Source organism: Gobius niger, assembly GCF_951799975.1.
Source record: "Gobius niger genome assembly, chromosome: 1".
Lineage (NCBI taxonomy): Eukaryota > Metazoa > Chordata > Actinopteri > Gobiiformes > Gobiidae > Gobius > Gobius niger.
Genome location: NC_136852.1, coordinates 31,246,438 through 31,390,616, shown reverse-complemented (window position 1 = coordinate 31,390,616; position 144,179 = coordinate 31,246,438). Strand labels below are relative to the sequence as shown.

At 43.1% G+C, this 144,179-nt stretch overlaps 2 protein-coding genes across 2 annotated transcripts; both read right to left on the bottom strand.

Annotated features, from left to right (window-relative positions):
- Positions 1–45,928: 45,928 nt before the first annotated feature.
- Positions 45,929–95,874, bottom strand: brip1 (BRCA1 interacting helicase 1; the record flags this gene model as incomplete). Its single annotated transcript, XM_079562845.1, has 22 exons — positions 95,854–95,874; positions 93,571–93,667; positions 93,366–93,477; positions 92,118–92,303; positions 91,902–92,032; positions 91,368–91,490; positions 84,121–84,378; positions 79,952–80,173; positions 79,666–79,865; positions 79,377–79,509; positions 78,109–78,248; positions 76,683–76,854; positions 76,438–76,578; positions 75,940–76,101; positions 67,391–67,550; positions 65,710–65,831; positions 58,579–58,691; positions 57,815–57,897; positions 56,424–56,696; positions 54,329–54,847; positions 47,725–47,852; positions 45,929–45,961 (listed from the first exon to the last, which is right to left on the bottom strand). Exons 2-22 carry the CDS (start codon positions 93,658–93,660, stop codon positions 45,929–45,931), a joined length of 3,501 nt encoding a protein of 1,166 aa, XP_079418971.1. The 5' UTR covers positions 93,661–93,667; positions 95,854–95,874.
- Positions 95,875–100,196: 4,322 nt separating this feature from the next.
- Positions 100,197–109,970, bottom strand: LOC306966806 (protein NLRC3-like). The gene is made up of 7 exons (XM_079561622.1): positions 109,824–109,970; positions 104,887–104,926; positions 104,620–104,812; positions 102,537–104,415; positions 102,305–102,472; positions 101,269–101,436; positions 100,197–100,290 (listed from the first exon to the last, which is right to left on the bottom strand). The coding sequence occupies exons 3-7, from the start codon at positions 104,654–104,656 to the stop codon at positions 100,281–100,283; spliced, it is 2,262 nt and encodes a 753-aa protein (XP_079417748.1). The 5' UTR covers positions 104,657–104,812; positions 104,887–104,926; positions 109,824–109,970; the 3' UTR covers positions 100,197–100,280.
- Positions 109,971–144,179: the final 34,209 nt, after the last annotated feature.

Genomic DNA, 144,179 nt, shown 5'->3' with positions numbered 1-144,179 from the left:
GTCATTTTTCTTTGCTTTCTTCATTTCTTTTCTTCCTTGTTTTTTGAAGCTTTTTTTTGTTGTGTTTTCGCCATATTTTTGTCACTTTTTACGTCGTGTTTTTATCACTTTTTTGTTGCATTTTTGTCTTATTTTACTTTTTCATCAATTTTTACTCTTATTTTTGTCACTTGTTTACTGTGTTTTTGTTGCTCTTTTTGGTCTTTTTTGGTTGCATTTTCATCCTTGTTTTCTGCGCATTTTTTTCAAGAAGCTTTTAGACGTGGGTAAAGCCGAACTGGTCAGAGCCTCGGCGATTTATCCAAGCTAACAAAGAGGATTGGAAAAAGTCCACAGATTTTTGTTCGGAGGCTGTCCTTCTCAATCATTTGTCGTGGCGCTCTATGTGTGTGTGTGTGTGTGTGGTGTCAGGGTCGGGTCGGGTCGGAGCCTCCAAAACCTCAAACTGTAAGTAACATGTTTGAAAGTGTTTTGTGGTATCGTTAAGTCCTCGGCTTCAAAATGCCGGTCGTCTCCGCTCCGTCCGCCGCCTCCACCTCGGCCTGTTCCGGGTCCAGGGAGAGGGCGTTGTATCACAAAAGGCCCAGCAGAGAGTTCTCCAGGTACGCACCACAGTACCAGTATATAGTGGGGCTAAACTCCTGAACTGGGAGCAAACGCGGGGAGAGGCTAACGGCTAATGGCACCAATTAGATTGCGCTCAAAAAGCCATATAACGTTTTTCGAAGCGTGACTTTTTATGAACGTTTTACTTGTGTATCTGTAATTGCTTTTAATGCCCACCTGACGCTACTTTTACTGCCAATTATAATCAATCTCAAAAAATCTCAAGCCTGTACAGTCAGCTAGTCAGTTTAGCCGAATGCGTTCCCTCCAATAAAAGCATTCTTCGTCTTTACATTTGCAGTAAAGCTTTCGCCCGATGTGGAATAATTGGAACACTATCTATGTTCAGTTCTCATCACTTCTTGACTTCTTGTGAAAGCTCCGAAAGAAACACTTAAACCCTCTTGAGCGGCTGTCATTGCAACAAAAGCCGTATAATCAAACCTTCGTCGATTTATGCCCCAGAACGAGGACGGGGCGGGCGCGGGGGGGTGTTGGGGGGCTGGGAGGCTTCTCATAACTGCACCGGCCTCTGAGTTATGGTGATGTCTTAGGTCTGGGTAATGTCAGCACCTCTGAGCGATTCTCATGGAGAGGGAGCTACCAGCGAGAATCAACAAATCACCCCACGCTTATCTCCTCCCAGCGGCAGATAAAAGAGAGCCCCGCCTGTCAGGGAGAGGGCGGGACCAAATCAATCCAACGGCGAATTAAAGGGTTGAAGGGGTCCACTACTTAGTAAAAGTGTCCGCGAGATAATGACGCACAAGTTTATTTTCAGTGGAAGGTGATCGGGGGAGGAGACGGGGGCGCGACCCTCTCGTCTGCGTCCTCTGCTCTCATCTCAGCTGACTTCATCTGTAAACTTACCCTTTGGTCTTCCTCTAGGCCTCCACCACACCAGTGTCTGGTCTTCCTCTAGGCCTCCACCACACCAGTGTCTGGTCTTCCTCTAGGCCCTCACACCAGTGTCTGGTCTTCCTCTAGGCCCTCACACCAGTGTCTGGTCTTCATCTAGGCCCTCACACCAGTGTCTGGTCTTCCTCTAGGCCCTCACACCAGTGTCTGGTCTTCCTCTAGGCCCTCACACCAGTGTCTGGTCTTCCTCTAGGCCTCCACCACACCAGTGTCTGGTCTTCCTCTAGGCCCTCACACCAGTGTCTGGTCTTCCTCTAGGCCCTCACACCAGTGTCTGGTCTTCCTCTAGGCCCTCACACCAGTGTCTGGTCTTCCTCTAGGCCCTCACACCAGTGTCTGGTCTTCCTCTAGGCCTCCACCACACCAGTGTTTGGTCTTCCTCTAGGCCCTCACACCAGTGTCTGGTCTTCCTCTAGGCCCTCACACCAGTGTCTGGTCTTCCTCTAGGCCTCCACCACACCAGTGTCTGGTCTTCCTCTAGGCCCTCACACCAGTGTCTGGTCTTCCTCTAGGCCCTCACACCAGTGTCTGGTCTTCCTCTAGGCCCTCACACCAGTGTCTGGTCTTCCTCTAGGCCCTCACACCAGTGTCTGGTCTTCCTCTAGGCCCTCACACCAGTGTCTGGCCTTCCTCTAGGCCCTCACACCAGTGTCTGGTCTTCCTCTAGGCCTCCACCACACCAGTGTCTGGCCTTCCTCTAGGCCCTCACACCAGTGTCTGGTCTTCCTCTAGGCCCTCACACCAGTGTCTGGTCTTCCTCTAGGCCTCCACCACACCAGTGTCTGGCCTTCCTCTAGGCCCTCACACCAGTGTCTGGTCTTCCTCTAGGCCTCCACCACACCAGTGTCTGGTCTTCCTCTAGGCCCTCACACCAGTGTCTGGTCTTCCTCTAGGCCTCCACCACACCAGTGTCTGGTCTTCCTCTAGGCCCTCACACCAGTGTCTGGTCTTCCTCTAGGCCTCCACCACACCAGTGTCTGGCCTTCCTCTAGGCCCTCACACCAGTGTCTGGCCTTCCTCTAGGCCCTCACACCAGTGTCTGGCCTTCCTCTAGGCCCTCACACCAGTGTCTGGCCTTCCTCTAGGCCCTCACACCAGTGGCTGGTCTTCCTCTAGGCCCTCACACCAGTGGCTGGTCTTCCTCTAGGCTTCCACCAGACCAGTGTTGGGGCAGTTAGTTAACATGGATCTCCTCTCAGCCTCAGCATTTCTCCGCCTCAGAAGTGCCTTTTTACCTCATCCTGCTTGTTATCTTTTTACTTTTTGTGGCCTATTTTGGTTATTCAGCATTAAAAATGCAGTACTTTAATGTCTAATGAACAAATTGTTTTGAAGAGGCCGATCATCTTGATATGCATGATGGGGCTCGACGCCACATCAGATGAGAATGACTTACACTATAGCTCCAGGTTTTTCTTAAAGGAACAGTCCACCGTTTTTACATACTGAGATGTGTTCCTACCTGAGTTTAGACGAGTTGATGTGTACCTGTCTGGTCTTTGTGCCCGTGGAAGAACGTGGTAGCTTCCAACTTCACCCCTGTTTGGAGCTATGGGAAAATGCTGAGAGAGGCCAATTGCTAACAACATCTTTGGTCGTTTTGTGTGACTGAGCTGTGTCTAAGCTCAGGGAAAAACGGTGGCCTGTTCCTTTAAGGCTATAGGAGCTCCGGCCGGTTGCTGCAGTTTGTCAGTTAAGTACATAAATCAAGCTGATTGCACTATTGTGTGTGCAATCACTGATATCAAGCTGTTGTTTGTGTGTTTTTGCTTCAGTTTGGTAAATGGAGCTTTCAGAGTTGAAAACATGATTGGCAATCATACATGTTTAGTAAAGGTAACTCAGAAGATCATGTTTGCAGTATTGTATTGAGTTACTTTTCCAGAGGAAAACTAAACTCACAGTCCCTCCTCTGCACATGTCCAAACCACCTGCACAGAGCTGACTTTATCTGCTAAACGGTCTGTGGAAAATCCAGCAGGATTTAAGAGAAATGTGATGCAATGTACGATCCAAATAACTACGTTTGATTGAGATTATCGTCATGATTGATCAGAAAACCTCCCAATATGAGGACAGATAAGACGTTTTATCATTTACCAAACAAAAGTATGTACTTAAAAAGAAGGTACAGTCAATCCTTGAGGGCTCATGTGGAGCCAAACCACCGTTCCTCACGAAGACAGACCTGATCAGGTGGTGCCCTCAGACGAGCATACGCTGATCCAGGAGGAGCCGTTCAGCTTGTAAACAAAATACGTCTCTTCACAAAAATGGCTCAATAGAGGGTTTTTTTATCCTTGGGCAAGACACTTGATGCAAGATCTGGGCGCCCACTGCTCCTGACAGGACGCCCACTGCTCCTGACAGGACGCCCACTGCTCCTGACGGGACGCCCACTGCTCCTGACGGGACGCCCACTGCTGGATGGATGGGTCTAACTCTTTTCTTAAAATGAAGACACACTAAGTTCATATTATTTCATTACAATTTAATCAATGAGAAAATGCACATCAAAAAATAGAGCTGGTCCGATGTCACAGGTGAGGGAAAACAAAAAAGTATACACTGCCTGACGAAAAATGAAATGTCTGAAAAACAGGGAGTTACACGGCACAGTGAAAGCTGCATCTCCCTGTGGTCACTCCAGTTTTAAATGAAAGAAAAACCTGTTTCTATCATTAAACGTTGAGTGAGTTGTGACTTCAGGGAAAGATAGATCAGTCTCCTGTCCCTCTGCTGCCTCTGTGGATCAGCTGTCCATGAGAATTTGAGAACAGCACCACACGGAGGCGGGAGACAACCACATCTGAAACACAAAGGTACAACAATTTGAAAATGACATTAAACGCATCACCACAAAGGTATTCCTAACCTGGAGCTGAATACAGAGCCTGTAGATGGAACTAGTGGAGCCGTCAACTCGCTATTGATGACAAAATAATCATGGATTCATCGCTAATGAATGCCATAATTCTGTATGTTTTGTCCAATCACACTCCTGTATCTGCAGCAGGTTCAGCTGGTCTCATGGAGCCGTGTTAACATCACAAAATGCTTACTGGGATTATCACATCTTAAAAGTTTGTAGTTTATGAAATAAGCGAATGCTTTGAATTATGTGACTGTTTTAGGTCGGCTTAGTTTTAAATGAAAGCTTTATGCCATGTTACAATGTTCTCTCATCAAAAACAGACCTGGAGCTGTTTTTCAAAGAAACTCACACATCTTTGAGTAATCTTTGAATCTGTTCCAGTGGCTGTTGTTAGCACCGCGGCGACAGCTCCTCCTGAGGCTGCTCCATCTCGTACTAAACTTCATTCTCTTATTGCAAAGTTTTGCCTCTTTCTTGAAACCGCTACGTAACAAAGGGGAGCAAGAGGATGGACGGTGGGAGGGGCTTATAGGAGCTCGCTTGGACGGTCAGGAAGTGAAGCTACTGCTGTTTTTCTAACCAACAAAGTGAACGATACTGATATGTTTTGTATCAATTTCATGAACTTGAAGGCTACTTTTATTTTTAGCATTTCTGTGAGTGACCCTGAAGAGTTGGGCAAGTTACTTTAAAAATGTAATATGTTTTACATATATATTACTGCTTCAAACATGTAGCTTGCACTACTTTCAGTCACTTCTGAGTTACTTTTGCAAATTATAAACTGAAAATAGTAATACAGTAATGCCACCGCTCATTTCCCCATTCGAGTCATTTGCACTGGAGAAATAACCTTAACCTTAACCACTACACACAGTAAAATAACAACATCTCCTTGGCACTGACGCGTGTAACTGAACCCACTTTACTATTTGTTTTACACTAGTCCTTTGTGAATGTTCCGCCCTGCGCGGTAATCCCAGCTCTCAGCCACCAGCTCTTGGCTCGGTGAATGTCAGCTTTACTCTGATCTGGTAATAAAAGGGCACGGCTTCAATGAGTGGCTCCAAAAAGACACTTTAAAACGTGAAAGGGCTTAATATCAAGTGCATTACGGCGGGTCCCAAAGTCTGTAAATTCACGAGGACACTCTGGTGGAGGAGACGGCCTCGATCTGGACACGTGGGAACAAATACACACAGAGGGAACACAATTATGAAGAATAGATACAAGCCATCCAGTGTTGCATCTGACAAAGATCTGACGACAGGAGCGTCCAAAAGATTGTCAATGGGTCAAGGTCTGGATTCTGTGGTGGTTGATCTATGTGTGACGATGTCCCCCATGAACCAATCCTGGAATATGTCCGTGCCATCAGGGAAGAAAACAATCTATCATCATCATGGTTTAGACTTTAACTTTAAAGGGGCTAGATGCAAGTTGGCCATTTTATACTCACTACTGCCACCTCAGGTCATACATGTAACTGCAGCTTGTATATTAAGCTTGTGCATGACGGCAATTCGGACCCGAAGTAATAACTTTTACAGTGACAGTGCAGGATTTTAGAGACAGTTGTGGTGAACAGGTCTGAGCTCATTCTACACATTAGGACATGGCTGGAAAATGTAGAGGGAGGAAAATACTTTTCATAGTTTTAACATTTTTAAACTCGTATAGTCCCTTTAAGCTTTTCAAAGGGCTGTTCATAGTAAGCTTCTGTTGTATCCAGAACTGACCTGGGGCAGACTGACAGAAGTGAGGCCCCTCTGACCACCTCCAACCATTTACTCATACACACAAACATTCTCACTGGTCAGTTCGGGTGAAATGTCTGGCCGTACTGGACAGTCTGCCCTTTCAGGAGCTGGGAGCCACTGTCCGATGGGCGACTGTGGCCACGACTCCAGCAGTGGAAGCAAAAATGTATTCCTTGTCAGGTCATAAGTGATATTTGAGCAAATTAAAGTGTCATCAAATCATCAACTGTGACTGAAATGTGAATGTTTTAGCACCTGTAAGTTTTGATACATTTGTAGGGGCCACAGTTTTGGACTTGGGGAGTGTGACCTGACTACAGCATGTGCTGGGAGGCATCAATGAAACGAGGTTGGGAACCACTGGCCTAAGCTGCCCCAGGGCAGTCACACTAATGTGTTTATTCATAGGGCTGAAATCCATGGATGGAATGACTTGATCATTTGGATATTCAGGTAGTCACTGACACATTTAGAATATTGGAACCAAGCGTTTAATCGCCAACAAAAACATGCCCCAAACCTTCTGTCCCCATCTCAGTGACTTTTCCAGCCTCTTTTACTCCTCGACTGAATTTCAATTACTCTCATGAGAGCTAATGTTTTGTCTACTTTTCCCGCCTCCGCAGCTAACGCTAACAGTGTCTGTTTTTTCTTTCGAAGGGACATTAATGAGTGTCCCTCCGCTTCACATCTGGACCACAGCAGCCTCGACGTTTCTTAAATCTAAGACATAAAAACGGCAATCCAGCTCCTCCGACCCGCTCCGGATAAAAGCACCAATAAAACTAATCATCCTGCAGAGAAATCCGGGATTAAGGGGAGAAAAAAAAGGGTTATTTACAGTGGACGTGGTGGAAATGCTGCTTTGGAGAGAGAGAAGTAAAGATTGTTAAAAGTAGTCACGCAAACACGGAAATCTCAGTATAAAATATGCAGAAGAGTTATGGCCGATAGATGACTGTGAATTATGGGCCGCGCGTTGAGAAATCCTTGAGAAAAGGGTGGTTGTAAAATCAGAAATATGTGAGAAATAAATTGTTCAAAGGGAGATTTAGAAACTTTAGCTTGAGCTGTAAAAAAAAACGCAACTAGTTCAAACTACAAAGAACTTCAAATGGGAGTTTTGGGGACTGTTCCAAAGTCTGGGAACAGCAACGGCAAAAGCTCCGTAGGTTTTCAGCTGTGACCTCAGGACATCGGTTGATTTGCCGACCTCATAGTCCTATACGGAAGCTCTGAGCATCCCATTTAAAAAACGTCTCTAAGGTTCTATAGCTATAACTGGGAGCCAGTGCAAGGAGGGCAGAACGGGAGTTATTTCCATGAGCCGGTGAGGAAGCGTGCAGCAGGTGATGGATGGAGGCCTGGTCTAATCCGCAATGTAAAGAGTTACAGTCGTCCACGTGGGACGACATTAAAGCATGGACTACACGTATTTGAACCCCAGTCATGTCATACCTGGTGCGGGCGCTCCCTCACAGTGGAAAGGCTTAAATGTGCATAATGGAAGTTTTCATGCAAAATAATACAAAATGATATTTGTGTGTAATTGATCTGTTGTGACCCAATGGCTGCATGGGTGGTTAGCCATGCAGCCATTGGAAGGTTGCGGGTTCGAATCCCAGCTCCCGCAAATGCACACTGTCGTTGTGTCCTTGGGCAAGACACTTCACTGTAGTTGCCTCCAGTGTCTGCGTACATTGGTGCATGAATGAGAGAGTGAATGGGTGACTGGATCCTTACTGTAAAACGCTTTGGGCCAGATAAAGGTAGAAAAGCGCTCTTTAAGTTCAGTCCATTTACCATTTAGCATGATCACTGTGGCCTCTACAGACAGGACTGTCCCTAACATCGGCTCTCCTCAAGGGTGCGTACTATCGCCATTGCTGTATATTCTTTATACCAATGGCTGCACCAGCTCCCGCCCTGACAGGCGCCTGGTGAAGTTTGCTGATGATACAGCTCTCATCGGCCTGCTTCGAGAGGACGAGACTGTCCAAATTGAGTTCTTCTCCTGGTGTGATGACTCCGATCTCCTATTGAACATAACAAAGACGAGGAAGTTGACCATGGACTTCAGGCGGCAGTCTATACACAGCCCAACCATCATAAAAGGGGAAGTCATTGATTCCGTTTCTGAGCACAAGTATCTGGTAGTGATAGTAGATAATGAATTAAAGTGGGACAAAAATATAGACCACATCACAGAAAAGGGTCAACAAAGACCATGTTTTATGAGGAAACTGGTTTTATACACATGTTGAAAATGTTTTACAATGCTATTGTGGAGAGTGCTCTGACTTTTTGTATCATCTCGCTCAGAAAAATAAGGACAGTCGCAAGCAAAATCCTAGGCGTTCCTCTGAAGGGTCTGCAGGACCTTTATTTTGCTCGAGCTCCAGATAGAGCAGGTCAAATATTATCGGACTAAAAACATCCTCTGTTTAGGGAGTCTGAGCTGCTCCCCTCAGGTCGAAGGTACAGGTGCCCCGCCCTGTCCAAAAACAGGACCAGGCAGTCATTTGTGCCTCAAGTCATTTTACAATTAAACAAACAAAGATGATGTAAAGATAATAAAGTAGCCAATTGTGATTTGTCGTTTTTGTTCTGTACAGCTGGTCTGTCAGGATAGGTGACGTTTTTGGCGTGGGTTGGCCTGAGGTTGATGGGCCGTGGTTTGGGCTTGAGCCTGTTCTTTGCATGTTGTCGGTGTTTGGATCTGATTGCTGTGGTCCTTGTTGTCCTTGTGTATTCTTGCTCCCTGTGGATAGGTTTCCCCACGAGGACAACACCTTTTCTACTCCTACAACAACACTCTAGGATCAATGGAATGTATGCATAACTATGGAGAGGATGAGTAGTGAAAAGCTAGAAAACTCAAAAAAACAATTGATCCTGGAGCCACTGTGATGGAAAGTAAAGGCACCGTGCAAACCTGCTGGCTCTCTCAAAGGTAAAATACACACACAAAGTTTTTTTCACATAAAAAGTTTAACCTTTAAGTCTTTGTACAGACAGATCTACCATCTGTCCAGTTAAAATGTTGAAAATGAACATGATTTGCAGGTTTAAGCCAAATCAGATCCATTTGAGGAAGTTATTTTTGTTGTTTCATTATCCAAACTGCTGCTGCTCGAGTCCTGACCAGAACCAGGAAATACGACCATGTTAGTCCAGTGCTCTGGTCTCTGCACCGGCTTCCTGTCATTCAGAGAACACACAAGTCGCCTTGAGATCCTCAGGGAGGGGTCTCCTGGTGGTTCTGAGAGTAACACGGTGATGCTCCGTTTCAGTTTCATGCAACAAAGGTCTGGAACAGTCTCTATGACAATGTGAGACAGGCCTTTGAGTCCAGGCTGAAAGCATGCTTATTAACTGCTGCCTATGGCAAATAATTATATAATCATATATTTCTGTATATGTTTTCTTAGGTAATTGTATAAATTCCATCCATCCTTCCATTTTCTTCCGCTTTATCCTGGGCCAGCTTGCGGGGGCAGCAGTCTTAGTGATGCCCAGACTTCCCGATCCACGCACGTCGCACACCTCCTCCAGCTGTTCTGGGGGGACCCCGAGGGGACACCAGGCCAGCTCGGAGACATAGTCCCACCAGCGTGTCCTGGGTCTTCCACGAGGCCATGTCCCACTAGGACATGCCTGGAACACCTTCCGCGGGAGGCGACCAGGAGGCATCCGGAACAGATGCCCGAGCCACCTCAGCTGGTTCCTTTCGACGTGAAGGAGGAGCGACTCTACTCCGAGCTCCTCCCGGGTAACTGAGCTCCTCACACGATCTCGAAGGGTGCGCCCAGCCACCCTGCGAAGGAAACTCATTTCGGCCGCTTGTATTCGCGATCTTGTCCTTTCGGCCAATACCCAAATAGGTGAGGGTGGGAATGTAGATCGATCAGTAAATTGAGAGCCTGACTCAGCTCCCTCTTCACCACTTCATCTTCGTCACTGCTGACGTTGCACCGATCCGTCTATCGATCTCACGCTCCATCCGAGATACTTGAACTCCTCCACTTGAGGCAAGGACCCCCCACCGACCTGTAGAGGGGAAGCCACCTTTTTCCGGTGGAGAATGGCCTCGGAATGGCCTCGGATTTGGAGGTGCTGATCCTCATCCCGGCCGCTTCACACTCGGCTGCAAACCGCCCCAGAGCAGCTGAAGGTCCTGATTTGTTGAAGCCAACAGAACAACATCGTCTGCAAACAGCAGAGATGAGATCCTGAGGCTCCCAAACCGGACGCCCTCCGGCCCCTGGCTGCGCCTAGAAATTCTGTCCATAAAGGTAATGAACAGAACCGGTGACAAAGGGCAGCCCTGGCGGAGACCAACACGGAACAGGTCTGACTTACTGCCGGCAATGTGAACCAAGCTCCGGCTGCGGTCATAGGATTGTATAAATTGATTTGCTTTTATTGTATTTTCATTATATCTCTTTGTTTTGGTGTTGTTGTGTCTGACATGAAATGTGCTATATACATAAACTTGTATTGTTTGCAAGACACAAAATAAGCCTGTGTGATAATTTATCATGCAGGGGGCGGAGATAGAAGAGAAACTGTGATAAAATCAATATGTAACATTTTTCCCATAGAGTTTGTGTTGAAATTTTCCGAGAGTGAAACTCCACGGACTGTGCGTTTGTAGCCCTTCACCGCAGCCTTTTATCAGAGCAGCTTTCTCACATCAATAAACTCCAAACCTAAACATTTGCGCTAAGAGCCGTCTTCTTCCGAGACACATTTTGGGAACGAGAGCAAAGACATTTGCCAAATAAATCTCCGGGCGCAGATATATAAACCCCCGATGAGGGATTTCTGTGCTTAACCCCTATTTCTGTGCTTAACCCCTATCTCTGCCAACTTTTATCTATAAAAACAACTGGGCAACTCTCACCTTTTTTACAAGACGCTCTTCGAAGAAACGGCGAGACGAGCTGAACAAACAAACGATAAACTTTAAGGCATTAGGTCCATTGTTTTAACCACATTTAAAGAAACTAATGGGCACTGGGATTAGTTTGAATCCCAAATGCAAATGTATAAAAATGAACAGTGTGCATGTAATGGAGGGGGAGGCTGATTTAAGAAGCTGGGCAAAATACAAGGAAATGATAATGTTTCAATTTTATGTTTTGAGGTCCATTGGCACCTAATTGTCTGTTGAAATTCGAGTTAATTGACCAGAAACATTAGGGCTGCGCAATGAAAATGTTTCTTCACTGATTGGACACTGTTCTTGACACGTAGCACACATTTCCCTGAACACGGCACACTTTTTTCTTTGTTTCAAGCAAAATAACAAAGCACTGCACTTTGGTATAAAAAGAACTGTTCGGTCAACCCGTGCAACAAATAATGATGTGTTCACTTTTTGCAATAAATGATAATTGTGTATAAATGTGAACATCAGTCCCTGCCAAAGAGAGAGTAAAGGCATCTGTGTTTAAACCATGAATAGTGTTTTTGAGAAATGTGTTTAGTCAGTGGCTTTGTGCGGTGATTTTATGATCGAGAAGAACTGCAATTGTAATTGAACTAAAATTAAACTCTAAAAAAGAGAAAAACTGACTCCTTAAAGATGCATTATGTAAGTTTTATGCTGAAAAAGTTGGTATAAGTGCATATTTGGCCTTTATTTTCCTGGCTGCCAATTGTTTTATTTAGGGTTCAGGTAGGGTTTCTGGATGGACTGCATGCGTAATCATGGAGAAAGTTTCATCAGCAGAGAAAACCTACCAGAAACCCTCAAAACAATTGGTCCTGGAGCATCCTAGAGGCTGCTAGAAAGTAAAGGCACCATGCTAACCGCCCACAGCCACTGGGTTTAAAGGGGCTAGATTAAGTTGGCCATTTTATACTCACTACTGCCACCTCAGGTCTTACGTGTAACTGCATCTTCTATATTAAGCTCGTGCATGACGACACTTTGGACCCGAATTAACACCTTTTTGAGTGACAGTGCAGGATTTTAGAGGCAGTTGTGGTGAACAGGTCTGAGCTCATTCTACACATTAGGACATGGCTGGAACATGTAGGGGGAGGAAAATACATAGTTTTAACATGTTTAAACTCTTTATGCTCAATGGACATGGTATGGTTTGGTTTAGGACATCCATTTGCTCGTCTATATCTAGTGGCCGTGACGGTCACCAAAATCTGCCATGAGGAGGTTCTTTGAATGAGGTGCAATGTTTCCATCTGTGAGCACCACTGTGCGGTGGTGGCTGATGTGAAAACCAGGGGGGCGCTGTTGGATATATCTACTATCAATTATATTTAAGAGATACTTAGAAACATTGTTTTTAACCTCAAAAAGAAAGTGGGTTATCTGTGGAGCATTGTATTGTTATTTATGGAGAATATTATCACAACTAAACAAAAAAGAAGCATGAAATGAATTTGTACTTTTGGAAAATTGTTTTCTGACAAGAAATAAAAGTGCAAAGACAGTCACGATACATATTCTTGTTTTGCACTAAGTATGAGATGATTTGAACCAGAACAAAGGCAGGAGGTGTTTCCTCTTTGATTTCATGTACAGTATGAGACCCAGACCTGTTAGTTTCATTATAAGCCTCAGAGCCACAGGTTTAAACCTATGTAAACCGGTCAGGAATAACAGCACAGCTTACGTATTGATGAATCCGTCCTCGGAGCACTTAGAGCTCCTCCTCTGTTTCACTCAATGAATTAAAGACGTTCCTCTCGCATCTTCTGTTGTATGGTCCTCACGGTCCTGAATCTTCTCTCCATCAAATGTCCACGTCCTCAGACATAACTGCCTGTCCAACCCAGCGAGGGTTACTCAAAGTTTGAAATAAACAAGCAGACGAGCCTTGTAATGCTACCTCAGCAAAGTCCGTTTTCACATGACTTCTTACTGAAGAAAGTTGCTTGAAAAAATCCGTTCCCTCTTCTTAGGCAACAACACGAAGCTTCTTCAGTCTCTCAAATCAGTTGTTTTTCCTCAGGGGTTTACAATATACGATTGACAGCGTCCGTTGTCCAACTACATCAGACAAAAAACACAGTAGCAAATATTTATTGGCTGCTAATCTCAGTGGGAGTGTCTAGGGCAATTCTTGCGCCCCAAGGGCAAAATTAAGGCGACCACTAAGAGACCGGCACCCTTCCATTTGAGAATCTTTTAAAATAAATCTCTGAAAGCATAATGCAATATTTTGTATTATTTATTGATATATTTTTAGAAACATTTTTAGAGAGGGCCGCGCCCCAGTGCCCCCTGTTGACCAGCCGGCACTGCTGTGCGGTGCTTTTTTGTTGAACAGAAAACAGGTTTGCCTTGATCCATTACTCCTGTAGTTTAGAGCAGATTCTAACGGGATCGTGTTGGGATTTTCACCTCTTTTTGGTGAGCTGCATCATCTGGATGGGCTCACCAAAAACACCTCCCAAAAGGGTTCTTCACTTTATTACCGATTTCACAAAAATGTAGCGCTAATTTTGCAAAGAAATAAAGAACAGATTTGTGCATTTTTTGACCTAATCTACTCACAATTTGAACAGAATTGGCAAATGATCTCTGCAAAACAACATATCCATTCTCCATATGCTGTGACTGTGTTTAAAACCTGCTAACTCTGTACTTAAAACCTATACAAACCTGATGAAACACATGGGATTCTTGGATTAGGGGTCAAAAAGTCTCCAAAGCGTCAACAATACCCTCATCACCATAGGTTTAACTGAAAGCACTGTAGCACAGGGCACTTCAGAAAGAGAGAGAGAGAGAGGCCCCCTGTCATCTCTGCTCCTGTCTGCTCGCTCCCCCTACTGGTTAAAATGTGCCACTCCAGACAGACTTCACGGGAACATTCTCAAAACAACAACACTGAGGTTAAATGACGTTTCAATATACATTTTTAAGGGTTGAGGTCAGGATAAACAACCACAGTGCGATTACGAAATTATTTACTGATTATTTTTAAGAGTCCTTTAGTGAAGATGAATCATTTCTTGTTGCAGCCCTGAATATAATGGCATCATTTTGTCCCAGTGTTAGGAAATGTCTAAAAAATAAAGTGAGTGAAGAATAGTTTCAAGATGCTAGAATTTAAACTCAATTTCAATACAAAGAAATAACTCTTGTGCCCAAAGTCAATAAGCACACTTGTAGAGACTGGTTTAAACATTTAAAGAGAATGCCTAGTGTCTGAAGATTCTGAAAAAGAAAGGCATTAGCGACCCTTGAGTAAAAAAGGGGCCCAAGTGGCCACAAGATAAAGGTCACACGCTCTAATATTTGGCTGTAGCGCCGTTAGCCTTAATTACAGAACACATTCGCTGTAGAGTTGTTTCAATAAGCTTCTGAAACGTCATGAGCTCCAGAGCTGCGATCATTTTCCACCAAGATCTTGCATTGATGAGGGGAGAGTGTGACCACTGCACAAAGCCCTCTCCAGCACATCCCAAACATTCTCAATGGGGTTAAGATCTGGACTCGGCGTTGGCCAATCCATGTGTGAAGACTGTGTTTCACGCTCCCTGAACCTTTCACAGTGTAAGCCTCATGAGTCCTGGCGTCATCATCTTGGAAAAGGCCCGTGCCACCGGGGAAGAAGAACAGTGTTGATGAACCTATAGACCTGACCCACTGCAGCAGCTCCAGATCAGAACAGTTAGTTACACCCATGTGGCAGTGTATTATTAACTCAGGATGTTCAAACTGCGAGGCTTCTGCTGTTGTTATTGTGTTGTTTTTCTTTCAAGGATGTGGTTGCCCGTCTTTAAGTAAGTCACAAGGCACTTTCCTAAACCGGAGGAGGGCTGTTGCCAGGACAGAACACCTCTCTCTCTCTCTCTCTCTCTCGGCGATGGGTTTGGCCGGGCTCCAGAGCAGGCAGGTTGAGGTGGGATTCTCTGCACTCACGGCTCTGTCCTTAAGTCTGTAAACAGCGGCTTTAGCCACGGTGCCGGTGAGGATTAGGAGCGGATCAGGGCCAGATCAGGCCTTCACAGAGCAGGTATTTAGTTCAGTTAAGTACGGTTTTAGAAGACAGTGGCGCTCGAGGAGGTCAATCCACGGGAAGCGATTTAGAGTCCAAAGACGGAGGCTGATGTCACTCTGTAGCTGTGCAGAGGGAGATGTTGCCTGTTCTAATTGTAATAAGGACCTGATATGAACTTTCAGTGACAGTGGACCCAGACGAACTGTACACACAGCTGGTGCATAGATGCGTAAGGACAGCCTTCGCAGAGTCTTATGAACACATTTAGGAGAGTCCATGCCTTGCTTTTACCAGGCTGCACAATATGAACAAAAAAATAATATCCCAATAATATTTTGCTAAAGGTTTTCAACAAGTACGATTCATTAAATAGAAATGTATGGGGTTGTTTTCACATCAAATTGTGTCTCAACAAGGCTCAAAAGAAAAAGAAATTCAAGACCAGAACAGAACAAAATTACAGTTTCAAATGGCTGCTAGATTTTGGAAAATAAAGTTATTCAAAGTATGTTTAAAATCATTTCAGAGGCAACACGATAAAACACGCTAAAAGAATTTAAAATGGATGCTTTTTTATATTATGATATATTCATAACGTTACTTGATGCAATTTGCATTTGACTGTGCCGCCCTAATTCATGATGTACAATACCGGTCAAGAGTTTGGAAACCCTTTATTCTTGGCATTTTCCCAATGAGCTTCACAAAGTCCTTGTCCCTGAAACGGTTTAACAGTCTGAAGTCAAAACTGACGACATTGTGAAGCTCAATGAGAACATGTCTGTAAAGCAGTGATCAAAGCAAAAGGCTTTTCTGGCAATTCAGAGGAATTTATTTCAACTTTCTTTGTTGAAAATAGGGTTGTGCCGATGGATGAGCAACATCACCATGTAGAGCCACCATCGTGATGCCACGCCCCCTCCTGTCAGAAACACGCACTGGTCTTCTGTGGGCCTTGTAAACCTACAAACTTTGCAGGGATTGCACTGTAAATTAAATCACGGATGTAACTAATATGCACGCTAGTGTCAGTAGCCTGCCAGAAGCCACGATGTGTTGGCCGTAATTATCAAAGTAAAGACGCAGCGCTGCTCTAGTTCTGACGCGCGGAGCTCTCTCTCTCTCTCTCTGTAGCTCAGAGTTTAACAGCGCGTGGTTTTGCTTTGCTTTGCTGCGTACGGAAACTTAAACCGTTTTAAAATGACGAGATGGCTCTCACATCGGAGCTAGCTGAGCGTGTGGACTATTCTCACGAAGGACCGACAGAGGAAAGAGAGAGGAGAGAGAAAGGTGCGGTGCAGGAGGTACGAGGTTACGAGCACACGGACCGGGCGGCGTGTGGAGCGGCTTCAAAAACGTAGCTACGACGCAAACTTCTAAATATTGTCCCGTTCACCCACTGTTTCTTAAACATTATGTTAAAACTGAGCAAATGCAAATAATAAGCTCAGATTTACATTTGTATTAGTGTGACAAGAGCCTTGGAGTTCACGCTCTGAATAAGTCGTTCTCCTCTTAGACTTTAGGCACGAGTTTTAACACATTTCTTTTGCAAAAGTCGTGTTCCGTGACTCTGTTCAAATCATGTTTAGTTTTAGATCCATTTATCCTGCAGTCTCACATTTTCCTAGCATACATGCAGCATATATATAGGCTATGTAAAATGCTTATAATGAGAAATGCACGATATCATCGTCCATCACGATGGTTCACTGTAAACATCGTCAACGGCCAATTAATGGGACATCGCCCAACCCTAGTTGAAAACCAAATCTCATATGTGTTCATTCATAAATGAATGCCTTCAGTGAGAATCCACAATGCAAAGATTCTTGAAATAGAAAAAGTGAGCAGTACTATGGTGTGAAGTGTAGCCTCTTCTTTTGGTATGAACTGACAACAAACTGTACATGAAGAATGGACTAATTATAGCCTTCCTGAAGCCGTAAGGAAATGGGCACAGGCTCCGGAAGTTCATTGCTCTAATGGACTTAACATTGAAACTTTTTTCCCCTCTTTAAATCATTATTGAACACAGGCTTGTTATTCTGACATGTTTGTATTAAAACCTGAAACATCGTCCTATTTGTTTTTCCTTTTTCTATTTTCTTAAATAATAGAGCTGGCTCCGAAAACATCAACGAGCTTCAGTTAGCCCACGCTGAACTTTATGGGGGAAGCCGCATGTTTATTCAGTCATTCTACTGTATTTCGCCTCTGTTTGTGTCATTTACTTCAGTATCTGTTTGATGTGTTCACCTTCACATATTGGCTGTTTGCTGCGTCTTGCTCACATCACCAGCTCTTTGTAAATCTGTCCCGGTTGCTCAGACGGAGAGACATGAGGTCTCACGACAACCTCATCTGATGACTTTCCTTGTGTTATGCACAAATGTTTTGGCAGTGTCAAAGACGCTTTGTCTCTCACCTCAAGAGCGCTTTTGCGATAGAGCCATTTGAGGTGACACTAATTTAAACTCTAGAACAACCCTGTACCAATGCCGGATTAAAAACCTTTGTCTGCGATGGAAAGCTCCTTTTGGACTGAGAGTTTACACAAACACTTGATTCTAAAAGTAAAGCTGTATCCGAGTGAAGTGTCTGTGCTGCCGTTCTAATGAAGCCTAAACAGTTCAAAACAAAAATAGAGTGATTCTTGCACACTGGCCTGTCATCCTTCCCCTGACGCGACCCCTGTCTCTGGGCAGCGTAGGTGCAAAGAAACGTCCTTGCGCAAAGGCTAAGCCCAGGTGTCCACGCTGCGGGATTAGCGCTGGGATTACCGGGCCGTGAGCGCTCTTTGCCCCACGAACTCACGGCCGTAAGACGCCTAAACAGGAAGCGCGCAGGTAAACGGCCAGATTAGGATCCTCAAATGGGTTTAAGGCGCGGGTTTAGGCTGATCACTGCCGAGCTTAGAGGCCGTGACGGGCAGGTTAAGTCGCGACGCTGCGCTCAGGTGTTCGTTTAACGCGGGAAGGACGAGGAAATGAGAGGAGCGAGATCTCGTTAGCGCAGACGTTTTCAAATGTGCTCAAACAGAGATCCGATCACGGCGGATCAGGAGTAACAGGATTGTACGGGGGATTGGGGAGGAAGGTTGGAAGGGAAAACAGACGGGTGACACGCCAAAGACACCAGTTTGGGTCAGAAGTGGGTTTGAGATTATAGGACATGCAATTCTCAGTTCTCAAACACCTTGACCTTTTCACCACAGTCAAAGCATACAACCAGTTTTAGACATCGTTTTGTCCGCTCGATGTTTAAACCCTCTTTTAACCTAGTTTCCTCCCCATTTCATCTTGATCTACTAGGTCGGGCGGTACTTGGAAGGTCAGATATTCGATGACGTGGTACTTTGTGGAACATGAGGACTGCTCAAGGAGGAGACAAAAACATGTCCATCTAATAACTTCATGTTGGTGTAAATGAAACACAAAAGGGTGGATATTAATATATATACTTAGAACTAAATGTATTGCTAACATTTAACACTACCAAGACGACACATATTTCATATCAATTTCCGAAGAGTCGTCTGTCGATATTGTTGGGATAAACATCATTCTTCATCAGTTTTTTATGAACATCGGTTGTAATTCAAAGGTCCATTTCTATGTGTTTATCAAACATTGACGCACTGCCACCTACTGGCTAATGCTGTTACTATCCCTGTGAACGCGATACAGATTAATGACTGATAATCAAGAGGTTCAACTTTGACGAAACCATAAATGTGAACACACTGCGATTTTATTATTAATTGTATTAAACAGTGGTTCTCAAGTGGCATGGCTTTGGTCATGTATCATATATATCGTGTTTTCCACACAGGCTTTAAACAGGCAGTAGATAAGCCCCAATAACCTATAAATAATAATAAACCCAATAACATTCATTTTAACAGACTCCGGTAGTGTTTCCATGCAGTTTCAGATGGAGAATACCAAAAAAAAATGTTCCCTGGAAATGGCTCGCAACCCAATGAGGTTCCAAAACCCACTTTTGGGTCTCAACCCACCAGTTAGGAATCATCGCTATAAAGTACAATGAAAGTTTTTTCTTGCAAAGGGAATACAAAATGGCATCATTTGTTCTTTTAGATTCCTTATGGGGTGACCATGGCTCAGATGGTAGAGCAGGTCGTCCAATAACTGAGTGGTTGGCATTTTGATTCCTGGGTTTCTCTCCAAACAAATGAACACGTACAGTATGAGGTGTTTCGCCAAGACAGTAAAGCTTCAAGAGAAACGTAGAAAGGAGAGAAAACGAAAGAGAAACTGACTCTTGCTTTAACCGTGCCGCTGGCTATAAAATATCGTAAAAAAATAAATAAATCACTTTCCTATTTTCAGCTTCTCATACGCTTCTCAAAAACAAACAGTTGATGGTTGTTTGAAAAGCCATCTCCACTCGGACCTGTGCTGAGAGACAGATTTAGACAGTGACCGGGGCTGTTATGATCTAAATTGTTGGTTTGGATTCTGCCCATGTTTTTTCTCTCAACTCAAGTCCGGTCGATACTGATCGCTGTGGCAGGAAGGGTGAGACCAAAGCAAGAGCCCTGATGCTCCGTCCTGACCCAGACCCTTTAGCACCTCGAGTCTGGCTGAAGCTCGCCCTGATGTGGCACCAGTGACACCTCCCCTTCCGCTCCCAAATTGGCTCTAAATGAGGACATTACAGCAAATGAGAGACAGGATAAGAGGAAAACATCATGACTGCAGGGGCGGATGGAGGAGGCAAGAAGAGAACAATCACATTTAGATTATAAGTAGATTCAAATGCGGACTCATTTACACCAGGCGCGCAAATATAAATCGCACCAAAGGACCAAGTCAGTGTTCTATCTATTGCTACAGTTTTACAACAAATAATCTGTTGGCAGAAGGCTGACTATATCGATCTACATGAAAAAGGGTTTCCTTGTTATTGGTGCCTCAACACAGAATCAATCCAGTACAGAAGACGGCTTAAGAACTTTTGTCCACAGTGTAAAACTTGTGTATGACAGAGCCAACACAAACGTGTTGTGAGAAAGTTTGGGAAAGGTACACAGGCTGGAGACCGACAGGAAGGTCGCAGCAGATACCAGGTTGTTGGAAACACATTTCATGATTCCGAAACTCACTAGGAACTAGAAGCTATTGACCGAGTTGAAAGAAACCAGTACACACCTTTGAAGCGTCCAAATAGAAGCACCAGCACGGTCCGTGAGGTTAGGCGTGTAGGCAGCATAAGCGCTCGTGCTTCACATCGAGAAGGTCCAGATTCAACCCCCTGCAGGGCGGGGCCTTTCTGTGTGGAGCTTACATGTTCTCCCCGTGTCTGCGTAGGTTTCCTCTAGGTACTACAGTTTCCCCTACCAGTAAAAAACATGTACAATAGGCCAGAGTGAGTGAGTGAGTGAGTGAGTGAGTGAGTGGTTGGTTGTCGTCGGAGGGGCCGATGGCACAGACTGGTTGCTTCACTTCCGACAGACTACCCAAGGGCAGCTGTGGCTACATTAGAAGCTTACCACAACAGAGTATGGAGTGAATTAATAATAACTACAGTCATACAGGCTTGTAAAGCGCAATATCTCAGCCCTAAAGCTGCACTTCCACAATGCAATTTTAGGGACAATTTGAGTGTGATATTTGTCGCGAGTCATGGGGTCCTGCTGAAATCGGCATGTGCACCGGAAAAAGCATGGTCAGTAATCAAGTATATGCTGAAATGTCTTACCTAGAGAATGCTGGAGGGCTGCTGGTAGCTCCTGGGCTACTGGCTGGAGATGCCTAAACAATCAGTTGATGACTTGTGGCCCGCTCAAATTTAAAATGCACAGTCCAAGCCTGGCTTCAAACAAGCCAGAACAGACGAACTTCATCTTCTATTTGCATTATCTCATCAAATTAAAACAAATGATCAGAAAAAACATGAAAGGCTAAAAATACTCATGTGAACTACAACAGTGAGCTGGGGGACAGTTCAATCATTTAGAGACAGGGTCGGGCTGCTGTACCACTCACGGCCAATAGGGTGTTGTTGAACTGTGCCATACTCTTATGAATCAGTGTCATGTTTTTATCCCTGTAGCATCTTCCTGCCCATAATGTTCGCGCTGATAGCCGCCCGGGCCTCCTCACGCACAGAGCTGTTTGTTGATGCATTATGGTGATTGTTGGCGGATGTATTCGGTTTATCTCGTGTCCGTGTTTGGGCGCCGTGTGCTGGAGATCAGAGCGGCAGATAGGGCCGGCTCCAGGGCGACACGCAGATAACGGCTGCACCCACTGACTTCATCCCAAACGGAACTGTCCAACGTGAAATACATTTAAGTTACAGCGGGTTTAAAAGACTTCAGTTGGAAATATTTCTCCTCTTTTGAGTAGTTTAGATTCAGTTTAGTCCAAAACATTCCAGAACAAGTTAAACGATCTCCATCAAAACACAGCTAAATCTTAACTAAATAAACAACCTAAAATTATGCAGAATAATCAGACTCTGAGTCATTTAAATCAATCTCGATAATCATTGATTGCATTGTGTTCGGGCAACGATCAGTTCAGAGAGAATGTACAAGCTCTAAAGCTCACAAGACTTCATGTTTAACACTTTCATATTGGATTATCAGGACGAACAGTTCATGTGACATCACAACATTCTGAAGAGCCTATTGTTTGAAACCGAGGTGGAGGGCAGCTGAGAATTCCATGGTGGTAACTGGATATTTGGGGTCTGTTTTTTTGTAAATCTCTCTGTCGCTACTGGGGCAATCCACATGAAACAAAAACGTTCTCAGAGTTCAATGTCTTCTCTGTCCGCACGCATAAACGAAGGTCCAAGTATTTTCTCTGAAAAGTGTCCAAAAGTGGTGGCAATACTCGGAAACATGTGGCCAGTATTGTTGAACCTTTCGCCATAAAAATAAAAAGGCTGGTTTGTGAATCCAGTTACTTCCGAATACTGATGAGGTACAGTATTTGTCAATCCAAACATAAGTCTGCAGTTTGGCTAGCAGTATATTTAAAATCAACACAAGCGGTTCCTCACAAAGATCATGATGCTGACGTCCTACTGTAATGTCTGTTTCCTGTCTGTATAACAGTAGCCGTTTAAGCCTTGAAGCTAGCGGCTAAAATAAATGGTAACAAATGGTAAAATAGAACCAAATCTAATTTCCAAATATTCTCTTTGAAAGTGAGGCCCAGCAATGTGGCAAAATATACACAAATACACAAACATTGTCATTTTCTTCATATTGATGAATCTTGATTTCGAATTTGGTCACAATTGATTCAAATTCCGCTTCTCTTAACATGGTTAATGAACATTGAAAAGCCTCATTTATTAACAATTGCTTTGTTGTTTGTGGCTACGAGTGGCCACAAAGTGGGGCATAACCAGCTCGCCGAAACACTTTAGTGCAAGTATTGCAGTGTTCTTCATTAACCTTTGTCCTAATCTCTGTGGGCGGAGGAGGCCGGTTCGAGACAGTGATGTATGTTCGCACATTTGTCAAAGTCACACGCACAAAAAGAAAAGGAGTGACGGGGGAATTAAAGACCTGCTTTTGTCTTTACATGCAGCTTATTTTCCCATTAGCGCTTAGAGAGAGAGAGAAGAGAGAAATGCGAAAGAGAAGAGAGAGGAGAGAGAGGGGTTGAGCAGAGGAGAGGGAGAGAAAAGGATAGAGGCAGCTGTCAGAGGCCAAACAAAGGACATTTATCCGAAGAGCAAATATGAGAGGGCAGACAGGTAAACAGAGGCTGAGGAGGTGAGCGGGGCGGCCCGTGCGGGGGAGGAGGGGGAGGAAGGGGTGAGGAATGCGGGACAGGAGCTTGGACGCCGCTCCTCTGTTTGCACACGGGATTATGACGCCTGTGATTCTCGGTTTGTCTGACTGGGAGAGGGAGGAGTATTCATTTTCATCTTCATCCACACTTCGGTGACAGTCATCTGATGAGAATTGCTCCACTAAAAATAAAAAAATAAACGGTTTCTTATATTCAAACACTCTTTAAATATATTCATTCATTCATTTAAGGTGTCATTATGAAAAAAACAAAGACACATTGTGGCTGCATTAGAACTGTTTCAGAACTGGCTATTTCACTTTTCATGGGGCCATGTTTACGAGATGTCACGAGAGATTCTTGAACAACTTTGTACTTTTACCATGTTACAACCCGTCTCAAAGATGTAAAATGAGTAAACAAAGTTGTAATTAAATAAAAGGTAATGTAAAAAGTTAACTTATTAAAGATAACAAAATATTAAAACAAAAGGGGGTGTTCAGACTTGAATGGTAGGACTAGTGCAATGTCTCAAGTTCATGTCTGTCTGTAAATACCCCCTCAGAGCGTCATACTGATACGCAAGCAGAATTCAGTGGCTGAGAGTAGCGCGTGAGCACCACAGTCAAGGCAATGACAGAGATAGTGCGACTGTACAGCTTGACCCAGTATGATAAATAGCGATTTAATGTTATCCTCTAACACAGAGGACCATAGGATCTTACAAGAGAGGTTAAAAACCTGAGTGGGAATCTCTGGAAAAGCTCTCGAGTGGTTCAGATCCTACCGTGGGACCAAATTTACTATGTTGCGATGGGAGACTCAGACCAAATGGCAATGACCTGTGGGGTTCCTCAGGGGTTGATTCTGGGGCTCCTCTTGTTCAATTTGTACATGCTTCTATTGGGTCAATTAATATCCAGTAATAATGTGTCCTATCACAATTACGCAGACAATACTCAGATCTATGAACAAGGGCCTGTAGATACACTCTGTCATTGTATCAAACAGATTAGTTTGTGGATGCAAAACAACTTCCTCTGGTTAATACAGATAAAATGAGCTCATTGTTTTTGGCCCACAAAAACACAGAGAGGTTGTCATTGGTCATCTTGAATCGTTTTCATTGGGACTGAAAACTCAAGTTTGAAATCTAGGGGTAATCATGGACTCAGAATTTTAAGTCCATTACATCAGAGGCCTATTACCTATTACCTATTATAGGTCTGGGGAAAGCATGGGGAGGGGGCGGCACCACAACATCGCAAAGCGAGTCTGTCCCCCCCTCCTGTCCTGCCCTCATTGTGCGTCAGGTATGACATTGAAGATTGCAAGGAGCCTGTGCTGTGAACCACAAGATCTGGCCCATAGTGTCTAAACCAGACTTGGAGAGATTCAGGAAATACGACCCTATTAGTCCAGTGCTCTGGTCTCTGCACTGGCTTCCTGTAGCTCAGAGAATAGAATTTAAAACAGCTCTGCTTGTGTATAAGTCCCTTCATGGTCGAGCACCAAAGTACATCTCGAACATGTTACAGCTGTATGAACCACCTCAGGCCCTGAGATCTTCAGGGAGGGGTCTCCTGGTGGTTCCCAGAGTCATCACCAAACACGGTGAGGCTGCGGTTCAGTTTCATGCAGCAAAAATGTGGAACAGCCTCCGTGACCACGTGAGACAGGCCTTAATCCTGATTATGTTTAAGTACAAGCTGAAAGGACACCAATTTTTTGCTGCCTAAGGCAATTGATTGCATTTAAACAAATTTTAATACATTCATAATATAATTATTTTTTTCATGTAATTGTATTGATTGATTTGTTTTAATGCTTTTTATTGCATTTTTCCTTGTGTTTGGTTGTCATGTACATGAAACGTGCCATACAAATAAACTTGCCTTGCCAAGCAAGGACCACAACATCGAATTTACACAGTGGGGAAAAACAGAATTAAGCCACACAGACAATCTAAGACGAAAAAGGAGGGAGACGAGAGGACTGGAGGCCGGGGGCCGTAACATACCATGACTTGGATATGGCAAAAACTGATTCTATTTGTGCATATGAATAACTCTTTCCAACAATGCACCACATTTCATTCACCACAAAGATGACTTTATGCATTTTTGTTGGGATGAGGCTCTGTGTGCATACTATTTCTTTAAGCAGTCTTCAGCTTTTAGTTTCAGTGAAATGTAAGATTTAGATGATATGGCAGGAAAATGAATCACAAATTATAATATTGATTGACTTTGATTTTCGATTAAATTTTATTTTGTAGATTCAATTAATTCATCAATCTTTTCATGCTGCTGATTCATGAATTAGCCTCGCTTTTGTCAGTCTGCCCCACGGCAGCTGTGGCTACAATAGTAGCTTACCACCACCGAGTGTGGTGTGAATATAACACTAATGCAATACTATGATTATTATAATGATGATTATTGAGACGGACAAAAGTAGAGATTGCGATTTCGATAAAATTTCAATGAATTGCCAAGGCCTAGTCTGTAAGAATAACCATCACTGAACAACGTAATTTCCCTTGTCAATCAACAACCTTTTTGTCTAAGTGCTTTGTGAAGCACTTTGGTCAACAGCAGTTGTTTTAAATGTGCTATATAAATACATTTGATTTGATTTGATTTGAAGTATAACATGAATAACATTTTGTGAGTGCAAATAACACCAAATAACACCAAACGACTATTTGGAAGAACACCATTCCTTCATGTATTTGCCCTGTGATGCTATCAGCAGTGCTGGGTAATCACCATCGGAACGAACTAGCTTCTGTTTAAACAAACTTCAGGACAGAAACTCTAGGATGCTTCCAGTCCACTCTGAGGTTCAGTGGAATGTTGTACAGTATATATTACATTCACAGGATCCAATGGAAAAGAGCAACAGACTCCATCATGGCCTCTTCACGCTGATGACCTCAGATGTTATCGTCACAACAAATGTTCCTGTCCCTTTCCTCCCCTCCCTCCCTTACCTTCTACATGTGTGTCTCTGCCACTTTCTCTTTTCCCATTTCACTCCTGTCTTTCCATCTCTTCCCTTTCTCTCCGGACAGCCGCGTATAAGAGCGCAGCTCTCTCTCATCAGTCTCCTCCAGCGTACACACAGACCAAAGCGCTGTCACCAAATCTAAATGTTTCACTACAGGACGTGCTCATACGTCAGCGGAGCCGACATGTTTCTGCTGCCTCATGCGCTCATGCATCACTGCGAGGACCACCTTTAGCGCGAGCCTTGATAAACAATAGCCGCCGAACATCAAGAGGAGGAACAGAATGACAAAGCCCAAACCTCCAGTGTCTCTGTGTATCATGATGGGCTGGAGTCCATCATACTGGGACCGTGGGAAATACACTACCAAGTCTAGCCCTCTGGTTAGAACAACACTGGTATAGCATTCAAGCTGTGACCCAAAGATGGAATCCGCCAAATATAATGTAAAACTACCACCTTTGTACAGTGACAAATAAAGCGCTTACTTAAAATACTGTCTTTTTCCAACAGACTTGTTTATCTAAGCACTTAATGAAATCATGATCAAAAGTCATTTTACCAGACACTGATAACTGACAAATTGTGTAGAGCACTAACAGTCAAACCCTCTTCAATTCGGCCTGAGAAACGCAATCAGTTTTGATGCATTAAAAGTAGTAGGTCTGCCACACTTCAGGAACGTTCAAAGACGATTTGCCTGGGAAATGTATATTGAAATGTATATTGAGTGTCAGGTGAATTGAACCAATGACAGTGAAGTGTCCCTCCTTCTTTGTTTAAGAAAGTTCAGAATATTGTTGTTTGACGTTGCTTTAAGGGGCATTACTAATATTCAACTCATTATTTATTGAACAAATAAAGCAAAAATATGTTTGAATTCTTTCGATTTTCTTTTTATTCCCCAAACCATAAATATAAGTGAACAACACCAAAGAAAGGCAATCCATATTAAGCTTAAGCCCAAACCCCCATATATATTGTATTTTGTATTTTCATGCATTTTAGAATTGCACTGTGACACGCTCGACAAACCTGGCCCCCACGGCGTCCAAAAGTTTGCCAAGCCATCAACACATTTATGCACTTAAGTGACTCGCGGCAAAGGAACAATGTCTATTTTCTGGGTCAGCGTCTCGTCTCGTTAAGTTGCTGAGTGTCCCCGAATTCTTTCAGCCACTTAGTCGCGCAAGTGTTTTGCGTGTTTATCTGTTTTTGAAGGGGCGCGTTTCGGTCGTGTCTTGGGGGTTAAGCCTCTCTCTTATTCAAATAGGACTTTGCAAACAGCTCTCATTGTTTTCTGGACCCAGGAGGACAGCAGAGGAGGAGGAGGTTTCAAACAGCAGAGGAAAGTAGGCCTATACTGCCACTGCATGGTCACAAGCGGGACTGCAAGTGGCTGACTGGGGCCAAACTATTGAAACTAGGCTGCTTCAGTGGAAGAAAATGGTTAAATAAATAAACAAACAGATCTTAGAGACTTTTCGACAACAAAATTGTTCCAAACGGGGGCACAAAATGAACTTTTCCGTCCCATCGCCCGAGCCTATTCAAATTGTATAAACCTAAAAGTTTGCCCACCTTTACACGGTTCCAGTTTCGACCAATTAGAAGAAACCTATCAAAAGGTCATGCGTTGTCCCACAGCGCTGAGATGAGACCAACCACAGTCGGCTTTTGTGTCGGCGTGAATACAACTGTTTGCTCTCCCATGATGCTTTGCTGCGGCACATTTGGACAGAGCCTGCGACAGGAGAGCCGGAGGGTGCTACCAGTGTTTTCTCTGCACCCGCCTTTCATCTCCTGCACCTTTTAAACCCTGAACAAACTGCGCTCCTGGTCCACAAACACAAACGCCGGCGTCAATCATATATGGAGCTTTACAATATCACGTACTGACGAATGGACGCGCTGTCAGAGGAGGGTGATAAATGACTTTCTGAGGGCTCGTTTTAAGAACAGAGGCGAAAGCAAACATTGACGCCATATGAGCGGGCTAATCCGAGCGCTCTTCGACACCTGTTTCCAAAATACAGCGCGTAATGCAAATGTAAAAGGCCAGGAACAAATAAAAGGCTGATGGGAAAGATGACACGTTACCCTGTGTCGAGCACTGAAGGTGTATGGTTTGACCCCTCCAATAGCCTCTGTTATTGTTGTTTTTGGCTAACTTCCTGTCAGCCAGTGCTGGGTTCCTGTCCACATTTTTATTGTATATAAGAAATTAAATAATGAGTTAAAAGAAAGTGGGAAAAAGGCACACTGCGTAACATTTTGGACTATACTGTTGCCATCAGTTCAAAACATGCTCCTAATGTCCAGCTCAACACAGAAAATGCTATTACTGCAGTGGGTAATCAAAGAATAGATTTGGATGAGGACCTAACCAATTTAAATCACAAATCGTAGCTACAACCAAAGTTCATCGTAGCGAATATTAGGCTTCAGAGACGTGTTTAAATTTAATTTCCTCGGGAAAGTGCAGGAAAAGTCCTGTATAATGCGGAGTCTGACCTGCTCATGCCTGGCCTCTGTTGCTTCGGACTCTGACAGCGATAACTGACAGACATCCTTGATGCAGCAAGAGGAGGCTCACTCTGCGACTGGCCTTCCAAAATATCAGACTCTGCCTGATGTCCGTCAAAGCTCGTCTGTGGTTTTATTTCAGATCTTTGTCTCGGTCTCACTGTACGACCTCGACGAGTGATCGTTTGTCGCGGACAGCCAAAATCCTGCAGTGTACACTATTTGTACATTTATGAGGTATTTTTCAATGATGGAAATATCCCTCATAAAATAAATTTGTATTTCAATTGTATTTATTGGGTAAAATTCTACGCGGTGTGGCTTTAAAGTAACATCAAACCAACCACTACTTTATTTGTTAGCGTCAAATAAACCTAGCCTTAAGCTTCAAGGCTAAAACACCTACATTTAGGAAAACAGATTTTACGCCATCAACATGTAAGTATTTATCCAGCAGCAGCTTGTTTTCTGCCACGGAATGATGAATTTCCAGAAGAACCAACTCCACCATAAGGAATAAATCAGACCATCGGACCAAACCAATAAGGGAACAAAGGGCTCAGTGCCTTTATTTAACCTAGAAAGTCCTAGAAAGTGAAATTTCAGTAGGGAAACCTATTACCACTAAATGTTTTTAGTGGTAAGTAACTGGCTCACCTGGGGGAAATCTATGCGGGCAAAGGGGGAAAAACATGAAAACTCCACACACTTGGCCTGCCATCAACAAACCACAGGGTGTACTGCAGAAAATCACACAGCGGCAAGTCAAATTTAAGGCATTTCAATTGCTCAAATACAATATATTGAATGCCAGAATGCAACAAACGTATGCATTTATGATTTCTAAAGCAGAGGAATGAAGCATAATGTGTACATTTTTAAATAAATGCCACAAATTGAGCAACGTTTGAGCAGAAATGTGTATAAAATCAGCAGGTGAATGTGCTTTGGGACACTTTTTCTGTGGTTTTGCTTTTATGGCATAAAATCAGAGAAGATGTTGTTCTTTCAGGTTTTATTTTTGGCACATTGAGTTTGTGCCAAAAATAAATTAATTTAGTAGAATTTAACACCACTTTATAACAATTATCCTCCCCTCTGTGCGCTCCCCGCCCACAGTGTCACTTCTAACAGCACAAACCTGTCTCTTTCACATCAAACCCAACAGACTGGCTCCCACACGCTCCATTGCGCCCGTGCTAATCCGCCTTTTGATTTTCCCACATAAAAGAACACATCGCCTACATTAAAGTCTGCGCGTATTAAAAGAGGAGCGGGCGGAAACAATGGGCGAGAGAGCGGGCTGGGACGGGCACCTGTTGGGAGGTCAAGGGCAGGAGGATGGCACAAAGGAGCGGCTTTATGTGTCAGGGATGAAAAGGTATTTGCTTTGGAGGTGTTGCCGCGCCGGCCCATTGCGGCTCTATCGCAGGCAGGCCGCGGGCTTTGTCTTCTGACACGAACAGGAGCCCAGAGGTGCGTGACTTCGGGCCGTAGGAGAGAGCGCAGCGCTGTCGTGTTGCTAAAGGTTTAATCCAGGGTTAGTCTTGGACGGGAGATAGGTGACGGTATCCGAGAGCTGTGGGTGTGAAGTGGAGGCTAAGACCGGGATAAGAGGAGGGAATCATTATCTCGGAGGATGGTGAAAACATGTTGCTACTTGAGACGCACTTTGCACCAACAGCTTATTGCACGCTTTAAGGACTTATTTCTTACACACAGCAACTTTTTATTATTAAATTAAGATTTAATGATAAATTAAATCAAGACAACACATAAAGTATATGAAATAATAATATAAAAGAATGATAAAATACATATGATGAAGTCAAAACGAGTGTTTCCTTTCCAGGATTTAGTGCATTTTTTTTTCCTATTCCTTATGTATTCTTTCTTTAAACAAGAGCACACCAGGGTCAACAACATATTTGAGATCCAGTCAAACAACTCCCTCCAGCTTCAGTTCCGCTCTGGTTGAAGTAAATTTAGTCGAGCGAAATATTAATTTGGTAGACTAACTTAAACTTAACAGTAAAGTTAGTGCATGCCTATTGTGGAATACAATTTCATGCTTTTTAATGACATTCAAGGCCTTATGCTTAGTCCTGGGCTTAAACCCATGTTAGTCCTGGCTTAGGCCCATACTTTAGCCCTGGTTTAAACACATGTTAGTCCTGGCTTAGGCCCATATTTTAGTCCTGCCTTAGGCCCATACTTTAGCCCTGGTTTGCACCTTGTTCAGCTCCAGTACACCCTTGCATTTTTTTCCTATTCTTTATGTATTCTTTCTTTAAACAAGAGCACACCAGGGTCAACAACATATTTGAACAAAATGCAACTCAGTTCCAGTCGAAATCCAGTCAAACAACTCCGTCCAGCTTCAGTTCCGCTCTGGTTGAAGTAAATTTAGCGAAATATTAATTTGGTAGACTAACTTAAACTTAACAGTAAAGTTAGTGCATGCCTATTGTTTAACATTATAAGATGCAGTCGAAACATTTACATATGCACTGTAGCAACACAGAGTAAAGTGAAGCAGGAACAAATGATGACGTGCACAGGGGTTTACAAGGAGCTCATTCTCCTCAAAGGAGAGAGACGTAAGGTGCGGATGCCCTCGGTTCCAGGGTAGTATCTCCTCTGGGTGGGACTGAGTACAAACAAGCAGCTCTTCCTGAATGAGCCTTTATAATCATTAAACAAATGTACAACGAAATGTTAGGCAGCTGTGGACGGGGACCTACAGTATCTCCCGATGTTGAGCCGGAGCACCCAGAGGAAACCCATCCAGACACGGCAAACTCCACACAGAAAGGCCTGCACAGTCAAGCAAGAACTGCTCAGCCACCGTGTCGCTGATACAGCAGCTTCAGACGTCCCACAACACAGTGCAGTGAGGGGAAGGACTTTACAAGTTTGATATGCATCAAATTCCAAGATGAATCCTCTGGCGTCTAATCTAAACAACGCTAATTCAAGCTGTGTTTCTCACATGAAACAGTTCATTCTTTGAGCTTGTTGACTGTAAACAACGGCAACATAAAAGTGGGATTTTCACTGAACCACAACAACAGCTTCAAAAGTCAATACGAATGCTTTTCCATGCCATTCAACGTCCAAATACCTTACCGTGCAATAAACACCATAGGTATTAGAGGTGCAAATTATGTTTCTTCTAAAGATTTATTTCTCAAATCTAAAGGAATTCCAGGATTCAAGCTGAACATCAATATTTAAAAGCAAAAAATTGTGTACAATTTCAGCCAAAACTCCAAATACGTAGATGTGCTTTAGACGCCAATGTTTGCAGTGAAATAATAGTCGAGCAATGCTAAGAAATGTAGATTTATTACCAGTTGGAATACAATTTCATGCTTTATAATGACATTCAAGGCCTTATGCTTAGTCCTGGGCTTAAACCCATGTTAGTCCTGGCTTAGGCCCATATTTTAGCCCTGGTTTAAACCCATGTTAGTCCTGGCTTAGGTCCATACTTTAGCCCTGGTTTAAACCCATGTTAGTCCTGGCTTAGGCCCATATTTTAGCCCTGGTTTAAACCCATGTTAGTCCTGGCTTAGGTCCATACTTTAGCCCTGGTTTAAACCTATGTTAGTCCTGGCTTAGGTCCATATTTTAGTCCTGCCTTAGGCCCATACTTTAGCCCTGGTTTGCACCTTGTTCAGCTCCTGTACACCCTTTTGAAGTGTCGGTGCACAGCTCTTTTAATGCTCAGAGAAAGTGGAATGTGCAAACAGAGATGCAGTTAAGTGCGATTCCCAGGCTGAGGAGTGGCCGTGTTTGACTTGGGCCTACCGCGTCCTGTCTGTCAGCGCCCACAGATTTCACTAAGAGGCTCGAACAAAAGGCTGCGCAGTCATTACAGCCCTGGGATTTTCCTGCACAACACTGCACAACACGTGTGTGGCAGAAAGATGTCACCTTCAGAGAGGTGTGACCGTTCAACTGGATATTAGGGACTATTTCCATTTGGCTTGAGGCAAGGCAAGGCAACTTTATTTATACCATGCATTTCGTACGCAAGGCAGCTCAATGGCTTGACACAGTTCAGGTAGTATATGGTTGGGACATTTAGCAGACAAATGATCCATGCAACAGGTCCGTAGACAGCTGCATTAATAATAATAATAATAATAATAATAATAGTACATTGGTTTACATAGCGCTTTTCTGGACACTCAAAGACTCTTTACATTGCATTATTCATTCATTCAATACTTGGTGGTAGTACCCCCTAGACTGACAGAAGCGAGGTTTCCTGGTATTCACAAACGGTCTCCATACCAGTACCAGCCAGGTCCTTCTTGCTGAGCTTCAAGATCTGACGGGACCGGGCAGAGCAAAGGCAGGATGGCCACTACAGGTATAAAAAAATGTGTGTACAAATACTTATGTTAAGGATAACTCTATTACTATCTTTATAAAGACTTGAAAATGTTAAAGCATTTGGTCACTTCAGAGTGTTAGATTACTAGCAGTGACTTGCAGCTAAAGGACAATGTTTGCGAGTTCATATAGATGTAGACGGCATCTTTGGCAACGCCCACAAACAGTGGCATCCGAAGCTGTCACAGGGAAAACAAAGAACAACTTGTTCACCGTCTGCTCCAAAACCACTTTGAGACGCTGAATTATCAATGTATTTACCAACAAAGACACAGAGACATAAAGAGGAGCAAAGTGGCTCATAAATACATAAATAACAGAGAATGCTAACTATAATTCTAATGTAGCTTCATGCTACATGCCAACGGCTAGCTTCCAGTGCTAGTTTTCCACTTGTGCTGCACAGTCTGCCTGATTTTTTTATTGCCAGAATGAGAGAAAATATCTGAAAGGACACAATTATGGCTTTACTTCCACCATCAGAGAGAGCACTTTAACATGGTCAAACTGTCAAACAAACATTTTCAGGAGAAAGTAAAGGAGCTGAGCAGACACATGGACCAGCAGTGTGTCCTCAATGTCCAATGAAAGCAGGACGTTGAGACACTTCAAGTACAGCAGCTCCAGAAAACGACACAGGAGAGGAACCCGACACTCATCCAACAGTATGAGGTGCTTCAAAAGGACCACAGAACAATGAAGCAGAAGCTCCACAAGATGGAGGCGAACATGGGGAGGCTTGAGGACCAGAAGCGCTCCATGAAGGTAGGCTATCTTTTGAAATTGGGTAACATATTTAAACTACATAAACTACAGGTTTTTGATGATTTAGTTATTTTTAGACAGTGTCTATGAAACTGTGTTTGCTATTTTGTCGTCTCAAAGCGCTCTTTGAATAGATCGACCCGGTTTCATACTAATGTATGCACTAGGTAATGGTTTGAAAGATAAAAGTTATTTTTAAAAAATTTCAAACTGTCATTAATTATGTCATTGTGGTGCAGAGGTTAGCACTCCTGCTTTACAGCAACATGATCCCGGGTTGATTCTTTGGCCAGACAGGGCCTTTCTGTGAGGAGTTTACATATTGAGTAGCCCCCTACCACTAAACTATGTACAATAGGTTCGCCTCTGGAGCCAGGCCTCCTGAAACAGACTTTCCTTGTTAAATAACCAAACCAAACCAAACCAATATTCAATATATAAATATTTTTCCCTGTTCCTAAACGTAGCACTTTATTTTGAACGATTTAAAGTCTTTAAGAGCTTTTATTATATCACTATCTGTAGGACAGTGGGGCTGTTGGTCTAAAAAAAACTAGACAAAGACAAAATAATCAGAGGCTTGGAGGCAGAGAATACGTCACATACAGCTCCCAAAAGCTCCAAGAACAGCTCCGTCTGAAAGCACTGACAGAGAAGCGCCAGAGGAACCAGGCTCTGGAAGAAAAAGTCGGTAAACACTATGAGAGCACGCAGAAGGAGAAACAAGGCATGAAGGCGGCCTGGGAGAGCGCCACAAAAGAACTGGACAAGCTGCAGCTGAATCTGCAGCAAAAAGTCAAACTAATCTGTGACTTGCAGGAAATAAACAGGTCTCACTTGCAGAGAGAGAGAGACATGTGTCAGAAGATTTGAATGAAGTAAAAGGAAGACACAGGAGCTCTTTGTAAAGACCTCATAAACTTGCTGGACTCAAAAAAGGCACTGAAGGAAAGCCTCAGAGAATCAGAGCAGACCATCGCTCAGCTGCAGACGGAAAACACACTCAAGAAAATATCTACATAAAAACTGTTGAGCTGTAGAAGAGCAGGGCCTGCAGGAGACAGAGATCGAACAGAGCAGGGACGACTGGATGGACTACAAGGACAAGGTAGAGAGAAACCACGGCATCAAGGCCCAAATGAAGAGGCTCAAGATGAACGCTCAGAAAAAGGCTGAAGAAAAAGAAACACCTTGGACTTTAAAGTCACACTCCAGAAGATTCCACAATAAGAGATTCCACAATAAAAGTGACACCGTGTGGAAGAGCGTTCGTGTGTGCTCGTACACTGCTGAGAAAATAAGGCATTTGTGGCGGAAAACAGCAGAAAACAAAGGGAGAGGAGAGAGGGTAGGCACGGCTGACGGAGCGTTGGAGCGCCGGAAAACAGATGCAGAAATGAAATAATGTAAGAAGAAAGAGAAGGAGAGGGAAGTGTGGGAGAAGAAAAGGCCTGGTGTGGATAAAAACTGTTTTGAGCAGGCCTCAAGACTGTCAAGATACAATACTTTGACTAAACATCTCTCTGAAGGTTATGGTACACTTTATTGTTGTTCGACGCCTTGTTGCGCACTCACAACGCCTGTCCACTTGAACTATTTTAAGCTGCACCTATGCTATGGTGTCTGAAAGCACTTTTAAACAAGTAAAATACAACAGGACTTTTCAGTATGAGGTGAAACATTTCATTCACAATGCAGTAGCAGACAGAAGCTGTGATTGTGGAGAGTGAACAAACACACCAGTAAGAGTGTAGCACACATCTCCAACACTGCTCATGAGCAGTGAAGAAAACAACAAGAAAAACTGTATTGCAAGTATTAATATTAACATAATTTGTAATAATAAAGGTGAAATATGAAATGAAATAATAAATACAATCTATTTTAAAGTGCAAACCAAGCATCTTTAAGCCGTTTACACTATATTGGATGCAAACATAAAAACATAAGGGAACAATCCACAATATTCTATCTATTCCATCTCCTCAGGGCAGAAAAATCTTGTGGCATTTGATCTTGTTGATCTTGCGAGATCTTGGCCTGTCCCTAGAAATAAGGCATTATAAAGTATGGGTAAATAAAAATGTGTATTTTGGGGGGAACAAAATGGTCATCATATATTATTTTGTTGACATTAGACAGAAAGAAAATGATCTGTACCAAGAAATATCCGGCTGCTATGTTTGTTTATTAGGATCCAAAGATTTTTTTTAAATATATTTTGGATCTTATTTTGTCTTTGAAGAAACTACTTTTTAATAACAATAATTACAACAACCACAACAAAAAGACTATATATAAAGAGTAAAATGTGCTTTGTTTTTTGGATTATTAAGTTTAACCCCCAAAAACAAAGCATAACTTTGCTTTAATAAATCCGTCAGTCTCAGGGATCTCTAACCTGTAGCTATACCAGAAGTGACATAAAAGTCGCTCACTTTATGAAAAAAGTCGGAGCCCATTTTTCCATCCAGTGGAGAGATCGCTAAGTACAGGACAGGAAAACATGGTGTCTGTAAGGGCAACTTTCAGAAGAAGTGGAAGTTACATGCTCATGATCCTCATTAGCTCGATTCTATTCGTCCAATCTTTGTTGACATCTCGCCTTTGGACCACCATCGGCGCGCCTTCACCTCACCCAAAACACCCAACAATACTCATCTAATCTCCTATTTCAACCCGTGTCTGTCGGGTTCAATCGTTCCCCTTTGACCTGGAGCGTGCCAAGTGCAGGGACATCCATCACGTCGAGCAGAAACACACAAGGTTCGGCTGTGAGGCAGATGAGTGAGGCCTTGATACTGCAGCTAAAGCGCTGTTTGAACAGGGATGAACGGCGCAAAAGATGGATTTGAGGGAGTTTCCAACGAGGCGCTCCACCCTCAGGCCAAGGAGATTAGAATTTCAGCAGCTTTGAGTCTAATATGAAGGTGGACTGAGGACAAAATGCAAGGGGAGATAAAGCCGCCAAAACATTTGCAAAAGCAAGAGTAGTATTACTTTAAAATAGCTTACCTCGAGTAAAAGTAAAAAGTGAATTAATTTGATTGATCGCCAAGCCCTAGCGGCAGCGGTTAGTGCTAGCGCCTACTACTAAAGCATGTACAATAGGTTCCCCTCTTGAGCCAAGACTCCCCTGGAAAAGAGATTCCTAATCTCAGTGGGGCTTTTCTGGGTAAAAAAAAAAAAAAAGTCAAATTAAATCATAGTTAAGTTTCTGCTTTCTGGGGGGTCAGATACACATCCAAAAGCCACTAAATATCATCGGATAAGATGATGGAGAAGCCACAGAAATCATACAAATGCCCTGAAACCAGTGCTTCATTTGTGAATTAGTATTTTCAGGAACACTTTTGGTCTGATGTGATGGATTCAGGGAACAGGTAAAACATTTGCCGGAACGCTTTCATCAAAAACCATTATATCAGATCAAATCTTTGCCGGATCCTCCTAAATATTTCCCGGATCCTTTACCCTGAAAAACTGAGGATTGGGGGAATGCGTTCCTCCAAGCGGGGGATCAAATGAAGCGCTGCCTGAAACAGACATGACGTAACTCACCATTACGCTAAAATATGTATGGGGGATGGAACGCTCAAATCAAACAAGTCCGGGAAGACTAACAGATGTCTACACCTAGTACTGTGCAGGTGTAGGTCATAGCAAATTGAGAGGTACATGAACTAACCCATGAACAGAAAGGAGAACGCTAATGCATAACAATGTCACAATGTGAATATTTCTTATCAATACACCATTAAAATGATAAACACATGAATAGGTTTTACTGCTACAACTACTAACGTTTGTAGGATCTTATAGTCTGCGTCTCCCAGAGAGAAAAAGAGCGATTTACAATTGCTGTTTCCATGACAACCACACTTTGCTTACCTGGGCAGCCTCACTGCCCCAAAGCAAGAGCTACAGCTTCCATTCCTCCCAAATGACAGAACAAAAAGGCCTCACCTCTGTGTGCCTAGTGTAGTCTTTCTAACACAGACATCACAGGAGCGTTCCCCTCTCGGTCCCTCTCATTGACAGGGGTTTAGCTCCAGTGAGGAATGCCCCACTGTCTCGACGCCAATATTTCAGAATCTTCCACAGACAGCTCGCTTTCTCAGGCCCGAACGAAACTCATGTCTGTTGGGGTCATCGGCGGACCAGGGCCTGTGTGAGGACCGGAGAGAAGCGTTTTAAATGAATAACAAATGTGAAAGTGGCAGATTTATTCAGCGCTGCGTTTTGACCTGGCGATGGAACATATGGAGAGGGTTTAGGGGATCTACTGTTATCACAGAGTCGGCCGAGATTAATATTTAAGGATGCCTCGATAGCATTCCTTACAGAGTGCAAGTATTATTCATCTATTACACGCAGAGAACGTCCTTCGTCTAATGTTGACAGATTCTAGTAATGATCAGATAAACATCAATTTGTTTATTGCAAGGCCTAGCGAAAACGTTATCCAACAGTTTTGTGATTCTTTCCGTGCGGAGCATGTCTGATGGTTTACGTCACCTCTGCACTGGTACTGGCTGTGCATCTGGCGACATGCTGGGACACTTAAAGATAAATCCTCCTCTAACTGTGTGTGAACTGATCAATATGTGATTAGTGACACGTGTCTAATAGTAAATATATTGATTGGATGATAAAGTAGCGCCTCTAAAAATCAATCGGTTAAAACTGAAGAAAATACGTCAGTGATATCACAATTGGGATAAATATGTCAGTGTGTCCCATACACAGCTACCTGAGAGCGGACAGCATTAAGACTAGGGTGTTCTATACCTGATTTTGTTCTCATAGTGTTTTGTCCTCCTTTCGTATAAAGTAAATTCATACATTTAATCTTATTTTAAAGCATTTGTATCAATTGAATAAAGTTTCAGGCTCATTTTCTAGCATTTCTGTGATAGTGATCCTGAAAAGTGACTCTTCAAGTTGTGAAATGTGCCGATAAACTCGTCCCTGCTCCCACAGACGCACAACACAGGAATACACATTACTGAGCAGAACGGCAATAAAAAGTTTGCGAGTCGTGATGAAAACACTGTGGATAAATAATGCCTTTGATGGAGTTTATGATGAGTTTATGAAGAGGCGCCAAGGCAAAAACTACAGGTAAGAAGCAGCTATAAGACGAACTATGAAGATAAGCTAACACCAGCTTAAGTTGTGCTAACAGCAGCTAAAAGCTATCATCGGCAAAATCAACAATCACAGCAGTATGATGTTGTGAAATGGGCGGTCCTCTCTCCCCTGGCCAATCAGAGACCAGCAGCTCGTTCACGTTACATTTGTATGAGTTCAGGCTCAAGGCTGAACATGGCCCCGAAACTTGTACCAGTGAAACACCAGGGAGACACTCGCCTGGCACTGGGCTGGGCAGGAAGGGCCAGTGGAAAAGCTTTACTGCATTACTGCAACCGTTTAACTGAGAAGTACAAGACGGTAAGACAAAGATCTATGTCCACTTTCTACAGGCAGAAGCATTCATATTTTTAAGTTCATTATAATGCCAAAACACAGTCATTTTGTACAGTTTGGGCACAATGGCAAACGATTAAGCGTACATTTGTGTGAAACTGACAGACCTTTTCAGCCAATCTGAATGTGTTTTGGACCATTTTTTGTGTGTGTTTAAAATCAATGTGTGGAGTAAAAAAAAGTCACAATTTCCAAATAAGTTGCAACACAAATCAATACCTGCTATAATCAACTTTCAATTAAGTTTATTTGAGTCCCACACATATTGAAGTAAAACATAAAGGAAGGCACTGCGCTGAAGGTGTCCCCCGGCGTGTTGACTGGCTATGTATCGAGTTCAAAAGGTCAGCCATTTGTTGTTGAACTTAATCCCAAACAAAATGAGACAAGAACGTGCCAAGTAGAGATGCATGTCGTCTCATCCGCGGCTTTTGTGCAAAGAATTTAAGAAGTTTACCATCTTTAGCCCTAACCAGCTAATTGTCTGTCCATAAATCCACCCCACCCCCCCCCCAAAGTCCCAATAGACCCCCGTTCAGATCGTGACAAGTGGCCAGCGCATCACACTGGAGCGTTAACGGGATTACGGCTAACACGGGGATGGCTATAGAGAGATTAGATGGGTAATGCAGGCATGTAGGCAGATTAGGCGTCTAATTCGAGGGACCCCCTGAAAGAAATCGGGGTTTATTGTCGAGACGAGCCACGAAACCGAAGCCGAAGCCAAGAGCTGACAGTTTGGGGGGGACAGCTGGAGCGGACAGGGAGCCCGGATAAGAGCCAGATCAGACGGACTTCCGAGGAATCAGCTGCAGTAGACGTTCATGCACACAGCGCAATGGAATCCAGCGCTTTTGCTTGAGCTGTTACTGCTGCACATAGTCCGGTCAATAAAATGAATACATGTGCCTTATTGTAAAACTATTATCATTAAACCAGTACTCATTGTTATGGTTGTTTGTTTTTCTCAGTGAGTCGCCTAGTGCCTTCAAGATCTTTTGTAAAAATAAAGAACAGATTAAAACATAAACACACATTTTTGAATGTATTTTTAATTTACTAACACATTCATCTCTTTAAACTCTCAGTTGTCCAGGTGTCTCGGTTTCATCTCTCATTTCGGAAGGAAAAGTAATGTTGGCGTTATCTCTATATAGATTACAGCCATTTTTCTCATGTTACGTACGATCCCTTTAGGACTGTAGGGCAGCAATGAGGCGGAAATTTTAAATTTTGAATAAATAATTGGTAAACTATTAAGCTATCCATTAATGATGTTTTTGAACCATAAAACATGCATTTGAGTGATGTCACACACCAGACCCGCACATGATGTGTTAAGTCCAAAAAACATAACTTTCCTAAACAACATTCTGCTTAATGCTCTTTCTAATAAGCAGGGGCAAACAGCAAAGTTTTTTCTAATGATTTTGTTTGATCTCACTGTCTCTCACTCAGATCATGACAAACACTGACCAATACTGTACTAGAGTGGGCGGGGCCTGTGTCTGACACAGAACATACTTTTAATAAAAAGTATATAATACGCTGGATTAACACAAACATAGAATGAGTCCGTTCCATTTAAAAAGCTGGCCTCTTCAAACCCTGGTGTCAGTCATGAAGATGATTTCTTTGAAACTTTTCATCTCTCATATTTAAGTGTGTAACTATCAAATCACATTTTAATGCTTCAGTTTATCTGTCTGTTAAGAAGCAACTTTCAGTTGTGTCAATTCCTGGTTCATTCCCATTAATTCCCATATATTATCATTAATTACCTTGGAAAACTTCCAACGGAATTTTGCAACCCTATATAGGCCAGACTAAGAATGAAACCATTGGAAACAGACATGAAGGTAAAATTCTCTGGAGCTTCATCTCTCAGCCACAAACTGAAGCAACATGTAAAAAGTACAATGATTTATTTTAATGATTAATATTGTACCTGTAAACCATTTTACCACAGATGAGAGGGAAAGATTGGATTACACGGCAGTTGTAAGCTACACTATTACAACAACGGAACAAGTATTAGAAAATACCATTTCTTTATAAAATAAAAGGAAGAAACCACAGGTAAAAGTATATTCCGAGTGTTCAGATTTTTGCGCTCTATGGGGGTCATTGACCAAGCTCATCTGCAAAACGAGTGACAGGTGCAAGAGAGGATCAGCAGCAAAGTCATTTTTCTTTACTCACACAGCATTTTCTCATTCACAGATCAGATTTTCAGCCCCAATTCTGTAATACATACAGTTTAAATGCTAAAAAAAAAAGGTGCAACCACACCACCACAAAAAGGTATATTCTATCTTCCACTTTGCACTTACTATTTAGCGGCCGTAAGCTTACAGCTGGAAACGAGAAATTGCCTATTACAAAAATCTGTTATTGAATGTACTTTTCACTAATAGAACTTGAAACTTCAAAGGCTGTTTTCTCAATGAGCACACATAGGGACGACATCTCCACTCAATTTAGCATCTGCAGTGGTTTTATCCCTTGAATGTGGGTGATTTGGGCATTTTTTTTATGCATAATTTACTGAAAAAATGAAATCATAGATAACATGTATGTCAGTAATCTGTGTTTTCTCTAAATGTATTTAATCTACAGTGTCCTGCCTTACAGAGCAGATGGTGCATGTATAAAAAGTATACTGTAAGGTGACGCCAAGCCAGTACTTAAAGTTGTTTTATTACTGTCAAAACGTCCATCCGCTAATCCGTGATCTCCACATGGCCCTCTGTGCTCCCTGCATTGTAGCGCAGTGTGAAAAAAGCTTGTGTCGGACACCTCCTGCTTCAGTTCGATTCAGACTGAAGCTGCTCTTTCCCCTCGGCCCCATTGTGCCGCTCACAACTAACCCACTCACATGGACGTAACCGGCATTAATCTGCACTCAAGCGCGAACATGCCGCTTCTTTTTTTAAAAAGATATTAAAGATTATGACGCCGCAATCTGGGCTATTAACAATAGAAATGGCCCCAGCGCACAGTTGCACCATGAGGTCGTTTGAGGATATGTGCGGCAGATGACAAAACGGGAAGATTAAGAGTTTAAGAAATGATCGATGGTGTGCTTGAGTGCACGCCCAAAGTGTCGGGAACATTTTGACTTTTTTTTAAACACCGTCTGAATAATGTTTTTTGGGGGGGAATGCCTCAATAGAACAATCCTGTGCATTTCAGAGCATGTACGTGCAGATCTAAACTACAAGTAATAATGAGGTAGATTTAGTTTGCCAAAACTTTTAAAGCTATTTTGGACACATCATCATCATTTTTTCTAGTCTACTTTAAACAATGTTTGTGACAAGCAAATACCACATAGACATGTAATGTAGCAATACAAAAGTCAGCAGACTCATTTGGCATTGACAGTTTTCGGCAAATGCTAATCTGCACAAGGAAGGAAAGAAGGATGGAGGGAAGAAAAGAAGAAACAAAGGAAGGAACAAAAGAAGGAAGGAAAGAAGGCAGGAAAGAAGGAAGGAAGGAGAGAAGGAAAGAAGGATGGAGGGAAGAAAAGAAGGATGGAAGGAAGAAAAGAAGGAACAATGGAAGGAAGGCAGGAAAGAAGGAAGGAAGGAAGGAGGGAAGGAAAGAAGAATGGAAGGAAGAAAAGAAGAAAAAAATGAAGGAACAAAAGAAGGAAGGAAAGAAGGAAGGAAGGAAGGCAGGAAAGGAGGAAGGAAGGAGGGAAGGAAAGCAGGATGGAAGGAAGAAAAGAAGGAACAAAGGAAGGCAGGAAAGAAGGAAGGAGGGAAAGAAAGAAGGAAGGAAAGGATGGAAGGAAGAAAAGAAGGAACAAAGGAAGGCAGGAAAGAAGGAAGGAAGGAAAGAAGGAACGATGGAAGGCAGGAAAGAAGGAAGGAGGGAAAGAAAGAAGGAAGGAAAGGATGGAAGGAAGAAAAGAAGGAACAAAGGAAGGCAGGAAAGAAGGAAGGAAGGAAAGAAGGATGTAAGGAAGGAAAGAAGGAACGATGGAAGGCAGGAAAGAAGGAAGGAGGGAAAGAAAGAAGGAAGGAGGGAAGGAAAGAAGGATGTAAGGAAGAAAAGAAGGAACTAAGGAAGGCAGGAAAGAAGGAAGGAAGGAAAGAAGGATGTAAGGAAGGAAAGAAGGAACGATGGAAGGCAGGAAAGAAGGAAGGAAGGAAGAAAAGAAGTATTCACAGACAAAAGCACTGTACAGGACACTGTACCTGATTTTTTAGCAGTAGTGAAATTAAATGTGCTTTGTTGTGGAAAACAGACTGTTTATGTAATTAAAAAGCATTTTAATCAATGCGAACTTTCAGCTTGCTGTGACATTAACCCAGAAAAGTGACCCGGAAAGTTGTGAAAAGTGCCCAATCTTTCATTAAAATAAAAAAAATGGATGACTAAGAACCCCCCCCCCCCCCCCTGTTTAACATGGTGAAAAGCTAAAAAACACGAACTTTCCATGTTACGGGCGTCTGCAGAGGACATCGCCTTCTCCTGCTCTAATTAAGCGGCCGGTCTTCTAACCGTCACGGCTCGACGGTTGGTTGGTGTTTTCATGTTTGTTTTGATGTCAGTGTGAAACAGCCGCGCTCGCCTCAGCTGTCAGAGCCGGTCTCCAGCACCAGGATAATCGCATTACGCTGATAAAAACACGCTATGATTCAAATAGGTCCTGAAGCTTTAGGTTTGTATCGTCTTCATTTGATAGGCGGTCTTCATAAGACACAGAAGCAACACAGAGATGGTCACGTTTGGTGGGTTGTATCCAGGCAAATTCCAGTTTCAACGTATTTTATGTACTTTATTTCAGCTGTAAAGTTCAGAATCTGCACTGAGGTTTACTCTCAAACTGTGGTACATGGAGCCTACTACCAACATTCACTTTAAGTTGACTCCATCAGCAGATTAACCGATTACCAAAATAATCATTAATTGCAGCCCCAAAGAATAAATGACACAACATATTTGTAATGCACAAGTTGAGTAATGATCAGATCACCTATTGTCCATGTTTTTAGCAGTAAGGGAACCTGGAGCACCCAAAGGAACACAACACAGACACAGGGACACGTGCAAAGTCCAACGGCCCCACCAGGCCAGGGAACTGAACCCGGCATCAGTGAATATCGGCCATTGTGTCTTTGGGAGGATCAATGTCTCTGTAGGGCAACTTGAGGCCGTTTGGAAAGTTTGACCTGAAGTTTGAGGAGTCCGAGGTTAATCCGGTTAATCTGACAGCTCTGCGATCATCTGAGGTTATAATCTCTGCCACGATGAAGCGGACGGGAAAGATGACACACACCTCGCGTACATTACAGAGGTCGAACCTGGTCACACTGTCACCTAAATAATTCTTGAATATCTGCAGTCAAGTTCATTAGAAGATAATAATAACACAACTATGTCCCTCTGTTTGCATTTAAATATCACATTGCTGATGTAAATGCAGAAATCAAAGGAACACATTAGGATGAAAACAAAGGGCGCTTGGTCATTTAATTGACTAATATTAGCCTAATGGAAAGCTAATCTGTCTCGCTGTCCGAAGTCCTGCAGAGTAAATGAGCGTAATCGACAAAAAAGCAAGAAAAAAAAGGAGGAAGCGGATTACGAACCTGCTGTTACTGATAGGACTAAATTGAGGTTTAAAGGCTCCAAACAGAAGATGTAATTTGACATTTAAAAGGAAGCACCAAACGACACCACGCGGCCTCACCTCCTGCGTCGATCGGATTAGGTTTTTCTTTCCTAATCTGAGGTGCTAGTCTGAGATTGTGTGATACTGATTCCGTTCATGGAGGATTACGGAGGAGTGGGTATTGATTGAGGAGGCAGCAGGTGTCCCCGAGCAATAACCGAGGTAAGGAAAACAAGCAACGCAACCACAACAATAAAGTACCATCTTATCTTATCTTATCTTATCTTATCTTATCTTATCTTATCTTATCTTATCTTATCTCAACAACGGGCCGGTGATGGCTCGGTGGTTGGAGCATTTGCTCGTGGACCCAAAGGTCAGTGGTTCCCATTGGGGCAGATTGGCAGCCTCGCTTCCATCAGTCTGCCCCCACTATAATAGCTATAGACGTTGTGCCGACATTTTGTGTGTGAGGAGTAGGAGTAGGAGTATCACGATATCGCTTTTAGGGTTATTCTTCACGATTATTGCCCTAATGAAAGGAAACAACTATACATTTTTTGTTTACAATGCTTTTTAATACTTGAACTTGTAATGAAGTTTGTTTCCTTGACTTGGACATATCAGCGAAAGATTATCTCTCTCTTTCATCAACATAATTGCAGGACGTCCATCAGCAACAACTACCGCTTAGTTATGTTTTTATTTTATTTTATTTTTTTATTATGACCTTTATTTAACCAGGATACCCCTCCTGGAACCGCCACCTAACGTGGTGGAGGGGTTTGAGCACCCGAATGATCCTGGGAGCTCTGTTGTCGGGGGCTTCGTGCCCCTGGTAGGGTCTCCCAGGGCAAACAGGTCCGAGGTGACAGGTCAGACAAAGAGCTCTTTTACAGGGGAGTCCTGGCCCCAGAAGGGAACCTATTGTGCATGCTTTTAGAGGTAGGGGAAACCGGAGTACCCGGAGGAAACCTACGCAGACATGGTTGCTCTCCGCAAGCAAACTCCACACAGAAAGCCTCGTCCAGGTGGGAATCGAAACCTGGGACTTTCTTGCTGTGAGGCGCGAGCGCTAACCACACCACCGTGCCGTCCACACTGCTGCCTTCAGTCGTTTTTTGGGTAAATGCGACTCTGGAGAGTGAACGGCCTTCTGCCTCACTCAACTACCGGTGAGTTTATCCGCTGCTTGTTCCGTGCAGCGGCTCGTACTGCAGGCGAGACATTTCAACAGTAAGCGTGGCTTCGAAAATTCTCACGGTGAACCTCCCGTGTCCTTTTTATAATCGTGGTAATCATAACCAGACAATCTTGACATCCCTAGTGACTAGTTGATGATGTCCTCTATTTGGGCTGAACTAGGAATGTTCTAATATTGATGGGTAAGTCAAAGAAGACATGGCAAAATCTACTTTTTTGAGCTTTCAACCATGTAAAAACATATTTCCCTTGTCAAAAACAGACCAGTATTTCATTTCATGTACGCAGATTTGAGTAATCGTCAGGTAAATCTGGTCACTTTGGCCATTTCTTCTTCTACTGCTAAAGCACTCAGATTACTACTTCCTGGTGGTATATTTGTCTGTTTCAAGCCTGTAATTGTGCACTTTAAATCGACCTGGGTTTTCTTGTCTTGCATTTGACTACACTGCGAAAGGAAGCTTCTGAAAATGGAAGCAAAATGTCCACACCTCTCTTACCAACGCAGTCTAGTTATATATATATATATAAACATATATAAAAGCTCTACCACAGTGTATGATTCCTGGAAGACTGAGAGCCTGGACTGAATCTCCTCACTTTGTTATGGAGAGTTTGCTGAAAAGTACTTAAAGTATTTGCCCCGGCACTCTACCTGTTTGGAGCCTCCATGTGTCATTCAGCGTTTATATGCTTTACTGCTACTGTAGACTACTGCAACTTACCGGGAAGATAAAAAGGATCTGAGGTCGTTTTCACACATGTTGGAGCGCCTTGGCCCGAGACTGCCCTAGTTCCAATTGTATTTACTCCAAAGTTAGTTCAGTCCGTGTTCACACGCGCCCGCACCAAACGTCGCACCATGAGCCACGTTCAACAATCATTCCATAACAACGACATCGACATATCAATGTGTCAACATGCGCGCACACTTCCCAGATGTTATTTGCTGATCTCTCCTCTCCCTCGTGGTTAAATACAGTGAGGCTGATACACAAAGCGAGGAGAAATGGAGAAAAGTTTTACTGCAGCTGGAAGGGAAAGACGGGAAAAAGTGACACACCTGGAGGATTTATAGTTGGTCCATTTTGCCTCGTCAGAGGCAAAAAAAAGAGACGCCAAAACGGGAGTAGTTCGGCCCGAGGTCACACCACAGCCGCTCCAACCCACAGTGTGGCTCAGGCCGCTACGAGACCACCTGTTTAGAGCGACGTAAAGTGGATCACACTGACCCAAAAGTGTCCCTCTTGGGTCGAGCTAACTAGAGCCTGTGGCTGTGTGAAAACTCCCTGAGAAGGAGAATATTCTGATGGTACCTCACTGTTGCTGCAGCACATGTTCGAACTGTCTCAGTCCATATTTTTGATCATAAAAACAAGGACCAGCAGGTAAAGCAGTGGTGAGTGAATGTTAAATGTTGCTTTTGAGAAGCTTGTAAAATGCTGTACAAATCCAGCCAATTATCTTGAGTAATGTCTTTTGACAGTATTAACAGTTAAGTTTTTAATGTTAGTTAAGAAAGGTAAGGAACCGCAACACCCACTGCAAAGATTATTGGTTGACAGAAATCTAAGCTTTGATAATCTTTATGTCACCATGGCAGCTCCAATGTGTACATTTTGGGCATTGTGTGTGTGAACCAGCTCCACATTCCCTCATTTACTTCTACCTTCAACTTTCCTTTACATAATAATCATCCTGAACTGTTTAAATCCTTACACTCCTAACCGCTCATTGCTCTGAAAGCCCTTCTTGCTAAATGTGACAGTCCTACCTGGTCAGGGGCACTGTCTTTGGGGAAGTGGACGTGAGTGGCTGAAGGTGACGCTGTCCCAGAGCAGCTCTTACACTGGAGAAACCTGGTGATGGAGCCCACACTGGGGTCCCAAATGACATTACAACCTGAAAGAACATTTTAACCTTCAGCACACAAAGGGTAAGATAAGTCTTGAACACTTTCTGGTTTGCTAGAATCTCTCACCGGTCAGTGTCTCTTCATAGTACGGCAGGAGAGCACTGCTGAGTTCCTGTATAAGCTCGGCACTTTGAACCACCAACAGAAAGTCTGTGGACTTTGACTGTGGTCCGCAACTGCAGCTACGGGTCGATTTCGAAGCTCGAAATGTATATTTGTGCAAAAGGGAAAGATGTTTTAATTTGGAGGCTTCTTTCTTCAATGCACCTGCAAAAAATAAAAGTTTTCAGAAATGTTATGCTCACTGGCCACTTTTTCAACTGCTGCTAATAATTATGCAGCTTTTCCTTATGTTTTTACAATGTTACAAGGCTGTTCCCTGGTCAAGTACATTCTGGGAGCTGTGTTGAATCTTTCAGGGGGACTATAATGTTTTGAAGTGCCTACGTAACCAGGAAGTCATCTATTTATGGTTTACCTCATGTATGATCATCGATCTTAATAGAAAAATAAATATTTATTTGATTCTTAAAGGGGCTAGCAAGTCGCAAGTTGGCCATTTTATACTCACTACTGCCACCTCAGGTCTTATGCATAGCTGCAGTGTCTATATTAAAGAGGGGGTATTATGCTTTTTTCAATCACATAGCACCAGTCTATAGCACACCACAATGATGACCAAACCTTCTGTTGGTCTGTAAATGCAGTAAATTAGAATAACTGCCTTGTATAAAATTGCTCTCTCAAAATGGCTGTAGTGAATGTCTTGAAATAGGCCTCTGTCTCTTTAAGAACCTCTGAGCCTTTCCGACACGCCCCCTCCACACGCTGTCTGTGGCATCAGTGGGGATGGGGTTCTGCTGAGGAGCAGTGGTTGGTTACTCGGCTGGTGATGAAAGGTCGGAGGCGTCTCCAGGAGGTGGAATAAGGAGGAATCAGGCAAAGCTATCCCTAAAATGGCTGCCATCAGAGTTTTTACAGATTACACAAAAGGTAGCTCATCAAAATAGTTGAGGCAGTTGGCCCCAGTGTTTATATCAAGCCCTGATCTCCATAGTAAAAAAAAAAAGCAAAGAATGATACTAAACTGTATGCGTTACAGACCTTGTGCATCTTGAAGCAGCTCATTTCCACATAAAGCACAGTAAAGGCCCGAGCAGCACGGACTCTGCTCTTTGGCTTTCTGCAAAAAGGATGAGCGTACTGGTGAAAATATCCTTCAAAATCTGTCAATATGGATGTCTTTTGAAGCTAATGAAATAGTTCAATTATCAGTGCTATGTGCCTTGACCTACACCTAAATACTGTACATCAAGTTAAGGATCCATTATATCACATCTTCCTAAACAGAAAACTTTCAGCAAAAACTGCAACTGAAAGATTTACACCATAATTTTGGTATTTTGGATACAGTAAAAATAGTTAAGCGATGTCTTTTCCAAGAAATGCAGATTTAAGTTTGAACCAGTTTGAATCTAATTTGATGCTTTTTAATGGCATTTAAAGCCTTGATTTTGGCAAAATAAATTTAATTAGTTTGGAGATACATTATTTCTTCCAAATCATGAGTTTGATCTGAGAAAACAAAATAAACCTACCTAGGATCAGTTGTAATAAGGAAAAAGCCAAACCGGTCTCTTTGGAGAGCTGTGTTGTCTTCTCCGTTTCGGTTTGCAGCTCCTCTGTATTTTGATCACTTTGACACCAAAAAGAATCAATTCCACATGGTGTTTATTGTGTGTGGAAAAAATATATTTAACCCTTTACCTTTGTGTTTTGGCTCCGGGCTCTTCTCTGCAGGGAGATCCAAAATGGCTGCCTTTTCTTTCGGCAGATTTCTGCTTTCTTCATGTGCTGGAGTCTTGTTATCAGAACCGGGGCACTGCAACGACTTTTTACTCTTCCTCCTAGAGGCCTTTTCTAAATAGTTTATTTCAGAGCTTCCTTCATCCACTTTGCTTTGCTTAACCTTTGCCTTGGATTTCTTATTTTCACGTGTGACCTTCCTGTTGGGTTTAGTATCAAGCTCGTCTTTAACCTGTATTTTACAGGTTTCTCGTATCCTCTGGCTGCTCCTGCACTGAATCCGCGGACGCCTCTCTGTCCCTAAGCTTTCACCTGCAAAATACAACAAAACTGGTTTAGCAGAAAGATCGGGGAGTTCCTCACACGTTCATCCTTCATCGCAAAATAAATAAAAATGCATTATTTTATACAGCGCTTTTCTAGACACTCAAAGACGCCTAACATTGCATTATTCATTGATTATTCATTCACACCTGGTGCAGCCACATCTGCCCCTGGGGTAGTCTGACAGGACCAGACTCACACAACCACAATCACTCACACACACTACATTCACCCAGGTTTCCTCGTGTTCCCAAACGGTCTCCATCCAAGTACCGACCAGGCCCATCCTGCTTAGCTTCGGATCAGGCAGAGCAAAGGCGGATGTGAGATAATGTTGGTGAAATTCCACTTTTTTTGTACTGCTGCAGTTTAAGTGATAGTCTGTAAGCTTGCAAAATGAAGAGCGATACATTTCAAAAGTAAATCATCAAGTACCCCTCCTCCCCTTCTGATTGAACCTGAAAGCCACTCCTAGAGTAATCTGGAAATAGTTGGCATTTTTAAGCAAATTTGTGCTTGATTTGAACAAATTTCAAGAAATCCATCCATTAAGCAAAGTTTTACACAACCTGAAAAGACTCACAGAGACAGAATGCGATGGAAAGTTTTATTGAACGTGAATCACGATTGGGGCTCAAGCCCTCGTGGAAGATTGCAGTATGATAGGGAATACATGGCGTTGATGGATGATAGCCAGAATGTTCCCCGGAGCCCGGACACGGTGGTAGAGGATGAGACCCGGGGCGGCCAGACGACGACGAGCAGAGCCGAGGCCAGGTGGAGGAGGGGCGGAGGTGGGTTGCCGCACGGCTGGGAAACGGCCGAGTGATTGACCGGGGAGCTTAAGAAGGGGATCCTGGGCGATGATTGGCTGAAGCAGGAATAAGCAGCTGCGATGATCGGCTGACGGGAAGGTGCGGCTTGAGCTGGGGCCGTGATTGGATGATTGGTAAAGTCTGCCGTTGATGAGGCAATGAATGACGGCTGTACATCAATCAGGTTGAATTTGCTTTATCTAATTATCTAAATCCTTTTACTTCATATGAGGGTACAAAACTTTCCCCATGGACATATTTCTTGAAATCAGTTACTCAAATAAAGGCTAAATTAACTTATCTTAAGACAATTTTACTAATTTCTTTAGTACTTTTTGCTTGTTCACAGGAACACTCGTCTCATTGGTCAAAGTGATGGCATCAGGGATTCTGATTAAAGTTTAAAGTTTATTGATGGAATGCCCCTTGAGATGGGCCATCTCGTTTTCGAGGGGGTCCATGATGATGATGAAGAGAGGGACGTTCGAAAAAATATAATCATTTAATATTGAGGAAGTAATTAGTGTTTTGTTGTCATTGTAAAAGCGTACAACGAAATAGTGTTCAGGTGTTAGTCCTGAGCTGCAGTGGCTGAGCCGTGCCGTCACTGTGGGTCAACCTGACCCTCATCACCTTGGAGGACGGGGAAACTGTAGCACTGCTCTTCATCTCCTCTGAAACGGTGCAGGGCCACCTGGGTTTGTCCCCGTTTCAGAGCGTGGTGTCCTGCATTGGTGACTTGCGTGAAATTGCAGGCCCAGGTCGTGAATATTACGCCATCGATTTGGAAAACATTAAAACTTACAGACCATCACTTTATTCTATTCTCCAGGTGTTTCCCATGCGGCGTATGGACAGTGAAGCTGGCTGAACTGAAAAGGTGGATTCCCAAGAGAGTTATTTGCTCCCATTGTGGATTTCCCTTTTGGATATTTGTTCTAAAAAAAATAATAATAAAAAAAAAAATATATATATTGCAGAGGAACTTGGACGGGTGTATTTTGCCCCCCTCAGTTTAAACGGATGCTCTACATTAACCTTGAATTCACAAAACAATTTACTAAGTCCACCCGAAATCTGTGTGATTCAAATGAAAAATCTGGACTTTTTTCTGTTTTCGGCCACGCTTTTTTAAGAGTAATGTTTAGTTACTTTAATAAGGCGAGGTTGAGTAGATATGGTAAAATTAGGTTAATGGGTGAACTCAAGGCAATCCGGGGCCATTACCGCCGTAATGCGCCGCGCTCGTTAAGGGCTTTTAACACATGAGTTTTGGTGATTCTAACGAGAGGGGAGAGAAGAGAGGGAGGGGGGGCTAAATAATAGAAGGCACTCGTGGCACTCAGTCAATCACACTCTGCTGCTGTTGGCGACGAGCTGGACCGCATCAGCGTAATCAGCCTTGTTTTTGTATTACAGTTTTTGATGAGTTAAGCATTGTTTGAGCGACTCGGGCTTGTCAAATAATCAGCTGTAAAACCATTAAAGACTGGACACACGCTTTCTGTCCTTGTGTCAAAAAAATAACCTTGCAGTATGCACAATGATACAGTGATTGCACACTATTTAGCTAGTTCGCAACATGGAATTGTGCATTTAGTCTGCATCAACTATCGCATCGAAATCACAATTTGAATGGTCGCGAAAGGGACAGTGGAAATGGATATTATGAAACCACATTCAAAAAACTTAAAAAAAACAAAAAAACTTCACATTGGGGGTCCTTGATTGATGATCATTTTGGGGGTTCCGGCTTGAAAAGTTTAGGGACCCCTCCTGTATCAGACTACATTCACTTTCAAAAAAATAAGAACATTCATCATTGTATAATCTAGTAAGCCATTTAAGTTACATGTTTTTCTGGTTTAGAAATGGCTTGCACACAGTCGAGGCATCATTTTGGTCACTTTAGCCTTTTCAGACCTGGTCTCGTGCTGATTTGATCTTGATCTAGACCTGGTGATGCTTAGGAAGTCAAATATGTTATGTTCAAACCTCTTTTTGAAATGCAAGTGATTCAATATCCAGTCATCGTTTAAGTGTTAATTCTCCTGGATATGTTGTCGCTGCAAACTCAATCTTGACTGTTTTAGGTCTAAATCAGAATCTCATCACGGTACTGGTAAGAAATAAACATTATCTTTGTCCTTCCGTGAATAGCTACAGCCCATCTGAACCGCGATGGATGAAAACGTGACTCCAGCTTTCACAAATCTTACACACATTACAGCGGGCCAAGTGTCTTGCCCAAGGATACAAAACATACAAACCTTACAGTGAAGGCAAAAAGCAATGATAGTGAGATCATTCGTATGTATTTAATACAAAAAACACACTGCACAGTCCACACATTCACCAGAACCAGAACTATTTACAAGAATTAGAAATATGCTGAAAAAATTGCAGCATTTAGACACATGTTTGTACATATAGTTGTATCTCTTGATCATGAAAATAACAGTGCTTATTATGATTTAGTTATTTGACGAGGTAATAAGAAATTGCTTACATTCTGTTTAACTTGAATGGAACGTACAGCGTAAATTAACTTTCTCCAACGCTCCTGAATGCAAGGCGTGGTAATGATTCTTCTAATACAAAGTAATTGCAACAGCGGTCAGTGATTAGGTCAGTATTCCACAAATCAGAATGGCATCTTATTTAATGATTAGTTTGAACACGTGCGTTAGCGTCCGAGGAGACGAGTTAATGACCCTGATTAGCCGCTCTGTGTCTTTGGCCCGAGGCGCTGGCGGCCGAACCACTACAGAATCCTACAATCTGTGAAAGCCAAAGCATGATAGAGTTAATAGACCGACAGTGGAGCGCACCAAATGACTCCTCGCAGGCAGCGGCGAGGAGAGAACTGTGTTGAAAAGGCCAATTAGCAGTGCGGCGATTGTTAAAGGTCCCGCACAAAGTGAAAAATTGAACACTTAGCCATGTTACGATGTTCTTCCCCCAGGAAAAACACAACTGGGTTTGTGCTTTTTGTCATGAATGTTTGAGTAATCCGGGAGATTATTCCTTTCATAAGAGCTCAAAATGCTTGCTCCCTACCTGCTGATGTCATGGGGTGATGCTCCTTTGTGTTTCTAAAGTCCAGACAGCTTCAGCCGCCTCCTTCCAATCATTTCAAGGCTCAAATTGTTACTAAAGCAAAGTATTTCTGTAGAATCGCTGGCTGCTCTTGTTTCTTCACAAATTTTAAGCCAAAAATGTCACTTTCCAAAGCTAAAAAGTGTCTACGACTTTTACAGCTACAGACTCCATTTTGAGGACTTTTGAGCCCATTCAGACGATAGAATGTTTGTTCTGAAGTCATGTCATTTGTTATTCGACTTGGCAAAATGAATGCCTTTGAATGCTTCTATGGCCCGGACACGCAGTAATTGTGATGACGGTCTGGAGGATGGCTTCTTGCTGAATGTTGATGAAGCTGTCTGGACTATAGAAAAGCCTTCTCCGTTTGACCTAACAAACATTCCTCCTCAAACGGGCCCTGTGCGTTTAGTTACCTTGCCTTGGTGAGCTGCTTCTCTGCTTGGACCTGGACAGTCTCCTTTGTCTACCCTGCGCCTCCTCTCCTGCTCCCTTCTCTTCTATCCTCTCTGGAACGAGAGAAGACGAAAGCACAAACGGCTCCTCTTGTGTTGGAACTGGACAGGATTTCTCAGGACTCTTTTCCTCCTCGCCTTCGAAAAGTTCGGGAGTGAAAAAGATTGTTTCATCTTCCTCATCTGAACTAACTACGACCTGTGACTCTCTTTCTGCTCTTTCTGGGCTTGCATCTGCATTTTGAACTTTGCTTTCCACGTCTTTGGCGTCCTCGATGGGGGAAATGGCTTGTCCTGCGCTGCTTACGCTCGCGCTCGGAGCGGTTTCTGCTCTGAAGCTTGCGTTCCCACACTCTTTTTCTTTAAAGATCGGTTTCCGGAAGCAAGGGTTGATGGGACTGGAGGCGAACATTGGGTAAACCTGTTCGAACTTTGGCTTGGAGAATGTAGCGGCTGATGACCTTTTGGGGGTCTTCGAATCTGGAAGATAAAAAAAAGGCAAAAATAACAAATTGGTATTACATTAGATCTAAACAAATCCACAAACATTACAATTACTGTGACAGAGGAATGGAGGAACATCATGGATAGACCCAGGTTTTGATGAATGGTTTTGTTTTGTCGATACAAATGACTTTATTTGGATTACAGCGTCATCTCGGTTGCCTTTCGCAGTTCACGTGGCAAAATAGCAAATATTTGTCAATGAATCAGCGTGGGAAACTGGCCAGTGTGCTGCGATGTTGTTATTAATGACATTAAAACTGAGACATTAACTAAACTAAACTAAATTAAAACCTCCACATTGACCACTGAGTGAAAAGTTTGTGTTTTCACCTGCCATGTCTTGCCTTAAATCAAATCTAACGCTTTTTAACAACATTTAGTTTGCCTAAAAAGTACTAATAATGGTAAATCTATGTCGTATTTGTTCAGAAATTAGAAATCAAATTTTACACACTGCTGCCAACGTGTCCTGCAGGCTTATTTTCTTATATGCAAAACACACACAGACAATCTAAAGACATGAATTTGTGCTTCCGCTTAATGGAGCCCAAACAAAGGTCAATGGGATTTAATTAAAAGCAACAGTCCAACATCTGCTCATCAGCTCAGCTCCACTCAAGCACGAACAGAAGGGGCTACAGTAATGAGCCAAGCCACTCCAGCACCGCGGCCCCCCCTCCCTCCCCCCGCGCCGACCCCCGACTGGACCACCACGCAACATTTAGACGTGTACGTAACACCACCCAAGCAGGAGGAGAGGAGAGAGGGGGCAGTTACAAGACCGACAGGGAGGTGCTGACCGACAGGAGCTGGGCCTCATCTCTGTGAGCAGGAGTCGAACAGTGTTTTATAATTGTAATAAAGCGCGAGAATTACATCGTGTTCTCCCACATGCTGTAATGCATTGCTGAGCGGGGAGTCACTACTGTAGCCATGGCTGCCCTCGGGGAGACTGACCAAAGCCAGGCTGCCAATCTGCCCCATCAGCACCTGTGAACACCACTCTCTTACCAGCACCCAGTGTGAGGAATAACACGGTAGGTCAGGAGCCGATCTGAGTATTCAGATTAGTAAATGATCTTAAGTTTGGGAGCAGGACCACACCTCACTACGCCCTTTCTGCTCTCTGTCCTACAAATCCCTCTCCTCAGTGGCTCCTCAGCGTTCCCGTTGATGCGTTTATCCTTCCATCCATATTTCACTCCTTTTTTTAGGTCATGGGGTCTTTTTCAAAGCATCAAAAGGCATCGTCTCATCGTTCGTTCTTTCTCTATTTTGACGTTATGGTCCTTGCGAGGGAAAAAGTAAAAGTGCTGGGTACCATTAACCAATACCAGTATGGTATTGTGAGGAGGTATAGAAAAAAGCTGTTCAGGCATCTCTATCGTACTGGTATAGGAAATGTTCTGATGATCTAAAATCAATGTTCCTATTCCTATTTGTACAAGGGCTTTGAACCCGCAAAGGTTGGAAGTGTGGAAGGCTTTTGGAGAGCTAGAAATGAGTTGGAGTTGAAATGTAGCTCTCCTGTCAGAGTCGAACGCCTCACCTGCTGCTCCGTTGCCGGGCTTGTGTGTCTCAAAAGGCGGGGGGCTCCTCTGTGTGTCGATGGGGCAGATGGACAGCGGGGTTCGGGGCTCCTCTTTCAGCGCACTCGTCTCTGTGTTGCTGATGTTACTGAGGGCCCGGTCTGGAGACTGCACACCTGCCGGGCCTCCCTCGGACAGGCCCCTCTGCTGCTGGGAGAACGCCACCAGCGACTGCATGGCGTTCGGGAAAGAGTTGTGATGGTGGACGAGCTGGCGGACCCACTTAGACAGGCCTGGAAAAGAGAGAGGGCGACATTTGACACAATTAGTACAAAAAAAAAAATACAACCGACATTTACACTGCCAGACAAAAGTTTGGACACGGTTTCATGTTTTGGCTTTTCTTTATTTTCAACACGATTTCCATTGTGTGATTCTCATTGAAGACGTTAAACTATGAATGAGCACAACTTGGGATTATGTAGGAAACAAAAAAGGGTAAAATGAATATGGTTTATATTTTAAATTCTTTTACCCTTTATTCTTGAGCTTCATGAGGTTCTTGTCCCTGAAACAGTCTGTGAAGTCAAAACCATTTCTGACGACATTGTGACGCAGTAATCAAAGAATCTATTTGACCTTTTTTGTTTAAAACATAATTCCATATGTGTTTCTTTCAGCGTGAATCTTCAATGGAAATAGTCTTGAAATAAAAGACAAAATAATACATAAAAAAGTGTAGTGCATCATTTCTAAAGATGTGCGTCGATTCCAGTAACCAAGGGAACAGTGGAAAATTCTGATATTTTTGAGTAAATTGGACACAACAGGAAGCTTTTGTGCAAACATTTGTGTAAAACTGACTGAAATTTTAAAATTTTACAGTAAAACCTACAATTTAATGTGTTTTGGACAAGGACAAACAAATAAGCCATTTTAATCCTAAACCTCGACCAACTCAAAAAGGAACATTTGAGTCAAAATAAAATAAAAGAATGGAGTCAAGTGCTCTATGTGAGAAAGCTTACTTTGAGGACAGAGGAGGTCCGAGGCACAGCTGACTTAGAAAAGTCCTTTATTTCTAATCAGGACAAGTCAGTTGTGCCTCAAACCCCCTCTTCTCCTCAAAGGACAAATGCTGGTAAGGACAAATATTAAGTAGTTTGGCCAAATGAACGTCAAAAATCAGGTCAGGGCATTTTTTGTATTTAATTGGCAGCTTTCGTAAATGCTGAAGCTCCTGCTATTCAAAATGTGCACTGTGAACTGTTTTCGAAGGGGCAATCGCAAACCTAATCCCAACACTTGGCAGAATTATTGAAATGAGGTTATTTTGGGATGGGTAAGTCACATTTGTACGGTGGAGGACTAGCGCCACCCTGTGTCTGCAGTGGGAACAGCGCGCACAGACCTGTGATGTACTTATTGGGGTTGTTCCTGTATCGGTCGTCCACCAGCACCAAAGCTCCCCAGTCCTTCTTGTGACGGATGCATCTGGGAAACAGAGAAGGAAAAAAGGGTTTGACAGGCTGACACGGAGGGAAACTAAATGTTTTTAAGCCACAATGTCATTCCTTGCCATGTTTCAAGATCTAAAGTGCTACTGATGCCTTTTCTAAACCATTATGTTAAAGCAGCTTGTTTTTGTTTTTGCTTTTTATATTTTGTATTTTGGATATCCGTTTCTAGGCAATAACAACACATTTCTGACACTTTTGTATTATTGACTTATTTCTGTCGTGAAGCTAGATTTGATCTTTACTTGTGAGGTTGTAAAAAATGTACACTATCATTTATTTGGAATCATTACGTAGTTCTAGAGCTGCTAGAGTTTAATCAACTGTGAGATAAACTAACGCTTACCTCATCTTTTCAACATGTAAATATCCTTCACTACCTTCACTACGGCTACTGAGAACCTTTTTTTCTTATTTGTTTATTTGGGACAGTGCATGTTAATGTCTTGATCTAAAGCAGTAGTAGTTCCCAACCTGTGGCCTGATTGTAAGAGAGTCAGGTCATAAGAGATGTCTGAGCTAATTAAATGGTGGAATACATGTGCAGAAATGTTGTATGAGTGGGGGGGACATGGACTCTGGTATGTGAAGGGGGTAAAAACATAAGAGGTTGTGAACCACTGATCTAAGGGCTCACATGTGGCCTCAGTCCGCTCACCTGCCCAGAGCCTGGTTCAGAGCCCTGAAGGCCTGGATGTGATACCAGTCGCGTCCGCTGAGCAGCCCCCGGGTCTTAGAGTGCTGGTTATTGTATGCCATCTTCAGCTCCACCTAACGGGACAAAAAAAAAGGTTTAGCATTTAGTGATTTACAGGACCCTCTCAAAACAAGGGGCTTTTCCACACAGTAAATAACTCATATATTAGTCATGTCACATGCAGTGTGTTTTTGGCAGCCCTTTTAGTTTTAGTCTTGGTCTTGGTTTTGGCCGAAAATGCCTTTTGGTTTAGTCTCATTTTAGTCATTTCAAAATGTGATAGTTTTAGTCACGTTTTAGTCAGATGAAAATTAAAAAGGTTTTTGTCAAGTTTTCGTCTGTTTCATTATAAGAAGTTATAATTAATTTTGATAAGTCTTGGGATAAATAATAGCTATTTATTGGCTTTCTATAGCTTTTGACAAACAGATTACACCACGATAGGCACTGGCAGAAGTGGTCGGCCTACTGTGAACAGTACTTTTCCCAAAAGCGCCCGCTCTCCTCGTCCTCTGATCATCGCTTCTAGATTTTTTTTTTTTACCAACAGCGCTGTCTGCACATACGTAGCCTACCTCAACGTGCTTTCTGTGTTCATACGCCACGGTATTGAAAACTGTCCTGAGAAAAAATAAAGTCTCTCTGTGACATGGATGTCAGACGCTCCGAGGAGGGTGTACGCTCGCAGTGAGAGAGAGAGAGAGGAAGAGGCGCCGCTGCCCGGGCGCATCATGAGCAGCACGGCGCCGCTCCGGGTCACGTTTACCGTGTGTTCTCTCACTCCGCGCACAAACTCTGTGTGTGAACGATCTGACCAAAAACTTTCTCCCATCTTTGCCTCGTCTCATTTACGTAAACTCGTAAACGTCTCGTCATGTTCTAGTCCCCAAAGAGCTCATTTTAGCTCGTCATTGTTACGTTATCGTCATTAAAAATAGGAGCGTCAATGAAAAGATATCGTTATCGTCTTCATTGACGAAAACAACACTGGTCACATGCCCTATTTTTCCAACAAAAAAGTAGTTTAGCAGTAAATGTGTGATGGTGGCACAGTTGGTAGAGCGGGTCGTCTCATGATGGTTGGGGGTTTGAATCCCAGCTCCCACAGGTGCACACTGTCATTGTGTCCTTGGGCAGGGCACCTCACACACTTGCCTCCAGTGTCTGTGTGAATGGGTGACTGGCTCCTTGATGTAAAGTGCTCTTGGTGGTGTTTGAAATGTGCAACATGGGTTCATTCCTAATCACATTTGTAATATCAGACTGAAATGTAAACGTTGTTGAGGCTTAAACGGCAATTAAGACGACACAAATCATTCAGATTCACGAATAGTTATCAAGTATTAAACCATTGTATGCCATGTTGACTGACCCCCAAAGTGAGCGGTGTGCGGCGCACCTGTCCTTCAAATTCAACAACAACGGCGCAAAATGTCACAAAACGGAAGCGAGGGAAACGTCGGTGATATTTGATAAATGTTAATGCGAGTGGGCGACGGAGGCAGACACCAAAACAAATCTCACTCAAGGCCCCGAAGTGACGGCCCGTTACCTGCTGCAGACGGATGCGCTCAGACAGGAGAAGGGACAGGAGCCGAGGAGGGATTCAGGGGAGTGAGAGGCGGGACCTGGAAAAGCGTCCGTCCCCGTGCGTCGGCCGCGGCTGATTTTAGCGCTAACCTTTTGAGAATTGACAAGTGAAAAGTTCAGCAGGCGCCTGTCGGTCCGGGCCGGGGCCTAACTGTTGTTGACAGCGAGCGTGTGTTTGTGCCCGCAGCGGAGAACAGGTACAGCGCGTCCTGGCGACACGCATCACGCCAACTCCATCACCGTGTCCGGACGAGTTGGTAGAAGAAAATAAAAAAAGGAAAACAAGTCAGGAGCGATCAGAGCAACGGAGATGATTGCACTGGGGCAGCACGAGGAATCAAAATGAAATTAACTCAGCAGTTTTATTATTGTGACGCTCATGAATGAACCCTGGTTTAAAAAAAAAAAAAAGGAAAATCTTAATGATTGCCAGACTTTATTTTTAATGAACAATGTGAGGACAGGGAAATATATCGTGGTTAAGTGTTTAGCAATGTTGCCTCATGAGGATTTACACATTCATCGGGTCATCCATATCATTTTTGTGGTTTCTCCATCATTAATATATCATCAGAGGAGCTTTAGTGGCCATTGGATTTGTATTCGACCCACAAAAAGCAGACACTTGGCTAAACGTGATCAAGCATTTAGCTCAGAAGCCACTTTTATGTGCTAATTCTAGTCAAAAGTAAAATCTAAAATAGTCTATACAGTACATTTAGTATTGATTTTAGCTCCAGTAGGCTTCGACCTCACCTAAATGTGGTCGATGGGTCGACAACAGCTGAAATTATCTGGATCATTCATTATTTGTGAAATTTGATGGCTAATGCTAACGGCTATAGGAAAAATACATTGAGCAGGTTAACATACTCCTGGAGTAGCCGACTTGCTAACTGGCCGCATACGTTAGGACCGAACGCCGCTTCTAGTGGATGGTCTGTATTGTTATTCATTGATTTTCCACTCAGAAATATAACCTTCAACATTACAAACTATTTGGAGTTAAAATGTGCATACCCTCTGAACTTGGGGCACCCAGTAAAAACCCAGTCCTGTATCTGGGTGGGGTTTTTCCAACTTCTAATCCTTCAAAGGAGCTCCTGATCAGGATCCTGGCTCACATCCGGACCACATGGTCGGACAGAATTATCCTCGCCGTTATTAAAGGATGGGTAGATCTTAGCTGATCACAGGCTAAAATGCCTTTTAGACCATTCTGAAAATCACCCTGATCGCTGAAATCCAGGAGGGGTAAGTGGGGGAAAGTCAAGTTATTTAAATATAGTGCTGCATTATACATAAGTACTATTGTAACAGGTATCATCACATCACCCAGCCCTAATTGGCACTGTTTGTGACCACCACACGGGCTGCAAATGATCAGGCAACCCCTTGAAATGATCTTGTAACCCCAAGGAGGTCCCGACCCCAATGTTGAGAACCGCAGCAAAAGAGGACATGCGTTATAATCCAAACAGAACCTTAACTTTCCAGGGTGTCAAAACAAATCATGCATTTAGACTGACATGTTGACACCCATTTGGCTCCTCTTATCATGCTGTGACATCATCTGCATTACCTCTATAGGACCGCATGCATTTCCACATTATGGCCACCTGTACGAGGTTCTTGTCAGTTTGCTCTCTGACACGTCGCCGCTCAAAAAGCCGTCTTTAAGTGACCCCACCCGGCTGTCAGTTCCGCGCTGCGCGTCAAACCGAGCGCTCACCAATCTCAGTGACAGGCACAGTATGTCCCTTAGCGCTCCGGGCTTCTGTACGCATTAAAACAACACACACACACACACCAATGCTTGTCCATAAGGCAGCGTCGGGTAGATCTCTGGTTTAGGGACAAACCAGGTTAGCCCCCGAAACGAACAGATCTTTTGACATTTTAACTAATTCCTCGGAGTCTTGCACATTTTTACAGACTTGCTACCAGCGAGGATTGGCTTTTTCACATATGCGCCCTGTCAGGTTGAATTGGGCGGGTGACACGGGACAGGGTGCAGGGCTGAGTGGTGGAGACGCAGTGATTTGGATGGGAATGGCACTTGAGGCTGCGGGCTAGTGGCCTTTGTGCCCAGGACGAGGGCTCAGGAGTGGATGTTTGAACTGCGTCGGTGGCTCATGGTTTGGCAAACAGGGTCTCTCAACTCATCAGCCATCGGGTCCAATTAGTGTAATTACGGCACTGGCATTTGTTACTCCTGGTTAGCCGGAAGAGAGCCAATAGTTAAGTACAAGAGTTGTGGTCAGAGCTGGGTATTGCTAAATATTTGGGGTATTAGGGGGAAGTGTAGCTTTAATCCTGGTAAAATAGAATATTTACCATCCATCTTCCATTAAAGGCCGGGTATGTATCATGCACAAACTGTTTTAAAAAAGCATTGCAAAAATTAAACCGGTTTGGCTGTCAAAATCATAAATCAAGGGTTACAGCCGGGTCTTAAATTCTACATTCATAGTTTGTCTACTAGTGTGGCTTTGTTTCCTTGTTGGTACATTTTTTAATACCACTGTTGTATATGTATATGTTGTCTCAAATGTCTGTTGCCCATGGTAACGGCACCATGATCAATCAACTCCTGATTTATTAATGTTGTTGTAAATATGGTGTGAATCTATAGTTTGCTGGGGAAAAAACTGGAGGATGCAACAGTGAAGGCCATTGTAATATTAATAAGAATTGGGGGTGGGATTACCGGCTTGTCTTCATAGATATGCATTAACTAGCCAAACACTGGGGTTTTAGGTCCTTTTCCAAATGTATTATTTTGATGATTCACCGATACGAATACATATAGATATAAAACATCGGTATCTGGCTGATCATTAACAGCAAATGTATTTAGTCTTTATTCTTTGCGACATGGCAACATTTAACCTGAAATTACTTTAAAAAAGAAAACGAAGAATGCGAATGTTTACATTGTGTAAAATGCTTTGCACTTATGAACAAAACCATTCCTACAGTTGTAATCGATTAAATTATTATTGATTTGACTGTTTATTTTTGATGGTGACACTTGTGTATGAACAGAGATGTTTATGAAACGTACGGGGAAAAACATCCTACATGACTACACTTAAAATCTACTGAATTTGAATTAATTCAATATCTTTAATTCCCCATTGCCTTTTCGTTCATGAATGGACTGACATTTGAAGGTTTAAATTATTTGTCCATGAGGTCTGACCATGTAATAATCCTACAAACCTTGTCGCTTATCAAATGAAAACCAGATCCAAAATAAATGAGAGCAGACGATTCTTCTGAGGGTGAGAGTGCCCTGTCCTGTCCTCTGCTCTATCGTGTCCCTGTCAGACAGGCTCCTGAGGGCACTGGGGACACAAAGGGTTCTCCACCGAAGGCTGCGGGACACTGACACTAATGGACCGCACTCAAGCCACACAGAGCTGCTCCTTGAGATTCAATATGTTTTTTTTCTGACAAGCATTGCAATTATATCTGGGATTTTACTCCAACTCCGCGGTAAACAGGTTGTAAAAGGCACAAGGAGACTTTGCTGTTTGATGAGCTTATTTTTCTCCCTAAGTGCTGATCACGCGATTAGATATTTGCAAGCGCTCAAATTCAGTTGCTTCGTTCTGGGATATTGTAACGCAGCAATGTCGTTAAGTGAGACAATTAAAATTCCAGTTAGTGTGCTCCGCGCAATTGGGACGCAAGAAGAAGCTGGTGCCCATATAAAAACCATTCCACTCTCATTTAAAACCTTGGTTGTCTGCAGTACGGACTCTTGCACATTCCCAGACACTTATAACCCAGTGCTTTTCTGGAGTCTAAGCACATAGCATTGCATTTTACTGCCCGGGCATGTAACCGTCACCTTGATCAAAGCTTCCACCCAAAATCCTGTGCGTTTTTTCCAAAAGCTTGTTTTACTGCGCATGGCTACCTCTTCCGTGAGTAGGTCGAGACAATAAGCCGCTTTAACGACCAATAAAGAGACACTTAGGACTGATAAGGGCGGCTGAAGCAAGCTTTTTTACAAATGTTATGGGCCGAACATGGAGTTTAATTCAAAGAGTGGACAGAGATATAAAAAGGATAAGAGGATTTGGAAAGAATGTGCAGGAGAGTGGGCACGCAGACATTAGGGACATGTTGATTTATATTGGTGCGTATGACCTGGGTTTTCTCACGAGCTACTGTAGGAGAGCTACAGTAAAGGAGAGAGAAGTGGTCCCACAAAGCTTCGAAAGGACTTTTTGAGCCTGTTAACCATTTTATAATGTTGTTCCCTTGTCATAAATGTACCTGCACACCTTGGGTTCGGTTTCATTCACACATGTTCCCTGTATATTTTAGCCCTTCTCCCTCCGCTGCTCTCAAAACAAATGCAAAAGGTCAAAGTTTACCTCTACAAGGCCCTCAAAGAGCTTTACATCAAGTTATTCAAAGGCAGGCGAGTCAGGATCGACCTGCCTTTGGATCAGTAGACGGATGCCCCTACAAATGTCCAATGTGAGCAATGAACACACAATATTCTGTCACACTCACTTCCCTGGTCCGGAGTGAACTGTACACCTACATGGATGCCCAGTGCCTCATTTGAACCCATCTTTCAATTTTTCAGGGTAAACAATCCGGGAACTATTTGAGGATTGGGCAAAGATCTGAGATGATATAACGGTGTTTAATGAGAGTGCTACGGTAACTGTTTTGGCCTGTTCCCCGAATCCATCACATCAATCCAAAAGTGTCCCTGAAACTACCGAGGGTGGTCCTGTAAACGTCTCCTTGTAGAGCCTCGCCTTCTTTCATCATCACGACTCATTTCACAGAGCAACAGATGCACTGATCAACAACTGGCATCGTGCCCCGTCTTCGGTTTCGCCAGTTTGTGTCACCTTCAACACCACCCACCCAAAATTGTAATCCCGGCCCCACGACTGGTCTGAAGAATATGGCGATACACCGGCTGGCTAACAAACTAACTGTTCTGATCAGGGGCTCCTGCAGTTGGTCAGGTCTATGTTCAGCAACACTTGAGGCCTAAAAGAATGAGCTCAGCTGACGACCTGAACATCCTGACTGACCAGGTTATTCCATCATTGGCTATCTTCTCCCTTGATGGTGATAATGCCAGGATTCATGGGGCATTGTATACATAATATACAGTATAATAGTATTATGAAACTGAGCAAATCAGTAATTCATAACCTATGATACAGAATCATATTAACGAAACATATGTTTTTGAGACAGATGAAAAAAGTAAAGGGAGAAGAGAGAGAAAAACTTAAAGGTCATTTTCTGTGCTAAGGACAAGCCTCACACTGCAGCATCGCTTTGGGAATTTCAGTTCACGGTTCACCAAAAAGGTGGGCAGGCGCAGGTCTGTGGCGTGCCACAGTGTGTGAGGTATAAAAAGTAAGTGAAGGTGCAGAGATGGCAAAAGGACAAGAAGGTGAAAATATTGAAGTCCCTGTACTCTGGTAGAAGATGTAGTAATTGTTGTAGAGTTACCTGCAGGTCCTTGAAGTTTGGAAAGGGGATGCCGATGGTGACCACAGCTCTGGCGTTATCATCCGTGAAGTCCAGACCCTCACTTACTTTCCCTCTGCACACAGCTATCAGCAACGCTCCATCTATGGGAAAAAGATCAACATTATTAATGCTCAGTTCAAAGTTAGGGTAAACTTTTAAATCTATGTAGGGATTTTGACCCATTCTTCAATCAACGCTTTTTAACACCGGACAGTTCAGACGAGCCAGGAAAGACAGTTGGTGTTGGACACCAAAACTCCAGCCCTAACGGTCCAATTATCGGTGCTAGAGAAGTCACACTAATGTCACCCGCTCAAACAAGTGCGTTAAATGTCAGATACATCCCCTGCATCTGATCTGCTCATCCTCGCCCTGAAGGCGACACAATATCGAACAATCTCTTGAGCAACTGCTGCCCCCGTAACAGGCTTTAGAAATAGACAGATGTTGAAATGTGCGGGAAAAAGAGCACCGATAAGAGTATTGATGAAGTATAGTATGGTATTGATAAGAGTAGCCATAGCAATCCTTATTAATACCCATCGCTAGCCAGGACTCAAATCCACCATGCTGAGGTGGACTCATGGTTAGGGATGGGCACCGTTAAACGGTTCCTACTTGGAACCGACCGAAAAGCTCCGGTCGGGGGCGGTATCGAAAAATTTTAATTCTTTCGGTGCCAACTCTCGGTTCTTTTTCTCTCCAGACGTCAATATGTGACCCGCAGTGAGTCTCAAAAAAGCTACATGAACGTGTGCGCAGATACTGACCCGCTTCAGCGCAAATGGAGCGAAGCAAAGATATATTTTATAGCTAGATGTAACTTATAGCGAAGCAAAACTTGCTAAACTTTTGTAATAGAGATGACAGAGCCGCGGTCTGCGTCAGGACTGAGACAGGACGTATACTACACCGGTTGTAAAACCCAGAGCTAAACAAAACCAGTTATAAACCAGGACTAAACCAGGACTGAATAAGAAACTTGAGCTTTTAGTCAAATTGAAAAGCAAAAAAGAGCAGTGACAATAAGAAAGACGTCTTTACCTTTAGTGACAGACCCACGGAGGCTGAGCTTACGTGCTCTTGTTTACAACTTTACAGCAGCTGCAGCGACAGGAATATCCAAGATGGTTTGTTGAAAGCGAGCGCTCACTCTGTATTAGACATTGTTGGTCCAGTTTTGGTAAATTGTTAGTGGCAGAGTGAGCGCTCACACCATGCAAGGATCTTTGAGTGTGAAGTTGCTTTCGCTTCGTCGAACAGCGCAGTGTGTTTAGAAAAGTTTAGCTGAAAGAAAACCATGTCCTGATGTGGATCTGTCCTGTCTCTGCAGCTTAAGAGGTAATAACGTCCTTTCTTTCTCTTTATTACTGCTTAAGTGGAAATTGTGCTCAAAACACGAAGTCACAGGCGACGCTGCTGCTCCTGTGTAGCTTCTGCTGTGCCGTTTTAGGATTTTTTCCTGAACTATACTTTTTTATACACGTCATTTTTATTGAATTAAAATAACATTGGTATCGAAAAAAGTACCGTTAAGGCACCGGAACCGAAAAGCAGGTATCGTTAAAGTACTTGGTATCGAAAAAAAACGAACGGTACCCATCCCTACTCATGGTGGTGTGGTAATAACACTGGGACTAACAGCCCAACTCCACCTCACCCCTGTGGTCGGAGAACTTGATGGCATCGTAGTAATGCTGCAGGAGTTCATCAAAGTCGCCTTTGGCTCCTCCACGTGGCTCTGTGACCACAGTCTTCACATCCTCCATCTTCTCCCACAGACCTGTGTTACCCCAGCGGTCCCTCAGCTTGTCCAGCATCTGCACAGAGCACAGGGGTATAACAATCAATCAATATCAATATGAAGGATACAGCATGAAAAGCTAAGATGATGGAAATTGATGAATATGTTTCTTAATGTAAAACTGAACGATTGTAGCCAAATATAACATCATTTTGAAAATAGATATGCTTCATTAAGATGTGTTCAGGTGGTATAAGGCCCTTGGCATTTGCGCGCCTGACTATTTATTGATATATTTAAAAAAAAAAACTTGATAAAGCATGTAGAAAATCACTGTTCACTTGTAGCCCTACTGGTCTAGACATTTGAATATAGTGATAATGTGTACAATGTAAAGTAGCTTTGACTACACTTCCGAATCCTGTCCGCTCTTGATGCCTTCAGCTCATGTCTCCTCTCCCCGTCCCCCGCCTCAGCCCGACACCGCTCCCGAAGTTTGGTGCTGACACAGGACTTCTGGCTGACCCCCAGACAGTTTCCGCGCCGCTGGAGTTGTGCACGGCTGAGTTTATTCGAGTGAGTGATGTGCCTCAGACCCAGGGCTTTTAGATCAATGTGCCTCCCCGAGGACCCTGCCACTCTCTGTCTAACTATAGCAGCGCCGCACTGATTTCACTGCAGCGGCTGGAGAGAAGGAGCAGATCAGACTAGAGAGCGCAGTGTTCATTTGGGCAGCATATTATAATATAGTTTTAGTTAAGCAAGTCTCTCTCATTTATGACAAATGCTATATTGATCTACTTTACAGCACACTTAGTCAAACCAAAGAGTTCCTGAGCTCACGTTGTAATACAAAACCAAACAGCGCAGTGACCTATATAGAATATAAAATTAATGCAGACTAGACTCACGTTGATGCCAAGGGGTTGGTTTATTCCTTCTTGTTTTTTGTTTTTGTTTTGTTTTGTTTAAATCTACCACAGTTTAGAGTGGACATATCATAGATCATATATGCATATGAAGCGTTTAAGCTTAGACCTCAGCCTTGATATTTTGTTGTAGTTTCATATTTTGAAACGATGTCTCTGTAAGAATTAAATAGTAACAATGAAATACAGGCGCTAGAGCTGGAGAAGACTTTGCCTGGGGCTCCTCCTGCTGGCAGCTGTAGGAATAACTTTCTGTTTCGATGTACGCCGTGGTTTAGAGCTTTGGCACCGCATTTCGCACACTTTGACAAACCTTAAGTAAATGTGCTGCATTTCCCCAGTTTTCCCATTTAACTTGCCTGGCTCTGCCATACTATTCCCTTTCCATTCCACGCAGGGAATTAGTCTGGTCACGGAGCAATTGGAGCAGTTTGAACGGGCGGTGCTAACACGCACAGATTGTTAGTGAAATAGACCAATTAGCAATTAGCTGATGAGACGACAGCTGTAGTCCATTTCACGGTTTCATGGTAAGTTTTGGCTAATGTTTAAGTTAATTGAACTAACAACATAATGGCGCAGCAAGTGACGTAGCCTTGTCATTTCTCTGACGGTTGTGATTGGTTCGGCCTGAGCCGCCAATCAGCAACTTGTTTACCGGCCAGACACACCTTCTTTCCCGCCGAAAGAAGTGGGTGTGGTTTATCAGGCGACCATATAACCACATTCATGGGGTGCAGGATTTCTGTGCCAGGCAATGGGAATAGCATGGAGTACGATTTACGGCATATTAGCTCTGACTGAATGAAGTAAAAAAATTGCGCATTAATGTTTTGCCTTGGAGCCCCGCCCCCTGGAGCTCTGTGGTTCACAGACCCACATAGAAAAAAAAAAAAAGCACTGTTATTTATTGGCCTGATTGGTTGGATCATTCAAACATCCATGTCAGGCTGTTTGTGCAAAAAATCAAACCACTGAACGCCTGTTTGAAACTTTTATTGCACACATTGAGTTGGTGCTTCAGTCATGTTTTCGAATCTTACGGATGCCTTAAGTGTCACAAGGCTTCACTCGTCCATCACTAATTATAGGCTTTAAAAATGTAGAGGACAATATCCAGGAAGTACAGTAGAAGAAACAGCTAAATTAAACTGGATAACCCGAGGATTACTCAAAACTGCATGAATATTGTGAAACACTACTGCGGGTGCACTGCAACTAAGTTATGGACCAAGTGAGGGACTAAAAACTTAGCCAGAGATGCAGACGCTCCTGATCTTCATTAGAAATCACTCTGGGATAGTTTTTGTTTGTCCAGCATTTACAGAGTGTAGTAAAAATCATGTTAGTGTGTCATTCCCTCTTGAAAAACATACCTCCAGTGCCAGACAGACTCAGCTTTTAATTTACCTTTACGCATATATATATATATATATATATATATATATATATATATATATATATATATATATATATATATATATATATATATATATATATATATATATATTTACTTTTTGATTTTTTTATTAAAAAAACAACAACATGCTGAACATGCTAAATAGACAGAGGCATAATCGCAGCGTCAGGAACAGTGTTGCTATGAGGGAAACATTTTTCAAGTTGTTTTTGATATTTGCTGCATTTTCCAAACAATTTTGGGTAGCATAGTTATTTGAGTATGCTATAGAATGGTCCTGTGTGCCTGAAAAAACACAATACCCCACCGTTAAGATAGTTTTGCTTCACCTAAATGAACATTTATTCGTGAGGTTTGCAAATCAAAATCGCACACCCTCTACTGGGTAAATGCTGCAAATGCGCAATTCAGCTGCCACCGCCACCATCCGCAAAACTCTTTGATGAGAACGTGTGTACATTCACTTTTGTTATGCCCATTTATCATGCCATTTTACACAGCGCATTTTCTCTGATGGAAACGAGACTATTGACAAGGGAACGTTAAAATGGTTTACAAGATCCTAAAGTTGATTGTTGCATGATACGTCCACTTCAAAAGATGCACAGTTCAAGTGATTTCTCTCTACTCAACCAGGACAACTCCATGCTTTTACTTGGAGTCAGCTTCTACCACGACCTGCACATGCAGAGACAAATAATACCTGAATGATGAAGGTAGGACCTTATGTTTGTCTGTTTCCTGACAATGCACTCTGCACTGAGTCTGTCAATCAACACAACAACGGCCTGGTCATCTAGAATAATCAAAAACTAACACGCGTTGACTTCATATGATTTTCTGAAGACGTTACACTGGACAAGCCGTTCCTTTAGCCGTCTGTTTAGCACCAAGTAAGCTGGCCGGATGTGCACCGCTTTTGTGCACAGTTTACCACAAACCTGATTAGCTCTAACTATTATTTTTGTCAAACATCGATCGGTAAAATAAATGAGAAATTGACTTCCAGAGCCCAGAGCCAGCTTCCAGGTGGGCGGGACTGCCGAGTTCCATGTAATCTTTTTAACAAACAGTTTTCTCAGCGGACAAGCACATAACATCTACGCAACAAGCGGGAATAGACAGAAAACGCAAGTGTTTCCTGTTTTTATGCCGGGATAATGTATGGAAGGTGAACCGTAGCACCGAGCAGGATTGGTGAGAGAAACCAGAACGGTAGCATTAAAAAAACATGAGGATGCGGTGAATATGCAGAGCTACGTTGGAGAGAGGGGCCGGTCTGACGTGCCTTAGCCTCAAAACGACAGCTCTGTGGTGGATCCCAAAGCACGAGTTTGAGGTGGAGGTTCAATTATTCATGCCACGGACTTTACGGAAATCTGCCACGAAACAAAACAGCGATTATCTGCAGCAGGACGCGCTCGGGAAAAGGCCAAATCCACCGGGCAAAAAGCACATTTATCACTGGATATGTTTTAATTAAAATGATAAAAAACAGAAAAACTGCAGAAGTCTGGCCAGCAGAAGAATGCCACTGCACATTTCGACAAGTCACTCCTGCCACGCTGGCCTGCTCCTTTTGTGTCAAACACCTGCATGTGCTAAAGAGGAGCACATCCGCCTCGGTCCAACAGTGAAGGTGTGAAGTAAAGGGGTTTAAAAAGCACTTCAACTGTGGCACCTCCAGCTAAAGCCATGTGTCGCTCTGCACAGAATCATGAAATATTAACGCCAACATTAGGCAGAGAGTCGAGCAGACGGACAGCGGCCCGGACACCTCCATGTAAATGTGTTTAATGTGTCAAACAGAGAGAAGTGCCTGGAGTGATTGTAACTACATCGAAGGAGGCAATGTATTTCAGACAAAAATGGCACAAAGATTTAGAGAGGGCAAGTTCGGGAGCTTTCAATTTTACACCACGTCTGTTAAGAGACTGTTGTGGAGCAGACAGCATCATGAGGTCCAAGAACTCACCAGACAGGTCCGGGATGAAGTTATTGAGAAGTATAAAGCTGGGTTAGGTTATAAAAAGATTTCCAATGCGTTAAACATCTCTCAAAGTACAGTTAAATACACCATCCAGGAATGGAAAGAGTCTGGCATCACTGCAAACCTACCAAGACCCGGCCGTCCTCCTAAACTTACTGACCGAACAAGGACAGCACTGACCCTAGCTATGACCAAGAAGCCTATGATAACCCTGGATGAACTGCAGAGAGCTACAGCTCAGGTGGGGGAAACTGTCCGCAGAACTACTATTAGTCGTACACTGCACAAATCTAACAATATGACATGTTAGGGCCTTACAGTGTTAAAGGTGTACAACCTGGGAATATCCAGTTTTGTTGAGTAAAATCTATCCAGTTTTGTTGAGAGTTAAAGATGATGAAGATCTTTAACTCTCACAAACCCTCGCACATCCCCAGTTAATCGATGCACATTTCAGTCAGAGCTCAGACTGAGACAGTGTTGAGAAGTCAACAATTGTTCCTACTCTCATTCTAGACTACCAAACCTTTGATACAGCAACTATGATTTTCAAACTCTGGTTATAGTAGGAGCTATTGACTCAAAGCCAGACGTTCCCAGGTTTGACCGAGTGGGGCCTGTCCGTGTGGGGTTTGCATGATCTCTCCATGTTATGATGATGGTGATAATGATGACCATGAAACTGGCTGGAGCTGGAGCCAGGTCTCCTCACATGTCCACCCTAAATGCAGAGGACAAGTGTCCTTCCAATTCTTGATGTAAAAAGATTTAAAAAAAAAAAAGTTCCTGTGTAGAATAGATACAATTGCAATTACCAAGTTAGCTTAAAATAAATAAAAGAAAAAATAATTTTGCCATACTATAATCACACTTTAAACTAAACTAGGATTATGTAGTTCTTATTCTGAGGGCCTTCATGTGATATCTAATCTTTTAGTAAACACGGAGAGGAGACAGTCAACACTGTTTGTGACTATGGGGAACATAAATGGAAATGAGTGGTATTTAGAACATACAGCTGCACAACAAACTGAATAATGCATCGTCCTTCCGAGGGGTGACGCTTCAACAGCGCGGTAAAATCGGACCGGATCGGGGACAATCCGCCCCAAACCAGCTCATAGACGCAATCAAGTGTGATCCTTTGTACTTCTTTCTTACACGTTTGTGTCTCCTTTACCTCCGCAGTTTGTCTCCCTGGTGTCAGGGAACAGCGCGGCGACACGTAGAGAGCTTTTGAATAATGGACGAGGCTGGCATTAAAGAAACATGCAGAGGAGTGAGAGTGAGAGGGGGGGGGGAGAGAGTGGAAAGAGAAGACGTGTTGTTGGGGCGTGAATTATTTACATCCAAAATATCTCAGCCACCATCACGCCACAGCGGTGCTAAGAAGCCACCTGTCTCCTCCGGCTGCCACCCTGCTCCGCTCCACTGGGGCTGGCCTTACAACGGCGGGTGAGAGGCTTTCACTGGAGCTCACTAATGGGCTACGGTTACATGTCTCGTCTCAAAAGTCGCACTGCTCCCTTCAGCAGATCTTCTACTCCATCTGACTCCTCTGCATCAACTTCTCAATCTAACCACTCCTCGGGCATCCTAGTATACTCTATTTGACCCTATTATTTGTACAGGTTAGGACGCGGGACTTTTTGAAAATGGGGCGGTGATGTTAAGGACGGCCACAGTGGGGTGGGAGTCTGGGCGAGGGCCTAATGGAAGGGGCTGGGTGGGAAGTTTCGAGTCCACGTCCGTTTCAGCCGTGGTTGAGGGAGCAGCCCTCACTTTTTCACTTCGAAATTCCCCTGCAAGGCCGTGTTCTTTGTCACAAATCAATTTTATTGAGGAGGAAAGCCTTCAGGGAAACGGGGAATGTGTCCAAAAGAAAAAGAGAACCGCTGCAACACCTAAAAATGTTTAATGAGGTGGTTTATGATGCGCTCTCCCAAGCTTTCTTCTTATAAACATGCGATGACCCTTGGCATGACGGGACATTCCATCAAATTCTTCATAGTGAGTAGTGTCATTGAAGCTTGCATTATTTTGTTACATGAAGGTCTTCTTCCTCTTTGCCCAGGTAGATCCAGGCTGAAGTGAAGAAAGACACTTAAGCCAGAAACAAGCTAGAGGAAAGGAAACTATGATGTTGTTGCACTCCTCAAGTTATAGCCAAGACATATAGTTCCCTCATGCTCTGCAATCAATAGTCTTATTGCAATAGTGTTGTTTTATGGTTCTATAAAGACAAATATTTCAAAATAGGCATCGGAAAAGTATCAGGTATCGGTACTGAAAACCAAGTATCATTCAGGTATCAGTATCGAAAATCAAGTATTGTTAAAGTACTGGTAACGAAATATATGGTACCCAGCCCAAAAAGGATAGATAAATCCTTGTCGATACCCATCCCTAACTTCTGCTTCTTCTGGCCCAGTGTCCCGACCAGTGAGGGGACAATGCTTTATTTAGGAGTGTGTTGTGGAGGTGAAAAGATGCGTGTGCTTTTAAAGGGGCATTTCTTCTGCTCCTCTAAGGTTAAGCAAATACATTTAAATGAACAATGTATTGGGAAATTGAAGCTGTATAAAGTAGGACTCCAGAGTGGCAACATTTTAAAGCCTTCACCACTAACACTAATAACCATTAACATCCCAAAATGACCTGTACTTTCTGTACCCTGGGCTCATAGACACAGCGGCATCAACTCAGCCCTCGCTATCTCTAATTAATCCTAATGTTTTTAGACGTCTTCACGCTTCAAAGCTGGAGATTAAGAGAGATGGGAGAAGAAGGAGGAAAAAAATAATAACATGCAACTCCCGGTGCTTGAATGACATACATGCATTTAGCCTGTGTAAACAAACGAGACAACCAGCCATTGTTCGGACATTATTAATTCACGAAGAAAAGCCGCGCAACACAAAAGGAGCTAAGTGTCTCGGAGTGGCGTGTGAGAGCCCTCATTATCTGCAACACGAGCTGCTGCCGGAGAGACACACTGGACTGAACATGGACCGAGCAGCATGGAGTAGAGCACGACTAAAGTAGGAAATCGGTCTGGAGCAAAACTTTCTCCGCTGTGAACCCAAAAATTGCATCTTATAGTTCAGTAGGGTTTCAAAGGATTTCTAACTGAGCTCAGAACATGTAAAGCAGTTTATTTTGTTTAGAAAATACAGGAGTCCAGCATCAGACGCCATAAAAGTCCTGTTAATGGGAGGTGATGGAAAGCGCTTGATCGCTATGAGAATGTGTGGTCTCTAGCGCCTCCAAGTGGCTATTTACAGTGGTTTCAGAGAATATTCAAACCCAGATAAACATGGTCTTCTGGATCATGTGCAGTAAATGGAATTTAAGACCTATATTTTAAGAACATTCAAATACATAAGGTCACGAGGAAATTCTGTTCTCAATTTTTTTTCCAAAGCTTTTTCAAATGTATATTGTAATCAATTTAATTAGAATAAAATATATTTTTAGTATCACAAAATAGAAGTAAAGTGGTCTGAATGTTTTCTGAGGCTATGGCATTTAAACTGTGGACTCTTTTAGTGGTGTGCTGTCTTGGTGCCCTCGATGTCTAAAAATGATATCCACAGAAGAATGTGAAGCCTCTCTTAAGTTTTCCGTTCAGATTAGGTATCATTGCCTAAGCTTCTAAAGAAAATTGGCTAAGGGTCTAAGGCAGTGGTTCTCAGACTGTTCACACTTTTCAGTACAACCTCAATCAGGACTAAACCAAATCTCAGATAGGCCAATATTGGGCTAAATAATGTCTAAACTGGGATTAAACTAACACCAAATAAAATACTTTAACATAAAGCCATTACCAAAGCATAAATTAAATGATCTATAATAAAATAAAATAAAAATCTAAAACAACCAGTAGAGGCCCAAGTTGGTACCAGGTAAGATAAGGTAGAGATGCGTGGTCTGTGCTGCCTCCCGGTGGTGTTTTGTAAAATAGGACAGTCCAGAAGCACTATAGTCCAGGTAAAGTCAAGTCCCTGGTTTAGTCCCTGGTTAAGTTCTCTCTTGCTTTTTGTCTGTGTATGGAATGTATATTGTACATCTGTTAAGAAGAAATTTGAAGTTGAAGGCCTCATCTTTATATCTTTAAACTGTGTACCTTGTATGAGGGCACAAAGCAGAGCACTCCCTTGGACACCGCCTGGCACACGCGCAGCAGCAGCTCGCCCACCTCGTCTTGAAACTCGTAGGTCTCCGTGTGTTGGAAGGTTGCACACAGTTTTCTGCCCTTAGGTCCGTCTCCTACTGTGCCCACCCAAACCTGGACACAAGGGGGTGGAAAAATATGATTTACTCGTCAACGGAAACGTGCAAGGCAAAGCAACTTTTTCAAGTAGCTCCTAAACAACTTCTATGCACTACTCCTTATTTACTCATGCATCTCCTCTTTGTTTTCCACATCATCCAAATATAACAGTTGTATATAAGTTTGCAGACCCCTGCTCAGAGCGATGTTTTTCACCATTTAATTTGGTCAAATAATATCTCCCTGCAATTCCACTGTTCAAAATAGCTATACAATCTGGTGGCTTAGAATGTCCTATTCTCATCCAAACACACTGTACAGTAACTAGATTAATTAAACAATGAAGATTACCTGGGACTTGTTGATGACGTGGTTGGCCTCCAGCTGAATAGTGAATTTAACCCCGAGCTCCGAGGAGAAGGAATCCATGGGAGAAAGAGTCCCTGAGGTCAGAACAATGCTGTGGACTGTATCGCCCAAATCTGAAAAGGCCTGTGGGAGAGACGGACAGTATTTTTGTCAATAGATGTTTCATGTTTGCATGTGTTAAGGCTGCAACAATAATGGTTATAGTGTATCCCTGCCTAGACTCTCACCACAGCTGGGTTAAGGCACCAGAAGCTCAGGCTGAGCACTTCAGTCTTGACCCGGGCAGTCCTCTGTCTGTGTCTCCTCACAATGAATCCGTTGGCATCGGGGACGTCCGGAGGGGCCTGGTTCGTCCACGCGTAGCTCTTCTGCAGCGCCACGCGGTAGTCATCAGCAAATCTGAAATCATATACAGAATATAGAGAGAGATTAAGGTTTGCCTTTACGTTTTTCCCCCAATGTCAGCTACTTACTTAAAGAGACTAGATGCAAGTTGGTCATTTTATGCTTACTACTGCTACCTCAGGTCTTATGCATAACTGCAGTTACTGTATTAAGCTCGTGCATGACGGCATTTCGGACCCGAATTAACAACTTGACAACTGACAGTGCAGGATTCTAGAGGCAGTTGTGATGACACATTAGGACATGGCTGAGAAATGTAGGGAAAGGAAAATATGTAATTTAAACCTTTTTAAACTCTGTATAGTCCCTTTAAAGGGGGGGTATTATGCAAAATCGACTTTTTCAAGCTTTACATCATGTTATTATTTCATTCCCTCATTAAAAACATGCCTGAAGTGTTGCCTTGGCACATTCACATATTTTTGAGTAATCTGTAAAAACTCTGATGGCAGCCATTTTAGGGATAGGTTTGCCTGAGTCCTCCTAGGAACGCCCCCACCTCCTGGAGACGCCTCCAAGCTTTCGTCACCAGCCGAGTAACCAACCACTGCTCCTCAGCAGAACCCCCTCCCCACTGATGCCACAGACAGCGTGTGGAGGGGGCGTGTCGGAAAGGCTCAGAGGTTCTTAAAGAGACAGAGGCCTATTTCAAGACATTCACTACAGCCATTTTGAGAGAGCAATTTTATACAAGGCAGTTTTTCTAATTTACTGCATTTACAGACCGACAGAAGATTGCGTCATCAATGTAGTGTGCTATAGACTGGTGCTATGTGATTGAAAAAAGCATAATACCCCCTCTTTAATATAAATGGCAGAGAGCTCCTTATTTATCTATTTATTATTTGGTTTATTTGGTCGGGACAGTGCATGTTAATGAACATACATGGGTCTCATGCATGTAAACAAGCCAAACCGGATTGTAGCCTTGGGCTAATTTCCATCCGTCGTCCCCCATGTGCACTCACAAACACACTCACATTCATCCTGACCTATTGTACATGTTTTTAGTGGTAGGGGAAACCGGAGTACCCGGAGGAAACCTACGCAGTCACAGGGAGAACATGCAAACTCCACACAGAAAGGCCCCGTCCCTGTCGGGAATCGAACCCGGACCTTCTAGCTGTGAAGCACGAGCGCTAAGGTGCTACCGCGCCGCTGTTTTCAGACACTTGATAAACAATGGGCCGTAATAAGTGAGTGAAATCATGCACCGTCCCCTGTGGTGGGTGTGGAAGTGTTTCTGACCTGCAGTTTCCTCTGTAGAGAAAGTCTAGCACTATAAACAGTCTCTTTAAGACAGTGGAGGAGGCCGAGGTGATCGTGGGCAGCTCCACCAAGTCATCTTCAACTCGCTCCTCCTTCTCCAGCACTGACTCCAGTGTTTGCTGCAACAGAAGAAAAGAAAGCTAAAATGTGCCACGTTAAAACTACAGGGCAGATATGGCTACAGTAGTAGTAGTAGTAGTAGTAGTTGAATGAAAAATTATCACAATGCAGCAGCTTGAGAAACTTGGACACAGGCTTGCAAAGCACGATGCAAGCGTGAGCAGTTCATATTCAAAGTGGTAAAATTTCTGCTCCGACATAAGAGAGCACAGCACTATGATTCAAAATATTACACCAAATATCAGACTAACTTTTGGAAATTGGTGCTTTTAATTTCTATGTATTCCCAGCACAGTATTAGTGTTGAATAGTATAGTCCCCATAAGGTTCAAAACCACTGGATACATTTGTCTGCTATTATGCATTTGTGCAAATAAACTCAATTAATTTTTAATGACAAAGACAGGTATCATTTTACAATTTCTACCAGTTAACTACACTCGGCTCTACACTTTGATTCGTTGCACTGTGTGTCAGTGGAACTATCATGTCCCACTGACAAACTTAATTTATATTTCAATATATCCCCTCCTTGACAAAGGCTTGTTTGGAGCCGATATGCATCGAAAACCAGCATTATGTTTAAAAGATTTTAACATTTATCAGCCTAGCACTATAAAGGCTTTTTAAATGTAAATAGAGAATTATGGAGGAGTGTCTTGGTTTTTTGTTTTTCTTTTGAGTCTTAGTTTCCCAAACACCTTTCCCCAAAATGTATTCTGTCATTGACTTCCTGAGCACTTTGTCTAGTTTTTTCCTTATATTTCAATATAGTTTGTCTTTACGGCAACAGTCACTCAGGACAGACCAGCACTGGACACAGAGTGTGACAAGACAAGTCTTTTTTCACCCACAGTATGAAGCACACACACAGTTCAAGCACTTAAACAAACCCTGAGCAGCCCGAGTATTTTAGTTTTTTACGTGATCTGTCCTAAGACAGGACAGGTAAAAAAAAACTAAAATAGGTCCTAAGACAGGACAGATCAGCATGAGAGGGGGTGAAGAGTGGGGAGAGACATTGAGCAAATTACCAGAGCAGGAAGTTAGACAAAGAAAAGCCCGACAGCGAATGAGCTTTAACCCCGAGGCCAGTGGTTCTGGATCGGTCATTTCCAAAGCTGTACCTTGAGCATTCCAAAGGTGTCTGGAGTGATCCCCAGAGTTCTGAAGATGGTCACCACTTCTGTCCCGCTCCACACTTTGGAAGAGCTCTCATATCCGCGCTCCTTCATCAGGCTCTGACTCTCCTGTATCCAACTGCAACAAGCACAGGGCACTCTTTATCCAACGACTCTTTACAATTCAGCTAAAGTTTAGAGTTATACATTTATTGATAAATCATTTAACAGTTATTCTGATGACAAATCAAATTAAAGAAATGGAATTAAAACACAGTAGGTTTTTTGTCTTTACTTGATGAGGCTGTAGCAAAAGTTTCTCAGCAGTTCGTGGTCTTCGGGTCTGATCTTGGCCGTGATCATGGACTCCAGCTCTTGTCTGCACAGATACAGGCTGTTCTGGTCCATCGTGTAACTGGCGCTCTCTCTCGCACAGTCTTCGATGTTATGGGCCTCGTCCAGAACCAAGATCTGACCGTCCAGGTTGATGTCCATCTGAAAGGAAACGCGAGGGGGAGAAAAGCGTTTGACAAAGAAATGATCCAACCGACATTCTTCTGCTCCTCGAACTGTGTACGTACACTCTCCCTGATAAGTGGGTCCAGGAGGTAGTTGTAGGGGCAGAAGATGACGTTGGCGGTTGACATAAGTTCTCTGGCGGCGTAGTACGAGCAGGCTCGGAGCCGTTTGCCGAGGGACACCAGCTCCTCGATGTCCCAGGCGTGCTTCAGCCCATGGACAAATTGCAGAGTCGACTGGTCCCTCATCTTCTGGACGCTATGGAAGAAGCGGCAGGAGTGGCCCTAAAACAGAAACAACTTTACATTGAAAGCTATTAAGTGATGCTGCGTTACCAAACAGGCTTCTGATAGCCGCTTTACCTCTGCCATGTCAGTAAACGTGCAATATTCCAGTCTATAGGTCAAATGAATGACAATTTCACATTTGGAAAGGCGTGATATGGGCAGGACTGTTGAGCTCTAGTTTGGGTAGGACACCAAAATCCCAGAACCTGTTCTAATCAAGTCCAAAATAGTGCAAGATCAGTAGCTAAGGTATGGCATGTACACATTTAGAGAGATTAAGTGGGTAAAAACTTGCATCTGTTAATATGCAGCTTGAAGCTCCCCAGATCGAGTTGTGATTTTAGCGGCGTTTTTGAACGAGTGAGAGCGAATGCCCTTTATCATCTCCATCACCCTTTCACCTCTGTGTGGCCTCCCTTTGTCTCAATCCCCACTGTCTCCGTAACTCAACACTGCTATTAACTGTAAGCGATTATACCTCTATTGGTCGGGCGGCCTTTTTCCACACAGGTAGATGTCACAGGGCCATTGAGAGCTCCTTCTTTGGACACGGGACACTTGTAAACCCCCCACAGCGTCCTACAGCCCAGGCGCCTACTGTAATGCACTGCAATTATCCCGTCAGTCGAGGTGTTTCGGACAGATTCGAAACGCTTCACTTTGTACTGCAGCTGTGGCCTGCTGTTAACCCCACATGAGAAAGAAAGAGTAGTGGATCGTATGTTTGAAATGCCTTGAGGGGAGCCTATAATCGGGTTACCATCGTATGTGGTCAAGTCGAGATTTTACACAGGAAAGATGCCGGTATCCATCTTCTCGACAATGTCATTTAGGAGACTTATCTCTAGATTTTCATCATTTCTGTTTTAAGAGCATGAATTAATTCCCAGTCGTCTAGGTAATTAATTGAATTCAACACAGCAGCTGCCTTCCCGTCCCGGACTTTTTGTGAAAGTGGACGACACAGTGGAGCCGGGCTAATGGTCAGAATCTCCGCCATTTAGCTACTGTACATTTTTGAGGTAAGGGAAACTGGAGCACCCGGAGGAAACCTACACAGACACGGGGAGAACAAACAAGGGGATTGAACAAGGGAACCTTCTTGCTGTGAAGCATGAGCGCTAACCACTATGCCACCATACCGCCCAACCTGGTCCTTGTGAAAAGAATCACAAGGACCAGTACCTCCACTGCATGAAGAGCAGCAGCGGAGATGTAAAGGACGCCATATATGAGAGATCAACAGACACCGAGGACCCAGGTTTCAGCTGTCGTGCACCTGGGACAGAGCCGTTCGGAGGATGTCCCAGGCCAGAGCTTGAGAGAAAATCACGTTGCATACTGGTACCGCAACTGGTTTTGTTCATGTAAACGTAGAAATGTGTGCTGATGAGTACAGGCCTCTAAGATAGTAAAACAAACTTGTCACAGTCACAGTAATGCATGCTGCTGGTGCTTCACTGCGGTGTAGATCACTTACGTTGATCTTGAAAAAGTCTTGCTGAAGTATTATGTTTCATTTTGTTTCAGCTATAATGTCTATTGCAACATTAGCACAATATTACTATTTTATCTATTACTGTGTGAATGTATGATGAGGTGTGCATGCCTTCAGTTCTTCTTTTAAAGGGACTATACAGTTTAAAAATGCTAAAATTATATATTTTCCTCCCCCTACATGTTCCAGCCATGTCCTAATGTGTAGAATGAGCCCAGACCTATTCGCCACAACTGCCTCTAAAATCCTGCACTGTCACTCAAAAAGGTGTTAATTCGGGTCTGACGCGCCGTCATGCACGAGCTTAATATAGAAGCTGCAGTTACGCATAAGGCCTGAGATGGCAGTAGTGAGCATAAAATGGCTAACTTGCATCTAGCCCAAGATAGATTTTAAAGCGTAATATACCATAATCGAGAAAATTCTTATTTATTTAGATGTTGACTTTTATTCTTCTCTCAACACTAGTGGTTTAATGTTTTAAATGTGCAAACACAAACACACATACATATGTTCCCAAACTTGTTGGTCCTTATTATGAAATAACACTGTCAGAGCCTTCCAGCTGCCTCCATGGGCTCATGTGTAATCCCTACACTCTCCTTACACTCAGCAGACAAGTTCGTCACATCATTTTGAAGGGTTTATCTCGATTATTATTGTCCTAAAGGTCATAGAGGATGATGTACAATACTGTGTCACCCTAAGGTGTTGCACTCAGAGGGTGGGACCTTCAACAGGCACCTGCTCTGACAGCCTAATCGCACAGAGTACATCAGATACCGGCTTTATAAAGGCTTCTATAAAGGCCTCTATGAAAGGGAGGAGACATGCAGAGGATAAGTGTCAGGGCAGTAGGACAATATAGGGACAACCACAGCACTAAAGAATACAGTATCTGTTTCCCAAAGAGATTTACAGTGAAGAGGCCCAGCCCTAGAGCCGCCTATCACACTACAAATAATCTCAAGTGCTGAACATGACAAGGGCTGTGCTAGATCTGCTGCCAAGCACTTGACTCTGCTGTGGCCCTCTGTAGTGTTGTTCCAAGATAGATTTTCATCTGATCTCGGTGTAGTGGCCAATACTGAGTACAAAACCAATAGCAATGTTGGTGGATGAAAATAAAAGTAGCATCATCAGTCCAATTTGGCAGAATCTTGGCAGGGCCAATAGCAGATATTTTAAGTAATTAAATTTGATGTGATTTTATCTCTCAAATAGCCTATAGTTAAACATTTAATATTACTGTATAGGTTTCAATCATTTGGCCAATAAAAAAAATTAAAAAGTCATCTATTGTGATGGGTGCTACTAAACGTGTCAGTGTTGAACTGCAACAGCAGGGGGAGCTGCCCCCTGCTGGCCAGCCCTCACACACCTGCGCAAGTAAACTGAGCAGCGCGGCCTGATGACATCATCACACAGCGCTGTTTGTTTTGTTTTATGTCAGGCAAAAGCATGAGCCGTGGCACGTGAAATGCGAAGGGAATATAATCCCAGCGGCCTGAAATAATGCAAGTCTGCTTTGTTTCGTGAGCTCTTCTGCACACAGCCAGCGCCTGGGCAAAGGACATGAGGGGCGTCAAAACGTATGTCGCTCCTGTTGGGCTCTTCTCTTTTCAGCCAAAGGTGAGCACTTATCAGTGGCGTTATCACAAGAGCTATTTATAAAGATGATTTACTTTTTTTTTACCGTGACAAATGCAAAAGTTCCTTCCGCAGCGCTGGTAGTTCAGTGGATCGGACACGGTCACACAAACAAACCGTGCAGTAGGGACTTTCTACACTTCGGACAAGCGGGAGAGCACCCTTAATTAATAATCGCTTTTTCTATAATAAGTTAAAAGGATAACATCCTCATCATGAACAAAACATTCACTAAAGCTACTATTTTGAAATGCATTGTGCTGAAGTTTGACTAGTCAAGATGACTGTATTTTGTGTTGTTTTGTAATCCTGTCTTGGTGTTAGTTTGTCAAATGGATTTTAACTGTTGAAATTGCTACACATTGTTTGTTTGTCATTTTGAATAATTACATAAATATATAAAAAAAAAATATTTATTTATGATAATGCTATTTTTGTAAACGTTTAGTGTAAAAATCTAAATTGTAATTGAATTTCTATTAATTGCACAGCCCTATTGGGCCCTAATCAAAAGTTCTATATCTACAACTGTGGTAATGATAACACAGCCTCACTGGATAATGATACTGTGACACCAACGTTTGGTGTCACAGTATCAGAGTGGTCGTCAATTACCAACATTGCTTTGCTTATCCATAGTTTGATATTCTATGACTAACGCTAACTCCTCCTTGCCGAGCTCCCGAGTCCATCCTTTAGAATGGACGGTCTGTTTACATTTACAGTTAACAACATATGCTACATAGTTATTCACCAAAACAATAATATTTGGTTAAATCTTCCATCTGGCGCTCACCTCCTTGCCCTCGCGTAGGTCTTTGCAGCGCTCGTTGCGGTTTGCGTGTGGCTGTACACTGGGGTTGACGCAGGAGTGGTCCCGGCTGGAGAGGATGGTCATTGGCACAGACGAGTACATGGTCCTCTTCAGCTCGTGTGCGATCTGCTTGATTTGCTTGTGTGTTCGCGTCCCAAAGAAGATCTTGGGAATCTTGGGTCTTTTGTTTGCGAGCTCTTCTCCGCAGCTGCAAGGACATTTAGTGCACACCTCATTCACCTATAGGAACGGACAAAGAAAATAGATGAGCCATTTAAGCAATAGTATTTAGGAGTGCAAATTATGTTGGAATGAACAGTACACATTCTAAATTCATACAGGGCATAGACGGATCACTGTTTGAGAATACTGCTAGCAAGTATGACACATCTCCAGAAGATGGTATTTGAGACATAGCGATCTGCTTATTGCAATCATTGCCATTTTGGTTCAAATTGTGATTCACTGTTAAGCCCTACATTTATGTGTCTTTATAAGATAAAATATCTAATGTAAAATAGAGATTGATCAAAAAGGGTGAAAACTTAAGCTCGACACAGAAAAAGCTATTTTTGCAGTGGGCAATCAACAAATGGATATGGATGAAGACGACCAAATCTATTTAAACCTCATATTTGACTGCCTTTAGTCAATATCTCCATGGACACGAGCTGGAGACGTCCCACTCCCAGTAAAGTTATAGTCAGGTCTGAGGAGAGCTGAGCCACGATATTGGGTATCAGAACACATATCCGATACTGAACCAATACCAGTTTTGGCTCTCACCGCTTTAAAAATACAACTTTCACTGACTATATCTGAGTGGATATGGACATGCTGTACCTCATTTTAAAGGGAAGAACCAACCAGGAGAATTCAATCACCGAGTTAGTCTGAACATTCGCGATCGCATTTTGGATCCTCAAGCGAATAATCCATTACCAAATAATCGTTAGTTGCAGCTCTAGACAACAGTAAAAAGCAGCCCCATCTTATAAGCACTGACAGCCCTCGGACTAGCTCTGTGCCCAATACAGCTTTATCGTGTTTATATTTTCAACGCGAGAACATCCAGCCATGTCAATAACTAAGTCCATAGCCGAACAGTTAGCACCCAGAGTCACTGGTAACTACATAAAGCAGCCTTTAATATGATCACACAATGAGCTGGGCTTGTTGTAGTTTATTGCTCACATTTAATCTACAATTGATCGTAGCAGAGCTGTTTGCATCCAGAGCTAACAGCTTAGCAGCTAGCACACATGGATCCAGTGAAAACAAGTATTATGCACTAATAACGTCAATAAGGCCAGTAACTTCACAAAGCAGCCTTAAGATGATGACACACTGAGCTGGGGTTGAAGCATTTGTGGTTTATTGCAGACTTCTCATTAATGTAGTCGATTGTAACATGCTAACGGGGGCAACCTGGAACAACCATTGTCCACGGGCACAAATACTGTCCCTCTATTTAAGCGTATGGGCTGCATATGGGTTTAAAGACTGGAGAGATCCTGGCGTAGACCGTATGGGTAAGATCCATAGGTCATGGCAGTAGAAAAAAGGGATTAGCTAGCCCCAAAACAGTAGTCATGTTTCAGGCATGAGCTCCGTCCAAAATGTAGCTGTGGTCTGAACGCAGTATGCTATCAACAGGAAGTGCTCTTGGTGACAAACTGTGGATTCAATTTTGGGAGAGCAGAACGCCCAAATTGAAAAAAACAAAGACAACAACAAACAAAAAAAAAGACTTTATTGAAAAGAGGAACAATTTTGTTAACTCACAGCAACTACTTTTAAGAAAGTTTCTTGGTATCGGTTAATATCGGTAGATCAGTAGGACCCCAGGTATCAGTATCGGTATCGGAAGCAAAAAGGTTGTACTGATGCATCCCTTATCTCTGATCAAATAAAAGCTTGTATTCTGTTCTATTAACACATTTCTGCAGTATGGAGATTGTCCCGTACTCCTCAATACCAGAGCTAGTCTCTTTCTCTCGAGACATGGACAATGTTTAACTCACAGTGGGATAAATAAAGTTTGTAGTTCTTCCTGTCAGAGCTTAAAAGGGAAGATGAGGAGAGGGGAAGGGGAAACAGCAAGCACTGGTTGTAGTCAGCACTGCTTGAAGCACACCACTCCGTCAACCTATGGGCGGCACGGTGGTGCAGCGGGTAGCGCTCGAGGCGAAAAGGTCCTGGGTTCGATTCTGTGTGGAGTTTGCCTGTTCTCCCCGTGTCTGCATAGTTTTCCTGGTACTCCGGTTTCCCCAACCACTAAAAACATGCACAATAGGTCAGGATGAATGTGTGTGTGAATGTATGACGGTGGTCAGATGGACCGTTGGCGCAGATGTCGCGACACCTGTCAGTCCCCCCCCCCCCCCCCGGGTAAACTGAAGTTTCATACGTAGTGTGGAAAGAATCTAAATTGTCCCATGTAAAGCGCTTTGTGACCATGTCTGTGAAAGGTGCTATCATTTCCTTCCGTCCCCTTTGTTTCAGAGCACCGTTACTTGTACGTAAGATATCGGCCTCGTCTTGACCAACGTTGTTATTGCGCCAGGCGGAACAATCAGGACTTTTCTGTTCTCACGTCGCTGGGTGGGGTTCCTCTGGGAGCTCCAGTTTTCCCTTTCAACCCCAAAACATGCACAACATAGGCTTTTTTGTTGTTGTTGTATAGAATGCAACTCATCCCAGAACTCCAAGGGATTTTGCAACACAATCCGATGCTTCACCCATGTCACAATATGTTCAATCCCTTCATTTTGGTAGATCATCGCATGGTCAGTGTTTGTCATATCGCTCACCCCCGTGTAATGTGAAAAACACAGAGAATCATAGGTGCTGCTTGGGCCCCAGCGCGTCTGCTAGAGTTACGCATCTCCTCTTCGCGCCGATCGGCTTACCTTCTGCTGCCACACTGAACAGAGCGGGCCAAATAATAATCACTTATTCATGTGAGGTGAAGAGGAGAGAACGAGAGAGCGGAGGGGAGAAAAAAGGGGCACCAGCCGAATGAATGCGGGCTCTTGTCAAAAACCGCAGGCAGGAAACAGCTGACAACAAGGGGATACTTTTACACCGATAGGAGCCATGAGGGTCTGGCCAAGAGTCCAGTTGCGGACACCCTTCACAAAGGAATGCAGATCTATGGATAACGCAGGGGGACGGGGGAACTAAAGGTACAACAGGTGTAAAACTGGGGAAGAATGATAAAGAAACGTAAAGTAGAGGATAGTTGGCAACATTCCTTTTTTTAACTTATAATTGTGTAGAATTAATAAACTTGTATAAAAAGTAAAGCAACAGGTTTTGGTCTGATGGCCACATTTAGTCCCCGGGCCACACCTTTGGCTTAATCGTAGAAAACCCCAATCCATGGACAGTTTCTTGTGTCCAAGTGACTGCATTTACAATGTGATTGTGAGAATAATTTGACTTTACTACACAGAAAAATGTCGGTACCAAGCCTTTAAGTAACAAAACCAGGTTTAACAGGTCTGTATTGCACTGTTGTTCATACATTATACAGGGCTGGTATCTGGTTCTGTGCAGGTGTGACAGTGGAGCCGAGTGTGACTGAGCTCCTTTGAATGTTCACAGGTCCATTCTGCTGCTGCTGCCAGCTTCAGAAACCTCACACTCAGGGGCCAGTCCCAGGGCAGAAACCTGGGCGATAGCAGTGAGACGGGGGGAGAGAGAGAGCGAGAGAGAGGCCAGTCTCTACCTCAGGAATTCACTCCAATAAGCATCATCGCGAATACCGACTAAAACGTGACACCCAACTCCCCTCTGTGTGGGCAATAGGACCACAGGGCTGCGGACAGGTGAGGGAGGGGCCGGTGGCGCTCAGGTGAGGGAGGCGCCACTGCAGCACAGGTGAGGGAGGGGCCAGTGGCCATAATGTTGTGTTTATGGTCAATGCAACATGTAACATTTCCAACATACCACAGTGTAAATATATTGATCAGCAATTTACTCACAGCTAAACCATCAACGCAGAGTGACAACAGAAAGTAAAAAAATATTGCTAAAAATAATAATTATGTTACTCCGTTATAAGCCAAAGGCAAGCTTATTCCTTTTGAGCATTTTTGTGAGTTTTCTGTTTATTCCCATTGTATTTCCTTCACACTCTTCCGTTGACAAAAATGGAATTCCCCACTCACAGGAAGTTCTAACACAAAAAAGAAATGCTTTATCAATAAAAGTAAGCAGGGATGACTTTAATGCCAGATACTGAATATAAAAACGATTTCCATTAACAGCAAAATGACTAACGTTAGTGAGAATTTCAATTTAATACTGCACCCCTTTACTTAAAATCTAGTAGGTACTGACTGGGAGGTCATTGAATCAATGTTAATTATTCTTTGGGCAAAATGTCAGTTTTGGATTGACACCAGCAGTGAATAACCCGACAAATCTCCAGAAAAGCTAGTCGTACCAGGCTACTTGAACGCACCAGACCCTGATGCATTTAGTGATACGTATGAACCTAACTACCAGGAGAATGAACACAAGCAAAAAGCCTTTTTTCTTTCAAAACTGAAACAATCATTCCTCTGACTGTAATGATTCAAAACATTACATTGTTTTGCATTCTAAGCGCCGGCGAGTTAAGGTTTTTTTGTACCAGGTCTCACCATAAGTCACCATGAGCAGATCTCTGACCTGGTCTTCATCTTTACTGGTCTTATGAAACTACGGTTGTTTCGATGCTGATACTGGTATTAGATTTTCTGTCAATAATGTGGATTTTCAAAATTGTGTCAGTGAGTACCTAAATCAATTCACAGATTCAATACCACGCTGTACTTGACTGTCAGAGCCATCTGTTAACAGTATGTGAATAATGCTGCAGCTACACTCAGCCAAAGCATTTAGATTTTTTTTACTTTTAAAAAGGTATCAGAACCCAATTCCTAACTGGATCCGTGATTGGTGATTTTCTGTTTGGTTATCTTTCTTGAAACAGTCAATATCTCGACTGAAAATATGACATCAAATTCTAAATACTAATATATAAATAATACAAACTGTTGCCGCACTGGGATGTTTCAACGATACTAAGACACATGTGCTCATCCCCGGGGCGCAGTCACCAGTGGCTGAACCCCATTCAATATTTATCCCCGCGGCTTTCACAGATCAGTGGCCCGCGCCCAGCAAACCCTCTTAATTAAAACTGGAGCGCTCTTCAAAGGAGCCCATTCAGAACGTCAGTCAGCGCCGGACGGGACAAAGGAGAAAGGAGCAGGTCACAGAGCTGCAGCGAAACAAGAGACCGACCTTCACTCCACTTTCCCCGAGCTTTTTCCACGTCCCGCCACTCACAGCCGCAAAATAACAGGGTGTTCATGTCGGCCAGGGCGGCACACCATTGTATGTGGTGGTAAGGTCAGAATAGCACAGAGCTAACGCAGGTTAACAGTAGAAAATAGCCATTGGTACAACTACTACTGCATCTATTACCTCTGCTCCAACTGCTACTGCTATTTCAATATAAGAGTGGTAGTAAGACCTTAAAAATTAGACACAGCACATGTACTGTACTATTAGTAATAATACAATGACTACTTCTACTGCTGTTACTACAACCACAAGTATATAGTAGTTTGTTTTGAAATAACATAGCCTAAATGTTCATTATTAGGCAGGATTTATAATCTCAGATTAAAACTGACAATGCTGTTTGATTTTTTTCTATGCTATCACTCGCCACAGCCTGGTCGTCTGCAGGAGAAGCCATTACAAAGCCACCAAGGATGTCACTTTGCAGGTCTGGAGTGTCTGCAGCCTTCAGTTTAGTGGTTAGTGGTTAGTGATGATAACACATGCGCTCTGTTTGGGTGCGCGCATACACAAATGATATGCGCCACGGAGCTTATAAATGAAAAAATATAGGCTAAAACTTTTTAGTACGATGCATATCGTGTGGGCTCACGATCGTCGTAATGGGCCCTCCTGTGCAGCTATCAGGCGAACCCCATGACACAGACACATAGTTTAAGCAAAGGGCTTTAGAACTAATGACAGCCTTTACGACTTGTTCACAGCGACAATTCAAATGGGGATTTTAATTGAACTCCAGTTAATCTGGCAGCTTGAGTTAGCGGTGGTGTGAGAAGGCCAAAGCGCCACCAGATCAGCGGCACCTCTACACCTGAGAGAGAGAACACTTCAGCACCCGATACCAGCGAGGAGACGGAGCCTCTGACCCGACTACTCTGGTTACACTTTGGGCTTGATGGCACAGTAAGGCACAATGATATTATTTATGGTCACCAAATATACTGAAAACCATAACAAACTTGCACATGTAGTACCTACAGGCCTAACTCACACATCAGTAAAAGCAGTACTGTCAATAGTAATGCTGAAAATAACTGCATGCTAGTTTATACTTCAAAAAGGCTTTATAATGCTATACAGCACACAGGTATTTCTTATGTCTGCTTTTACAGCACACTGAAGGACCAATCAAATATGATTCTAGAACTTGGGCATTTTATCAGTTATTTGCTGTTTACGTGTGTGTACTCAAACAGCTCGAGCAGAAAACAGAAACAGCAAATCTAAAAGATATTTCACAGCTGGTTAATAAAATGTAGCAGAGCAGTGGCTTCAGTGAGTTCTGACATTCAGAGATGTCGCCTGGAATCTATTTAGTTTTCTTATGACTTTTTCCTGGAATTTTAGCCTTTCCAAAGATACATTTAGTTTAGAATTATTAATTGCTATTTGAGTGTTTTTCATTCAATTGAATTATTTTCTAACTTTTGACCAAGGATAGGCTCCATGTCCTTCCAAAAGGTCTGGTTGATTTGGTGGAGAACACTGCCATCTGCTGGCCACGTATGCAAGAGTCATGTTTCTGCTGACTTGAAAAGGATAAACGTAAACTGCAGAGCTACAGTTTGAAGTAGGTCTACAAATCACAATCACATGGAAGCCCTGAATGATTTTGCATTACATTGTGACTTCTGGTTGCTGCAGTAGATCCTTTGGGCATGACACTTCAGCCATCCTGCCTTTGTGGAAATGAGAGTGATCAGTGAAGGTCACTAGGGCCAGTCAGCCTCAGGGCAGCTGCTATAACCGTGTACAGGAAGCAATTGAATAATGCATTCATACAGAAACCATATGCACTTCTGGGAATACGCTACAAGTTACTACTATAATGATTGTATATCTCGTCCATGGACCTCGGGTGTACTCACACAGGCGGCTGGAGTGTGGCTGGTCTCTGGGCTGAAAGGTGAAGACCTGTCCCTGTGGTTCTCAAACTCTGGTTCATCGTCCAGAAAAATCACCCCTTTGTCCATTCGAGGCTTTTTACGGCTCTAGAACAGAAAGAATTCCTCACTATGGTTCGACACAATTGAAAACACACCGTGGATCTGTTAATGTTAAAGTTGTGAGTTGTTATCCGAGGCAACACTGATCTCTGAAAAGATCAGATGGAGCATTGAGGAAAAAGGAAATCAGAACTGGGTCCGTTTGGCCTGCAGTCTGAACGAAGCCTTTCTTTCTTGTACTAGAGTGAAGTTATTTTTGCAACGTATAATGTAGATGTAAATATAATGTAAGTATAATGTAAATTTTACTCACAAATCAAAATGTGTGCGTTTGGTGATTAGTTGGTGAAAATAAACACCAGACAGCCCTCAAACGAGTAAATCATTTAAAGAAATGTTGATACGACGTTGAACTATTGTGTCGCCCTCCACTAAAGCTGCTGCTCCTCAGCTCACCTTGACTTCAGCCGTCCTTATGCGTTTGCGATCAGGCTGAAAGTCATCATCGTTCTGAGCTTCCCTTTCGAAAGACGACTGCAGTTTTTCAGACAAACGTGAAGCGAGGGACTGTTTCTTCAGAGAATCTTCTGATGGACACACAAAAAAAACAATGTCAACAAAGTTATGATGTAAATTAGTTTACAGTGCCTTTGTGTGCCTAAATCCACTCACCGTTGCTAGTGTGGGGTTGGGCCGGTTTGCAGGGTGACTGGGTCAGGTCCACCACAGGAGTGTGAGGAGACGTCTTATTGGTTTGATTGTGGCACACACACGTGCAGTGACAATTCTTTACGTCTCCTCCACCCTTCTCCTTTTGGCTCTTCTCGTCCTGAGAGAGGAGTCCTTGCTGAAGTTTCACTGTTGAAACATTGTAGAGGTGGTTGTAGAACAGTGTTAGACATTAGACATTAATGTATGTATAGCTGCGATGTGATTTATTATGTATGTAAGTTGGCACGACATTTCATTGACTAAAATTGCAAAACAACAGAAAATGAATTATTTTTATATCTGCATTTAATGTAATAATTCTTATAATGATGCTTTATGGATCGATTTCATCTGCCTTATGGTTATGCCTCTGTTTTATGCACTTTGAGTTGCCTTGTGTATGCATTGTTCTCTACAAAGAAAAACGAAATAAAAGATCATCAATTAAAAAGACTAACACACTAACATTCGATTAAAGTACATAACGTTTTCGCTTTATGTAATTGGATTGAATTTAAAATTAAAGAAAACATTGTTAATGTGTTTTTTTTAAGATTAATTTAGACCCTAAACCTATTGAAACTAAATACTTAGGCACAATCTTGGATAAACATCTGAAGTTTCCCATGTAACCCATGTCTGCAGAAAGTCAAATCAAATCTTGTCTTTTGTTAAAAGAGTTGTCTCACCGTGCTGCTAATGCATGCAATGTTTTTTTCACATCGGTCATATTGCAGCAGTCACAGACATCAGCTTCCTTTGAAGCCAGTCACTTCTTTTGTCATCTCTCAGGCAATTAATATATTGGGCATGAAAAGTATGAAATGGCATCAGGGCGTCAGGGCTCAGACCCTCCTCCTGAGCCTCTGTCAGTGCAAACTGTGTGCTCCCAAAGTTCAGAACATCTTTCTGACCGACAAGCTTCTCCTTGTTGAACTCTCTCACCACTGGACTAAAACTGCAGACTAATATGAAAATCTTTAGCAGAAAGCTCAAACAGTGGCTTAAGATAGTTGTCACACCAGTGTGTCAAGTCAGTGTGCCTTTTCTTGTTTGGTTTGTTTTATCTAAAAGCTCCCTATGGACAGGTGTTGAAAATGAGCACTTTAAAACAATGCACCAGGTTCTGATCTCTCGCAAAACCTTTTACAAGCATGAGCTCCAGGCCCAGATCCGAGTTCACACGTTCAAATCAAACAATTCACTCACAAAGCTGTCCCTGCTGCCAGGCCAGTGTGGAGCAGAGCAGAGCCAAACTCTTCCCACTCCCCGTAGGACTCTCCAGAAGACAGTGCTCACTCTTGTTCAGCCCCCGGACGATCTGAGGACACATGCACACACAGAGAGAAGGACGGACGGTCAACAGGAGAGGAGCATGAGCAGCAGACAGGCATTCCAAAAAATAAAGACTCACAGAATTCATCATGGCCAGCTGAGAGGGGTAGGCCTTACAGGGGAACTGGATCTTCACCCCTCCGATGGTGTAGTCAACAGGAGCCGCCATGTTTCTGCTCAAACAAGTCAAATATGGAATATGTTGTTCATTCAACATGAACACAAATACAAACACTAACTAAAGGCATTCTGTTGTCTACACATTCTCTAAAAACTAACGTTATACTTGTTTGTACAGAGACATCTTTTGCTTCAAATTAGTAAAGTTAATAAATAATTGAGTTAAAAGTCTCCTCACTAGACATTTAACAGATTTGTTTTATTCTGTAAATCCTTGAACATCCTGGAGCCAAGTTATTTCTAATCACAGATGGAGGGCAGCAGGGGTCAATACAAGTCTATGAAAGAGACACTGTTTTAGAAGGAAATCTACAAACGTAGTCCTTTCCACACTGATGTTTTTCAATATTGTCACCATTTCTGAACGCTGTTATGAGGGGGAAAAACAGACCTTGGTTTATTTTTGCTGACAGAGAAGACTATAAATCTCGCGCCTGTTTTAGCTTCATTTGGATAGGCCCATTAATTACAGAGAAATGTCACGTGACCACAACCTACTGGTGACCACAGGTGTGAAATTGATAGGTGTGTTCGAGATGCGGTTGCGGCTCGCCTGGATGATCGGCAAGAGTAGCCGACGCAACGGGAGCGGAGAAAAAAGTCTGAAGCCCATCCAACCGCTCCACATGCAGAGAACAACGAGAGCGGCCTCAGATCACGCAGCGTCTCGTTCAGATTGCGTTCATTTAAAGTTTATCCTGAATAAAAGTACCTCCTGCTCGGTTTCCTTTACTCCAGAGACATCATTCATCTTCAGAGAAAACTTTCCCATTCGTTTGTTTGTTCAAGTTTGTGAGAAAAAATATTTTTTTTAAATCACGAGTTGTTCTGTAAGAGCATCAAACATGAGCTCTATTTTAGGGGCGATACAGAACTTTAATAGTTCCAGTCATAGTTTATTTGTTCAGATCTAAAGAGGAGAGGGGAGGGGGCGAGGAGCACGTTTCTGATCACAGCAGACTCGTATCCAATCACCTGAGCGTGAGCCGCGGACAGGTGGGGGTTTTCCCGTCATGCACGGGGCCGTGGAGCCGCTGCAGTTGCCTTTGAAAAGATGCAGCGGCTGATCAAGTCGGCTGGTCTCGTTGGGGTCTCACGATCTTTCCGTGCCCCAAGTGCCCGTGACCCTCTGGAGCAAGTTGGACAGAAATCTAACCGGCATGCACCGTGCGTCTGCAGTCGGCTGTCAAAACTGGCTCATCTCGAACAAACCTACTGTCAACAACAATGTGAGCAATCAGGGGCGGATTTAGATGTCATGTGATGTCTCTCATCTTCTCACCAAGCTACTTGAATGCTGACAGGGGCTCACTCTCAGTTAGTGCTTTTGACAGGACAAAATATTATAACTACTTTATAGCTGAATAACAAGCCAGGTGCCAACTCCTGTGGCACAAGAGCCACTTTTTTAATTTATTATTATTATTATTTTTTTTTACAAAAGTTTACATTTCACCTGAGTTAGAACCCCTCTACTTATATTATGGACAATTCCACCATTTGTATATAATTTTGGGAGGCTCAGCCTGCATCTAAAGAGAAAAATTGCCTTGCGATGAAGTAAAACTTATACCCCCCATAAACATTCAACATTGTAAAATGTGTTGCCACCCCAGAAATGATCCCTGACCCTGCTTGCCGTGATTTTTTTTTTCTAGATCCATCCCTGTGAGCAATGTTTATTTACATTTACTGCCAGCTACATGATTAGAAATTCACTAATGATAAATAAAATAACAATAAGATAAGCATCAGGGCCAGAGTCAGCAGGTCCATGTTATTAATTGTCAGTTGCTCCGGAAAAATGCCTGAAAGCGCGTTTAAGAACGTCATCTTTGGTTTGATTCTGCAGACAAAGCCACATGTGTAATTGATCTAATGAGCTGCACACACCTGAAAGCAATACAATCATTCATATGTGACAAAACATTAGCCATTTTGTTGTAAATTTGCTAAGCAGTTTAGCACGTTCTGACACACTCTTCAAGGCTGTGCTTTACTGGCATTTCCCCAGACTCACTTATGCTCATGTGTCACACTCACAACTCCAACATCCATGTAAACACATCCATGTAAACACGCCTGGGCATGTTCTGTTAGCATGCTACTGTAAATAAACGTGTGCAGCACAATGACAGATGTGTAGTCCGTCAGTAAAGTCAGGAACTGTGCGTAAACAAACCTGATGTCCTGATGTTTTCACTGACCTTGTTCCAGGGCAGTTTAGCGTGGATCACAGTTACAGTTACACAGTTATACAGTTATATCCTAGTTAGAGCTAGCTTCGACCCGTTCGAGATCAATGTTTACGTCAAATCTATAACTTGGAGCAAACATAATTGTTAAGGAAATAAAACGACACCACGCAGAGCGGTGAAACTCAACGGAGAATGTTCATAATTAGATCAAGTCCACATTTTGTTCCACAGGTTTGTTCCCGCTCAGAAAACCAGGCTAAAATGTGACAATCCTAACGCGGAAGTGATTCTGAGACCTGATTGGTCGAGAATGTCGAGTTACGAGATGAACCAATCAGAAAGTGTAAACAGTAGGCGTCATCTATGGAAACCAGCGTTGTCGTCGACTGAAATTGGACTAAAACTAATTTAAAAGTTTTTCATGAGAATAAAGCTATGACTAAAATGCCCAGGTATTTTAGTCGACTAAAATAAGACTAAATACAAAAGAAAAGGAGAGACTAAAATCATCCAAACTGAAAGAGCCTCATAATGTAAATTCATTGCCAAAATGAACAGCTCTGAGCTTTGTTCATGTGGAGCACCTCCATGAAGCAGAGAAGCTGATTAAATAATGATTATAATGAATATTATAACAATATATATATATATATATATACATATTTATATATATAATACAGTCGATTAAATTTGTCTTAAATTAATTTACTTTACTTTACTAAATCTCACTAAAATTGAAGTCCATTTTCGTCAAAAGACTAAGACTAAAACTAAATTAAAATATGTCGTCAAAATTAACACCGATGGAAACTAAATGGATTAATTTTCATGCATATACTCAGTGCTTAATTTTATCCCCCGTTTGGGGGAACGCATTCCCCCAATTCATTTTTTTTCAGGGTAAAGGATCCGGGAAATATTTAGGACGATCCGGCAAAAAATGTATCTGATATAATGGTGTCTAATGAGAGCGTTCCGGCAAATGTTTTGGCCTGTTCCCCCAATCCAGCTCATCAGATCAAAAGTGTTCCTGAAAATACTAATTTACAAATTAAGCACTGCATATACTGTATTACTGTATTACAAATTAGTCTGTCACTTCATGTGGTAACACTTTATTTATTTAGCATACATTTCCATTGACTAACATTAGCTAAAAACTGTATATAAAGTGGAGAAATAGCCGTGGAACAACTCCATTAGCTGCTGAGTTACTGCTGGTAAACTGTGGTGTCCAAGTGTTTTAATGTGAACAATACCTCCAGTATTTTAAATTTATTTTAACAATTGGATACTAACTATTTTTAACTTTAAAATAGTTAGTATCCAATTGCTGCTAATCCCATAATGCTTAGTGATGTGACATCACATGCCCGAACTCTATTGTCTTAATCTCCAGGATAAGTGAGCACAGCAGGAAATGAGATACAAAATAAAATCACATACAGGTACATATTGCATTGAATCAATTCAATTCAGTTCACAAAAACACACCGCATATACTTTGCAAATATGTCAAACAAAGGAGTATTTGTCGTAGTTGATAGGCCAACTGTCTGTTTTTATTTTTAGTAATATTACACCAGTTGCAGTGTTAACGAGCTACAAACATGTACTTTTTTTCAGTAACTATATCACACATTACTTACAGGGATATGCTAGTTATAACAATCCTCAAAACAAAACACAAGAGAATGGAGGAAAAGAAGGAAAAGAAATCTCTGACTGCACTTTTGCTCAGGGCATTATTGCAAATTTTCATTTTATAATTTTTTCATTTTATTTCAAGGTCACTCAGAAGTAACTAAGTAGTGTAAGTCAGCTACACTTTTGAAACAGTAATATGTAATACAAACATATTACATTTTTAAAACTGTAACTGATATAGAAAAGATGTTAGTAGTAATGTCTGTAAATAAAAGATATCCTTTTTGCAGTCTTCTAAACGTTCTCTGTGACATTATTACTTGCAACACAAACTTAATTTTGCAAGATTTTAAGAAAACAAATAAAGAAAAATAAAAACAGGGATTTAAATCCGTGTACCTTTCGATCATTAGTTATTCCGTTTCAAAATAAAATCAGAAAAACAACATTTCCATTCGTTTTTTGTTTTTTTCCCTTTCTAAACTTGAATTAGAAAAAGAAATCTTGAATACGTCAATGTCAATGAGTTTGTTTTGGCTCTAGTTGTTTTAAATTCCCCCCAAAATTATGACGTTACTATTATTTCGTTTTATTATTGTTTGCGACACCGGAAGTGAGGAGAGACCTCAGCTCAGAGCCGCTCCTACACTTGTTTGGAAAGTTTTATGCAGATATGGGCAACACATGCAGAGATCAGAGATGCTTTATATTACCACGGAGGGAATGGTTGCTCAGAAATATCCGTGAGGAGATTCTGCTTGGAAAACAACCTTAAAAAGCTGGGCAGACACTGTGCGTCTCCATACCCGTCGCTATGGGCGGGCCATATGGGGCCGTGCCCGTCCCCAAAGATGCTTGTGCCCCCCAGACACAGATGTGTTGTAGTCTACGTGATACGCAGGTATACGCCGTATAACCACGAGAAGCCGCTACAAATTGGGCAAAGATAGGCTACGTATCACTCATTTGCGCAGTGTTACTTTTGCGCTTTCTGCCAGATTAGAGACCAGCCCAAACTCCATAACAGTAACTATTTCCTCTCCTGACACCGAGAGAGGGCAGTTCATCCCTCTCTCTCTTTCTCTGGCACGGTTCCCTCCAAGCTGCGCTCAATTGCGCACGGCTCCCGTGTTGTCTGGTCACAAAATAAAATATAGCTGATATGATAGAGGAGCATTAACGATCATCCTCCGCTCTGAGAGTCCACGATGTCGCCTCTTTATGCTCATTTCCCCCGTCCCGGCTCGTGAGAGGCAAAGGCAGTGACAGGTGCTCGTGTGTGTTTTACTACAACGCGCTGAAGTCGAAAAGAGCCCGCGTTCCAAGTGTGCGTTTTACACTCAGACACTGGAGCTTTAGTGAAGCTGAGAGAGACTGAAAAGTGGACGCGGCCACAGCACTGACCGAGCCATATTCATGGTCCAAAAACGGTGGCACGAGTGTGTGTGTGAAGTTTGTTTGAAGTTTGCTGAAGTTTGTTTTTGTTTCCCTCTTGCGCGAGGGAGAGAGAGACAGAGGAAAAGTTACTCATCATTTCCAGTAGCAAATCAAACCGAAGCAGTAGGTGAACAAAATAACGGAAGTTGTTTTAGCAGTGTTTGTTTCCACTGCATTGCAAAGAAATGGGTCAATATTTTATTTAGAATTTTTTGCCTTTTCAATTTAATTTAGAAAATGGAAATACAATAAAACAACCACATAATTAGTTTTTCTGATTTTATTTTGAAACGGAATAACTAATGATCGAAAGGTACACGGATTGTTTTAATATGTAACAATGGCAGTTTTGTAAATTAATATGTGGAAAGGTAACAGAAGACCCCAAGATAAGGGCCTTTGTAATTTTGTTTTGTTATTATTGTTTTAAAATTCACATAATAGCTCATAAAATTCCTCGGTTAAATAATGTCTTAAGGGAGTAAGCAGGAGAAACTTAAAAATCGCGCCAACATCAAAAAATACACCTCATGTAAATATACAGTAGGCCTATGTGTAACTATACTATACAAACTTACTGAAACTACTTACTGAAATAATCACCTTTGGTCAAGGTTAACCCACAATTGCTATTTCTTTGCAGAAGTCTTGACCCAAAGGATCATTTTCTGGATGTTCATTAGTTCAATACAGTGCTAGATAAACTCCGAAGTAACAGTGTGAATGTACATGAATAAAGGATTTCACTTTGTCATGACATTATTTGTGAACTCAGGCCCTCTTCAGATTAACCACAGAGACAGAGTCCCCTTCATAACAAACCCGAAACCCTGGAAACAGAGGCTCAGGGAAGGAGGAACAAAAGGTGTGGAGGTGAAATAGTTTTCCATCAGAGCGGACGTCATAGAAGGTCAGAGCTCCAGCCTCAGTGTCCAGGAACACGCCCACACGCCCTGAGTCACGGGATGAGGAGGAAGAGGAGCAGGAGGTAGGAACTGGAGAGGATATCTTCTTGTAATGGGCAGAGTAACGTCCATCATCGATCCTCAGACTCCAAGACTGATCGTTGAGACCAAATCTACACTCCTCTCTGTCTCCCCTCCGTCTGATTCCTCTGTAACTCACGGCTATTTCTACCATCCATCCACTCCACTCCACCTCCCAGTAACAGCGCCCCGTCAGGCCAGTGGAACACAGCACCTGGGGGTGGTCTGTGAATCTGTCCCCATGATCTGGATAGGGCTGCTTCTCTTCCACACGTGTCACCGTCTGTCTGCCCTCAGACAAAAGAAGGTTCTTCTGAGCTGTGTTTGGATCTAAAAAGAACTCACGGAAATCTGTGGACACAAACACAATGACTCACGAGATCACTTCCTGTTTCAGAAAATCTAAATTTATGTGTTTTCTTTTGTTGACAAGGTTATTATGGTACACATGAGCATCAAAAAAGTGCTTCAGGATAAAATCATAATGAAAAAAAAGTGTAACCCATCAAAATTGAGAATCTAAATGAATTACACAGAGCTGTATGTTGCCCAGATTGCTGTGACAAATGATTAATTTCTAACCATGATTAACAAAGTTATCACAATAACCACAATCTCGAAACATCATGTCCCGTGGCGCGCATTCAGTAACAATAAGTCTTCTGCTAATTTCCGCGAGGGAAGTGACACACGTATATCGTTATTATTGACGTTGTCCTTGTGCGGCGTAAAAATCTCATTGACCTTAATTTAAAAATACTTGAAGGCCTATATGTCATTAAATATTCCCTTGAATTAAGCAAAGTCACCGTACTGAACCGTTCTGAATACCCTTAAACACCAAAAGAATACAGTTATTCAGAATTTCTATTCTAAATACGTAACGGCAGTACATGTAAGTCCCCAACACTGGTCATACATGAAATTAACTATAAAGTAAAGAAACTCACACTTTCTCAGACCTGGCATCATCCACTGTTCTCCAGCAGGATCCAGCCTGGAACACACAAGTTCAGTTTACCAGACCAGACCAAACTTAGACCAAGTAGTTTGGGTCCTACTGAACCTGTAACCAAGCCTGAGAGAGTCCTGGGGACAATTGATATGAGCCGTCAGGTATGTGTCACTTGAGTGTGGTGCAATTTGGTGCAGACCATCCCTGCAAGAGGGAAACTTCCAATTTATTGCCAACTTTGATGTAGTAGTAGTAGTAGTAGTAGTAGTAGTAGTAGTAGTAGTAGTAGTAGTAGTAGTATATCCCACTGATCTGATCTAAATGCACCTACAGAATCCAGGACCAACACCTTAGAGTGTCCAGGAGGTGCTCACCTGAGAGTCTCCAGACGGCAGAGGGGATCGTCCAAAAGAGCAGTCAGGAGCTCAGCAGATGGCCCTGGGTGGTTGTAGCTCAAGTTTAACTCTTTCAGATGGGAAGGTGTGGTCAGAGCTGAGGCAAGGGACGTCCCACCCCTCTCTGAGACCAGACATCCAGATAACCTAAAGAAATAAATCTTCAATGGAGGTATTCAAGTAGTCTTCTGTACTCAGTGGTTGAAGTCTCGAACGTTTCACCTCTCATCCACAAGGCTTCCTCAGCAAAAACTAAAAACTAAAAATATTTTGGAGTGTGCCTGCTCCCAATTTGGTCGGCTCTGGCTGTGATAGACACAGCATCACCCTCTAATGAGGACGGTAGCGTGATGCAGGGCTGGACTGGCAGAAAATATTGGCCCGGGACTTTTGGGTCAAGACTGGCCCTCTCAAAAAATCAGTCATACCATAGGCACCAATTAATGTTCTTCCCAGTGGATGCCCAGTCAAAAAAAAGACGGGCTCGACCTCACAAACCCGTGGTTATGAGCGCTCGCCGGGTTCCATATGTTGAGCACCGGGCTCCATAGGAAGAGCCCAGAGATATACTAATATACAGTATACTAATGTTATGCTATACTTACTATGCTGCACAGGTTAGGCTATACTTATTGAATCATTTTGTAATTAGGGCAAATTTGAGTGGGTGCTGAGGTGCTCCACCCCCGCAACACCCATGGGATCGGCGCCTTTGAGTCATACAATATTCAATGTCGAGGCCATGAGCAATACAATAGCTGCATGTCATTTCTGCCAAATTCAAGCTAACGTCGCAGAGCACTCAAAACTTTAATCTTGTCGTTTACAACTACAACTCCCAACATAATGAGGAGCATGTCATGAGAACTTGCAGTATCTCTTGTGGGCCGGTGTGGTGCAAAACGGGCCTGATCTCTTACCTGGTCAGACCGGCCCCAAAGTACGTTGGCCCATCGGGAAAACTCCCAGTGCTCCTGATGGCCTGTCCAGCCCTGGTGTGATGGGAAAGTCTCACCTTAGAGTCTCCAGTCTGCAGGAGGCATTCTTCAGTCCAGAACACAGCAGCTCCACCCCTGAGTCCTCGATGTCATTATTACTGAGATCCAGGCATGTCAGGCTGGAAGAGCTGATTACTGAGGCCAGATGACCACAGCTGTTATGGGATAGGTTACAGCCGCACAGACTGAGGAGAGAGGAGTGTTAGACTAGAACTTTGAGAAACCTCATTTAATTAAGTCTAGACTCACATGGCTTTGGTGGACGCTTTAACAACCAGTAGCAGACCCAGGAGAGCTGTCTCTGATCGCTGGTATTTCCTCAGGTCAAACTCCAGCAGGTTTGAGTCTGAGGACAGCAAGAAGAAGGCCACAGCAGACCACTGGGTAGGTGAACTTATCCAGCAGAGACGCCCTTCTTTCACATATTGTTGTATCCCCTCCACCAGACTGCGATCGTTCAGCTCGTTCAGACAGTGGAACAAGTTCAGGCTTCTCTCTGATGGCAATCCCTCATTTAGCTTCTGTTTGATGTACGTCACTGTCTCCTGAATGGTTCGTGGGTTACTTTCTGTGTGAGTCAGCAGACCTAGCAGGTTCTGGTTGGTCGGCAGAGACAGGCCCAGGAGGAAGCGCAGAAACAGGTCCAGGTGTCCGATTGGACACCGCAAGGCCCGGTCCACAGCAGAGCGGTAGAAGGCCTCAGGGTCAGGGCTCTCAGAGGAGTATGGTTGTGACAGCAGGTTCTCTCCAGAGCTGAAGAACGTCTCATGGACATGAAGAGCAGCCAGAAACTCCTGCACGCTCAGATGGATGAAGCAGTAGACCTTGTCCTGGTATAGGCCTGGCTCCTCTCTAAAGACCTGTGTGAAGACTCCGGAGTAACGAGCAATCTCTGCAGCGTCCAGCCCACACTCGCTCAGGTCACTCTCGTAAAAGATCAGGTTTCCTTTCTGCAGCTGCTCAAAGGCTAGTTTTCCCAGAGACCGCACCATCTCCCTGGTCTCTGGAGTCCAGTGCATGTCTGCTCCTGTTCCCTCATGATACTTGATGTTCTTGACTTTGGCCTGGACCACCAGGAAGTGGATGTACATCTGGGTGAGGGTACAAGGGAACTCTCTCTTACTGGTCTCCATCAGATGAAGCAGGACGGTGGAGAGGATCCAGCAGAAGACTGGGATGTGGCACATTATATACAGAATGCTCGATGTCTTGATGTGGGAGATAACGGCTGTGGCCTGCTCCACATCTCTGAACCTCTTCCTGAAATACTGCTCCTTCTGTGGGTCGCTGAACCCTCGCACCTCTGTCACCATGGAGATGCACTCAGCAGGGATCTGATTGGCCGCCGCGGGGCGCGTGGTTATCCAGAGGCGAGCGGAGGGAAGCAGGCTCCCCCTGATAAGGTTCACCAGCAGCTCCTCCACTGAGGCGCTTTCTGTGGGTTCTGTCAGGACCCGGGTCCGACTGAAGTCCAGAGGAAGTCTGCACTCGTCCAGACCGTCAAAGATGAAGATAACCTGGAGCTTTCCAAATCTGTAGAGACCTTTTGTTTGACTGAAGAAGTGGTGCAGCAGCTCCACCAGGCTGAAACTCCTGTCCTTCAGCACATTGAGCTCTCTGAAGGTGAAGGGGAACAGCAGCTGGACGTCCTGGTTGGCTCTGCCTTCTGCCCAATCCAGACTGAACTTCTGAGTCAGAACAGTTTTCCCAATGCCTGCCACGCCCTTCGTCAGCACTGTTCTTATGGGTTTCTCTCTCAGCGATGATCTAACTTGTCTCCTTGTCTGCTCTGCTCTCATCAGTTTCTTTCGTTTCTTCTGCTCACGTGTGATTGGCTGCTCTGTCAGCTCCACTGTGATAGGTCGCTGTTTGAGTGCCGGGCGTTTAAAAATGTCCTCGCATGCAATAGTGGTCTCTTCTGCAGTCGGTTTCTTGAATGCTGCCTCAATGTGCTTGACCTCATGTTCCTGGTTGACCTCTGAGGCCCCTCCCTCTATGATGTAGAGCTCTGTGTAGATCTGCTGCAGGGGGGCGGGGCTACCTTTTCCAACCATGCCCTCAAACACACAGCTGAACCTCTGCTCCAGGTGAGACTTCAGTTTGTCCTTGTAAACTCCAACAGAGCTCCCTGGGGACAGAAACAACATGCAAAGAATTAGTGTAAATGTGTAGCAGTTTCCACTTCCATGTGAGTTCCTACATTCACACATCAGGAGTGTTACAACTTTTGGCATTGGTGGTGGTTAAAGAATGAGCTCAAGTTAAGCATTAAACAGATGATTGCCAGGCATGTGCTGGTTTTCTAATGGACAGTAGACTGAGAAGTTCTCACGGTTCCTCAGACGCTCAGCCAGCTGCTCCTGCTTCATCCTCCTCAGGAAGTCCAGGGTGATGTCCAGCACAGCGTCTCTGCTGCTCTGCTCCTCCTCACTCTCTGAGGGACTGTCTGGGTACTCTGAAGCCAGGAGCCTGTGGAGCCTCTTTAGCTGCTCTTTGACAAATGTAAGTACATCCTCCTCCAGACGCTGGAACAGAACAATAACCAAAGAGCTTCAGTCAAAAGAACAGCACACATGTTGTGGTTGTGGGGCATACTCACCGTGAATATAGCATCCAGCTGCTCTTTTGGGCCTGCCTCCCTGTTAACAACATTGGTGCAAATAGTTGGTGAACTGACAAAGATTGCCTCTTGAAGCGGTGTTTGGCTTTCAGTGAAAAGTCAAATAGGTAAGGAAAATAGAAAATGAGCGCTGCTTTGGGTCCCATGGTGTAACAGGTTGTAGTAGACTCACGGGTGCTCTTCCAAGGAGCCGATAGTGCATGAGGACAGAGGAGAGACTGGCTGTGTGTGTCAAAAGCAGTCAAAAAAGGTATGGAGGCAAAAATTAAAAATCCTTTATTTATGCATGGACAAGAAGATTAAAAAACGCCAATGCGTTTCAACAGCTATGTCTTCATCAGGGCGATTTTTGTGAAAAAAATCACCCTGATGAAGACATAGCTAATTTTTGCTACTCCGGAGTGCCTCCATACCTTTTTTGACTGCTTTTCAAATAGGTAAGCTTTGTCGAAAAGAAAACCCTTCTGTGCATAAAAATGAGGATTTAATGTACAACCTGCTTGCTATTTAAAAACAGCACGATACAGCAAGATACAGCTGTGCTCCAAAGTTAACATATCCTTGCAGAACTTTAGATTTTTTTTACTCTTTTTCAAAGAATATGAAAGAAAACACAACGTTATTATTTCACTCATAGTTTGTGGATGTGTTGACACCACTAACTATGGTATAATAGTTAGTGGTGTCACCAACTATGACACCAAGAGCATGATAGATGATTTTAGAAATGCAAATATAAACTGCACTTGCTCTTTGCTCCACTTTACTGTAGCTAGTTCACTCTACCGTGTTTGCACAGAGTTCTGGAGTAAGCAGCTCATACCTCTCTTCTTCGGGAAGCAGCTCACTAAACGTAACAATCAAATCTTTGGAGCGGTCACTTTGCAGAGACACAGAGCTGAGAGCAGGTCTAGGCCTGGGTTCAGACCTGGGGCCAGATCCAGGGGAGTCCATGTTGGAGGAGCTGAGAATCAGAAGAAGAGTCCATTCAACAGAACATACCAGAGGCATGCCATTGGTTTACAATAACCCATAGCAATTTTATTATAGATCCTAATATTGTTTAAAATCTGTTTTATACCAAGAACATATATATATGTTTTGCCTTTTGTTGCAGAGAGCAGAGATCTCTTTGCTTTGGCTTGCAAACTTCCTTCTGCAGGCGCTCGACCTTGAGGTGAATATCGCAACCCTCCAGCCAATCAGAAGCCTGAGTTTATGGGGCTAGCCCAAGATGACGTTCACGCATCGTATTGGACAAAGTCACTGCCAATCAATCAACAAACGATAAAACTTTGGTGTAATCTAGGAAGTGTTTTTTATTGCGGATATATTTCCATCCCTATCGCTGTTGTTTTTTTTAAACTGGATTATCCTGAATCATTGTGTCTCCCAAAACTGGGGCTTGTCCAGACCTTCAGCCCACGACCAGCACCTGGGTCTGTCCCAGGACTTCATTTGAGGACACGGCGCTAATAGGCTATATGCACAGTTTCCCCACGTGACGTCTTCCTGGACAGTCAGCCAGACGCTGGACTTCCTGTCGCTGATCGTTTACGTTCACAATTAGCAGGTTCCCACACAAATATAGAGAAGCTCAGGATCTGGTTAAGGACAACGAGTTACTGATGGAGTCACAGCAACGTATTACAAACATCATGTTCACTGTGAATCCAGCACCCAAAGGAAACGCCAGCTGTCGTAAGGGGCGGAGCTTTTATCTTACAGCTAAAGGCTAGTGTTGAAAAATGATAATATAACATGTAAACAAGTAAATATTATTTAAACTACTAACAGGACGATTCTTTTTTGCGCAGGCTCGTTCTAAACTTTGCGCTAGTTTTATTTTTTATTTTGTTAGCTGCGTTAGCCTCAAGACAAAACCATCCACCGTTATGAACACGGAGGTTTCCTCCAGTGAAGTCGTTACGTCAAATCTTAAGCTATTGCTTCATTTCTGTGGGACCTGCTAATTTTTAATGGGAAGAGATAACGGACAGGAAGGACAGCGTCTGGCTGACTGTCCAGGCGGAAATCATGTGGAGTCACTGTGCATAGAGCCCATACGGCCTAACATGTGTGTGTGAAGGGCACGGCCCGCCTCAGGAACACACAGTGATGTCGAAGGGCGTTTTCACACAGGCTGTAGGTAGGTCGACTTTCAGGGACTTTCAGCCCGACAGCGGCACTTTAGGGTCAGTGTGAATGAAACCGCAGCACTTTAAGACGGTCCAAACAGCCGCTCCGACTGCAGCTGAAACCTGTGGTCCCGGAGGGGCCTGATCCGCCTTCTGCGTCGGGGCCGGTGTGGTGTGAATGTGGCTGACCTCTGGTGAACAACTCTTGCTTTGATGCCCCTTTTTTTGCGGGAACAAAGAATGAATCCACACCGTCTGAGGATGTTTGGATTACTGCTCTGACGAGGCAAAATGGACCTACAACATGTGTAAAAACAGCCTAAGTTTCACCGGACTGAAATGAATCTGGGTTTACATTTAATACTAACGGCATTACAAATGTGTAGTGTACGTGCTGTTAATCACGTGTTTAGACAGCAGAATCAAAGGTCTTAAATCAACGCAATGAATTCACTTTGTTGTCTGACAAAAGTTAGTTGGTGGAATGTCGAAAAGAGCAGCTGTGTCAGGCATTTGCCAGAGAAAAATTGTATGTGCAATTTTATAAAAAATGCTTTAATGATTTCTATGATTTTTTTTTTACCCATGCAAGAAAGAATTGTCCTAAGGTTGTGCAGTTAGTTTCACTTTCACTATGACTGTGGCATGACACAAAAAGAAAAACAGTTTGGACTCAGACACAGAGGTAGGCACTGCCTCTGCCGTCCAATGAATGAAACACACATTTCTAAACTTTATTTCATCAATTTCACAAGCTATTTGTTTGTACGATAGAACACTGACTTCTTTGATTATGATTATCGTTTTATTGTTTCTACACCTTTTTGCTGGTCTTCATTTTACTTATATCAATGGGAAGCTTATAAATGAGGGATATACTTTCAATAAAGGCCAGAGTCCTGTAGTTACTGAAGTATCCTTAAAGTTCAGTATGAAGTAACTGGGCCATTTCAATTCTAACGTTAAAAAAGAAAAAGGAGTTTAGAAGTTCAGAACCTGACGCAAAGGCACAGCGTCCAATGACAAACAGTCTCTTCCATTTCACTCAGTATAGGCTCTCCGGTGTTACGTCACAAATCAGACTGGCGGTTAGCAAAGGGGAAAACAGATCGTTGGCATTGGGTGTTTGTCATTGGACTTGAGAGGATTTATTAAGCTTAATAATTGTCGGATTGTGATTACCATGATAACCAGAAAGTGGACTTTGGTCTCGATGAATGTTTGTACAAACTGCCAAGAGGTACTTGGAGTCATGACCCAAATAACTCAATGTTCAGATTTGGAGTTCGCGACCTGCAGACCTGTCTCACTGACACACCAGCTCATTTTCTCATCACTTTTACAAACTTTAAGATCTGTTTTTATGTTTAACCGCAACGAGTCCAAGGTTTAGACAAAAGCAGCTTTTAGCATTTTTCTTATATTTTATGAAGTTAGCATAAGAAATGCACACTTCACTAATCCATCGAACTTTGTGCTGAATTTCACACATTTATGTTTGCATTTCGGGAAATAATCATGATTTAGGTTAAACGTAATGCAGACTAGAAAATGCTTTCGAAGCTTTTAGGCGACGTTCTTTTTAGTTTATTCGGCTTTAGATTTAGCTAAAGCGTGATTAACATGTGTCATGACATTAAACATTTGATTAACAATTTATTTTATGTTTAAAGCAAAAGAAATTTGGAGCTTGATGTTACAGTTGCGTTAAACTTTTAAACATAATCCACACAATTTGTTGAGATCTGCAGATGTCGATTCTAATCAGTATCTTGTTTACAAGATCGATGGCTGCAAACACACAACAGCTTCAACTGAGCGACACAATGTCATTCACAGGCAAAATCACTCTCTAATATCGGGATTGTTTTCATCAGATATCACAATGTCCCCGGATTGTGTCATATTTAGTAAGTAAGTAAGTAAGTAATTTTTATTTATGTAGCACCTTTCACAGGCAAAGGCCACAAAGTGCTTCACAACACAGTTAAAAGCAGAAATTACATACAATATAAAAAGGGGTCAAAACAACACAGAAATCATAGCAGCCCAAAAGTAGCTAATTAAAAGCTTGAACAAATAAATGTGTCTTAAGTTCGCTTTTGAAAGAATCAACAGAGTCAATAGAGCGCAAAGAGGGTGGAAGATCATTCCAGAGCCTGGGAGCAACAGCCTGGAAGGCTAGTACGAAAACTTGTACGTGGAACCTTTAGCAGATTCTGATCCACAGACCTCAGAGCCCGCGCAGGGGTGTAAGGCTGGACCAGAGCACTGATATAAGAAGGAGCCTGACCATGCACGGCTCTGAAGGCTAGAACCAGAACTTTAAACTTGATCCTAAAGGACACTGGCAGCCAATGAAGCTGTTTTAAAATAGGGGATATGTGGGTCCTCCTGTTTGTGCAACAAAACAAACCGTTACAGTAGTCTAAACGTGAAGACACAAATGCATGGATGATAAGCTCCAAATCATTACGTGAGACCATATTCCTAAGTTTAGAAATGTTCCTTAGTTGAAAGAAGCAGTTCCTGGTTAGCTGCTTACAGAGCTGCACTAATGACACGTCTTTGTCAAAAATAACTCCCAAGTTACGAAGGCTTGGTTTCGCAGACTGGCCTAAGTCACCCAGAAACTGTTTAATCCCTGGTATTGAATCATCAGGTGCGATTACCAGGGTTTCCGTTTTGCCTGCATTTAGCTGCAAAGAGTTATCGCTGAGCCATTGTTTTATTTCCACTAGACAATGGAGCAGAGAGTTTAACTAATTATTTATTCACCTCTGGTCTTCAGGGGGGGCCTCACTGAAGTCAGGAGGGTAACTTTTGGAGCGGTCACTTTTCAGAGACACAGAGCTGGGAGCAGGTTTAGGCCTAGGCTTGGCCCCAGGTCCAGGTCCAGGTCCAGGTCCAGGTCCAGGTCCAGGTCCAGGTGGGTCCATGTCGTTGGCGCTGAAAAACAGAAGAAGAGTCCTTTTCACATTTGAAATTAATGAACCCTAAAATGATGATGTCAATGTCTACATTTTTATCATTTGGTGTGTTTCTTGTTTCTTGTTGTTTTTGCATGTTTTTACGTTTTTAAAATGAAACGATGGTTGAATTGTCTGAATTCCATAACCCCCTCACGGCCTCATCCTTGTGTCCCACTGAGGGCCCCGTACCACAGTTTGTGTACTGAAAACCTAGTTCATATGGTGCACTCTGTTGACAAAATAGCACACAGCAGTGAGTGCTTCACAGCTAGAAGGTCCCGGGTTCGATTCCCACCTGGACGGGGTCTTTCTGGAGTTTGCATGTTCTCCCCGTGTCTGCGCAGGTTTCCTCCGGGTACTCCGGTTTCCCCTACCACTAAAAACATGTACAATAGGCCTGGATGAATGAGAGTGTGTTAGTGAGTGCGAGTATGACAGATGCAAATGAGTCCAAGGCTATAACCTGGCCTGGTGGGCCAGGTTATAGCCTGGCCCACCAGGGGGCCATTTACATGCATGAGACCCACGTGTGTTCATGATCATGCACTGTCCCAAACTAATAAACCAATAAATACATAAACAAGGGCACCATCTGCCACAGGTCTGCTGGTGTCTGATGACTGGTCTGTCCTGTTGCCAATCCAGGAAATCCTCTTTTGTATTGTGTAAACAGGACAGCTTGAACAAACTCCAGGTCAAAGACATACAAAAACAACAGACTTAAATGCAGCACTACGCCAGGACATTATTAAAGATAACATGCTTTAGATGTTAAAAAGTGTTATATAAGGCAACAAGGACACGCCATTGTTTACTCTCAATTGATGTGCGACTGGGTCTAAACAAGCACTAAACCAGGAATAAACGGTCAGCACTAACTAAAGGACAACATGGTTTATTACCAACGTTATTAAGCCTTTATTGTAACCTGGCCTTTAAATAAAATACGCACCAGGAGCTGTGACCAAAAGTGACCTGGTGAGTCTGAACAACGCAACTCTATCAAAGTAAAAGCCACTGTAGGTAGGCTATAGGCTACATTTAGTTTAAGCAGATTAATGTTAAAGGGATTTAGATCGATCGCCATGAGAGTGAACAGAGTAATAGAATCTGAAGAGAGAATACTCACTGCGTACGCGTCTGTTGCTAAAACTGTAACTTTCGTTTTCGCTTTCCGTTCCTCCTCTGTCTGTTTGTCTGTCTGTCTGGTGCAGTGACTCTGAACCTCCAGCAGAGGGAGCCACGGGCGGTGCCTCTGAGTTCAGTCTGTGATGGAGGCAGCAGGTTTAACTCTCGCTTTATTTAACCACCACATATAATGATTGTTCACATTTCAGCTCTTTTGGCTTATTTATTGCCTATTCTACAACATTTTCTTTTTTTTTTTCCGGATCTCATAAAAGGTATTTGTTAAGGTGTGGGCTCTATTGTGCATGTTTTAACCGTTCTGTTTGTAGTAAGGGCCCTATTGTACATGTTTTAGTTGTAGTAGTGGGGTGCTGCTCTACATGCTTTGTAATGTAAGAGTAAGTAGTAGTAGTAGAAGTAGTAGTATTAGTAGTAGAAGTAGTAGTAGTAGTAGTAATAGTAGTAGTAGAAGTAGTAGTAGTAGTAGTAGAAGTAGTAGTAGTAGTAGTAATAGTAGTAGTAGAAGTAGTAGTAGTAGTAGTAATAGTAGTAGTAGAAGTAGTAGTAGTAGTAGTAGTAGTAGTAGTAGTAGTAGAAGTAGTAGTAGTAGTAGTAATAGTAGTAGTAGAAGTAGTAGTAGTAGTAGTAATAGTAGTAGTAGAAGTAGTAGTAGTAGTAGTAGTAGAAGTAGTAGTAGTAGTAGTAATAGTAGTAGTAGAAGTAGTAGTAGTAGTAGTAGTAGAAATAGTAGTAGAAGTAGTATTAGTAGTAGAAGTAGTAGTAGTAGTAGTAGTAGTAGTAGTAGTAGTAGTAGTAGTAGAAGTAGTAGAAGTAGTAGTAGTAGTAGTAATAGTAGTAGTAGAAGTAGTAGTAGTAGTAGTAATAGTAGTAGTAGAAGTAGTAGTAGTAGTAGTAGTAGAAATAGTAGTAGAAGTAGTATTAGTAGTAGAAGTAGTAGTAGTAGTAGTAGTAGTAGTAGTAGTAGTAGAAGTAGTAGAAGTAGTAGTAGTACTAGTAGTAGTAGTAGTAGTAGTAGTAGTAGAGTAGTAGAAATAGTAGTAGAAGTAGTATTAGTAGTAGAAGTAGTAGTAGTAGTAGTAGTAGTAGTAGTAGAAGTAGTAGAAGTAGTAGTAGTACTAGTAGTAGTAGTAGTAGTAGTAGTAGTAGTAGTAGTAGTCGTAGAAATAGTAGTAGAAGTAGTAGTAGTAGTAGTAGTAGTATTAGTAGTAGTAGTAGTAGAAGTAGTAGTAGTAGTAGTAGAAATAGTAGTAGAAGTATTAGTAGAAATAGTAGTAGTAGTAGTAGTAGTAGTAGTAGTAGTAGTAGTAGTAGTAGTAGTAGTAGTAGTAGAAGTAGTAGTAGAAGTAGTAGTAGAAGTAGTAGTACTGACAGGCCTCAACCCTGAGCATTTTTAAGTCCAGGCCTTAAGGGCCTCCAGCCCTTTTTACTGCAGCCTATGGAGATTGAAACTTTTTTATTTATTTATTTTATTTTATGAAATTGTAAGTAATGATTTGTTTTCTTGATTTTCATTGTGTTTTTAATGCTTTTTATTCTATTTTTACTATGTTTGGTGCTACTGTGAGGCACATTGAGTTGTCATGTACATGAAATGTGCCATACAAATAAACTTGCCTTGCCTAGTAGTAGAAGTAGAAGTAGTAGTAGTAGAAATAGTAGTAGAAGTATTAGTAGAAATAGTAGTAGTAGTAGTAGTAGTAGTAGTAGAAGATGTTTTTTCTGAACTGTAGTAGTAGTAAAAAGAGAAGTAATCATGGTAGTGGTGGCCAGGGTAGAGGTACCTGAGTAAAAGTGAAGTATTTGCAGTACTGTGTTGTGGTAGTACAGGCCGTGTGTAGTCGTGGTAGTGGTGGCGAGAGGTACCTGAGTAAAAGTGAAGTATTTGCAGTACTGTGTTGTGGTAGTACAGGCCGTGTGTAGTCGTGGTAGTGGTGGCGAGAGGTACCTGAGTAAAAGTGAAGTATTTGCAGTACTGTGTTGTGGTAGTACAGGCCATGTGTAGTCGTGGTAGTGGTGGCGAGAGGTACCTGAGTAAAAGTGAAGTATTTGCAGTACTGTGTTGAGGTAGTACAGGCCGTGTGTAGTCGTGGTAGTGGTGGCCAGGTTGGAGGTATCTGAGTAGAAGTATTTGCAGTACTGTGTTGTGGTACAGGCCGTGTGTAGTCGTGGTAGTGGTGGCGAGAGGTACCTGAGTAAAAGTATTTGCAGTACTGTGTGGTAGTACAGGCCGTGTGTAGTCGTGGTAGTGGTGGCGAGAGGTATCTGAGTAAAAGTATTTGCAGTACTGTGTTGTGGTAGTACAGGCCGTGTGTAGTCGTGGTAGTGGTGGCCAGGGTAGAGGTATCTGAGTAGAAGTATTTGCAGTACTGTGTTGTGGTAGTACAGGCCGTGTGTAGTCGTGGTAGTGGTGGCCAGGGTGGAGGTATCTGAGTAGAAGTATTTGCAGTACTGTGTAGTAGTAGTACAGGCCGTGTGTAGTCGTGGTAGTGGTGGCCAGGGTGGAGGTACCTGAGTAAAAGTATTTGCAGTACTGTGTTGTGGTACATGCCGTGTGTAGCGTGCTGTGTGTGAGGCGGTGGGAGTAAACAGCGGTCGGGCTCGTTCTCCGACAACACGCTGCAGCTCATTGACTTTGAATAATTCCACACATCAAATGAAAAGTAATTACGTCTCAACAACAGCAGCCAAATGGGCTGTCTGTGTGTGTGTGTACCAGGGTTACCAAACAACGGCACATACTTGTACAAACAAATACTCACATCATCTCTTTCACAACGCCATATTTCAGAAACGCTCGTCACTGCTTTACATTAGACAGAGCGATGTTGGTAAAGCCACAGGATTCTTTGACTCTATCGGCGACACATGCCTTTGCCAGTGGTTCTCAAGTCTGATGACGTCGAGACCCACAATCCACCTGGCACGACAAGCCCCGACCCAAATGCGACTTAGACTTGTAGAATATTCTATAAGCGTTAAGCAGGTTTAACTCTTGCTTTATTTAACCACCACATATAATGATTGTTCACATTTCAGCTCTTTTGGCTTATTTATTGCCTATTCTACAACTTTTTTTTTTTTTTCCGGATCTCATAAAAGGTATTTGTTAAGGTGTGGGCTCTATTGTGCATGTTTTAACCGTACTGTTTGTAGTAAGGGCCCTATTGTACATGCTTTTAGTTGTAGTAGTGGGTACTACTCACGCACTACATGCTTTGTAAGAGGTTAGGTTTAGTAGAAGTAGTGTTGTTTGTGTTGGTGGAAGTGGTAGTAGTAGTCGAAGTAGTAGTATAAGTAGTAGAAGTAGTAGTCAAAGTAGTAGTATAAGTAGTAGTAGTAGTAGTAGTAGTAGTAGTAGTAGTAGTAGAAGTATTAGTAGTAGAAGTAGTAGAAGTAGTAGTAGTAGAAGTAGTAGTAGTAGAAGTAGTCGCAGTAGCAGAAAGAGTAGTAGAAAGAGTAGTAGAAGGAGTAGTAGAAGTAGTAGTAGTAGTAGTAGTAGTAGTAGTAGTAGTAGAAGTAGTAGTAGTAGTAGTAGTAGAAGTATTAGTAGTAGAAGTAGTAGAAGTAGTAGTAGTAGAAGTAGTAGTAGTAGAAGTAGTCGCAGTAGCAGAAAGAGTAGTAGAAAGAGTAGTAGAAGGAGTAGTAGAAGTAGTAGTAGTAGTAGTAGTAGTAGTAGTAGAAGTATTAGTAGTAGAAGTAGTAGAAGTAGTAGTAGTAGAAGTAGTAGTAGTAGAAGTAGTCGCAGTAGCAGAAAGAGTAGTAGAAAGAGTAGTAGAAGGAGTAGTAGAAGTAGTAGTAGTAGTAGTAGTAGTAGTAGTAGTAGTAGTAGTAGTAGTAGAAGTAGTAGTAGTAGAAGAAGTCGAAGTAGTAGTAGTAGAAGTAGTCGTAGCAGTAGTAGTAGTAGTAGTAGTAGTAGTAGTAGTCCATAGAATATTTTTTGGAATAACTGACCTGCATCACATGAATGATCACATTTTGAGGGATTATTTTCTAGCAGATCACTCCGCCGCCGCGTAGCTTATACAAACACGAAGCAGATGCTGCTCAAATATAACTTATTTTAAATTCAAAATGATCAAAGTTATTCTATGGACATTGGACACAGACATTTATATGGTTAGTCTGGTGTTGTAAGTGATTTGCCTCAGGTGCTCTGTGGAGCGGGTCAGACTGTTTTTAATGCAGGCTAGCTGATATTGTAGAAATGCGTTAGCCTTGCTCTAGCCTAGCGCCACAAAACTCTTCAAATATACGTTTGTTAAGTGGTGACGTCATAGCTCTACTTCCGGGTTTGCAGATGTGCAAACTACCACAATCAATATTTGTGAAACTCAACAGAGAGTTACTGAACATACTTATTTATCAGGACCATTAGCCAAAAATGCTGAACCTACTGCTATAAGAGTAATATTTACCAAAATCGCTACATCCGGGTTAGCATAGGAAAATGATAACGGCACAGCAGTTACGCTAACCCCGGAAGTAACGTCTTTAGTACGGCGTTTTTGTCTAATGAGTCTGAGAAATAAGTAGGTTCAGTAACTCTCAGTTGAGTTTCAGAAATAGAGTTTTTTTGTTTTGTTTTTCTCGCATATTAGCTGGTCTGCTAGGACCCGGAAGCGGAGGTCATGACGTCACACTTAACAAACGTATAAGAAAAGTTAAAAAAATGACCAAAAAAATATCTCCAGAAATCAACAACACTCTGGATAACTAGGAAATGAGGCCCTATGTCAAAAATCTCTCTCTCTTTAAATAAGCCTGAAAAGCTGAATTTATGATCAAAACAACAGATAACATTTATTCTAACAGGCACAAGTCGTGGTTCTATGGGCTACCTTTTCTGAACATAATATGTTTTGTTATGTTGTAAAGACTCATGACCCATTGAAAACGGTTCTGTGACCCACTTTTGGGTCCTGACCCACCAGTTGAGAAACACTGCTTCAAGGAATGGACCGACAGAGAGTAACCAAGGCGTAGCGTAGTGTTAGCCCGGGCGGGTTAGCCTGTCCAATGTGGGTATTTTAGTGCAGAAGTCCCCAGCTCCTCCAGCCAGAGCCTACTCAGCATAAACAAACTCACACAACGAGTGAGTTTGTTTGCCACTGCAGAGTCCAACAGAAAGGGATCCAACGTGCACCACTTGGTTTCTGTCCCACAATTACAAGATTCAGTTTGCTGCATTAGCCATTTGCAGCATAGGCAAGGCAACTTTATTTATACCACACATTTCGTACACAAGGCAACTCAATGTCCATAGTAGTAAAAAAAAAAAAAAAACATTGTAAGGAGCTCAAAGTGCACTGTCACCATTTTAAAGGACATTTCATAAGAACAAATTAACAAATGCCACATAAAAAAAAACTGAAGGGTAAAAGTGCTTTGTTTAAAGTCAAGACACTGTTGAAAATACACTATGAATCTCTTTTTTTTTTTTTTTTTTTTTTTTTTTTTTTTTTTTAATATTGTTTTTATTATGCAATTAAAACATTAGCACAATGGCAGGGCAGACAGACATCTGGTCTTCCATCCAAGTAAACAAGAGTAAACAATGTCCCCTAACAATAGGGGGAGGGGAAAGAAAACCAAAATGTACATTCCCCTTCAATTTACAAACACTTTTTTTCTTTATTACATATAAGACAAGGGACATTGACAAGACAAACAATTTAGACAAATAACACAAAAGACTAGACACAAACAAGACGAGAAAAAACTGACGAAAAACAAAAAAACAAAAAAAACAACAACAAAAAACAGACGAAAAACAAAACAAACAAAAAGAAAAATAACTCATTCATTCACACATTCACACAAAAACCGCACACGTTACACTGGTGGTGCTTCTTTGAATGAACTGTAAAAGAAAAAAAAAAAGAAAAAGTTTAGCATTACAAATTAGAATTAGCAACCACTAAAAAAGGAAAAACAAAACAAAATGAGTTAATCTGAGCTAGAGTTGGGGCAGTTACAGGGCATCAAATATTGCTTTCCACACCGAGTTGAACTGTTTTTGTTTATTATGATCTACTGACATAGTTTCCTCAATGTTTAAATAATATTTCATTAAGTTTTTCCATTTATCCAACCCTGGGGTATCTGTGCTTTTCCAATTTTGTAACAGCAGCTTCTTATAGACTAATGAGGAAAGTATTAATTGCCATCCCATAGGATATTTCATTTTTGTCACATTTTGGAGTAAGCAGGCTTCAGGTGTGAATACAAATCTCTGCTTACAGATGTTAGAGAGCCATTTCTCAATATCAAACCAGGTTTTCTTTATTTTGTCACAGTACCAAAATGAGTGAGTTAGCTGGTCATTATTACCGCACTTTAAGCAGGTGGGGGGGGAGGATGCATCAAACTTGTGAATTTTATCCCTACTATAATAAATTCTAGTCATCAATTTATATTGAATCAATCTAAGATTTTCATTGGTTGTGGCTTTATATGTTAGATTTAAGCACTCCTTCCATTTTGTTTTGATACAAAAATACACTATGAATCTCAAGGGAACTTTCCTATGTAGATGAGGTAAACTTCTGCAGCTGCTCCTTCTTCTTCCGTTAGACCCACCACAGTCAGGACACAAGACCTTTACTTTCCTAATATATATTTTCTATTATGTGTCAAGTCTGTCTACTGCAGCAGTGAAAATTTGTATTAGAAATTAAATAAACAAATTCAAAGCCTTATAAATGACTATCTGCAGTCCCGCCATGTGTCCACCTGATGGCACTCTGACTCCAGCTCTGAGCACGTCCTCCTTCCCTCTCTTTGTTCTGAAGCCAATTTACCAGCAAAGGCCCCCCTTCCTCCCCCCTCCCCTTTTTTTTCTTAGAAACATCTTTGAGAGAGGAGAAAACAGAAAAATGTATCCGGCGGTTAAAATAAATAGCCTTTCACAGTTAATTTAATTGACTATTTTGTAGAGAATGGAGGAGGTAATTCTGCTTTCTGCCGCTACAGCAAACAAGGACAGCAGAAAAAAAACAGGCACTTTAATCTGCCTCTGTCTCCACCGTGCTCACACGCGAGCATCCGCTTTAATTGTACAAAAGACACGACGGAAAAGCTTAACATTTATCACAAACATTTGACACATAAAGATAGAGACATTGTGTAGAATGTAAAAATGTTTCGCTGCATAAAAATGGAGGAAATGTGAATTAATGTAACTTTGGCCTTTTCCAACTGCAACCAGTTGTTGTTCAAATGTGAGAGGGCGCAGATGTTTTATAACAGCAAAAACACTAAATAGGCCTAATACGGCATCATAACTTTCCATTTGTTATGTTTTGGGATAATTCAAATAAATGTAAACGTGTGTGTTTCAGGTCCATGAGTTACCACAGGCGGATTATTATCATATATATACAGTATTTTCCCCCCAAAAGCGAATGGATATTGTGAATGGGAGTTTGAAAATATTGTCCAAAAATATGCACCAGTTGCAGTATTCAGTTGTCATGGCAATGTGAAAACAGGAAGCAACCTCCCTCTCTCAGCTTCATTCCGATTTCCTGCAGAGTTAAGCCATAAGCCACGCCCCCGCGAATTCTGATTGGATGCAGCTTTTTCAGTTGACTTTATTAAGTTTATAGATACAGGCGGCATCTCTGGAATCGGCCATATATGTATGGTCATTTTTGAAAACAGTTAAGGGGGAAAACAATTTTGAAAAAATGAAAATTTTCTCTAATTATTCAAAAACTACTGTAACAAACGCTGAAATATGAACATAGTTTCTACTAAATAATGATACAAAGACATGGGGAGGAGCAAAGTGGTTCAACAGCCCATACATACATGAATAACGGAGAATGCTAACTTGATGCTACATGTTAGCATCGGGCTAATTCTAACGGTTAGCTAGCGCTTGCTACAACTGCCGTTATTTCACTTCGACTGCACAATCTGCTGAGAAAATATCCATATGGGCCCGATTTACACTTGACTTATTTTGTATGTGATAAATAAGTTGATATTCCAGAAGAGAAAGGCAAAAAAGAGTGGAAAATTGTGTTTCTCTAAAGATTCTATTTTCCCCCTCGGCGAAGCCACGCCCCCTTCTATGACGAGATGCCGTCTGTATCTATATTGTCGTTTTACAAATGTTTAAGGGTCAGGAATTAAGGTTAGGGTTAGGAAAAAGGGGTTCATGGCTTGGAAAGCACAAAGACGCCCACTATCCTGGTACAGCTCAATTTTGGACCTTCTCTGTGAACTGCATTCGTGGTTTCTGTGTTCCACGTTGTTTTTCTGGATGCTTTTGTGCGTCTTCGCTGTGTTTTTGTGGAGGTTTGGTGGATTTCTGTCAGCTAAACCCATTTGAGACCTACAAGTTTCTTCTTGTAGGAGTGGGAGCCCCCACACCTGCAGCACAGAGGAGGCGTCGCAAGAGGAGCTAAAGGAAACTAAAAAAAAAGGACAAACGAGGAGATGGCGAAAGACTGTTGTGGAGCGGAGGGAGCTGCGCAGGAGGCAGAGGAAGGGGGAGGTGGTTGAGCTGACCGGTGCAGGAGGAGCTGCACCGTTCCAGAGCCCGGTTTTTCCCGAGTGCTGCAGTTTCCCCGACCTCCAGGATCATGTGGGTCCCTCCCCCTTACCTCACTCTCTTCCCCCTCTCCCCCCTCCCTGTCTCCCCTCCGTTCTCTCCCTCTCTCCACTCCCTGTTTCACTCTATTTCTTTCTCTCCCACTCTCACCTCTATCTCCCCATCTCTATACCTCTCCTCCCTCCTTCACTCTCTTCTTCTCCTACGCTCCCCCTGTCCTGTCTCTCTCTCCTCCCTCTTTCACTCCCTCTCTCTTTCTACACCCACTCTCTCTCTCCCTGTCTCTCTCTGCCCTCCACTCTCCCCTCTCTCTCTCTCCTCCCTCCTTTACTTTCTTTCCCTCTCACTCTCCCCTCTCTCCCTCCCTGTCGCTCTCTATCTCTCCTCCCTCCTTCACTCTCTTCCTCTCCTAGTCTCCCCCTGTCTCTGTCTCACTCTCCACCCTCTTTCACTCTGTCTCTCTTTCTCCCCACTCTCTCTCTCCCTGTCCCTCTCTGCTCTCCTCTCCCCCTCTCTATCTCCCCCCTCCTTTACTTTCTTTCTCTCTCACTCTCCCCTCTCTCCCTTCCTGTCGCTCTCTACCTCTCCTCCCTCCTTCACTCTCTTCCTCTCCTACTCTCCCCCTGTCTCCATCCCTGTCTCTCTCTCCACCCTCTTTCACTCTCTCTCTCTTTCTCCCCACTCTCTCTCTCCCTGTCCCTCTCTGCTCTCCTCTCCCCCCTCTCTATCTCCTCCCTCCTTTACATTCTTTCTCTCTCACTCTCCCCTCTCTCCCTTCCTGTCGCTCTCTACCTCTCCTCCCTCCTTCACTCTCTCTGCCACTCTCTACCCTCCCTCTCTTCTCTCTCTTTCTCCCTCTCTCTCCCCTCCCTCTCTTCCTCTCCCCTCCTCCTCCCCCTCTCCCTCTCCCCCTGTAGGTGTTGCTGCTCTCGCCTCCAGCCGCCCGTGTACTCCCCCCCCCCCGCTGGCCGGAGCAGGTTACCCCACGCTGACCTGTTTAATTGCGTCCGTGTCCCCGGCGGCCCCCCGCAGCGAGAGGCTCGGGCCGCGGTGGAAGACGCACAGCGCCCGAGACAGTGTGGCCCATTTTAATGCGCTTTTATCACCGGAGCAGGTCTTCACACCTTCACACGCCGCTGTTCGCAGAGACCCCCGCAGGACTGGAGGGGAAGTGGCAAGAATCACAACAATAACAGTAACAATAACAGTGGACAGTGTGGGACAATGACCCAGAGTTTTAGGGGAAACTAGTAAACATTGCCCAAAGACGCTTCCTTTATAAATCATTGACTGTCTGGATAAGAAATGACAGTTAAGTTTTTTAATATAGGAGACAAACAGTGTTATTTGAGAAGTGAAATAACGCTTATATAATTTACTTCCACCCTCGCACCCCTCCTTTTCGTGTTCTCAATGATGGGTGCGAGTGTGTAGGGTGTCCCAATCCTCTGAGGGGTCTTTCGTCCCGCCCCCTTTGCAACCCTGATCCACACGTCAACGAAGCCCCCATCCAAGCGGACTTTGGCAAAGCATATTGCCCATAATTCATTCCGGTACAGACCAAAGAGACAGAGAAATGGCTGCATCTGCGGATCTTGTGCCGAAAAAAAAATACTTTTAATGAAATATTTCAACTTTTCTTATGCTGTATATCTGTATACACTCAAGGTTTGCTGTGTTACTTTGAAAGAAGCGTAAATGAATATGAAGCATTACGATGATTTGCGCACCGGTACGGACATTATGCTAGCAATTTTATTACTTTTTTTGTGCAATCATTCATATAAAATTCAATTTCAACTTTTCACTTCAACAAGACTTAGGATGTATAAAAACATAAAACTTATCAGATACCAGTTGGCTCTACATTTAAAATAAAAATTATACAGCGAGTTCAAATGACTAATATCTAATATACATTTATTTTAACGTGTTTTAATGTCAACTCATTAACTACTACTTTTTTTTTTTAACAGGGCCGGGCGAAATTACCTTCAACTTTATAAAGTTTCGGTCTGAAAATGACGTCAGCCGCATTGTCCCAATTCTGCCATGTTTGCACACTTGTAAACCTGCACACTCCAACCCTTACGTGCACTTCAACACGTGCACACTTCGTAGAGGAGCGTAGGGCGCAGTCGGGGTATTGGGACCGGGCCATTATATTGATTTCAATACCTTTAGCGCTAATTACTAGAACTCAAAGTTGGTTTGGTAGCCTCAGTGACCCTTGACCTCCATACACAGGTGAATCCAATCATGATAAAGGGTGTTTAAGGAGGCCAATTCTAAGTGTTTCTCCTCTTTGCATCTTCTCTGAAGAGCAGTATCATGGGAGCCTCACAACAACTCTCAGATGAGCTGAAAACAAAGATCGTTCAACATCAGGGTTAAGGAGGAGACAGAAAACGGTGTCATCGTTCAACTCTTCAGTGCACGTTACACAAGGAGACGCTTTATGGACGAGTAATGCGGAAAAAGACTTTTCTCTGCACACAACACAAACGGTGTGGCTTGAGGTTTGCTTAAGCATATTTGGACAAGCCAGCTTCATTTTGGAGTAAGGTGCTGTGGACTGATGAATCTAAAATAGAGGCGGAAAAAGAACACAACATTCCAAGAAAAACACTTGCTCCTGTGGTGGTGGTTCCATGACGCTGTGGGGCTGTGTGGCCAGTGCAGGGACTGGGAATCTTGTTAAAGTTAAGGGTCACAAGGATTCCCCTCAATATCAGCAGATTCTGGAGAACAATGTCCAGGAATCAGTGACAAAGTTGGATCTTTTAACAAGACAACGACCATAAGCACTGCTCAAAATCTACTCAGGCTCATGCAGAGAAACAAGTACAACGTTCTGGAGCGGCCATCTCAGTCCCCAGACCTGAATATTATTATTGAACATTTGTGGTGTGATTTAAAGCGGGCTGTCCATGCTCGGAAACCATCAGACCTGACTGAACTGCAGATGTTCTGGTCCAGACTCAGATTGGAAGCTATAGAAAGCGTAGAGGCTGTTATTTCTGCAAAAGGAGGATGCCCAGTTCATTTATCTTTTCTTGCACACTTTCCATATATCATAAAAACTTAACTCACTTCTCAAATGTCACCGTGCTTGTCTCCTATATGATATATTTAACTGAAATTTCTTATCCAGACAACCAATGATATATAAAGGAAAATCATGAACATTTACAGGGGTGCCCAAACCTTTGCATGCCATTGTATTTTCTAAGAAATGTAGATTTAATGCCAGATTGAATCCAGTTGAGTGCGTTTTGTAATGACTTAAAAGGCCCGGTGCCTGATTTTGTTATATTTTTCATCATATACAATGAAAGATGAAACCACTCAATTGTAATTCTAGTTGTGACCAAACTCAACTTTCCTAACATATTTGTTGCATCCCAACTCTTCAGGAAGACTTTATCGGCACATTTGACAACAATTCAGGGCCACTTTCACCTGAATGCGAGAAAACGAGCCCGGAAGTCCATGAAATCGATGCAAATTCTTTATTATTAGATGCACAAAAGTGGAATTAAAGGAATTGATCTTTCATGTGAGTGTGTTCGGGCTTGTGTTGAAATAAACTCCCAGGTGGATCTCCTCACATTTTCGGGACCTGGAATAATAATAGAATTTTCCGTGGACATTTGAATAGAGATGGAATCAGGTGAGTTTTATAATGAGGTAGAGATAATTAACAGTAATTAATATTTAAATGTGAGGTATTTTTAGCCGAGGTAATAAGCATTCATAAATTTATCCAAGAGCCTGCAGCTCGGGAAAAGCCGAAGGCAAGTTCACTTGGAAAACCAGTTTTTTGAAATACAGTGTATTTTTAGTCTCGAAATGATATTAGGTGTTAGCACTGAGAATAAAGCTCTACCTTGACGAACACCATCGTTTCCTTCAGTGAAGACTTTACACCTTGATCCTGTCCCACTTCTTCATCAATCCCAAGTGAGTTGTACAAAAAGGTTACGTACAGAGCAGAGGTTCTGCTAGACTTTTTTTGTGTCGGCCACTTTGGCCGGCTGGGTCGTAAAATGTCGGCCATTCGCAAGAATTACCGGCCATTAAAAATATATACATTATGAACGTGGCTTATTATCAATAACAATTGTAAGCCACTTTTCTGTGTTGTGGTGCTCTTATTTTTACATTACTGCTGAAAGGCCTCTGGCGATAGGTTCTGTAATCCAGTGGGTCTTCGTCGGACTTCCACATGGTTTGTTGCATTTGTCTGAACACGGCGTCAAGCGGAGTGTGCTGATCAGCGTTCCCACAGCTACGCTAAACACGAGTTAGCAGTGGCTAACTTTACCGTAATACGCTGAACTTTACTGTTCCCGAAGAAAACTGACGGCTTCAGCACTGGAGCGATCCCACCGCTGCCACCAATGTAACCGAGCGTTTTGGGTGGAGAAGGCTTGATGCAGAGGCAAGGAAGGCGACAGCATAAACTTTGTATGAAGTATTTTATTTGCTCCGGCGTCACCTCAGTCAGGCCCGCATAACAATCACCTTCACAACTCTCTCGCTCACTTCCGGTTTTTCACAATAAGAGCACCACAACACAGAAAAGTGGCTTACACAATCTACATGTAGACAGAGCTACACAAGTGCTTTAGCGGGTCCCAAAACACGGCTATTAAAGACTATTAAATTATTATTATTTAAAGGCTATTAAAGACTGCCGTGAGAAAAATGTAGCAACAGCGAAATCCAAACATGAAGTTGTGCGCGTGGAGACAGTGGAGCAGCAGGTGTCACGCTGATATACACCACTCATCTGCACTTCAACTCAGACAGAAAGTAGCCGATATCTACGACCCTCACCCTGTGCTTATCCAGGTCTGACCAGCTGCACAGCGAGGGCTGGGCTGTAGATGCCCTTCCGCGCTTTTACGTGGCTTCAGGTGTAAAATAGTGATTAAGTCCCTCACCACAGAAATATTGTGGAGAGACAAATCGACAGCACTAAAGTCACAAAAGTCAGTCTCGAGCGATTCAAAACGGACCCAGCTCTGCCGCGCTTTAGAGCGGCTCTAACACCGGTAACTAAGCCGAGGCGTCTGCGCAGACTGACCGAGGGAAGCGCCTCTAAACCCGGCCACTCTCCCAGGAAGAGCTGCTGCGGGACAGTGCGTCAGTCTGACTGAACACATGCGCGTTTCAAGAATATCCTAATCAAACGTATTAGCTGCTGAGTTCTTAACACACTTATATAAAAGTAAATGTACCTGTAGTTCGCCATTTTCTTGGAAAATGTGACGAAGCACGAAGAAAAAGCGTTACATATCCAGACAGCGATGATGGCGCTTCGACTGCGCTTTGTAAAACGGGCTAAAGGCGTAAATCAAAACTTTTTTGATAGAAATATTGAACCTTTTTTAATATTTAGGCCTGTCTCGAAAACACTTTATGTTAGTCACTGACTTAGGTGACATGTTTAATATATTTTTCTATATTCTCTCTCCATATTTTTTACTGTTGGCCAATTTGGCCGATGGACATCATTTTTATCGGCCATTTGCTTTTCAAACCGGCCAAAAGCCGGCTACAGCCGGCTAACGGAAACCCTGGTACAGAGTGATATCCAAACTTCTTGTTGAAAGTGCACAGTTTTGGCAGCACACAAACCTCTGGGTTGGAATATCTGTCATCTGGTGCCATTGTTTTAAGGAATCAACAGCAAATTAAATGGTCCGTTGTCGCTTTTATCATGCCATGTTTCTCGATGGGGGGAGGGGTCTGTGCTTACATTTGGCCCAAATGCCCAAACACTAGGTTGGAAAAGCAAGGCCTCTGTGTGAGATGAGTTTTGGACAAAGCTGCACAAAAGCAGCGAAGGATACATGTACGAGAGACGACCGCACTGACTCTACACTCATCCGGAGGTCCGCGCTGCACAGTGGCAGTGACACGAGGTTTAAACATAGCTTTTTGTCACTATTTTGTCTTTACAAATGCAACACGTGACAGCAAATGTGTTCATGTGTGCACAAAAGCTCCTTTTCCACATGTAGGTGCGTGTCAGCCGGCTCTTTCACCCGCTTTGTCGAGCTTTTCCATAACAAAGGCCAGGGCCAAACCGGTCTGACCAGGTGTAGGTTCGACCTCTGGCTGTGGCGCTAGTCCGTGTGACGGGAACAGACGCTGACCTCTGATCGGCAACGAGAGAGTGGACAGCCCTCGCTATTGACACACAGGTCATACGGATTGAATGTTTCACAACATCATACGGCTGTTCTAAAAGGGGATTTTGCCGATATTAGCATTTAGCCGCTGTTTGCGCAGCTTTACCAGATGTTGGCGTAACATTTGCATGTAGCTTACCATCATAGCTGTGTTTAGTGGTTTCTTTTCTGTTTTAATACAGCTTGGCTCCTCTGAATGATTCCATAACTCCCACCAGAGGGCAGTATTTGCCCACATTTGTTCTCATCTCTCTAAAAACTTTTAACGGCGATCTGTACAGCGTGGGGCACAGCATGCAACAAATGCGTGTGTGTGTGTGGTGGAAACAGAGGTGTGTGCGGGGTAGAGTCGATACGTGCACGTAGATTGTGGCGTGCACGGCCGTGTCGCGTAATCTGGAAGACGGCTACACAGTCCATGAGCAACCTCCTCCACACGACACAATCCAACCGTGCTGGAGGGGATGTCTGGGCCTGGGCACGGTTCGGATGGACCCGTGTCCGGTACCGGGGGATTCCACAACATCCGAATGTTTGCTCAGCTACAGACCAGATTTTCCTTTTGTTCTGAACATGCTGAACACAATCTGCTGCAAACATTTGGGTCAATATCGTACAAAGGTTTGCCCTTTACTCAAGTGTCTTTGAAGCATAAGTAGCTCTCTGACGTTTTAGGGGTGTAAAAGTAGGTTGCCGGGTAAATAAGGTTGGAGAACCCCGGCCTACAGCATCTGCTTTTTAGTCCGCCTTGCACCTCTCCGTTTGGCTGCAGATTCCCGAGGAGCTGGAAGAGAAATATCAAGGTCATACTGTATATAATATTGACATTTTCTCACACCACATTATGTCCCTACTTTTTGAGACGGGCTTCCTACTCTTACTCTGACTACTTTTCCCACTGCTAATGCTAATGTGCTCATTTTACGTCGTACTTTTAGCGCCTGGCTCAGTAAATCAAGCCCGGTTTGGTGATATATTGTAAGTAAAAGTGATTTGTACTCAATACATCCTGATTCCTGGCCGTATTTCCGAGCGCACGTGTGGATTATGACGTGAGAATGTCCAGAAGGGTGAAGGTGATAATTTGCTCCGAGATTCCAGACACTTCCAGGTGGAACTGTGTGGATTAAAAGCACTCCTAATGAGGCTGTACGCAGCTGGGTCCAATATACTCCACTATTACAGCTATGAAAGAGGCCGAGTGAGCTTTTAGACGGCCTGACGAGTCACGGAAAGTATATTAATGGACAGATTGTGTTAGAAAATGAACAGAGTTTTGGCTGGTTTGACACGTTTTCTGTCACATTTTCTGTGAAGTTTATAATTTCAGTTTGAATTGAGCATGGACACAGGATATGACAGGATACGACAAATGAAGGGGTAGAATTTCTTTCACCCAGTTCTTTGAAAATGGAACCGTCCCTCTCCCAGTGTCACAAATGTTTGGAGGTAGGGGAACCTGGCTCCTGGGTTTGTCCCTGTTTCAGAGCATGGTGTCCTGCACTGGTCAGCTCCTCCTCCTTCCTCCTGCACAGCTCGCTCCGCTCCACAACAGTCTTTCACCATCTTCTGGGAAGACGTAACAGACTAATATAATCCATCTTCTTCAACGAACATTAGTATAGTAGGATCAGTGTGGGAGGAACATGCTTGTGTATGGTCCTCATGGCGGGGAGCTGACATTACTGTAATACCACATAAGAGACACTTGGGAGCATTGATTCTAATGGGACTTCAAACGTCCAAAGAAAAAAAAGTCTGGCTCCAAAGACTTTTTCTTTTTCTAAAAATTGCTGACCCATGTGACCACACTGGTGTCGGTAAAATATTTTTAACCACTCTGCTTTTTGCTTATCAGCCCGAAATTTGGAAGCATTTTCAGACTGGCTCCAGAGCCTGTCAATCAAGCTCTGGAGCTCTGTGGAGGTTCCGCCCGCTCCTCGAGTTCACGGCTTCCCGCCTTTTTGCCCTTTTAAGGAACCGGCTGAGTAGGAGGAGACAGAGCGGCCATTAAGGTTCACACAGGACTTGGGAACCATTTTCAATGAATGGGGCTGAACTGGACCCGCTCATCTTTATTATATTATATCTATGAGTAGGATAGAAGGCATATGTGGCTTAGCTGTGAGTCTTGCCCGGATACTTCCTCATTTGTCCCTTTTTAGTTTCCTGTAGCGCCTCCTGTGACACCTCCACTGTCCTGCAGGTGTGTGTGGGGGGTGTCTCAACAGTGTTTCACAAGAAGAAATGTATAGGTCTCAAATGTTTGTAGCTCATGAGGCAGTTGTTTGTTTTGTTTTAATTATTCCATAAAACTGGAAAAACATTAAAGAAAACCTGACAATGAATGCACTTTAAATAAAATGCTATGTCTTTGCTGCAAATGTGGGATAACTGAAGGACTATTAAAGAAATGTGACTTTTAGAGCTTTTTCCAATGTTACAGTGGTGTTCTCTCGTCAAAAACAGACCTGGAGCTTGTGTTTCGACCCACCTGCACATCTTTGAGTAATCTTTGGATGTTCCCCATTCTATCCAGGTAATGCGTTCTTCACTTCCCCATCTCTTGCCATAAGCTTATAATCCAATCATTGCAAAACAGGACAGGTCTGACCCAGGTCCCTCTGTGGTTTGACACAGACTGGACACTCCTGAACTACAGAGAGATTTAAAAGTCACTGAATTCATTGGGCCAAAAATAAGACCTTCAAATGTCATTTTGAAGCGTTGACTTGGATTTCCTGCAAATTATCGGCATTGCTGGTCAATATTTACAGCTGAAGTCCATCGAAAAAAGTACAAAACTTAGGGTCCTCTAAGTGCACGTTTGGATGAAATTGTACACGTTTCAAGTCTCCTCTTCATAACTCTGAGGTAACTGTGTCGCTCTGCACATGCAACACAACATTACCATCGAGCCACGAGCTACTGCAGTGTGTATTCTGTTTGTTCCCCCCCCCCCCTCACATGTATCCCACCTCAGAGCCAGTCTCACCGATATATCCGAGAGCAGGGCTGCATTTGAGGATTTCACGGAAAGTCTTTGGATCAGAGTTGCCCAGACCCCCCCAGGGCAGCAGGGGGCAGCGGAGAGGGGGTGTGTACGTGTGTGTGTGTGTGTGTGTGTGTGTGTGTGTGTGTGTGTGTGTGTGTGTGTGGGGTGTTCCTTAACCCGTGTATGTGAGGGGTTAGAAGGGGGAGCGGAGAGCGCCCGCGAGGCTGGAGGTGATGGATGGACTGTACCGGTCGGAGAGGGAGAGCCAGTGTGTGTGTGTGTGTGTGTGTGTGTGTGTGTGTGTGTGTGTGTGTGTGTGTGTGTGTGTGTGTGTGTGTGTACGTGCATACATGCTTGTGTGGGTATGAGGGGGATTTGAAACAAGGAAGTGACAAAAAAAATACAGAGCAAGTAGTAAAAGTCTCAAAGTAAAAGAAAGTGTGTGGTAAAATGAATGGAAATGGAAGTCCGTCAGCCCCAAATATTCTGCATCCTTTAAATTTAGAGTTAAGGCGAGACACTTCAGGTGAATAGGGGGGAAAAAGTGATATCAATTTAAAACTCCTTCCTAGGATTACTGATATAAATATGAGGACAAAATGTAGTGCAAGTTTTCTGTCATTTTAAGTATTCATTTGAAAACAAGACATTTTAATCCTAAAAATGGTCAAAATTGCTAGTATTTTCAGCGACAAAATCAAAATAATGGATAGACCCAGGTTTAAATGTAGAAGATTTTGGATCTTGTTTAGTTTATGAATTATGTGCAAAAACCATAAAAGTCCCAGACTGCAAAGTGTGGAGTCTGTAAGAGCGACTAAAGTGTCGAGATCGTTACATGGGTGGAACAAAATCCACGTTTTGAGAAATGTCCGCTCTCTCATACGGGTGGCTCCCAGAAAGGAAATGACCATATTTGGATAATAGTGTGATCTCGGACACCCTTCAGGACACGTGGATATATTTATGCATGAATGCGTGAGGGAAAGCCGGTTTGCAATGTTGAAGCGATGTTGAAGCTACTTCCTGGAAATCGTCATGTCACGTCATGAACTAAACATCGTACAGGGTGAACTAAGATGTTATGGGAGAAAACTAGCTAAAAATCAACCACTGTATGAAAAACGTATATTTTCACCTGCCGTGTCTCGCCTTAACCCCACTCTTCTCTTCTTCTCCTACGGTGTCAGTGCTTTGTTCTGTACTTCCTGGCTACATCATTGTTCAAAAACTAGAGGCAGCAGCAGGAGGAGCCCCAGACAAAGTCTTCTTCAATGCTAACATGCCAAAACAATTTGCAGGATATATCTACTTTAAAGGAGTCAACTTCTTAATGAATACTTTTCACTTTTACTTCACAAGTGTTGTGAAGTAAAGCAGGTGTCTGTACTTTATACTCCACTTACCACAACAGGGACATACAGTATCTTCTTACTTTTAGTGAATCACTGGCATTTACTTGCACACTGCCACCTACTGTTTTAAAGTGTGCATTACAAGGATCAAACTGGGGCGAGGATCCGTCCTCCGTTTGGCCACTTCATTGACGTCCTCGGTGGCGGCTCCTCCAAAACGGAGCGGAGTGTCCTCTCACCGCCACCTTGGAGCTCAAATGGAACCTCCGGAGCGAGCGGCTGCGTCATGTCATGTGCCAAATCATATAATCAAATGTCAATCTATGCTTATTAAAACAACTGTTTTATGAATAACAGAGGCCAGGAAACTGTTTATGTGGAACAAAACTTTTTAAAAGTGAGTTCAAACTAATAAAGTTTTGCGAGAAAAGAAAAAAAGACTATGCTGCAGTGCATCATGGGTAATTTCAGCTCTCCGAGGCAGCGGAGGATCCACTGCTGTATCCTTCGTAAATGAGCCAAACGGAGGAGTCGAGCTGCGAGGGGGCGAGTGGTCCAGGCGAAATGGAACCACTTGGCGGCGCTGTGATGACGCGAATGACGTCCGAAGTGGTTGAGACGCCGAGGATCCTGGCAATTGGGAAACAGCCTGGGACAAAATGTGTCGCCAATATTTGACTTTGGAGTCTTTTTTGAAATGCAAAGGATGAGAAAGTAGAATTTGTATCTTTCAAATGTGGTGGAGTCAAAGTAATAAGTTCTCACCAAAAAAATACTGCTCAAGTAAAGTACAGATCCAGTAAATTGACTTGACCATTGATCAATGACCATCTCTGCTTGAAGGCCCTATATCCAATGAAAGAGTGAAGTTTAATCTGTTAGCTACATCCACACGAAGACAAAACGCTTGTATCTTCAGAAACTTTCTTTGTAAGCCTGAAGCAGCTCAGTAAATGTGTGCGTCCACAATGGGTCGACTCATTTCTGTGAAAATGTGATTCATCTGCCAGGCCTGTGTGAGGCACTGTGACGCTAACGCAGATAATAGAACAAGATGTAGAGGCGCATGTGCAGTAAACTGTGGAATGTAAACAGTGAAAATGAAACTGATTCAAGGATTTAGGATCTGCAGAAGAGACGAGGAGGAGAGTTTATTCTTCAGACGCAACGGGACTAAAGCAGAAAAACCTGTCAGTGACTTTTACTGTCAGTCCAAAAACACAGACTGACTCGGCCGTGTTTTTCTACTTGTCACCTGTGGCTTGTGGACGGCAGTGGAGCAAAGAGGAGCGGAGCCAAACCATCATAGATCCATGAGTAAAACTTATTAGGTCAGTAGATTATGGACAGACACCACTGTGGCGCTGCAATGTCATCGTTTAAGTAAAAGTTGCGGAAATGTCGTAGCAACCGAGCCACGTAAACAGCGTTTTGAGATCTTTCCATTCTGGGAGCTAGTTTGGAAAATGTTCATTTACAGACCCGCAAAATGCCGGGCTCGTATGGACTCATAAAATATCTTTACGTTTGGTCCTCAGCTTGACTTCGTGTGGACAGGACCTCATTCTTGACATATTTCTGTCGTCCCAATTCCTCACCTCTGAAATACGTGCAATAGGTCAATGTGAAAACACAAAGGGGAGTGCGGAAGTTGGCAAACATCAAAGTAAATGTGCCAGAACTGGAATATTTGCATGACGGGGGACTCACTTTCTAACAGCATCTTAATTTATCATATTGGGTCTCTGTAGTACAGTTATTACCTTGGTTCCATAATATTGCATAAATAGGCTAATCGCAACATGCTAACGTGGCTAGTGCTAATGTCCACAACAGCTTACAATTACACTCACTGAGGAGGTCCTGCTAAAAACATCATTATTGTTCGGAGAGAGTTACTGTTGCAGTGCTTCGAAGCCAAAGTGCGTCTTTTTGCTCAGGCACATTAAGTAGCCATGTGCTCTGGGTGCGACTCAGCCCTTCAAAGTAACACAATGGAAATGGGACTTGAATTTTTTTTTTTTTTCTAAGCAGGTGTTTCAGAAGTGAGGAATTCTTCACAGTCTGTATTTCCACAAGCTGCATATTCAATATTCTGAACGAGCACAAAACAAATTCCATTTGACTAAAAAGAAAATTGGGTACAGGGCCTTTGTAGAATTTGAATCTGATGATGTGGAGGTTGGAGAGGGGGTCACTCAGGTTTCTTACGGGAGGCTGGAGCTGCAGGAGAGGGGATCTGTCGTGTTCCTTGCTCCCGTGTATGTGGAGGCGTCGGAGGGTGTGTTGGTGAGCGGAGGGGCGCCTGGAGCCTGGGGGGGGTGGCGGCGGCGTGGAATGGATATGTGTGGATTGGCACCTCCAGCCCTGGGGCCGGCCCCACAGTAATTACACAGTCGAGTGAGCGGCTGGACTCAGCTGCCCCGCTCTCCTCTCCATCAGAGGCGCCCAATGAGAGCACACAAAACACACCCAGCCAGGCACACACGGACGGACGGACGGACGAGCGAGCGCGGGCAGGTAGACCACCACAGGCCCCACACGGCAACACCGAGATGATGGAGAAATACAGGGAGAGAAGGAACATAGATTTAGAGAGATAGGAAGACAAATAGATCATTAAAAAAACTCTATATCAGCCCAAAGTTAGTTAGTTATATATTATTTTTCCGGGGCAGTTCTCGGCCTGTAGACCCTATTATACATGTTTCTACAGGGAAAGTGTAACACCAGAAGGAAACCTACACAGACACAGAGAATATGTAAAGTTCACATGCGCAGTATAGTTTCGGAATCAAACCCGGAACCTTCTTGCTCGAGGGGCACCAATTGCAATGTCTATTCACAATTATGAGCAGCTTTTACATGAACCAAAGTGTACTCACTTTTCATCAATCTGAAACCCTCTCCCCGGCTCAGGCCACTGGAGCAGAGGAGGGAGGAGTCCAGAGTCTACAATTACTACAATTACAATATATCCACTTATCCAGTAAATGAGGAATAAACAATACATTTACTGTCTGTGCATTCATTTGCATTTTTTGTCACTTTTTCCAATGTAATAATATATCTTTAATTTCATGTTTTTTGGGGGGATATTTTAAAGCAGTACTACGTAACGTGTTTACCTTAATAAATCCTTTTCGTAGTCCCTGTGGGGGTAATACAAGTGTTTATGGGATGATTGGAGGGTCTTTCATCTCCCCCTGGTGTCTCTGACCAGAAAACCATGTTTGCAACTTGACTGCCACCGGTGCGGAGAAAGCAATTCACACTAATGGAATCACGAAGAAGAAGCTAACATGCTAACGGGCAAAGCTAACTGCGGGCTAACGTCACTTTAAACAGTATTTACAGCCAGGTTTGAGTGAAAAAAATATTTCCATTGTATAATTGGATGCACAGTATCCCTCTCTCCTTTCGCCTTTCCTGTCAGCGTAGTATTTACTCTCCAAGACAATTAATAAGTTAAAAAATCGTAACTTGCTACTACACCTGCAGTTGCGCTTATGGCCTATAGGGGCAAGAGTTACTTAGTACTGCTTTAAGATTAAGTTCTTTTTATCGTGACAGGCCGAGCTCCACCTGCTCCTTTATGAGATCAAGAAATGACTTGATCGAGCAACATCCGCAGACACTCAGCACTTCTACGATTACTTTAGGCTTTACTTAAGAGTCACTATAATGTGATGTAGGTCATGTTATACTAAAGCTGGGTGCACCTGATTGTTCAGCTCTACACAGTCCTGCACATTATTCAACCTGGATAGACTCAAACAGACAATAGCAGCGATAAGATTTATTGACATGTATATTAGTTTTACCGATCAGACCCCGGCGGTAGACATCGATGTATGTACGAAAGTCAGTATGGATGAACAGTTTGGAGTTAGGGATGTCTTCCCCAGAGCCTGGTGTTGGTATAGGAGACCCATGAAGATGTAGCAGGGAGAAGCCGTGGACGGAAGAGGCGGAGATGGGGTGGAGGCGGGTCGCAGCGCAGATGGGAAGCGAACGAACCATGATTGCCGGGGCTTAAAAGCGGGACCGATGGCGATGATTGGCTGCTACGGAGGTGCGGCTCTTACGCTGACGGGCTGAGGCGGAGGTGTGGCCCTCTCGGAAGCGATCATTGGCTGGAGGAGGTGATCCTGAAATTCAACCTAGTGGACACCAGGGTGAATTAACGCCTAGGCTTCATTACCATGAAGCTTTGAGCGGTGGCAAAGTGAAGCACGGGGACCACCCCAAAATAAAATCACTCATTTATATTTTACTTCTATCTTCCATCGCTGAATAAACATTTAGGGGATGACGATGCAACAAAGGTCTGTTTTTTTTTTGCTGTGTTTACAACATACTCTGTGGTGGCAAAAAATCTATCTTTACTGCACTTGAGTCAAACATTTGGCTTTTATTTCCAATGTAACGAGCTGTTTCAGGTTGACATATGGAAAAAGATGCTAAAAAAATCTCAAACATTTGACTTGTCAGTATTATATTAAGTATGTTTGCCTGCAGCAGGATGGGATCTTCCCTGGGTCATCAGCTGAAGTAGAGACTGTGTGATCATCATAGTGCTCTTCCAGGATCAAATTTTCCAAATGTTTTATCTTAAAGGGATATATCAGGATTTTTGACATAGGGCCTCATTTCCTAGTTATCCAGAGTGTTGCTGATTTATGGAGATATTTTATTTTGTAATTCAAGCAGTTCTTATATTTGAAGAGTTTCGTGGCGCTAGGCTAATGCAAGGCTAGCGCATTTCTATGGTATCAGCTAGCCTGCATTAAAAACAGTGTGACCCGCTCCACAGAGCACCTGAGGCAAATGACTTATAACGCCAGACTAACCATATAAATGTCTGTGTCGATAAAGTAATTTTAACTATTTTGCATTTAAAATAACTTATATTTGAGCAGTATCTGCTTCGTGGTTGTATAAGCTACGCAGCGGCGGAGTGATCTGCTAGAAAATAGTCCCTCAAAATGCGATCATTCATGTGATGCAAGGTCAGTTATATTCCAAAAAATGTTCTATCGACACAGCCTAGCGCCACGTAACTCTTCAAATATAAGAACTGCTTGAATTACAAAAAAAATGTCTCCAGAAATCAACAACTCTCTGGATAACTAGGAAATGAGGCCCTATGTCAAAAATCCTGAAATATCCCTTTAAGTGCACAAGTCAACACTGACTCACAGTCTTTAAAAATCTTTTTTTATGCCAATACGTTTCATCAGCGCTTTAACCATTTCTTTTCCCCCAAAAGCTCCTCATTGAGACAAGCGATTATTAACTTTTTATTTTATGTTATTTGTCATATAACACCTCTCTTATTTGGTTTTGTATTCTATCCTTTTCCTGCGGCCCTTTCTTATTCTCTATGTCCAAAAACCAGTGAGTTTGTCGTGCCGTAGCAGGAGCGTGATCCCCCCCCCCGCCCGCTCTCTTTCTCATCTGAGGAGGTCCAGGTGGCACCGCAGCACAAAGCGAGATGAGTTTCTGATACAGGCCGAAAAACAGAAAAGCGATGGTAACATGTCTGCCATCGATCCCCGTCTCCCCCCCCCCCCTCCCTCTCTGTCTCTCTGTCAGCTCTGATCAGCGTGGTGGGGGGGGTGATGGGCCGTTTGGAGCTCGGCTAAATGAACTTTCTGGTCTCCATCTCCCCGGTCACCGTCTGCGATACCGATATGGATTCGCAGTAACAGACGGCATTGTGCTGATCGTGCGGCCACAAAGCCTGGGGCAGACTGACGGAGGTGGCGGCCGTTGTGCGCCTATAGGGCCTCACTGACCGGCGGCAATCACACGGTCACACTTAAGTCATGAGAAGATGACGAAACCCAGTAGATTGTTTGAGTGTACGAGTCAATATTTCAAGACAGCTCTGCGGGTGAAGGCGGCGTAACAAAAACCCAGATGTAAAATGGAAAAACTAAACTATTTGAAAAGGAATGCAAAGGTAAATTTAACAAGCATATTTTGTCCGATTGCATTTGTCAAGTCAGCGTCTCTTGTCGCCGCACGAGGAGCGCTGTGATTGGCCAAGTGTACCGGCTGGTCTGCCAATCAGCTGGATATTGCAAGGCGAGCTTTTTTACTGTGTTTTTGACTTATTAAACCCTCAAAATTTGACTTTAACCCATGCCCTCATTTTGCTATACGTGCTGTGCCCTGTTTTATACCACACAGCATTTTGTTACAATTTACTATAAGCGTCTGCTACAAACATTATGCTCACTGTACAGCTGGTCTGGGGTTCAGGTCCCGTCACTCTATCCCACACACCCTTCTGTTTCCACCACTCACACACACCTGCATTTGTTGTGTGCCACGCCCCCACAGAGGAGCGCTCTGTACAGATTGTCAAGCTTTACATCATGTTATTATGTCATTCCCTCATTAAAAATGCCTGAAGTGTTGCTATGGCACATTCACGTATTTTTGAGTAATCTGTAAAAACTCTGATGGCGGCCATTTTAGGGATAGGTTTGCCTGAGTCCTCCTAGGAACGCCCCCACCTCCTGGAGACGCCTCCGAGCTTTCGTCACCAGCCGAGTAACCAACCACTGCTCCTCAGCAGAACCCCCTCCCCACTGATGCCACAGACAGCGTGTGGAGGGGGCGTGTCGGAAAGGGTCAGAGGTTCTTAAAGAGACAGAGGCCTATTTCAAGACATTCACTACAGCCATTTTGAGAGAGACATTTTAAACAAGGCAGTTATTTTAATTTACTGCATTTACAGACCAACAGAAGGTTTCGTCATCATTGTAGTGTGCTATAGACTGGTGCTATGTGATTGAAAAAAGCATAATACCCCCTCTTTAAAAGTTTTTAGAGCCGCGATGAGAACAAATGTAGACTTATTGTAACCCAGGTGACAAAACACTATTAAATATTCTTATATCCTTTCTATTGGTTGCCGGTTACGTTGTGTGCGTTTACGTTACGTGCGCGTCATTGCGTCACATGGTCACGTGACCTAGCGCGGCTATCAGACTAGCATAATAGCTGGTAGTGGGTAGCTACCGGTAAGAGCGAGAGGGAGACGCTGTATGAGGTTGCTGCAGGTACGTGGTTGTTTTACGCGTTAATCATGAATCAGTCTTCTACACTGAAATGCAAATATGTTGAACTGTAGGAGCCGACTACCGGAGCCGTGGGTCGTCGCGCGGGAGTGTTTGTGCTTGCGTTTATCTGCGGAATTGGTAAGTCGCGTCTGTAGCTTTTCGTAGCCTAGCCGCTGCATTTGTTTTCAAGGGAGCGCTTGGCATTCACGTGCCCGTTTCTCCGAATATAACTAACTAAGTGAAATAGTATCATTGTGACCCATTGTCCATTGGTTCTGATTTGTGTTATCATGAATGTACTGCTGCTTCTTTAGCATACAGTTAATGTTTTGATGTGTGTTAATGCTACGCATCCAAGGCACTTTACGACGCAGTCCAGTCAACCACTGTGTCTGCTACGCACCTTATTTGTGGATGCGGTGTTTACATTTTGAGATTATTAGAGTGATGAATATTTTAATAGAACAATTATTGTATTATCTGTTCTAATTTATGCATTGAATCAATCTATTGTACAATAAGGAAATGTTTTGCTATTTTGATGCTTAATAGTTATCATTTAGCATTTAGTATATGAATGTATCTGTGCGCACTAGAAACTTAACTGGTCCTGTCCTTTTACGCAGGCCAGGTTGGATGGCGAGCTTAGAGCCCGAGCTAGAGCCTGTTGAAACGTTGAACCTGGATCCAAATGAACTGAATGAGCTGAACTGAATTCACCCAACCGAACCCCGGGCTGGTAGGAGGCTCCTCAGCAGCCGCCCTCTCTATTTTTGTTTCTTTTTGGTCGCCAACATCGCAACCCGTTCATCGCGGTCCCTTTATGAACTGTTACTTCCCCTCACCAAACCCCCTGGACTTTGCCACCCCAACGTGGAAGTTGTGGGGCTCGTATGAACTTTTCCACCTGTTGCTTAATACCATCGTTGGTAGAAAGAAGACTTGAAGAGAGTGTAAATAGTGTATATATTGACAGTGTGAAATGTGTGAATGGCCATTCGAATATTGTTGATACACATGTTTGTTTATTTTTTCCTTATCACAATATATTATTTGGTACCACTTAAACTTAATCCTTGTGTTCAGTTTTCATTACTCCATTCCTAGAGCCGAATTTAGAACTTCTGATCTAGCCCAGTTTCTCAGTATTTGATACTCATCTAAGTAACTACTTAATAGAATAACTTATAGGCCCTCTTGTGGGAGTTATGGAATCATTCAGAGGAGCCAAGCTGTATTAAAACAGAAAATAAACCATCCATCCATCTTCTTCCACTTTTCCGTTGCCGGGTCGTGGGGGCAGCTGTTGGAGTTGCCCAAATCACATTGCACCAGCCCCTTATGGCTCCTCTTGCGGGTGGTGGGTCCACAGAAGGACGGCCTCACGATTAACTGGGCCTATTGGTCTCTCATAAGGGGCTTCTGAACCGATCTTTGTCTGACCCGTCACCTATAGGACCTGTTTGCCCTGGGAGACCCTACTGGGGTACGAAGGCCCCAACAACAGAGCTCCCAGGATCATTCGGGCGCTCAAACCCCTCCACCACGTTAAGGTGGCGGTTCCAAGAGGGGCAGAAAAGAAACCGCTAAATACAATTTTGAAGGTAAACTACATGCTAATGTTAAGCTAACATCATCTAAAGCTGCGCTATCAGCAGCTAAATGCTAATATCAGCAAAATCCCATTATAGAACAGCCGTATGATGTTGTGAAATATTAAATCCGTATGACCTGTGTGTCAATAGTCTGTTCACGTCACAGGTCAGCGCGCTTTGGCCACAGCTAGAGGTCGGTCACAAAACCTATACCTGGTCAGACTGGTTTGGCCCTGGCCTTTGTTGAAAGACACCTAAAAAGTCCCCTGACTCCCTAACAGTGAACGTGCTTCAGGTTGATGTTGATCCTCCTTAAGGGTGTGGCTGCTCAGATGAAATCCCTGGATTGGCCAGACTCTTGGGCAGCGCACCAATCACAGGAGATGGGAGGCAGTAGGGCCATTTACCAATCAGGAGCCAGGCTCAGAGACAGTCCACCAATGGCTGAGGAGGGCTTCCACAGCCAGATTAAAATGCAAAAACAAGGGTTCAGCACACAAGGTGACTTCACACACGCACATGGCTAAAATGGAGGAGCTGGATTGAACCATGGGTTGCTATCAGTGAAATGAAGCATTCGATCTGAACACCTGTTGACATTGATCATGTGACACACCACCATTACAATAAATCTGGTTCTATTCTCTTCTGCTTTAAAACCTCCTCCATCCTCTTTTCTATCTCTCCTCCCAAGCGCCTTCCGCTCCGACTCAGCCCCGTCCTGTGTTTTTTTCCCCCCCCCTCGCGTTCCAGAAGCAGAGAGGCAGGGCTGCGTCTTTGAGGATTGGGCCGCGGACGCTCCTCTTTGAAGCCGCTCGCTGACCGCACAGGGCAGCGCCGCAGCGGGAGGGGGGAGGGGGGGTGTTGCCGTCTGGAGAGGCGGGTGCGAAGCCTGTCATTTGTATACAGCTGTTTCTTTCATCTCCGACACTCCCCCTCCTCCCCGCTCTATCACAGGACTCGACTTCGCTTCTCCGCCGCCCTGGCCACCTCTCTTTTTCCCCGAGACCCCTCCACGGTTTCTTTTTTTTTTTTAAAGTTGTGAAAAAAGCCGCAGCGTGACAACCGGACTGGAGCTACTTTGATAGAGCCATAGGATTCTCGCTCAAAGCCTTCCAGTAAACCGGAATTTGCCCGTAGACATGTATTTGTCTGTCAGCTGCCGGTCTCTGTGGTTGGAGTGCACACATTTTTATGATTTGAAATAATGTTGTGTATGGGAAAGGCGGCAATGGGAATGACGCGATGAAACGGCAAACACAAGCTTTGATGTCTGGTCAATGGCGGCGCGATGAACGCACTTTGAGCACAGGACGGCTCAGAACAAGTCCAGCTTTTTCATTGGAGGTTTAACTGCCTGCTGACCGAATCTAGGCTTGCTGAGTGTTGCTGATGAAGCTTCTTGGATGAAAAATGAAACTTTTTTCCTGCTGATAAACTGTATGTCTGATGTTTTTAGAGTATTATGTGCGATTCCCACTTTTTTGTGTGTGTAAAGGAGTATATTTTGCATTTATATAGTCTAAAACCTGTTTTGGCCTTTAGTGCCTCTTTAAAGGAATAGTTCACCGTTCTTCCACACTGTGATATGTTCTTACCTGAGCTTAGACGAGTTGATGCGTACCTGTCTAGAGCTATAGGAATATGCTGGGAGAGGACAAATGCTAACAACATCTCTGGTCTTTTTGCGTGACTGAGCGCACGCACATGCTGCGTAATGTCAGAGGCGCAGACAAATGCGTAAGATCCAAACCTGGCCATATTCTGTCTCCAAGGCTTTGTCTCCGAAAAAAAGTACACGCAGAAACACGAGCTTCAAATGAAACGCGCTGCTCCGAGTGCTTCAGCCTCCGTGTGCGGAAAGCGAAAATGAGCGCATGGTCTGCACTGTAGTGTTTTTTTGTTTTTTACTTTGCTGCTGTACCATTTCTTTTCTATTTTTTTAAATTTTATTTTATAAAGCGGCTTTGAAAGCATTGCCAATTGTATTCTAAGGATATAAATACTGTCTAATAAAAAACAACTTATTATTTTTTAGATTGTACACTACCATGATGCACCAAACCACCGGTCCTGCACTGTGAACTGAACCGTGAGAGCTGAACCCCTAATATTTATCCATAATTATTCCACTGTCTCTTGAATTCTATTCCCCGAGTTTATCGAACATATTGTCGTTGTAGTATATAAAAAAGGAGTACGGGTGCATCAAACACTCCAATTGCAGTATGTTTGAAATTATTTTTAGCATTCATTATTTTACACATTTGTAGTAGCCATAGTTTTTGGAATGGGTTGGGAACCACTGGTCTACTTACTGCGGGTCTACAGCTGTACTGAGTGACGGGTTATAGGGACTATACTGGACATTTCTTTGTAATAACTCATAATCTCTGAATATCAAATGTGGAGACTAGCGAGGCTAGTAATATAGATATGGGACTGACTCATTTCTTGTTGGGATTGTCCTGTTAAGTGATGATGTCATCTCGCTACTTCTGGGTCAGTGAATTGGACTAAAAGAGACTTTAGTCCAATTCACTGTAATGGGATTTTGCTGATTCACCTGCCTTGTTTTTAAACATCTGAAATAGGCTTATTTTATAGCCACACTACATAGAATTTTACCCAAACAAAACAATTTAAATACAAGCTTCTATTTTATGTCAGACAAACATGTGCTTTTGACTTTAAAAAAGACACAAAACTGAGGCACTCAAAGGAAAGTAATGGTAAAAGGCCTTTATTGCAGCATGGCCATTACATTAAAACATTGCCGTGCCCATTGCTGTGAGCGGGTCAGCTCTCCTCAGACCTGACAGTAACTTTACAGAGAGTGGGTACATCCCCAGCTCGTCTCCATGGAGATGCTGGATGAATTTGAGATTTAAACAGGTTAGGTTCTCATCCAAATCCATTCTTTGATTATTCACTGCAGCAATAGCATTTTGTGTGTCAAGCTGCACATTGGGAGCAGGTTTTGTACTGATGTCAACAGTATAGTTCAAAATGTTGCGCAGTGTACCTTTAAATATGAAAGTGTAATTACTTAAAAAGCTGGAAGCTACCGCGCTCTTCCACGGGCACGCATATCTCAGTATGGAAAAACGGTGGCCTGTTCCTTTAAAGGGGCTAGATGCAAGCTGGTAATTTTATACTCACTACTGCCGCCTCAGGTCTTGCGCGTAACTGCATGTTCTATATAAAGCTCGTGCATGGCGGCCTTTTTGAGCGACAGTGCAGGATTTTAGAGGCAGTTGTGGTGAACAGGTCTTAGCTCATTCTACACATTAGGACATGGCTGGAACATGTAGGGGAAAATACTTCATTTTGACATTTTTAAACTGTATATTAAGGACTCCTGCATGAAGGAAGCCACATCCAGGTACGTTTTTAAAAGCCCAAAACAAAAGGTCACCCAGATGAGCAGAGGACGTGTGAATTCCACAGAGGAGCCGCCACATTTCCCCCCGCTCTTTGTTGTGGCGAGCGCCTGCCTCTCCCTCTGACGTGTGTCCTGGCTCGCCGCTCGCTCTCCCCCGTCCATTCCCGCTCGTGAGGCCCGATGTGTCGCCGCTCCAATTACCGGCAATTAACACCAGCGGAGAGAGCACCTGCGTTCGAGCACGGGCATCTGGGCCGAATTATCCACGGGACGTCCCTGTAGAGGAGACGGGGGGGGGCGAGGCCGATGGGAGTCCCCTATGTCTCCGAACGGGGGGCCCGAAGTGTTTGTCTTTGTTCCCCCGGACCAGCTGTGGCGCAATCTCGGCCCCCGTGACGCTGGACTTGTCCGAGCAGGCGTTTCGAGAGATGTGGTTAGCGCCCGCATAAAAACAGACTTGAAATAGCGGATTGGGGATGTAGTTTGTTCAATCGTCTGCTCACATGCAGATCACAGACATGACAAGGCCCTGGTCATGCAAATGACATGTAAATGACCCAAACAGGAGACATATCATGCAAAATGGCCGTTTTGTTTTAGCTTTAATTCATGGCGAGACACTGCAGGTGGATAAGAGGAAAATAAGTATTGTAAAGGGTGAGTTTGGTCTGTTTTTTTCTCTCTGACTTTAAAACTGAGATGTTAAGGGAGGAAACTATAGCTATAGCTCAACAGACACTTGAAGCTTTTTACCATTTACATCGAGTATAACAGATTTGTGGGTCACAGTCAACGCAAGTCACTCCCCTAGATGCCAAAAGTGCCACTGCAGGTGTCGTAGCATGTTAAATTCTTTTACTCATTAATTGTCCGTGAGAGTAAATACTACGCTGACAGAAAAGACAAAGCGACAGAGGGATATCGTACATCTGATTAAACAATGGAGATCATTTTTTTCACTCAAGCTTGCCTGTAAATATTGTAGCTAGCTTTGCCCGTTAGCCTGTTAGCTTCTCCTTCGTGATTCCATCAGTGTGTATTGGGGCCAGCGAAGTTGCAATTGTGGTTTTCTGGCCAGAGGCACCAGCTCCCAGAGGGACTACGGAAAGGATTTATTAAGGTAAACAAGTTACTTAGTGCTGCTTTAAGAGATAGGGCCTATTTTATATATTTAATGTTGAGTTTTGCTTTTACTTTCAGAACCATAACAGAGATGGACCTTTTTTTGTTTCTGAGTCAACTCATTTTTGTCTTTCAAACAAGCTCCTTCTGAAGAACCTGAAGGAATGTCCTTAATAAATCAGCCTATGCCCCTCATACAGCGCCTCCTGCTGTCACAGTTCAACACTGACACATTTAGAAGCTTCATACACAGGATTAAACACAATTTAAAAAATACATTTGACCAAAAATATGATTGGTCGCAGATATATTTGTATATATTTCAATGATTGAAAACCTTACTGTAATAATAAATGTTTAAGGCTATTTGAGAGATAAGACAATAACATAACAAACACAATATAACAAATTAAATTACTTCCAACATTGGCCTATATATCGGCCATCAGCCAACCCATATCGGTTGGGCCCTCGTTCAAACCATTCCTCACATGCAGAATTATTCAACTTGCAGTAAAAAAGACGTTGCCAGTTCAAGAAGAAACCTGAGGGCCGCCAAAATTTGGTCTGAAGGTTTGTGTTTTACCTCCAGCAGGTTGAAGACAAACTACTGTAACTACCAGAACGCTGCTGCTCCAGACCAGAACCAGGAAATACAGTCATATTAGTCCAGGGTCTCTGCACTGACGTCTTCAAAGAATAGACTTTGAAAAAGCTCTACT

Excerpts from the sequence above, each read along its gene's own strand:
- LOC306966806 (XM_079561622.1), bottom strand. The coding sequence starts at position 104,656 with ATGAAGCAGGAGCAGCTGGCTGAGCGTCTGAGGAACC. Across the intron at positions 104,416-104,619 it reads GGCTGAGCGTCTGAGGAACC|GGAGCTCTGTTGGAGTTTAC; the intron begins GTGAGAACTTCT and ends TTCTGTCCCCAG. Across the intron at positions 102,473-102,536 it reads AAAGCGTCCACCAAAGCCAT|TCTGTGCGGCTGTAACCTAT; the intron begins GTGAGTCTAGAC and ends CTCTCTCCTCAG.